The sequence below is a fragment of the Natator depressus genome, chromosome 27, assembly GCF_965152275.1.
Source record: "Natator depressus isolate rNatDep1 chromosome 27, rNatDep2.hap1, whole genome shotgun sequence".
NCBI lineage: Eukaryota > Metazoa > Chordata > Testudines > Cheloniidae > Natator > Natator depressus.
In genome coordinates, this window is record NC_134260.1 from 15,810,093 (window position 1) to 15,952,297 (window position 142,205).

The 142,205-nt window shown below is 46.1% G+C and overlaps 5 protein-coding genes across 8 annotated transcripts; 3 read left to right on the forward strand and 2 right to left on the reverse strand.

Annotated features, from left to right (window-relative positions):
- Nucleotides 1-1,759: 1,759 nt before the first annotated feature.
- On the reverse strand, nt 1,760-51,775 carry BRCA1 (BRCA1 DNA repair associated). Its single transcript, XM_074941024.1, has 23 exons — nt 51,648-51,775; nt 49,066-49,165; nt 44,321-44,374; nt 43,887-43,967; nt 43,284-43,372; nt 41,317-41,462; nt 40,204-40,309; nt 39,173-39,218; nt 35,799-35,947; nt 30,950-34,417; nt 29,673-29,758; nt 27,570-27,744; nt 22,494-22,626; nt 19,252-19,451; nt 18,159-18,484; nt 17,091-17,178; nt 15,417-15,494; nt 15,060-15,100; nt 11,019-11,102; nt 7,676-7,730; nt 4,717-4,790; nt 4,091-4,151; nt 1,760-2,974 (listed from the first exon to the last, which is right to left on the reverse strand). Exons 2-23 carry the CDS (start codon nt 49,143-49,145, stop codon nt 2,868-2,870), a joined length of 5,727 nt encoding a protein of 1,908 aa, XP_074797125.1. The 5' UTR covers nt 49,146-49,165; nt 51,648-51,775; the 3' UTR covers nt 1,760-2,867.
- Nucleotides 51,776-51,892: 117 nt separating this feature from the next.
- NBR1 (NBR1 autophagy cargo receptor) lies at nt 51,893-79,857 on the forward strand. Of its 4 annotated transcripts, none has more exons than XM_074940941.1 (22): nt 51,893-51,995; nt 54,024-54,134; nt 57,220-57,282; nt 58,688-58,706; nt 59,486-59,508; nt 60,321-60,539; nt 61,916-61,990; nt 63,135-63,352; nt 64,391-64,555; nt 65,172-65,378; nt 66,612-66,771; nt 67,292-67,583; nt 68,073-68,221; nt 68,758-68,833; nt 69,384-69,494; nt 70,415-70,576; nt 70,704-70,838; nt 72,760-73,123; nt 73,409-73,503; nt 74,272-74,353; nt 75,217-75,322; nt 77,290-79,857. In XM_074940941.1, exons 2-22 carry the CDS (start codon nt 54,033-54,035, stop codon nt 77,464-77,466), a joined length of 3,000 nt encoding a protein of 999 aa, XP_074797042.1. In that variant the 5' UTR covers nt 51,893-51,995; nt 54,024-54,032; the 3' UTR covers nt 77,467-79,857. The 4 variants fall into 4 exon arrangements, with proteins under 4 accessions (XP_074797042.1, XP_074797040.1, XP_074797041.1 ...); XM_074940939.1 differs by lacking the exon at nt 51,893-51,995 and adding an exon at nt 52,405-52,534; XM_074940940.1 differs by lacking the exon at nt 51,893-51,995 and adding an exon at nt 52,405-52,534 and having other exon boundaries at nt 77,293-79,857.
- A 2,212-nt stretch (nt 79,858-82,069) lies between these two features.
- On the forward strand, nt 82,070-97,987 carry TMEM106A (transmembrane protein 106A). Its single transcript, XM_074940943.1, has 8 exons — nt 82,070-82,163; nt 90,212-90,451; nt 90,914-90,977; nt 91,506-91,665; nt 92,268-92,408; nt 92,867-92,910; nt 94,050-94,103; nt 96,005-97,987. Exons 2-8 carry the CDS (start codon nt 90,232-90,234, stop codon nt 96,123-96,125), a joined length of 804 nt encoding a protein of 267 aa, XP_074797044.1. The 5' UTR covers nt 82,070-82,163; nt 90,212-90,231; the 3' UTR covers nt 96,126-97,987.
- Nucleotides 97,988-99,264: 1,277 nt separating this feature from the next.
- Nucleotides 99,265-102,827, reverse strand: CCDC200 (coiled-coil domain containing 200). The gene is made up of 4 exons (XM_074940512.1): nt 102,609-102,827; nt 102,387-102,474; nt 100,384-100,466; nt 99,265-99,735 (listed from the first exon to the last, which is right to left on the reverse strand). The coding sequence occupies exons 1-4, from the start codon at nt 102,684-102,686 to the stop codon at nt 99,709-99,711; spliced, it is 276 nt and encodes a 91-aa protein (XP_074796613.1). The 5' UTR covers nt 102,687-102,827; the 3' UTR covers nt 99,265-99,708.
- Nucleotides 102,828-105,997: 3,170 nt separating this feature from the next.
- Nucleotides 105,998-107,732, forward strand: ARL4D (ARF like GTPase 4D). Its single transcript, XM_074940384.1, has 2 exons — nt 105,998-106,153; nt 106,550-107,732. Exon 2 carries the CDS (start codon nt 106,571-106,573, stop codon nt 107,171-107,173), a length of 603 nt encoding a protein of 200 aa, XP_074796485.1. The 5' UTR covers nt 105,998-106,153; nt 106,550-106,570; the 3' UTR covers nt 107,174-107,732.
- The last annotated feature ends 34,473 nt before the right edge of the window (nt 107,733-142,205 follow it).

A 142,205-nucleotide genomic window follows, 5' to 3' on the forward strand; every position in this document is an offset into this window, starting at 1 on the left:
GCTTTCCCTAACAATAACACATTTATCAGTATAAATCATTGGCAAAGCGCAACCCCGGCAATCAAGGAGCATGGAGAGAGAAAAGCCTCTCTGGAGCTTCATGCTCATCCATAATTTTGTTCAGTGTCTAATCCTAAGGAGCTGTAGTGTTTTAGATATGTCTAGATCTTTTTCGAATTCACCTTCTGCACACAAGTCACCACAGGATATCACAAAGGGCGCACGATCCTGATTGCTAGGAGCTTAACCTCAGATTGTCCTGACGAAGCTGGCAGTTGAGCTTTTAGCTGCAGAGTCCTGTCAGACTAGAGCAGATACCCATAGTTTAGCTGCAGAATCTGCTATGTCCTGGGGGCTTGGTTTCAGTCGTTACACATCAGCGATGTGCCGGAATGCAGCCTTTTCACAGGGAACAGAGAAAAGTCTCAGGACAGAGATACTAGAAAGCTGCAAGAAACATGCCAATACAATATAAAATCTGAATCTATGCTAACAAAGAGTCCCTTATGATGGGGAATGAGGTGCCAACTGTAATTTATTGAAGCCATATAATTTAACCAGATTTTAAATTGGGTGAAGCTATTTAATTTCCCCCTGCAGGCTCTATAAGTCCTTCTCTGAGCTCTAGACCCTCACCCTGGGAGCTCCCTATGACATCCACAAACTTTGCCCATGAGGTGGAGGGTCACCACTATGTGATGTGACTCTTCCCTTTTTTCAGAGGCTGCCCTTGCAGGACTCCCGGCCCATCCTGACCTGGAGCATGAGAGTGAGGGAACTGGCACCTAGTCTCCAGTTTAAGGCACTGCCCTGGGGCTGACCTAAAGCTGGTGATTTTTTTTTAAATGGCAAACAGAATGAGGAGGAAAGAGAAAGTGATCCGGTGAACATAAAGTTCTAAAGCATCCAAAACCAGAAAATACACCTCAGGGCAGAGGGGCAAACTGCGGCTTCAATGAAGTAAAGTAATCCTCAACTGGATTCTCAAAATAATTGAACTTTTCACTCAAAGCTTAACTCAGATGCAGATTACTATGCAAAATTTGCACATGGTACTGCTTAGAAACAGCTTCCAGAGACCTTGTCACCTGTAACACAGCTTTTCACAGAGGGAGGAGGACAGCGTCACACGTATTGTGCCTATTGACAATAATCTAGCAGGAACTATTACGTTACCTCCGAGAAAGAACAACTCTTGTGTCCAGATCAGAGGAATAATTTCACAGTGGCAGCTGCGAGAGGGGCTCGGCTTTTCCCTCTCCTCTAACAGGCAACATTTACCCCGATAGCTTTAATCTTTCGAAAGGCAGATAAAAAAGCCAATGTGGACTCTAGAGATAAGAGGAATGTCAGCCTGAAGGTGAGGCTGTGCTGAGCAGCCGTGGCAGTTATGAAATATGGTCACACAAGCTTGAAAAAGGAACCAAAAAAAGGAAAAATAGCAATATAAGTAGACTGAGGCAAATGCTCCCAGCACCCATCCTACTCGTAGTAAGCCCCAGCTAGACTACATCTGCCTGTGTTTGACACTTGATAACACATCTGCTCCTCATTCTGATGGAACCTACATACAATTGTGTCTCCGGCTCTGAAATTCCAATGTACGATTATAAAATCTCTTCCAGCTGGCCTCCTCCTCCACCTCCCACCATTGCCAGGAGATTAGACTTTAGAAATATTTCCATATGAGTCTCAGTACCAAGGCTGAATGGCTGATTCACACCCAGAGAGCTGCACAACTAAGGAAAATACTTGCCAGTCACATTTATTTGCTTTGAATATTCTAACATTTACAAATATACTTTATACAAATATTCTAGACCAGCCTACTGCAGGTCATTGTATCAAACAATTATTTGAACTGTACTATAAACAATTTTTAAAAAATATAACTTTATGAAAACAGTTTCTCTTTCTGCTCTGAAAGTACAATATTATTTATGAAGGTTGATTCCTTGGCAACAGGCAAAAGCAATATGTTCTTTCTCCTTGTGACCTCTCATTTTGCAGGCATGAAGTATTAGGATCAAAGAGTTTTTTAGGGCTTATTATAGGTAGCAGGAATATGACAATGCATCTTGTTTACTACTACATCAGGATGCTACAAATACTCTCATACAGAACTAAAATTATCACAGAGCAATCACTAACGGGGATTAAGGACTGATTTACTTTAACTTCTTAGTGACTGCTGGTTAAGTTGGCTTCTTTTTTAGGCTCTTTCTTGTAGATAAGTCTTTAGGATAGAGAAATTATGTGTTAAGTACCAACAAACAACAAAAGAACTGTTTGTACTATTTTCAAAAGAGCTTTTTCAATGGTCCAGAATAAAATGAGTTGATGTACCACTGATCCCAAAACGATTATATTTCAATGTGTTGGTATAAGCACTATTATGCAAACAAAAATCAGGGAGATAAATGGCACTTGCACTGCTGAGTTAATTCAAGCCCCAAGCTCCATATAACTCTTGTAAATAGTTATGTTTCCAAAACATCCTGGAGCAAATAATCAGGATCTGGCTGGGGTGGTAAATAATGCATCATTGTTTCTCTTTGGAGGTCCGGCTTTAAATTCCTGATAGGTGACAAATTTGTTTGACTCACTTTACATAAATTTTATAGGACTACTTCGAGCAAGAAGTTTTACAGTCTTTAAACAGTAGCCGTTAAGCAACTTTTACGGTGCAAAGGCAGAATTAAATATTTTTTGTGCTGATTTAAGTAAACCTTTGGATAATTTGTCTTGAAACAACATTGCTTATTAAAAGACACATGGTGTACAAGATATTCTAAAAATACCTGGTCCTTAAGTGCCTGCACTGATAAGGATTTCTGAGCAATGGGAACAGAAGAGCAGCAGCACCATCATGACTGGGACACAAGGTAGGTATCAAACTCCTGGCACTCATAGCATGCAACGCTGTCTAAAACCCACTCTCGGGTCACCACGGCAGTACACTTCTGTTGGATTGCTGTAAAACAAAATATGAATGATAAAATAATATCTGCAGGTCAGTGTGAGATTCAGATTGTGAGCTGTTCTATTTCAGCATTATTTTCATTAACGGTGTTCAAAATATCATTTCAAATCAGTTAAATGGTGGCTACTACACTACATGTCCTGACATTGCATAAAATGCAGCTGTTTCATGGCCACTTGACAAACTGCCAGTATCTACACAGGAACTCTTTAAACTACCATACAAGAGAGACTAATAAAGATAAGAGAGCTGAGCAGTCTTTGATAAGCATTGCTAAAGGATTTCCAAATCACAGACTCTCAGTTTCTCCATGCACACACACATTCAGAGTGTGGGTCATGTTTCTAGACATGTGAGGACACACTCCTAGGGGAGGATGGCACAAAAGGGTGTTTGTGGCATTAAAATGCTCCCGGATTATATCCATTTTTCAGTTTAGGTCAGGTGTGGAGAGAGAGGAACTCAGGGATCCTCTTGTCGCAACCACTGCCCAGAAAACTAAATGCCAAGGGGGCTGTGTCTTTTGTAAATAAGTGGGGTGGATGACCAGAGACAAGTGAGGTTTTTATATTTTATTTTGGGGTTGGGGTACTGGCACTTGAATGGTTGGGAAAGGAAGATTGTTGGCTGCTTGTTCCTGGGTGTTCTTTGTCTCAGCTGAGGTTTTCTGCTAGATCTCACTGGTCTCTACAACGCAAAGCCTCTCCTAAACTTTGTAAATTTTAGAAAGTTGCCCTGCTGCCAAGGATAATTTCAGTTAAACCTGACTCTGGAGACATGCAGGGTACATGGGCTGGCAGTTTATTTTACTGCATATTTACATTCACATTTCATCACAACCTTCCTACTCTACATCAGGCGAGGAGACTGCCTGGCAAACCACCTCTCAGGACTTTGTTTACTCTCAAGATAAGTAAGGGAAAAGTTTGAAATGACCAACTGTGTCTGTTTTGAAATGAAGGAATGTGCTCCCAATTCCAAACATAAAAGGACTTTATTCTGCTTCCTTTATAGAACCTTACTACTATTCTATTACCCAGACCAGTGGAACCATAAGGCACTCACCATGTGCAGCACAAAGCAACCCATAGCTCCATATAATCTTACCTCTGTACCCTGTGTTTTCGAGCCAAGCATCAGGCTGTACAACTATTACAGTAGTAGAGTTCTAGGATTTCAAGATAAGAAACAAGATAAAAATAGCTACCATTATTTGTATCACATAAAATCAATCCTTCCCGTCTGTCTGCAGATAGCAATAACTTGGTATTTCTTTGCTTCACTGCATAGCTCCAGTGAAGGAGTCAAGAGGAGGAAAAATAAAAAGTGTATTAAGTTTGTAAGAATATTCTACAAGAGTTTCTGTTCAGGGAGACTTGGTGAAGATAAATTAATGCACCAGAGCCTTTTTGCTCCCGAAAGCTGAAGCCAGAGGTGAGCCCCAACGAGATGAGTTAGGCGGCTTGTACACAGTGCTCTGTGAACCTCAACACAGCAAGACCAGCATGTGTCGTGACACTACTGCACTGTGCTCAGGAGAGGCCAAGCTTGGAACAGAAGGACTGCTACAGATCAACCTCTGGTTCACCCACAGAAGTGTGAACGGCGCTTACCTCTATCTATATCTGCATAAATCAGTCTTTTACAAGCACCAAAAATCACTATTTATGGGGCGGGGGGGGGGAAAATCAATAGGACAGTTTACCTTACACCCATCACCACTGAATACTTACAGCTTTGTGTGTGAACAGATGAGGCTGCTTCACCACTGAGGCGCCACAAAGCTCCACCATCCACTCTAGATCACCTGATTAAGTCAGACAAAAGTAGCATGTTACAATTATGACTGCACTGCCCTGGGGACCAGCATGTCAGAGATCCAGCCCTGGTTCTCCACACCTTGCTAGAGTGGTTGTTACAAGTGAAATAATTTTATCCTCTTTATTTGTGGCATAAGCAGAGAACAAGGAGCCCTGCTCTTACTAGCCTGTGTAGGCCAATTATTACTATAGTCCTATCCTAGGTTCTTCAGCAGGGAGAACCATCATGGGAACCTCAGGGTCCCAGGCAGATAACAAACAGCCCCCAGAAAAAATGCTGCCAGTCAGTTCATCTTAACTTAAAAGAGCCAAAGCGTGACATTACAATTGGAATAAGAAGTTAGAGATCTGGGATAATTTCTCATTAACACAAACTAGCCAAAGTGTTTAATTCCCATTAATTTGCTGAACTCTTGATGGAAAAACATAACAAAATCTCCTAAGCAGAAGCAGCCTGTAATTGCTCATCACGGCACTAGGAGTGAGCTCTGCACATGCTGTGGGAATTACTGTAAATGTCAAGAGATGTGGGGATAATTCATCCAGTCAGAAATAAATGTGATACTGGACAAATCAGAGCTTGTTGCAGGGAAGAGAATGAAGAGCAAAGATGGGAAGATATGTGCTTCTACTACTGAAAAGTTAAGCTACAAGTTTTGCTTAATTGTCTCCATAAAGAGACTCCACATACCTGCAGCTTTAAACTAATGAGAAAGCTTCAATCCTTTTCATCTACTTATCCTATGTACATAATTGCAGGCTTTAAATATGTGTTTTGCTTTTCACAACTGCTCTTTTGTAAGATCAGGAAGAGATAAAGTTACACTGTGGTTGTCTCAGTTGTTAAGAAGATAATGGGTAGGAGCTGTGTGTGAGGGCAGAAAACTACTCAAATAACTTCAAATGTTCAACAGGGAGTACATAAGCTTTTTTCCAGAGATAGTGGTGCTTACACATCTGCGTGCCTTTTTTTTTTTTAATGTGAACAGAAAATTTCAAACATTGAATGGAAGGATTACTTCTAAAAACATTTTATGTGGCCAAGGCAGACACCGATGGGAATGGGAGACATTTAGGGTTGCCAACTTTCTAACTGCAGAAAACTGAACACCGTTGCTCCGCCCCTTCCCTGAGGCCCCACCCCGCTCACTCCATCACACTTCCTTCCGTTGCTCACTCGCTCATTTTCACTGGGCTGGGGTAGGGGATTGGGGTGCAGGAGGGGGATCCAAGCTGAGGCTCAGGGGTGTGGAGTGCAGGAGGGGGATCCGGGCTAGGGCAGGGGTGCGGGAGGAGGTGAGGGGTGCAGCTCACTCACCTCAGGTGGCTTCCAGGAAGCAGCCAGCATGTCCCTCTGGCTCCTAGGCACAGGGGGGACCTGGGGGCTCCATGGGCTACCCCCGCCCACAGGCACTGGCACTACCCCCGCCCACTGTCCCCATAGCTCCCACTGGCTGCAGTTCCTGGCCAACGGGAATTACAGAGCTGGCGCTCGGGGTGGGGGTAGCACACGGAGCCCCCGTGACCGTCCCTATGCCTAGGAGCTGGAGGAACATGCCAGTTGCTTCCCGGGAGCCATGTGGAGCCGGGTAGGGAGCCTGCCAGCCCCGTACCAACTGGACTTTTAACGGCCCAGTCAGCAGTGCTGACTGGAGTTGCCAGGGTCCTTTTTCAACCAGGTGTTTCGGTTGAAAACCGGACACCTGGCAACCCTACAGACACTGTCCAAAGATTTTTCCATAACCAGGGAGCATAATCATGAAATTAGACATTTCTGGCTAAGTAGATTCTTCTAAGAATTGCCTACTAAGTAATAATAAGAATTGAACAGTCTTCTACAGACACTTGGGCAGATGGGACTAGGAGGCACAAGATTCTCTCTCTCTCTGATTGGGCTGTTTACATAGGCCTGAATTTTCCATCCTCACCTCAGGTTGAGTAGTACCTGACCCCACAAGTAATATTTATTTCAGTGGTGCTACACGCAGTGTAAAGTACAGCTCAGTTGGAGGGTGACAGAATCTAGTCCTTTGATATTACTGACAGTTTAGAGGACTGACACCTGCCACATTCAGTACAAAATCTAAATGCCAGATTTGTCAAGACTCTTAAAAAAATTTTTAAATAAAGCACTTCCGCTCTAACCCCATGACTGCACAGCATTCTCGTTATTACTGGTCTCTAGTGCTTTAATTTATTGCTTGTGGTAAGAGTATTAATTGGAATAGGTGGCCATTAGAGAACTTGGAGATCTTACTTTCCATCATCCTAAGCTGTGCAATATTTTCCTCAAGGCTCTAGTTCTTTTCTTTTTATTCAATTTACTTATAGGCATTTCCATAGGGCTCATCACCTTACATTAAAAACACCATCACATTAGCAACATCATGGTATGCATTTCTGTGCTGTAAGGAGTGCTTGGGGCCATCACTGTATTTGTTAGGGCCTCTAGTCACACTGCAAGTGCTTTGGGGACACACTTCCAAGATGAAAAGTGTTCTATAAAGCCAAATCTTATTCTATTTTGTGCCATCCCTATGCCACCAACACAGAGATGGAATTCTCCTGAGATCAACAGGGGACAGACTGTGTATCATAGTATGATGAGTTTTCCCCCGAAACAAAGAATTGCATCCAAACTTTTTTTTTTTTTTTTTTTAAGTCAAGCAGCCTCTTATGAGTTAAGGAGATAAAACTGGGAAAAAATACCTAGTGTATGTTTCATTTTGCTATACTGTAAATTGCAGATTAAATAGCCCTAAAAGGTGGGTCTCCATGAAAGGGTCAGCAAAGGCAACAATTCTGGAGAATTTGCAATGACCACTGCAGATATTTTCTGTGGATTCTAGAAATGATAGTACATTCCCCTCACCTGTGCGCATATCGGTGAATGGTCCATAACAACAGATCTCAAAGTCTTTGAAGAGCTGAAAAACAAGGCACATGTGAACAGAGGGTATGTGGTTCCAGGGCAGAATGGACATTCAATGAAATGTTTGTTTTTTTAGAGTGATGTATGAGGTCCCTCTATGGTTGGGATTCTGAAGCTATGCTCTGTGAAGCAGCTGTGATGCAGTAAACTCTTCCTGGTAGTCCACAAATTAAATGTTTTGACAATCAAGCAGGGGACGGTTGTGGGACTGGAAAAGGAATCTTTCTCTCATGAAGTTGTCTGAAGAATGAAAGCACTGGAGACCCCTGCACCACAGTATACAGGTATATTCTGGGACATGTTAGTTCTTGTGACTTTGGTATATGACTTATGCTAATGTATATAAGATCACAGTGTATATTTTGGAAAATACACCCCTCACTTCTCTTATTTGTTATGCGTGCAGCTTGAACATGAATGGATTTCCTCACTGCTAGCTGGTTAATTTAAAACTGACATTCTATGTTGCACTGCTCATGGATAGTAGACATTTATAATGCCTACAATAAGTTTTTTGGGATCTGCTAGAATTATTTCAACAATTGTTTCAGAAACAGAAATCCCCATTCATGAAGCATTGGTTCAACCACCCTCACATCAGTGGCCCATAGGCAAGGTATAAAGTTTCCTCTTTCCTATGAAAAGGGTTTATTATGTCAAGGAGAGAGCTATTTTGCAGTTAATGCTTGTTCCATGACCCACTTGCTTAATCATTCAATTAAAATCTGCAACACTTATGATAACTTTTGAAGTTCCAATGACCATTATAAATCGGGAGAGAGAAGAGTTGCCAGACCACATCCAGCCCTTGCAGTGCTGTTATCCTCAGAAAGTCAGAGCAAATACATCCAAAATCAGGTTTCAGAGCAGCAGCCGTGTTAGTCTGTATTCGCAAAAAGAAAAGGAGTACTTGTGGCACCTTAGAGACTAACCAATTTATTTGAGCATAGGCTTTCGTGAGCTACAGCTCACTTCATTGATTTAGAAGTAGTTTAGTGTGAACATCACACTGATCCTGACATTTTACGGGCTCCACACAGAGAAAACACATCACAGAATACGGATCATAAATCAACAAGCACAGCTGCAGCCAGACCTTCTTGTGTTGTGAGCCCAGCAGATATCACAAGGCAGGCAGGAATGCACCAAATCATTACACTTCCAACTACCAAACCTAGGTGCTACAGAAGTGGTGTTAACAACAGAATGTGGCACACTTATCTCCAAGTCAGCACTGAAATAAAACTCCAGCATGATGTTAGGGGCATTGTGCTTTCAGAGATGCCATCTTCTGAAGGAGGTATAAAACTCCTTCTGGTCATATTAAAATAGCACCCTTCATGAGAGTAGGACTATTCTGCCTAATTTGCAAAGTGAGTAATCACACTATCTAAATTTCCTATGCATTTTCAATGGATACAGTAACCTACAGCATTGCAGTTGTAGCTGAGGAGGTGCTAATCTGTAGCTACACTCACAGGGTGTTACAAGGCTTTATTCACTAATATTGGTAAAATATGGGACTTTGAAAACTTGGGATGAAAGCTACCATAGAATTGAAAATTATTTTAGCTCCTATAGGAGCAAAAAGAAAAATCAATTATATTGCTGGCAAAGACTGAAGAGCACACTCTTTCTACAGTACATGCAGATTACATCTTCCTTTCCATTTATTTTTATTTTTCTCCTTCTACTGCTGCTTCCCACAAGTGCCAGCCCAGAGAACTATACAAGACGCTGCTGCTCCACAAAGCAACCCGTATGCTATAAAAATGGATAAAGTTGGAGTTTCTTTAGGTTTAAAACTCGCGTTTGGCAATTTTGTTACAAAAAGGAGAGGAACACTGTATGAAGTCTTGTATCTTGTTAAAGGTTAAGGAACTGTAAATACAAGAATAATGAATATTACCAAAGAGCAGGGTGAGAAATGTCTCCAAATAAGCGCATTGCACATACATATATAACTAAGGAGAGGAAAGATCAGGGATGAATTGCCTCTCTCTCTCTCATGTGCACTAGGATTCAATTCAAGAGAGAACCTCTGGCTTCTTGTTCTCCAGCCTAGTGGAGACAACAGGCTGTGTTTCCAGCTGATGGCTCTGCCATCCTTCCAATGGCAGTCACACAGAGCATTATTTATGCCATTCTATGAGAACATGGCAGATTTCCCCAGCCAACTGGAGGGGTTGGTACCAGAATGGCAAATGTTAATGGGAAGGAGCTTGAGGAAAAACCCATGTGGTTCCAGGATAAGGGCAGGTCTTTCCCATCTGATGGCATAAACAATGTGGTATGAAACAGCAACTAACTATGCCTGCAACATTTTAAGGTCACAGACTATTTGCACAGGACCTCAAAGATAATGAGCACCCAGATTCGATAAATGAGAGATAAAATTTCAAATTTGCTGCATTTTTTGTAACAGCTGAAGTGCAATTTGAACACAGCCCTAAACTCAAGAACAAACAACATTTATCATTTTGAGATTTGGCTTTGTACAAACCCATTTCTTTCCTACTACAGTGGCAAGACAGCATGACATTTAGTATTTTACAGTTCCATCACTCTGCAAACTGTTTTCTGTAGCAGTTTAGTCAAAAGGTCCCTACACACAGAATATAAATAACTATCTTAAAAAAAAAAAAATCCTACGCTTAAAATCGTGGGAACAGAGTTTCATGTACAGAGAGAAAGTTTCAGAGGTTAAACAGCAGGTGATCAATGGAAACACTGCCTGTTTCTTCTAGATGAGAATTAGCGTAGATTGGTTTTACCTTTTCCTCCCCCAGGCCTCCATTTCCCAGAGCCTGGAGGATCACCTACCCATATTTTTAATTAAAATTTACCCTGCCTGCAAAAACATGTCTTGTATCTCACTCATTCTACTTTCTGTAGAAGGATTATAGGATCTCCTTTCAGAACCTATCAACACAGATTCTTAATCAGGCAGAGGGATTGCAAATAGTTTCCCAGGGAGCTGTCTCTATAGCAGAGCACTTCCTTTGAGCCAGCCCACACCTATATTATAAAAGGTGTAATTCACTCATGGTATGCAAAAACATTTGAATATTTCTGTTGCATGACTGGCAAGCACTAGGAGCAGCACTGCAGAGACAGAGCCAACTACACCCTTATGTACAATTCTGTACATTTGATTTCATGGGAGGATAAAAGACCATTTAAAAATATTTCAGCTATTCAGCTGGCATCATAAACAACCGTTTATGTAGAATGGGATTCTTCTGACAGCTATGAATGGTTTCTTATGCTGATGTGCCTGTACCTTTCCAGTCTGGGATCGTCTAGCTCTCTTAGGGCCTTGGTGGTTTCTCCCATTGATCACGTCTCCTCTCACTTCAAAGTCGTACTGGAAGATAATGCAAAGAATCAGAAATCAGAGACAGAAAAGGCCGGCATGGTGAGCCCCTTGGGCCAAGGCAAGAAACAGCTCTCAGATTTCAGAAACTAGAAACCTTACAACAAATGCATGCAGAAGACTGACTAAAAAGCATTGTCCTTTATCTGTTAGGACATTGAAGCATTCAAGATCATTTTCTTCCGAGTTATCAGTGACTTGGTAACCAGTAATGCTATTTTTGACATAGAATGCCATTCCCCCTCCCCCTTTCCCTCATTCGGTCCTTCTAAATAGGTTATAACCATTGATTTTAACATTCCAGTTGTGAGACTCGTCCCACCAAGGTTTCAGTAATACCAATTAGATTGAACTTATGCTAAAAAACCGAGCAATTCCAATTCCTCTTGTTTGCTACCCAGGCTCCTAGCACTGATAGAGAAGAAATTCTCGAATTGCCTATATATCAGAAGTTAGAAATTGTAGAAAAATTGATAAGGGAAGCAAAGGGACACAAGGAGAAATCTATGGCCAGCAGAGTTAAGGACAATAAGAAGGAATTTTTAAAATATATTAGGAACAAAAAGAATGCTGACAATGGTAATGGACCATTACTAGATGGAAATAGTAGAATTATCATTGATAATGCAGAAAAAGCAGAAATGTTCAGTAAATATTTCTGTTCCATATTTGGGGGAAAAAAACAGATGATATAGTCTCACCATATGGTGATAAACACTCTTTCCATTCCACTAACATCCTCCAAAGATACCAAACAGAAACTACTAACCATAAATATTTTTAAATCAGCAGGTCCAGATTACTTGCACCCAAGAATTTTAAAAGAGCTGACTGGGGAGCCTGCTGGACCATTAATGTTGATTTTCAGTAAGTCTTGGAACACTGGGTAAGTGCCAGAAAACTGGAAGACAGCTAATGTACCAATTTTTAAAAAGGGTAAACGAGATGACCTAGGTCATTATAGGCACGTCAGCCTGACATCAATCCCAGGCAAGATAAAAGAGCAGTTATATGGGACTCAATTAATAAAGAATGAAAACAGAGTAATGTAATTAATGCAAATCACCTTGAGTTTACGGAAACTAGAACCAGTCAAACTAACCGGATATATTTATTTTTTTATAAGATTATAAATCTGGTTGATAAAGGTAATAGTGTTGATGTAATATACTTAGATTTCTGTAATGTGTTTGACTTAGTACTGCACGACACTATGATTAAAAAGCTAGAATGAAATAAAATTAACATGGCACATATTAAATGGATTAAAAACTGGCTAACTGATAGATCTCAAAATTTAACTATAAATGGGAATCATCATTGAGCAGGTGCATTTCCAGTGGAATCCTGCAGGGATCTGTTCGTGGCCCTACGCTATTTAACATTTTTCTCGAAGATCTGGAAGAAAAAACAAAATCATCACTGATGAAGTTTGCAGGTGACACAAAAATTGGGAGTGTGGTAAATAACAAAAATGACAGATCACTGACTCAGAGTGATCTAGATCACTTGGTAAACTGCGCAAGCAAATAATGTGTGTTTTCGTATGGCTAAATATAAATGTATACATGTAGGAATAAAGAATGTAGGCCATACTTACAGGATGGGAGACTACCCTGGGAAACAGTGACTCTGAAAAACATGTGGGGGTTGTGGTGGATAATCAGTTGAACATGAGCTTTCAGTGTGATACTGTGGCCAAAAGTACTAATGTTTATGCATCCCATGATCACAGGGGAATCTTGTATAGAAGTAGAGGGGTTATTTTACCTCTATATTTGGAGCTGGTACGATCACTGCTAGAACATTGTGTCAAATTCTGATGCCAACAATTCAAGAAGGATGTTAATAAATTGGAGAGGGTTCAGAGAAGAGCCACGAGAATGATTAAAGGATTAGAAAACATGCCTTATAGCGATAGACTCAAAGAACTCAATCTATTTAGCTTAACAAAGAAAAGGTTAAGGGACGACTTGATTACAGTTTATAAGTATCTACATGGGAAACAAATATTTAATAATGGGCTCTTCACTCTAGCAGAGAAAGATATAACTTGATCCAATGGCTGGAAGCTGAAGTAAGGTGTACATTTATAACAGGTCAGTAATCAGCCACTGGAAAAATTTACCCTCATGGTAGATTATCCATCACTGGCCCCATTTTTAAATCAAGACTGGATAATTCTTCTAAAAGATGTGGTCTAGGAATCACTGTGGGAAAGTTATACGGCCTGTGTTACACAGGAGGTCAGGCTAAATGATCACAGTGGTCCCTTCTGGGCTTTGAATCTATGAATCCTTCAGCTTAATCACATAAGTGTTTCTTTAAAAGAAACTAATCAAATTCTATTCAACACACTGAACTGACTCAGAAGAGTGGCAATCAGTTTATAGAGGCAAATCTCATTCAGTAGAAATTAACTATCAGTACATAACCTCTAGAACTTAATTTATTTAATTTTCAACATCTATTTTATTTCAAAGCATTCACTTGCCATTTAGATTAACAGTAAATACAATGCTTTATTTGATAATGTTAGGCCTGCATCTGTCTCTCAATTGTCTATTATTCACTACTTTAAGAAAGCTCCTTCATAGATTTCTATGCTGAACTGGCAGGGAATTAAAAAATAAATAAATAAATAAAAATAAAAGACAACTAATTTTTTCACCCAACTTCAGACTTACGTAGTGGTTTCCATAATGAGGGAGACTGAATCTGTCCTGAAAACCCCTCTCACATTGCTTGAAACGGAAGATTAATTGAGACCGAAGGGCATTCAGTAGATGCCCCATATCGCTGGCTGGAGAGACCAGAGTTTCAGGAGCCTCCATAAAGGGTAAAGTAAGACCCAGCTGGAGAATGATGAAGTCTCCCAGAGAGTTTTTGGGATTAGTAGTTTTTTTCTTCTCCCTTGGCTTTGGATGCTAGCCTAGGGTTTTTTGACCAGAGAAGTTGAGGGTGGAGCAGAAGCAAGACATCCATTTCTACTCATCAGAATTATGAAATTTTGCACTGGACCAAAGTTTGTGAAGTACCTCTTCTCCCAACACGCAGTCAACCTATGGAAGTCATGACAATGGGATTTTGTGAAGGCCAAAAGGTATAACTGGGTTTAAAACAGAATTAGGTAAATTCCTGGAGGATAGGTCCATCAATGGCTATTAGCCAAGATGGTCAGCGATGCAGTCCAATGCTCTGGGTGTCACTAAACCTCCAACTGCCGGAAGAAGGGATGGATCACTTGAAATTGCCGTTCTGTTCATTCCCTCGGAAGCATCTGGCACTGGCCACTGTCAGAAGACAGGATACTGGGCTAGATGGACCTTTGGTCTGATCCAGTATAGCCGTTCTTATGTTCCTTATGCAAGGTTCTGCAAAAATCTGTGCCTGAGGCAGAAAATCTGAGCACTATACATAAAGAGAGGCAGATACCACCTAATCCATGCTCTAGTCTCAGGTAGCTATCTGCACTACAAAGTTAGAAGATGCTGCAGTGGGAAGTTTTCAATAGTTGGCTATAGATCAGTTAATTAAGTGCAAGAGCTTGGACATGGTTGTGTTCCAACATTATTCCTTCATACCCACAGCAGGTAATTACCTCCACCTTGCATTTGCCAACATCAAGAGACGTATTGTATCTTTGGAACCGTTGCTAGACAAAAGGTCAAGAAAATATCACAGGGGAGGCTCTTTGTTCAGCAGCATGGAATACGTGCATTCTGCAGAACTGTGGGTTTCAGTGACGTTTCTTGGTAGAGCCTAGAATCCCGACTCTGGTCCTATGCCAAATTCTCCTCTGTCCCAAACACCCTCAACTAATTTTCAGTTTCAAATATTTAATTCCTGTTTCTGTCTCAGACATGATTAATATGCTCATCGCCATAGTGTCTGGATGCTAGTGCAACGGACATATTTTGCATTTCACTCTTAAGACATCACACCCACCTCATCAAGTATCTTTCCTTCCTTAAAAGACTGAACAATCCCTAAACAAAAAGAGCAGAGAAGAACAGATCACATTAAATCAGGCAGGATGCTCTAATCAGCACCAACAGTCTAATTATAAAGAGAAAGTATTTCTTTGGGAGAGGTCACTTACAGTTATTTGAATGAAGCAATGGATACTTTAGAAAAAAAAAAAAGAAGCTAAACTGAGCATTATCGTTAAATGTCTAAATATTCAGATGGTACTCTGAAAAATACCAGATGCTAAAATATGTTAAATATGAAATATAAAGTATGTAGTGTTAGGAAACTGGGGAGGATGGGACACGTAGCTGCTCCAAAGAGTATTATACTTACATTCATAGCTAACTACCCATTTTCTTCCTGCAATGCCCAGAAAGTACTTCAGTGTCCGCTCACAAACTAGCTCCATATCTGCAGATTAAGTAGAAATATACTGGGATCATTCTCAATTTTGCCATCTAAATAACGTAAAGCAACTTTGACAGTTGACTTGTATTTAAAGTGATAAACCACCAGAAAAACACATATTGCCCAATGACACTGTTGACAAAGGCATTTTCAGGGGGATTCAAAGTACCAATGTCCTAATGCTGCCCCCTCCTGGGTCTGCTAAAAGAGAGGAATCTAGTATGGTAGTCAGTGGAGAGTCTCTGACTGTACACCCCCACCCTCCAGCCCAGGTTTCCTATTGACCTGAGCTCAGAGATGTTGGAAAGGCATAGAACACCAGTCAAAATACAAAACTCTGAATTTGTATGCAAGTGAAACATTCAAACCCTCCTGATTTTCCCCTTGTGACTGCCTCACCAGCTTTCATAAGGAGAGGACAAAAAGAGTATGTTGAGGATCTAATGGATTAAAAATTATAAAGACTTTTTTCCCTTCCTACATTGTTTTTTTAAACTGATAAGAAGAGTCACTTCGGATCTTAAAGAATTTTGAAATGTTCTTATGAAGCAAACTGAGGACAGAGTAGGTTATTTTAATATTATAAATAACTAAATCCTGTAACACAGCAGATCAACTAACAGCAATAGCTCATCAAATACTTTACAGTTTAATTTTTAAAGTTTTTTGTTTAACATCTGCTGATAAAACAGATTTAGCAAGGAGCTTAAAACTAACCTATGCCAAGTCATTTTAAATTTTGAGTAACCAATGTGAAGAGAGAGGTTTGATGCCTTCTTGAAAACCAATCAATGAATCTTATGCTAATCAGTTAAGAGTTTGATTTACATATGTAAAATCTGAAGCTGTTCTGTGTACTAAAGTTTATTCAAGTCTTTAAGAGAGTTGAGTGAGCTCTACTAAAGAACAAAAAGCAATTTAAGTTCCATAATAATAATTAAAAAAAAGTTACAGGTCTTTTACTTTCTGAAGCTAGTGTACTCTGAAAAGTGCACCTGATCTTGCAACACTGTTACTTTGTTCCAATGGAAGTATGGTCTCCATTCGTTTTTTCAGCTACCATTAGAAAGCCAAATAAAATTCAGTTTTGGTCTGTTTTTGATTACATCAGACTATTTGGATTTTTGAGAAAGAATTTAAGTGGGCTTTTTAAAAACAAAGACAAAGGATGCTGTAAGAAAAATGTCTGGCTCTCCCTTTGGTTGGTTGTGAATTATCTAAAATCAACATGCTGCTGACACCTTCTTAAATCCACAGATGTGACATGACATCAATCACTCATCATAATGATATGTCAATTTCAAATTCTACTTGTTACCATGTCAATGATATCATATAAACAAGCAACCAAAATAGAAACCTCTCATCTGGACTCCATGAAATGGAATAAAAGACAGATGGGTCAAGTTTTAGTTTAGACTCGGGATCACACAAACTCTGATACAGAATAAAAGAGCAGTGAACTGTAAATCCCACATCCTAATCAAACATCTTCAGACCATCATGCTGAATGACCGTCAATGTGCTCTTTATTTAGCCTGGAGTTAGTGTTTTATGTGGCATTAAATATCTGGTTTGTTCACAGAGCTTCCAACACACCTGTTTTCATTATGACATGGGTTGTTCCTTCAGTAATTTGATTAGATAAAGTGCTCTGGGTTTTCCTGGCAAACTTCTGCACCAATAACTGAAAACAAATAAATATTGAATTAGAAAGAATTGATTTAATCGGAACATTAGACATCTCTGGCTTTGAATAGGAGTTTCCACGTTACAAGATTAGCTTTCTAATATGGCTGAGAAATTAAACATATATCAATGGAAGTTGTAAGTACAACATACAGTGGAGAGGTACTTTGAAACAAATGGAGATATTCTATGCCAACAGGCACATAGACACAACCGTTACTTCAAAAATTTTGCCTTTAACAACAGAAATTATTTGATTGGCTTACATAAACTCAAGTAAAGCAATACTCTATTATACTGTAATTCAGATCAATCTGGAAACATGTGCTGCAGTTATCAGAGGCATTAAGCCAAAATTCAACTTCTGATGGCAACAAAACATTAAAAGTCCAGATGATGTGAAAGCTCAGTGATATAACCATCCGTTTCAATCTACTTACAAAGAAGGATTTTAACTAGCATGTTCATTGTTGTAGAAATCTAGAGTTTTCCAGTTATCTATTAACAAAATAAAATCAATAGCTATATAGTAAAAGAAATTACTCAACTCTGTTACTCCTCCAGCTGCACTGGTCTGCATCATACCTGGCTCTAGCCTACTGCTATGAGCCTCTAAAACTTGCAAGAAGTCAAATGTATAAAAAAAAATTGTGTTCTTTGAGGTGAGAGTCTCCCTTGCTTTGGAACAACGAGCCTTCTTTTTGCCTGCTTATGTGGATGGCTTTCCAATCCATTTAGAAGCTCTGAACCCTACCTAATTGCATCATTACATATAAACCCCCATATTTATCAGTACTAGCTAACAAGGCAGTATCTAATTTCAAATACTCTGGTATTATTAATGGGTAATTCATGTCAAATTAAGTTTTGTTGCATATAGATCTCTTTAGGGAGAGGATAAAATTTTATTTAGGATCACAGGGGTCATGGTATATGTATATTAACAGGGGATTGACAAAGGTAGTGAAATACACTTACAAGCTCACTCTGGTTCAGACCTGATGCCACAATTGACATTTGTCTCCTACAGGTCACAACTGGGCTTTTGGCATTTTCTTTTACAACTCCAGTGTGCAGAGCAGATGCAGAGGAAAATGCCCTTCTCTCCTGCTTACATCCCTGAGTGCTCTTCCCATTATTAGCATTCCACGATATGGCAGCACTATTTGTTGATTCTGCAGTTTGACAGTGGGTAAGTCTTTCAGAAAATTTCAAGGGAGAGCTGTTTGGAGTCCTGCTCTCATTCCCACACGGAACAGCTGCAGTGTTTAGCTTTGTTCCAAATTCCTGCTCAGCGGCATTTTCTGAAGGAAAGAGGAATCAGTAACTGAAACAGTCCCAGTCTTTAATTACAGTTTTTCATTGCAGTCATGCTGGAGGATGTTGCTCCATCTTTTAAATTTATAGGCTACAGTCATTTTCTCTGCTTAAACAACGGGGAGTCCTTGTGGCACCTTAAAGACGAACACATTCATTTGGGCATAAGCTTTCATGGGCTAAAACCCACTTAATCAGATGCATGGAGTGGAAAATACAGTAGAGAGGTATAAATACACAGCATGTGGGTTTTAGCCCACAAAAGCTTATGCCCAAATACATTTGTTAGGCTCTAAGGTGCCACAAGGACTCCTCGTTTTTTGCTGACACAGACTAACATGGCTACCACTCTGAAACCTTTCTCTGGTTAGTTATTCACTACTTCACCTTTACCTCATTCATTATTTAAAATCACCAAGAATCATAATTTTTCCTGATCTAGAGCTAAGGTGCTCAAACACCTGTGAAACCTATCAGGATACAATTAGCATTTCCTGAGAATACTATGAATTTGGGACTAAAACATTAAAATTCATTATTGTATCAGAGAACTTTCCCCTCCCAAACAGCACCAGGAATTATCCAGGTTTCAGAAGATTAAAAGTCTCTTGATTCACAAGACGACACTATATAGTTAATTTAAATGCATGTTCTTTACGATCTCTCTCATTATGGAGATATAAACCAGACCATGATTGGGGTACAAGTAGAAGCCAAAACGCATATGCTGGGTTTGATCAGTCCTATGAGTTACCTGATTCAATTCTATACTGATTACATTGTTTCATAGCCTCTTGTTCCAGCAGCACTGCCACACCAACCCGCTGACATGTTCCCTCCTGAGAGTGAGTTTTGGCTTTCCAAAGGCTCGGGCACCAGTGGCCTTGCTCCAGAGCTTCTTTTTTTAAAAGATGGGATTTAGGATGGGAAAGCTGTAAAGCAGGCGACCTCAAACTAGAAAAAAATTATGAACAATTTATCATCTCCTTAGCTATCAGAGACATTGGATAGCAACAGTGGAATTACATGTTGGGGAATGATTAGCAACAGAACTAGTATGAAGGCACAAAAGCAGTACCGTTGAATTCAAAATTGATTAAAATACTTTAAAAACTGCATGTCGACATATCGAACTGTCATGTAAATTTTCTCAAACTAACCCCAAAGGATAAATGCTAATAACTTGCTGCTTAACAACATACCAGCTGTATTCACCACACTATCCAGCCTTGTGAAACAAACTTAATTTTGGTCTTTTCTCCATGCATCTAGGTTCCAGAAACTTTGCTAGAACCTGGGTCTCCCTTAAAAAGAACAGAAATCTTTGCTGATTTCACAGGACCAATATATCAGGGCTGTTGATTAATTGCAGTTAATTCACATGATTAATTCAAAAAAATTAATTAAGATTAAAAAAATTAATCACGATTAATCGCACTGTTAAACAATAGAATACCAATTGAAATTTATTAAATATTTTTGGATGTTTTTCTACATTTTCAAATATATTGATTTCTATTACAACACAGAAGACAAAGTGTATAGTGCTCACTTTATATTGTTATTTTTTATTACAAATATTTGCACTGTAAAAATGATAAACAAAAGAAATAGTATTTTTCAATTCACCTCATCCAAGTACTGTAGTGCAATCTCTTTATCATGAAAGTGTCACTTACAAATGTAGATTTTTTTGTTACATGACTGCACTCAAAAACAAAACAGTGTAAAACTTTAGAGCCTACAAGTCTACTCAGTCCTACTTGTTGCGCAGCCAATCGCTAAGACAAACAAGTTTGTTTACATTTATGGGAGATACTGCTGCCTGCTTCTTGTTTACAGTGTCACCTGATGCATTAATTAAATTTGTGACTGAACTCCCCACATTCTGCCATATATTTCATGTTATAGCAGTCTTGGATGACGACCCAGCACATGTTTGCTTTAAGAACACTTTCACAGCAGATTTGACAAAATGCAAAGAAGGTACCAATGTGAGATTTCTAAAAATAGCTACAACCCTTGACCCAAGGTTTAAGAAGCTGAAGTGCCATCCAAAATCTGGGAGGGACAAGGTGTGGAGCATGCTTTCAGAAGTCTTAAAAGAGCAACACTCAGATGCAGAAACTACAGAACCCGAACCACCGAAAAAGAAAATCAACCTTCTGCTTGTGGCATCTGACTCAAATGATGTAAATGAACATGAGTCGGTCTGCTCTGCTTTGGATTGTTATTGAGCAGAACCTGTCATCAGCATGGACGCATGTTCTCTGGAATGGCGGCTGAAGCATGAAGTGACATTAATCTTTAGCGCATCTGGCACGTAAATATCTTGCAACGCCGGCTACAACAGTGCCATGCGAACGCCTGTTCTCATTTTCAGGTGACATTGTAAACAAGAAGCGGGCAGCATTACCTCCTGCAAATTGTAACCAAACTTGTTTGTCTGAGCGATTGGCTGAAGTAGGACTGAGTGAACTTATAGGCTCTAAAGTTTAACGTTGTTGTATTTTTTAATTCCCTTTTTTTTTTACATAATTCTACATTTCTAAGCTCAACTTTCATGATAAGGAGATTGCGCTATAGTATTTGTATTACGTGAACTGAAAAATATTATTTCTTTTGTTTTTTACCAGTGCAAATATTTGTAATAAAAATAAATATAAAAGTGAGCACTGTACACTTTGTATTCTGTGATGTAATTGAATATATTTGAAAATGTAGAAAACATCCAAAAATATTTAAATGATATTCTATTATTGTTTAACAGCACGATTAATCTTTTTAATTGCGTAATTAATCACAATTATTTTTTTTAATCGCTTGACAGCCCAATTTATCTTTTCTCCTCTACCTCCTCCAACCAATACCTCAAGTTCCTATTTCATCTCCCAGCTGTCTTTGACAGACATATGCAATGTTTGCTTACATTTAGGAAACACACAATCAACCACCAAACAGTAATTAAACAAGGGTGATTGAATAAATAAATATTTCAAACTATCTTCCTGCACTGAGTTACATAGAAGAGGTTTGTCTTCCCTATGCTTACATCTTATTACAGACAGAGTATCTGCCAGTAATTTTAGTTTTAACATTTTATTTCTGGGCACACATCATAGAAATTAGTGCTGGAAGAGACCTACTAAACATCTCCAAAGCCCAATGGCGACTTACTCCCTACAATTTGTTTTCTAGTATTTTGTACAGTACAATTTAAAGGATCTAGTTGATGGGGCTTTGTTATTCCAGTCTAGCAAATCTCCCTGCTGGGGCAAGTTTCCATGATATTTAGCCTGAAGTTTTCCCCTTTACTCAATTTGGTTCTGTTACTTGTAATTACATTTCCTCAGATCAACCTGAATTATTCTTCTTCTTCCCTGATGTTTACACCCTTCAATTATTTCTATGGTGTGCGCCTGTTTTCATTTAAAAATGCAAGCCAACCTCTTCCTTTTCTACTAACCAAAGGCACTGGCCATAAATAACTTCAGGGCGCAATACAATATGGATCGTTTGTAAACTAATCACACTTCTGTAGAATAGTCCATCTCTAGTTTAATCCTATCTCTACTGAAGTCAATTATTGACTTAAGTGGGGACAGGATTTTATCCCTATTACTTGAACTGATAGACTGGAAGGCCTTGAAAAGAAACTTCCAGGTCCCAGTGATCTCTACACAGTCAACACAAGAACAGCCCCTACTTCTCTATCCCGAATGACGGAAAAACAAGTCTGCTCTAAACTCCGGTTTCCTGTATGCATGCTGCAAAAGGGTTAATCCTGCATCACTGAAATAGTTTGCGTGTCTGTCATTAAACAGATGACAGAACAAGCTACATGATATCTAAATAAATAAATAAATAAATAAATAAATATTATTTTGGCTAGAAATGGAATTGCCAATCAAGGAAATACTAACAAAATGCAGCTCTTCTGCTTCAAGGTGCTAATTGTTCGTAGAAGACCATAAATGACAAACAAAAAGCATTTACCCTTCTTCTTCTAGCTCTTTATTTTTTGTGTTGGAATGATCACTTGGCATTACATGGAACCCATCAGCTGAAAGTCCCTTTGAACTGCTGATTTTGTGATTTTCAAGATTTACTTCTGAAATTAATGCTGTTCCTTCAAAAGAAAAACAATATTTACAAAAACCCAAGAGAAATAAAAACACTAGTATTTTCAACCTTGTTCTTAAGGTAAGAATTCAATTATTTCTTTAAAGCAGCAACCTTGAGACAAATCAGATTTGTTTTAAAACAGAAAGTATTCCAGATAAAAAAAATGGAAAACATCAAGTAAAGCAACAGGCATATGCAACTCTTATCACCAGGAGAATGACTGAAAAAGAAGAATTTTCTAGGCTAAGGACACACAGCTACATACGAACCATACATGGTTTGAGTGAACTATAGTGCCAGTGGCACATTTTACTGTCAATAATGGTGAAATGAGATTAGTTTTTATGTAATTTTTAGTATTCTGCAGAATTATAATGCAGCACTAATCATGAAAAAAATGAAACCATATTAATTTCTGACCCCTGCAAAAGAAAAAGTTACATCTTACAGACTATAAAATCCCAATGTCCCTGAATCAAAATGTGTATAAAATACTTCCCCATTTGAAACATAGCAAACTTCATATAGTCAATCATTTACAAAAACAAGGTGTCAACTGATGCGTTAGGTGAAACTAATGATGAAATAATAGGGAAAAGTAGAAACATTAAGGCAAAATTCTGCTATTTTATACACTTTTTATTTATAAAGCCTCAAAAACATATTAACATATCTCTGTTCACCAGTAAGTGTTTTAGAAAGGCAAATGCTTAATGGCTGGGAGATGCTTGTAATTTTTAACAAACCATCAATAATTGTAATCAGTTTTAAGCTTTTATGAGAAAGCCTGAAATCCATATTCTAGCATGACAACGTAAACAAGGTTTGTATTAATTAAATTGTTTTAAGTCACTTTCTAGCCTGAAGGAAACTAATCATTGATTTCCCAACTTAATGCTCAAACACTGTATTTATAGTTATCTTATGAGTTTGGCTTATTGGATTTAGAAATGTCACACAAACACTCATTCAAAAGTTAGCTCCATCAGGAATAATGTGTCTCTCATACCGAATTAGGCCCACCAGTGTCAACACACTTTTCAGTTACGAGACATAGAAGAAGTTTAATCACATGAATTATATTCCTAAAGTACAGGATATTTTTGAACTCAAAACATAAGAGAACTGCTCACACAGCAGCTGAATACACGGTTCAAATGGAAAAAGGAAAGGGTTATGAACAGTAATTAAAAAGCCATTATGTTCCAGGCACATTTGTGATTGGAATTTCCATTTTCCATCACTATCATTATCGTTTCAAACGGGACTATGTTAATGTGAACTAAGTACCTTTCAGTTCGCACCAGAAGCATCCATAGGAGGCAGTTCCAGCACAGCACTTTGGTGTGCACTGCAGTTCATACCCCTGTAGTCTGAACTGTGGGCCCATGTAAACAAGCCCTTTGACTTCTTGACATTTGTCAACCTCTAAACCCAAGTTTCTGAAAGGTGCCTTTAAATGATTCAGCCTGGTCATTTTTTAACTTGTATCTTTTTTCCTTTTTTAATTTTATGCAGGCTGCACTGCTCCCTGATATTTGTGTGACCTGCTCCCCTGCCTGTGCCCTGGAGCTCTGCCTGGCCCCACTGCCCCCAGCTCTTTTGGTCTCTCTTTGGCTTCATCTTGTACCTGCAGTCCCCACTCTGCTTTGTGGAAGAGTCCAGGGTGTTTCATTCACAATGAGTGAAGCTGAATGCAGGTTAAGTTGAATAAATGGAACTTTATTAAACCTGGTAGCCTGCTTTGGCCATGAGTTTGAGTTGCTTGCAGTCTACCTCTGGGACACACCCGCTCCCCTGCTGTCCCCTCAATAACAGTCCCTCCAGGGATCATGTGTCCTCTGACTTCAGTTCCACTGATTGTGATACACAGGGAAGAGCTCTATGCCCACCTTGTGGGAGGCAAGCACACTGCACAGTTACAAGTTCACAGAATGACTGCGAAAGAGCACACACACACAGGCTCCTGGAACTGTACATTAGTACAGTGACCTCACCCTTGAGTATGAAACTAGGAAATGAAATTGTCAATTGACTGACTCTGCCCAGAGTTCTGTCTGATGCACACTGTAAACAAACTGAACAAAAAATATTTTTTCTTTCAGTTTAGTATTTAAGGTGCAACTGGTTACAAAAGAAAGAAAAACAAGTATCAGAAATTTGGTTCTCAGGTGACAGCGTCCCTTGTACTATGAGAGAAGGACTCCAAAACACAAACAGAAACCTAACAATGCTAAATTCCAACAAAAGCCCTCCCTCTATTAGTGTAGGTGGGAAGGAGGAATAAAACGACACAAACTATGCAGTAGTGCACGCCTAGGAAGTCAAGGCATTAAAGTAACATCGTGGCTTCACCTAGGCCCACCTCTCCTTAACAATAAATCGACAGCGGGGATTCATCTTAGCTAAATGCCCAAAGCCTTTAAGGAGCGAGCCAGAGAGAAACCATCTATTTACAGACCTCAAGGCACAGATGATGCAGAGGCAGGATATTCTAGAGTTAGCTCTCTAAATCCCTGTGTACAAGGAGCTCAGTGTTAGAATGGAGTCAGCAATTAGTTGGAGTCAAAGCAAATACACCAAATAGGAGCACTGTGCTGCTTACTGCAAGAAGACTGTGGGCTTTATTATCTAGGAGATGAACTAACGCAAGACAGCCACAAAACAACATGTGGATGGAAAAACACTTTAAACCACTAACCATGGCAACCGACTCTTCTAGTGTTTCATCCATGAACTCCTGAGCAACAACAAAAATTAACTTAGTAACACATAAGCAGCAGAGCCATTGGTGTAGCCATAGCATACTGCACTGACAAGAGACTTCAGTTCTCAGAAAGACTATAGGTACAAGACCAAAGACATACGCAGCACACTGTATGCTAGCGACACCAACCGAAAGAACAGTCAGGAAACCATAGGCTGCTTGTGCCATTTGACTGGCCCCCTGTAGCAGTGATGAAAAACACTTCTGGACCCTACCTTAAAGAACCCTGCAGTGATATTCCCACAGCCAGTAAATTTTGACAGGATAATGAATTGAACACAAGGTATTATTACACATATTAGTATTCAGATTATTCCAGCTGCCCTCAAAGAGGAAGGGTAACTGACAGAAATAAGTCTCTCAGACTGGAAATAAGGCGTACATTTTTAAACAACGAGGGTAGTTATCCATTGCACAGCTTACCAAGCGATGTGGTAATACAACATCACTTGAAGTCTTCGAATCAGAATTGTATGTTTTTCTAAACGTGTGCGACTTCAACCACAAGCTACTGTGCCCAAAGTAGGAAATGCTGGTGGATGTTCTCTGGCCTGTGTTATGCAGGTCAGACTAGATGATCACAATACTTCCTTCCGGCCTTAAAAAAATCTATGAATTTCTTTGAAATGTCATATTCAAAAGCCTAACTAAAGCCCTTTCCTTAGTACACACACATGCAGGGGGCCTCACCCTATCCTCAGCGTATTATTCATACGGTAAGTTTCCCACGATAATTTAAATCAGGGGTGGGCCACATCTGGGACTAGCAATTGTAGGGCAGGCCATGAATGCTCACAGAATTGGGGCTGGGGGCTCTGGCTGGGGGTGCAGGCTCTGGGGTGGAGCCAGAAATGAGGAGTTCACGGTGCGGGAGGGGGCTCCGGTCTGGGGTGGTGGAGTGCGGGGGGCAGGGGTTGAGGACTTTGGCAGCAGGGGGATGGGCTCTGGGGTGGGGCTGGGGATGAGGAGTTTGGGGTGCAGGAGGGTGCTGCGGGCTGGGATCGAGGGTGGGAGGGCGATCAGGGCTGGGGTTGGGGTGCGGGCTCTGGCTGGGGGTGCGGGCTCTGGGGTGGGGCTAGGGATGAGGGGTTTGGGATGCAGGAAGGTGCTCCGGGCTGGGATCGAGGGGTTCGGAGGGTGGGAGGGGGATCAGGGCTGGGGCAGGGAGTTGGGGCATGGCTCAGGGATGTAGGCTCCAGGCAGTGCTTACCTCAAGCGACTCCTGGAAGCAGTGGCATGTCCCTTTTCCGGCTCCTATGCGGAGGCAGGGCCAGGCGGCTCTGTACGCTGCCACGTCCACAGGCACTGCCCCTGCAGCTCCCATTGGAGCACCAGAGGGGGCCATTGGAGCATGCAGAAGCCGGAGAGGGGCCATGCTGCTGCTTCCAGGAGCTGCATGGAGCAGCCCCCTGACCCTACTCCCCGGCTAGAGCACCGGAACGGGGCAAGTCCCAGCCCCCACTCCCCAGCAGGAGCTCGAGGGCCAGCCTAAAACAGCTGGTGGGTGGGATTCAGCCTGCAGGCTGTAGTTTGCCCACACCGGATTTAAATACTTCTCAGAGTCAGTGCTCTTCTTTGCAGTCCCCAAGGAGGGACTCTGTTCACATCCTGTCCAGAGAATTTACACTCCACTATAAAACATCTACTTCCTCCCTCTCTACCTGTCAGCAGTCTGGACCTGTCCTGCATCACCTCCTACAGCCAAGCGATACTGAAATCAACTCCATTCTGTTTTGCCAAAGGACAGTCCTACAGTGAAAGAAGGTGGAGACCTCTTGAGGATTTAGCAGCTCTCACAGCCCCCATCCATCCAAGGGACCAAAGACAGTCAGACTGGAACGAATGCCCACAAAACAAGCAGCATGGATCAGTATTGCTAAGCCATGAGGCCTACCTAATTTCTTTTTGAAAATATCTTAAGCAAGAATCATTTTATGAGAGTCAGGAACAGACAAGTGCGTGTTTTGTAGCCTATGAATTTTACCATGTAAATCATATAAGCACAAAAACGCCACTATTATATCCTGTGCATTTCACTGAATAATTGAGTTTAAGCAAAACTATATTAAGATTAAGCCAGCTCAACCCAACACCTCAGCTCCTGGGGGAAAAAATCATGAGATTCTCAGCAAGTTGTTTGGAACAAAGGTTAAAAATAATTTTCATTGATGTTCTGTTACCTCTAGCTGGTCTCGTTTGTCCCACTGCGAGTGTTCCTTCCACTCTGGAAGGAGGCAGTTCACTGTGTGGGGTTGGGAATTCAAAGCCCTGGCTTCCATTCTCTTCCAGCACGGCCTCAAGCACAGCCATTTCCTGTTGAAGTTCTTTTAAGTTGTTTTGCATGGCATCCTTCTGCTGCAATAGAAGAAACTACATTGTGCTACCAGGAGTCAGCTCAATTGCTAAACAGTAAAAAATAATTTCTATTCAAATAGTTGTGAATGGAACCACAGCAGAACAATTCTGATTCAACATACTGAATCGAATTCATTTACATACTGGGTGCTTGGGAAATTACTGAGAGTTTTTATTGTAAAAACAAACCATGTCATGGCAGAAGAAAAAAATAAATAAATACATTCACTTTGCAATTGCAAAACATTTTGAAACAGACTCCAAGTTATCACAGCCTCGCAGTGAGCAGCAAATACAGGCGTTGGCTTCTACAGAATGATTTACACAATTCCAATAATCGATTACTACTTTTTCCTTCCAGTCATCTTAACCTGTTGAATGCCCTAAGACAACACGTCTAACAAAATGGCCCTTGCATGCCCACTGAATTGGTCCTAAATTGCACATGCTATTTATTCAGCAGTGGCAAAGGTCCCGATTACATGAATTCCAGGCATACTGAGCCTAGTACATGAAGGGTTAATAGGCCACTTTATTTAGAAAGGTTTCAGAGTAGCAGCCGTGTTAGTCTGTATTCGCAAAAAGAAAAGGAGGACTTGTGGCACCTTAGAGACTAACCAATTTATTTAAGCTTTCGTGAGGTGCCACTAGTACTCCTTTTATTTAGAAAGTGGTAGTACAGAGCCTCTAATTAAAATTTATGTTTGCTCTCCACTATAACTCAGAATCCCAACAGCTGTTTTCAAATAGGAAAATATTGCATCCCTTCCCTTCTTAATGCTGTGTCTGATCCTTGAAAACTGCTGTGCCTTCTACTAAAAATATGCCATTTACCTTCTTACACCTCACAGAATACATGGCTTTAAAGGATGCTTTTATAAACAAACAGTTTTCCAAGCTGGACAGAGGTGGTTTCTATAACAACAGTGGCTATTACGTTGCCAGTTCCACCACTGCCACCATGTGGAACTTTCTGGTTATTGCATCACTGACCAAGATAGAAATGAGAAGAATAACTCTTTCTTCAGTAAGTCCAGCCCAAAGCTCTTAGGACTTGTGTACATTGGGCTTTTCAGGGCATGTCTACACTACAAAATTAAGTCGACATAACTTACTTCGGCATACAGCCGCCGCAGTAATTACATTGCTTGTGCGTGTCTACTCTTGGCTCCTTGTGTCAGTGGTGCACATCCTCACCGGCAGAACTTGTATTGATTGTACTGTCAGTGTGGGGCACTGTGGGACGGCTTCTGAAAGCCAGTAACAGTTGTTGAAAGAAAAACAGTGTCTACACCAACACTGCACTGACCTAATTACATCGACTCTATGCCTCCATAGAGATGGAGTTCTTAAGTCGGCGTAGCCAGGTAGTTACATCGCAGGAGCAAAATTTTAGTGCAGACACTTACGTAGTTAGGTTGATGAAAACTGCCTTGTGTCGATCTAACTCTATCGTGTAGACAAGGCCTCAGTCACCAATGAAGCTGCACCACTGCAAACCCACAGCACAGCTGTGCTACACCGGTACAAACTATGACTTGCAATAGCGCAGCACACACTGGTTTGAACATGGAAGGGCCACCCACACAACAGAAAGGTGAAGTTTATTCTTCCTTGGATTCTCTGCTGAGACAGCCAACAGGGTGTGACAAGAGGCCAAGGGGAAGTTCTGTGGGGAGACCTGTCCACTGGAAACTGGACTGAGGTCAACCAGCAAAATCTGACAAATATCAGCATTAAAGCAGCTCTGCAATTCTGGATAGCTTAGTAGCTGAAACTAACCGCACCTTTTCTGTAGATCTGTGGCTTCCAGTGATGGTAGCTCCATAATTTTCACATGACTGTCTAGTTCCTAGATTTTATACTATCCAACCATATCTGGAAAGTGCGTTAAGCAGTTAGAGAGCTCAGTGCATGAACTTGCATACCTGTGTGGTAAGGATCTCACCCTGGGAGGACAGCCCAGAAGAATCTCCTTGGTGACTGGCTTCACTGTCATATCCGGATGCTTCACCTTGAAAAACAAAAGCTATGATTCATATATAAAAAAGTACAGCTAATAACAACAACGACGTCTCTCACTCACCACGGGGCCCATCACTGTACGTTCACAATACAGAGATTAAGGGTGATGTTTTCAAAAGCACCTAAATGACTTAGGAGCAAAAGTCCCATATTCAGAAGTGACTTAAGCACACAGGCTCCTTAAGGGAGTGATCTTCTAAAGCAGTGTTTCCGAAACTTTGGACACCGCTTGTTCAGGGAAAGCCCCGGTGGGCCAGGCCAGTTTGTTTACCTGCCGCATCCGCAGGTTCGGCCGATTGCGGCTCCCTCGGCCTGCGCTGCTTTCAGCAGCCCCCATTGGCCTGCAGCGGCGAACCGCAGCCAGTGGGAGCTGCAATTGGCCGAACCTGTGGACACGGCAGGTAAACAAACCAGCCCAGCCCGCCAGGGGCTTTCCCTGAACAAGCGGCATCCCAAGTTTGGGAAACACTGCTCTAAAGCATCAAAGTAACAAGAGCACAAGTCCCTTCCAATGGGACTGGTGCTCTTAAGTCACCTGGGCACTTCTGAAAAATATTATTATTTATTTCTATTACTGTAGTACGTAGGAGTCCTAGTTATGCCCATCCTAAGTATCACTTAATATCAACGGAACTTAAGAGCTTTAGAAAATTTTACCTTAGGTCTGTGTCCTAAGAATAGCTTATGCAAGCATCTTTAGGGGAAAAAAAAAAAGTAATTATCCTGTGAATTTAAAACTTCTCAGAGTAGTAAGTAATGTAGAGCTGAACAGCAAAAGATATCGACTACCATTTCAATGGATATTTTTTCTGGAAAAACCACCTTAGAACAAACAGTGAAGTTTTGTCAGCAGATCCAGGAATCAAATTCTCATATGAAAATTCAGCCCTTTAGTCAACAGGGGTTGGGGCCAAATTAATTCCAGGCTCTATTTTAGTCATTTCCTCTCTGCTCTAAGAATTACTATGAGAATTTAACTTAAAGGAAACAAAAATGAACACAAATGCAGAAAAGTAAATTTATTTATACTTCTGATTTGATTGCACATTACTTAGATTGTAAGCTTTTGGGGCAGGGACCATCTTTTTGTTCTGTGTTTGTACAGCACCTGACACAATGGGACTCCTAAGTATCCAGTAATACAAATAATAAATTGGAGCAAGGATATCTTGCTTTGTACCTAAATTTGGTTGCACATTCTGGTCTCGTTGGTGTCCATCTTCCAAATCAGTTTTTCTTCCTGTCAGCTCTTCATTACCATTTGGACTAGCTTCTCTGCTTCCACTGAAACTGCTCATTTCTTTGGAACAAGGAGCTAGTGTTATGGGCTTCTTCAGCTCTTGTAGTCTATTGGTTGAATCTTCTGACATGTTGGACTGGGAAGAAAATAAGTTAACTGAGCATTCTGACTCTTGGCTTGGAGAAACACATGTATCTCTCAAGATGACTCCAGGCGATTTCTGTACAGCTTTATTATTGCCACTGCTACTGTTCAGCAATGCTAGAATCTCTTCCGGTGATGAAGACTCTACTGTAGACATGATCTGTTCTGTAGGCTGCAATGGTGTGCTTACTAATTTGCCAAATATTAATGCCTGAAAGCAAGGTAGTTCTTCATCTTCACTAGAATCCTCCTCGGAGGACTGCAATTTCCAGGCTGGTCTTCTGGGTTCCCGAACAAAGTTTTGAGACCTAGACTTAGAACTACTGCTGCCACTGTCCAGTTCTCTTAACGAGGCTCTCTCACCTGTTTTAACAAATACCGCAGAAATTTCTTTCCTATCAATTTCACAAATGCTTATGTTCTCTTTAATGTCACCAGCAGAGCACAATAAGCCATCAGGGGTCTCAGACAGCAATGGAAAACCACTAGTACCTTCAGTGGGCTGTTCCAGAGCCTCCTCTGAAATTAAGCACTCAGGCACACCTATGCTGGCAATTTGGGATACTTGTTCTTTATCACTCTTTACTTGTTTGCATTCCCCTTCATAACCGTTCTTTTCAATTACTTTGCAGCTAAATTCAGCAGGGCTTTGTTGACAAACTACAGGATATACCAGCACTGGCTTGGATTGAAAATTTAATACTGGCCCTTTGTTTTCAGCTTCTTCAGCTTTTACTCCTTGATTGCTTCCTGTTTCATTAATTGTGCTTAAATCAGTTCTTTGGGAAATTCGCTCTTCTATATTACTCTGGTCACCTAGGCTTCCGTTACTTTTGTTTAGGTTCTGACTTAATTGACTTTCTATCACCATTTCAGGTGAAATTCTTTTTTCCTTTGGTTGCCTTTGTTTTTGCAGTCTGCTCCTGCTCCTACTCTTAATCTTGGCAGTGGCTGCTCTTGGTGGTGAGAATAACTGCACTTGATCTGGAACTTGTGAAATATTCTTGCCATCGTCACTAACATGTCCACATTCGGTGTCCCTGGAAAAGTGAATTCCTGGACTACGCCCAGAAATACCTTTAGCAGATTCACATGTTTTAGGCTCATCTCTCTCACAAACCTCATCCAGGCCCACTGTTTTTTTAACATATGGAGGTTCATTTTTTAAGTCACTATTGTTATGCCTATATTCTACACTGCTAGCACCTGATTTCCTTAGAGTTTCAGAAGCAGTGCTTTCAGTCACAGATTCCTTCACTGGACTAGGATGAAGGGTAAATGACAGTCTTTTTGAATGTCTGAACATATTTCGGAAGTACTGTGTTTCTAGCTCACTGTCTTCAGTTTCTGTGTTCAACTCTGAAATGATTTTAGCTTCGTGTGACTTTGAGTTTCTGAAACTTTCCAAGTCATTTTCTGTGCAATGTCTATTAGTCTTGGGTGAACACGCACACAACTCTCTGTTCTTGGGCTCGACTGCAGCACACTGATTATTCTCAGACAAATTCTGCACTAGGCAGGCAGCTTGATCCACATTTGTGGAATGAGGCTGCAGAAGTGAATGGCTTCCTTGATTTTTGTTATCTTGAGAATCTGTATCAGGCACAACAGAACAAGCATTTAAATCCTCCACTGATATTTCGTCATACAAGAGGCCTTTTCCAGTTTGCATCCCATCAGAACAATTTTCAGGATTACGGGGTGTTTTATCTACTTCCAAGGCATTGCCCTTCAGATCAGTGTCTGACAGAGGTATGTTATGGTTCAGTACATCCTGCTGCTCATCAGGGTCTTTGCATTCAGGGACATGGACCAACGCATTCATCTGCAATCCAGAGGAGGAATCTTTGCTTTCACTGGCATGCTTTCTTGCTCTCTCGTTTGGCTCACTTTTTCTCCTGGTTTCTTTTGTCATTTTTTCAGTCAGTAACTGAAGCCTCCTGCTGCGTCTGACTCGTTTATTTTCTGAATCAACTTTTTTTGGCTCTTCACTGCTTGGGTAACTATCAATCTGCAACTCAGTCTGATCAGGGCAACTTGAGTTTCTATCCACTACCAGCTGCAGAGCACACACAGGCCTAGCTGAATGTCTGCTTCTTTTCGTTAATGAGCTTCTCATTTTTTTAGTATTCTTTCGATCACAGGTATCCTGTGCCGGCTTTCCATCAGTGCTGTTGCAAGTTACTTTCTCAGTATCATTTTTCAATATGGATTCCCCCTCTCGGAGGGAAAGTTCTGCTGATATATTGTCCCCATTTTTCACACCCATGGGACTCCCGTTAACAACAGTGGAACCTTCACCACCTTTTTTCCTTCGAGCATTTCTACCAACAATGCACTGATTAACACCCTCAGAGTGCTTCTTTAGATCCTTTTCATCTCTCTTCTTGATGAAGTCCGCAGGTTGGAGATCAGAGGCAGTCTTTCTTTTCCGTTTTAATTTACTTGTTCTGGAATTACTTGAGGGTTTCATATCAGTAGTAACATCTTCCACTTTTGGAGTCAGTGGCATCTCTCTCGTGTGGACAAGAGGGTGTGACTTCCTCTCTCTTTTATATGTTTTCCCAAATATTTTATCTTCAATGTTATGCACAGTTGATTTTGACAAACTCCTATCATTTTCACATCCCACCACAACTTCCATGCAGTTTACCATCAGGTCAGTCTTCTCTGAAATACAGGACTCTCTGTCTGATAAATATGAATCTCCATCTTCTGTGTCAGCTGCCCCAGCAGGAGCATCCTGGGAGGAACCAGAAGAGAGCATCTCATTGCTTTTAGAAAACCACTCGTTGACTTTTTGAATGCTTCTCTTCAGTCTTTTCCCAGAAACTTGACTCAAAGGATTGCCGTGAAGAGTCTTGGGCTGCAATAGACTCTCTGAAGCAGGTTCCCTTTCATGCAGGGAGTTACTCTCAGGTTGACATGTTTCTACAGCTTCTGTATGCTGGACACCATTACCTGACTTCTTGCTTTTATCTAATTGGTTTTCTGAGCTGTGGGCTAAGCCAGACTCTTTGTTTTCACTACTAAATGGAGTTTCCCCAGCATCCATTTCTTCTGCACTGTGGAATAAACTTGTGTCCTCATTCAGTAAAGAGCTGGCATTCGCTGTTCTGTCACGCTGTTCTGCCTGCGAGTTTGAAGCAGAAATGCCCTGGCTCTCTTTTAAATGGCCCTCAGCCACATTCACTTGAGCAGCCTCGAAGTCTTCGATGCCATTCCAAGTGCCTTTGCTGTCTTCCTCTGAGACACCACATTCACCTGAAAATACATAAGACTTACAAGCTGTTAAGCACCTCAGGGTTTGTGTACACAGGAATAATGAAGTGCTTAACAGCTAATATTTTGTTTGCAAATACACGGAATTTTAATTTTATTAATAAAAACTAGTTATAGCTTAAAAAACCTACCTACATGAACACTCAGGTACAACTACCAGACTCACTAGATAACTAAACAAAAGATATTCCAGACCTAGCTCTTCTCTCATTTTTCCAGGATACTTAATTTCAGAGTTTTTGTTACTCCCTCTACACTGTTCTATTCCCTGATCTTCAAAGGCTAATTAACACCAAGTCATTCATTTTTCTGCGTTTTTAGGTGGGCATGTTATCAAGTTTTAATGTCTATTCTATACAATGTTATTCCATTTAAACTACAATAAGTCTTTCAATTGCCAGTCTTTCAACACATTTTTAGAAATATAATTATGACAACCAGTATGAGTAAGTTACAAAAGCAGACTTTGTTTGAATACCTGGAATTAACAGAAAGTTCACCAGCAAAAGAAAGGCAGAACTGCTTGTGAGTAGCTTGATTATACAATCATGAAAGAGCCTCATTAACCCCTGCAGCTCCTGAAATTTCTCTGAATTGAATCAAGTTCAGTGTCTCTGTCCTTATTTTCAAGGTGCTCTATGGCCTGAGCACAGGACACCTAAAAGATGACTAAAGCTCCAGGATGAGAATTCTGGTCGACTACTCTGCTGCAAATGGAACTTTTCCCATAAGGATAACGCTCGTCTGTGCAGGAGGCAGAGACGTGAAATGAGATTGTGGAATGAGGTCCCACAGGAACTAAGGACCATCACAAACCTCACCACTTTCCACTTGAAGTGCAAGACGTACTTTTTCAACTTGTCTTCTTTAATTTAAAAACAAAAACAAAATCCTACCAATATAGTTCACTGCACACACTATTCTCCATATGGGGAGAGGATGGGAGAAACACTGAACCACGTGACATGTGTTCACCATGATGCTTAATGCACTAACGGAAGGCACTCAGATACTACCGTGATGAGGGTGATATAGGAACCCATGCAGAGAAGAATTTGTTTTGCCCTTTAAACAAGTTCATTTTTCTGTTTCCATGCACACAGACAGTTAAATATCTGAGTCTGATACAGACAACCAAATGTCTAACATTTTTGTGTGTCTAATCTGTAAACAGTTAGCCTCAAAACTACACACACTCTAGCCAAAGTCAACAAGAAAAATGAATTCAGTACAGTACTGAGTGTGCATATTACCTAAACATGAAAATGAAAGTTTTAATTTATAGGAAGCCAAAATTAATACTCTAATTTCAAACTTCCTTCCTGTCCATAAGCACTGTCTGTCACAAAAATATCACACATACCTAAGATATCCGATGAGAGTATTTCTCCTGCATCTGATGTGCTAGGCCACATGTTGTATGGACTTTCACTTTCCTTCTCAGCATACTTTAGTTCTTCCTCATGCTCTCTTTTTTGAGGTGGAGTCTGAAATAATTCTGTGTGTCCCATTCTGTTGGGAAGGATTATGAAAAAGAAAATCCATGTAGTCACAAGTGCAATAATGCTCGGACATAATCAGAAAATAGTATTTTATACCCCATAGCAAACAAAGATTATTTACCAGGTAATTATTATTATTATTTCTGCTCCTCTGAAGACATCATCTTTCAGGATTCATTCTCATCCAACCCAGATCCCCTCGGAGAGTGGGTAACCCTTTCTGAAGTCTTTTTCCCCCTTGTACCTGATTTTACAACTATCTCATACGGGGGGGGGGGGGGGGGGCCGAGAAAACGAACTGTTGTGGTTATGATGGTGCTGTACCAAATCCTTTGAAAAATACAGTACCTGATGTTTGCACCAAGGAAAAGAATGACCTGACCCTTCATAAATGAATCATCAGAATAGAAACCTAGAACATGAGGACTGTGTAGGAAGGGAAGCTTGCCATTGTGACCAAAGAATTGGAAAGATGCAAAATAGAAATATGTGAAATCTCAGAGCTGTGATGGAATGGCAGGGGCCATTTCATGATGATGGATGGGTATGCCATGTACTATGCAGGCTCTGTGAAAGTGAGAGAAAAAGTGGTTACATTTATCTTATCCAAGGAAACATCCAAGTATGTACTTGGACATAATCTAGTCAGCAACAGAATCATCACAATTTGCCTGAGAGAGAAGCCAGTTAATGTTGATCATATAGGTTTATGTCCCTACAACAGCAGCTGATGACAATGCAACTGATGAGTTCTATGAACGGTTTGAAAAGACACTCATTGAAACACCAAGTAAAGATATCACCCTTGTAACTGGAGACCTGAAATAGAAAGTTGGAGCTGTAAGCTCTCAAAGTAGTAAGGGGAAACAATGATCTGGGTTTACAAAATGAGAGAGGAAGGTGTTTAGTTGAATTCTGCTGTTTAATCATCTAGTCATTACAATCATAATCTTCACCCAACATCCTAGACGTTTATAGACATGGAGGTCATCTGACAGTGTGACAAAGATCCAAATCACCGATGTAATGATGCATGGACATTGGAGAACAAGCATTCAATGGACAAAGATTTTCCTGAGTGCAGATTGTAAGTCAGGCCATCAACTGTTTGCCTCAAACATAAAATTAAAACTTAGGATAACATGTTTGGCAGGTCCACTGCATCTGGACCTGTCCAAAATCAACAAAAACTACATGACTTCTGTAAAGAATGCACCTGAGTCGTCGTCACAGGTGAAAGAGGAGAACAACCTGAATAAACTCTGGAATAAAATGAAAACTATCATGCTCAAAGCCCCCAAACCACACATTCCAAAAAGCCAGGGTCAGATGGCACTACAGCTAATGGAAAAGGTGTTCAAGCTGGCAAAAACACAATGCAGAGTGAAAGAGAGGCGTGAAGACTGAAGAATGCAGGAGAAAATACAAGGAATTGAGCAGATGGATTCAAAGGCAGACTAGACGAGACGGCCAGACGCTGCGACTGGAGGACAGGAGTTATAGAACTTGATAATTGACTTGTTCTGTTGTTCTTGAAATATCCGGCATTGGTCACTGCTGGAAGACAGGACACTGGGCTAGATGAACCATTGGTCTGACCCACTATGGTCATTCTTATGTTCTTATGGCAAGAGTAAACACAATAGGGCAAAATGCAAGGAACTTGAGAATTATAAAGGCAGTAATATTGCAAAAGCTATTCTCCCAGTGGTCAGTCTCCTTACTAAAAAGTTTTCCCCACGACCAACCATAATAAAACATTACGATGATAGAGTTCTTACTGAAGATTACGATATCAAATGCAAGTGGAGCGATTACTGTGCCAATCTGTATCCTTCATCAGAACCATGTACTACACATGACAGCAGAGAAGAGAATACAGAGCTGAAGCCATAAATCCTGAGAGAGGAAGCGGGGTGTGCTATTATGAAAATTAAGCCTAGGAAAGCACCATGGGTGAATAACATATCAGCAGAATTGCTAAAAGCGATTGGTGTCCACAGTTTTGATCTCATGTGGAAAATCTGCAATGATGTATGGATGACTAAAAACTGGCTGGACAAATGGACAAAGGGAATCTTTCTGCCCTTACCAAAGAACAGGGATATAACAGAATGCAGTAACTATTGTACCATCTCCCCGATATCGCACATGAGCAAAGTGCTACTCTACATAATTCAGGATACCATGAAGTATGATAGGAGCAGAACTACCACCACAACTATGTGATTTCAGAGAGGAATGAGACAGATGATCAAATTTGCAAATATCCATATAACTGAAAACAAGGAGTATAAACACCCATTGATTACGTGATACCATTGGACATAACCATCAGTGGAGGATATAGGCAGACATGGAGACTCCAAAGCATCGAACTGAACTCATTGCAAGTCTCTTCTGTCAACAACAGACCATGGTGTGAACAGCAGCAATTGGTTTTCCATTGAGCTGGGTGCGAGACTAGGGTGAATTTTGCCCTCAAGTCTTTTCAACATGTTCACAAAATTTATTACAATTCAAGCTTTGGAAGGTTTTGAAAGTGGAAGGAGCTGAGGTTCTATTGGTGGACACTTCTTAACTGACCTCAGATATGCTGATGATGACATGACACTTTTTGCTGCAACCATGCACACAATGCAATGAATAATGGAGCCTGTAAAAACATGTAATCGGGACTATTCCTGAATGTGGCAAAAATGAAATGCTTGTATGTTGCCATGATCAATAATAACATGATACAAATGGACATTACGATTAATGGTCAAGCTGTAGAGGGAGTAGATGAATTAAATTATCTGGGATCATATACATCCAACCAAGAAGGCTACTCTGAAGAAACTGGAAGCCTAGGAATGGCTTTCCTTTTGAAAGTGTGAAAAAACGATGGTATCTGGAAATGTATGAAGGACTGAAAAGCGTAATATTTTCCATAATGACTTCTGGATGTGAATCCTGGGACACTACTATTAGCTGTCAAGGGAGTGCAGAATGTGGGTAGAAATGGGATTTAACTGTAAACATGTCTTCAGACATGTTTTGTGAATAATGTTTACTACAGCATTGCTGTCTATTTGGAAAAATCTGTCAAAGGTGCCTAGCGTCACTAAAAGCGGTAGGTCCCTCCTGACAGCACTGCAGCACATCTGATCCTCTGTAACCCAACAGGAAGGGGTTAAATGAGCTAAACTAGAAAATACCAGCAACATTCCAAGTATTGTTCTCTTTTACTTACCCACAACCACCTGCTTTTTTAAAAAGATCTTCAGAAGAATCAGATCCTGGGAAAAAAACCAAATCAGCGATTAGCACTCTGGTTGAAAAGATTCAAAAAGCAAACCAGGATTTGTCATTGTTTCAATGTGCTGCATTCACACAAGCACTTATACCCTGGTCTTTTTCACGGTTAAGTTCTTTCAGCTTGTACTGTGTGAACTCCACCTTGATCATGCCAGCAACTTATGCTGAGTCTAATTTCTCTGTGCAGATACATTGTTGCTCCCAGCACAAAACAATGTACTAAAACTTTTTATACAGAGCCAGCTAGTGAAAGAAAAGTTCTGATTGGAGTTTCTAATTTTTTATCCAATACAGAAGGCATTGGCTAGTGTCTAAAGCATGAGACTAAGTCGGGAGCTCTGGCTATATTCTAATCCCAGCCCAGGCTTCTGTGGCTCAGTTTATTTCCTTTTTATAAGTGGAGAATTCTGCACTCCCAAGGATGGTGCAAGTCTAAATTAATTAGGAACACAGGAACTGTCATATGGAATCAGACCTGAACTCCACCTAGTCCAGTATCTTGTTTCTGACAGTGGACAGTGCCAGCTGCTTTAGCGGAAGGTGTCAAAACCCCACAGTAGGCAGATGTGGGATAATCTGCCCCCAACATTAGGTCTCATCCTGATCTCAAGCACTTAGAGATTGGCCTAAACCTTGAAGCACAAGGTTTAATTACCATAATCATTTTTAACAAGTCTGGATATTCTTGATATACATATAACTACCCAATCCCTTTTTGAATCTTGTTAAGTTCTTGGCCTCACAAACTGCCTATGGCAGTGAGTTTCATATTTTAGTTACACATTGTTTGAAAAAGTATTTAATCACCTTTGAATTTCCCACCCAATACAATTAAAATGTCCCCTTGTTCTTGTGTTATGAAACAGAGAGAACTGCTTGTAAAACACTTTGCAATGCACAGGCAGAAGGTGCTATACAAGCATTATTATGCTTTAGATTAGTACATTTACACTCAGGGGTTCTTACCAAATTCAATGTACACTGCTTTACCAGATTCACATTTCTGCCTTTTGTTTCTGAGGGAACTCCTCCTGACCATGTTGTCTGCAACCTGGGCACCAGCATTAGCTTCCTGCCAATAAAAGAGTACAGAGGAAGTGGTTACTGCAAAAAACAAAAGTAAGCCCGTCAGGCTGAATTATATAATCTGTAGGACGGTCAGATGTGTTATGGAGCATAAGGGAGAATGTTTGTATCTGGAGACTCTGTACAGAACTTTAACGTGCAGTTCATGAGAGTGGCTTTACCCGATTTATTTGAGAGGCAATTAACAAACATTCTTCCGGTATAGAAGCAGAAATGTAATTTTTACTCATTTAACATTTCAAAGCATTTCTGTTACAGTTCTGCCACATTTAGCATAGGATTTTATTCAATATTTGGCAGATCAGACAAGCGTCCTAATGGGTCCTGGGAACGAGCTTAGGCTCAAAAAAATTACCACCCATTTGGGAAATATCTTTGATTATAAATAGCCAAGAATATTTTCTTCAAATTCACTACTTTACTACCAAAAAATTAAACAGTGGCTAGGTAGACTGTAAACTAAACAAGTTTTTTTAAAGCTCTGCTGCAAAAATCAGTTCTTCCCCCAACATCACCAGTTGCACAGGAGTAGAAAAAATATCCAACAGAAGCTCATGCTACTGTCAGCTCTCATAGGACATACACTGAAGTGGAAAGGCAACATTTGAAAAGTTTTTATTTTTCAAGATTATTACGGGCTATTACAATGTCAAGTAATTTTCTTTTATAGTTTTTTTTAAGTCTGCAATGTCCTTTTAATAGTTATTCATTTAGGATTCACCATTATACATTAGTCGAAAAAACCTCATAGCAGTAATTTCAGCAACAATTAATATATATTACAACCTTGCATATTAAAAAGTAATGAAGCCCTTTTATTCAAGCAACATCTTTAAGGAGAGTTATTTCAGTCAAATAGTCATTTAAAAACCAACACAATATAAGGATTTTGGCTCATTTAAATTAACTCAGAGTTGCATTCCTAAATCACTAGCCATCAGAAGATATTCCAGATGCAGGAGAGATTAAGAATAAAAAGAAGAGAAAAATTACCAAGGTAGGACTTTCTTGCTCTTGTTCTTTAATTCTTTTTTGTCTGTTTCTGTAGCCCTTACTTTGGATGATGGAACCTTCCTTCCACAGGAGCTCAGTAGAATTGGTTTCTACAGGTTTTTTAGAAAAATCCTGACTGTTTAAAACTGAGAAATGATAGAAGAAAAATATTAGGAAACATACATGTAAAGTAATGCACATTGGAAAAAATAACCCCAACTATTCATACAATATGATGGGGGCTAATTTAGCTACAACTAATCAGGAGAAAGATCTTGGAGTCATTGTGGATAGTTCTCTAAAGATGTCCCCTTAGTGTGCAGGGGCAGTCAAAAAAGCAAACGGGATGTTAGGAATCATTAAAAAAGGGAGAGAGAATAAGACGGAGATTATCTTATTATATAAGATTATATTATATTATAAGATTATATTATATCCCTTATATAAATCCATGGTACACCCACATCTTGAATACTGCGTACAGATGTGGTCCCCTCATCTCAAAAAAGATATACTGGTATTGGAAAAGGTTCACAAAAGGGCAACTAAAATGATTAGGGGTTTGGAACAGGTCCCATATGAGGAGAGATTAAAAGAGGCTAGGACTTTTCAGCTTGGAAAAGAGGAGACGAGGGGAGGATACGATAGAGGTATATAAAATCATGAGTAGCGTGGAGAAAGTGAATAAGGAAAAGTTATTTACTTGTTCCCATAATAATAGAACTAGGGGGCATCAAATGAAATTAATGAGTAGCAGGTTTAAAACAAATAAAAGGAAGTTCTTCTTCACTCAGCACACAGTCAACCTGTGGAACTCCTTGCCTGAGGAGGTTGTGAAGAGTAGGACTATAACAGGGTTTAAAAGAGAACTGGATAAATTCATGGAGGTTAAGTCCATTAATGGCTATTAGCCAGGATGGGTAAGGAAGGGTGTCCCTAGCCTCTGTTTGTCAGAGGATGGAGATGGATGGCAGGAGAGAGATCCCAGTATGGCCATACTTATGTAAACTTTCTTCCACCATAACCATTAAATATCCATGAACTGGACACTAATACATCATGTGCAACAGTAACAGAAGTCCTGTATGTACAATTGTATCTTGTACATAATGCTCCAAGCCCCAGAAAAGAAAGTTATTGATTTTAAGACTAGCAGTGAACAAATTATTAGTATTAATTTTAAACTACAAAACTACCCCTAAACCTAGATTCATGAGAAATTCCTTACAAACTAATTTACTGAAGCCCCAATCTTAAAAACCAATAGCCCAGGCAAATCGGTATGACCACATGGATCTGCTTGCAGGACCAGGGCCTAACACTAGTAATTTTAAAGCGACACAAAACAATTAAAAAACCTGAGAGGAACTGTCCAACTCCATATATCAAAACACCTTCCCATAAGAAAGTCCTATTCCAAAATATGAACAAAAATATGTATCTAAAAGTCTACCAGTTCCCATGTGCTAGAAAGGATCGTTTCATATCAGAACAACATGACTGAGAGTGTACATTTAAGTGTAATTATTGTAGTCATTCACAATTCAGTCTCATTAGGCTAAAAATTTATTATATCACAGTTTAGTTAAAAAAATGAATAGAAGAAAGCAAAGACACAGTAAGAGGAGTTGGGGGCATCAAAATGAGAGGAAGCAGGATAAGACTTTAGACATGGTTACAGAATTAGCTAACACAAGTTCAAACATATCTCAGATGAACACTGAAAATACGGTCAGATACTGCAGTCATTCCACACACAGAATAGTCCTCAAAGTCCTGGGGTGAGATTTTCAGAAGTGCCCGAGTGACTTTCTTTACAACTTACGGCCCTAAATAACTAAACACTTCTGAAAAACCCACCCCATGGAGTTCTCCATAGTGACTTTGGCATTGGACATATAATTTTGACACAAATGCCCAAAAGTTTACCATATCAGTGCAGGCCCTTTGAGACAAGCAATACCTACACTTGATTCCAGTGTCAAGTTCAAAAGCATGGATAGTTTCCAGTAGCCCTTCAATTAGCTGCTTAAATCTTGGACTTTCCTGAAGACTTCTGAAACAAAAACAACAGATGTGTGTCAAAGATGAAGGCATGGGTAAGTTACCATTAGTTCCCTGGGAATCTGAGCTAAGTAGGAGGGGGATGCAACTGGGTATGTGGAAAATGAGGCAGTGCTATGCACGGTTTCCAAGGAGCAGAGGCTCGATTCCCCAAACCATTACTACTATAATTAAAGTATTATTCACTTCATAATAAACCAAGAGGTGGTACACGTTATCCTTATAATTTTATACTTAATTATTCTAACATAGCTTTAGCACAGAAACTGCCTGTGATGGTTAAACAATTGTGAAATCTGAGATATTTTACAGCACAAACATTTCCTAAGAGTAGATTCTGAACCATACAGCTGTTTTGGAGATGGTCACAGAAAAAGCTAAGGGTCAATTCTTCCTATTTTTTACTCTTTCAATCTTTTGTTCCTTATTGGTGAAGACATTTGCATAAAACAGGATCTGCTCACTCTCTCTCTCTCTCCAACGCCATGGTCCCCAGAGTACATTACCTTTTGGTAACCTCAGTCTTACACAGTGGACACTGTGCTGGGCCTTTTTTCTTTTTGCTGAGAAGTTTAAACATACAGAATCTATTAAAAGAAAGAGGAAAAATCTTGCTGGTAATACATTTTAACGGAAGAAATAGTTTTTTCTAAAAAGCTGCACCCATTTTGATAGGTTTCACTTTGCTGGGATAATCTCATATCTGTACAAATCTGTCATTGTCAAGCTGAGTACCTACATTATTACTACACAGTTTAAACCAAATTGAGCAAATTGTTTCTGAAATGGTCTACGAAGCTGCAACTAGTTCTCAGTTGGAAAGGATTTTCTTCTCTTGAAATAGCTAATCATTAATTTATGAAGTAGCCTACTCCATTAGCATTGATAGGAGAGAGTATGCTCAGAGAGCATTATGTGCTGAAGAAGTTTGGAGGCCCACCTGCAGAATATGTGGTCACATTTTGTTGAGACTGGCTCTTTTATCAACTCCAAACTGGAAGAGGAAAAAAAAAATATTTACAGTTATACATTTGAAAAGCCAATACAACAAAAATAAAGATAGAAAGGCAAAAACTTCATTGAACTAGAAAAAAATACATAATTTTTGCCAACAAAAGCAGAATATTCAACATAATTTTTGTTTGGGCACCAGGCAAGGTGGCCGAGTTTTCCAGTTGTGCAGCCTATTGCACAATATTAGTTTTTCTAAGCAATTCTTTCTTTCTTCCTCTCTACCTAAAAGGTATGCTTTCTGGAGATACCAGTTCAGCATGGCAAGGGACAAGCTGTTTTGCAGCTACAAAAGATGTCCTCTTCCACTCTGACCCCTTGTGGAAACACTGGGAATACAAGCCTTCCCTATACCAATTCTATTCTACTCAGGTTATGTGGCCCCCATCACTGCAATATGAGCATTTTCCAGAAGTGCAAGTGATATGACTAGCATCTGTCAGGTGTGATTATCTTTTTCTCCCAAGGGGAAACTGTGTGTGTGGAGTGGTTTATTCTATTTTTAAAAATTATTTATTTATATCAATTGAATGTAAGTACATTGTGCTGTGTATTGACATTAGCAAAAGCAAGGTCAAAGATGTGAACACTGCATTTATAGCAGAAGGTGGAGATGGCTGTGGTTGTTCTTAGTTCCTGTGGGAGTCTGTTCCAGTCTTGGATAGAGCCCCCTGTGAAAGTTCTGTCTCCTGTACAAATGACCTTTATCTTTGCTATGGATAGTTCCATTGAACCAGAGAAGCAGCGCTTTCATCTGCAGTCCTCGTCCTAGAGTTTTAGGGATCTTTTAAATATCCTGGACTCAAACTATTTAGGACTGAGTCCTTGAATTGAGATGGTAGTATATGGTGAGCCTCTGAAAAGAGCAGAAAACAAGTTTGATGTTTTTGCAGTAGCTCATGTTGCTGGGGAGATGGGTTGCCACATTCCATACTGGTTGTAGTTTCCAGAGGGCCAACAGCTTCATTCCCAATTAGACAGCATTCCTCTAGGCTGCTGAGATGAGACCCAATCTCCTAGAACATGTGACTTGCAGATGCTACTTAGAGTTTGTGAGGAACATAGAAGCACTCCTAAACTGTGCACTGAATAGTCCAGTTGCACAACTTTAATTAATAGAGACTGCACCATGCTGGAAACTCCTCAAAAAGTGCACTATGATTATGATAGGTTTCAGAGTAGCAGCCATGTTAGTCTGTATCCGCAAAAAGAAAAGGAGTACTTGTGGCACCTTAGAGACTAACAAATTTATTTGAGCATAAGCTTTCGTGAGCTATAGCTCACTTCGTCGGATGCATTCAGTGGAAAATACAGTGGGGCGATTTTATATACACAGAGAACATGAAACAATGGCTGTTACCATCACTCTCGTTACAGTGTGTATGGTAACAGCCATTGTTTCATGTTCTCTGGGTATATAAAATCGCCCCACTGTATTTTCCACTGAATGCATCCGACGAAGTGAGCTGTAGCTCACGAAAGCTTATGCTCAAATAAATTTGTTAGTCTCTAAGGTGCCACAAGTCCTCCTTTTCTTTTTATGATTATGATGGTTCTCATGTCTTGACTAGATTAACTCAAAGCTCTAGAGCAGACAGACAATCCCTGCTTGGATACAACCCTACTGCTTTTTGAGATACAGCACATAGAGCAGAAATCAATGTTATTGGGAAGCAATTTCTAGCTAGGGTACCACATGCTCATCTAATACCACAGATCTGGAATAATTACATTCCAGCACAGTAATTATAACCCAAAACAGGCGGACATCCTGCAAACAAACTCAGAACACAGGAAAATTCCAACACAAAATAATAATTTAAAAAAAAAAAAAAAAAACAAACAAAACAGGATTGAAACCATTCTTGTAGTTTGTCTTGCAAACACTGACTAACAGGCTAAGAGAGACATTTCCTCCTCTGCCACATCTTTTACTAAAATGGCTCATTGCACTGTGTTCAGCATCTTATTTTTCAGGATGACATGTTTCATAAAGAACATTCACACACCCACCTTTGGATTGGTGCAGGCTCATAAAGACAGGACCTGCCCAATCAGCGAGTGATATTACTAAGCCCCCCATTTTCCATCCAAAAATCCAATACACACTATGTTTTAATAGGAAGTAAGGACTTCAAAGATGTCCTACCACCAACCCACCTTTTCCCTCCCCCACTCCCACACACAAGCAACCATCACTAGAGGGAAGATATGAAATAAGTTTCTAAGCAGGACAGAGGGAAAGGAGTAAGAACAAAAGAAAATCAGAAAGGGATTAGAAAAACGATTCCACTGGGGACAGTCCTTTGCCACACTGTGATCTTTAGCATAACAGTTAAATTCCATTTCCGCTACCTTTCAAAACTAAGTTATGGCACACTGGCTGGAATCATACATTTCTTGTGAGCATGGGCAGACAAGGTCAAAATAGTCAAATCTGCTCTAGCCTCAATACAAAAATAAAAGAAATACATGGAGTAGGGAATTACAGTAGCAAAATCCACCTGGTGCAGAAAGAAACATTCAGTAAATAACTTGGCTTTAATCATTTTAACTCTTTCAGCTGTTCTTAAGACAGGACTGGCTTCAAAACTTTAACTCACTTTTGATCCTGAATCCTTTGTTGTTGTGGCTTTGAGACACGCTCCTAATGGATTTACTTGAACAGTTTCCATGCTTTAGCCATCTTAAAGTCAGCAAGTACTACCTATCTTCAACATGTGGAAAAATTTCCCTTTATTTAGATAAAATGTCCTACATCTGGGCAAGCATGGTGTTAGCAGGCCGAGTCATGTTGCGAAAGCCTTAAGGGCTTCACAGTTCTTGTATCCACATCAGGAGGACAGATCATTCAGAATCCCAGAATCTCAGAAATTAGCAGCATGTAAGAACAGGCTAAGCATTTTCTGTTCACTGCTACCATTCTTCTTTCAACAGCTGCCACAGAAATGGATTTCAGCTCAATGAACTCAGTGAATAATGTAGAGAAGAATAACATACTATATAAACTTTGCCAAGTACCACAATGACTCCAATTAAAAGGCCACATCAAAATGACTTTTACTTGGTCAAAGCAAATAAAGCAGTTTCTGCTGCAAAAGAGTCTAAATAATAATTGCTAATAGCAAAATCTACAGCAATAGTAGCCAAAAAAGCAGCATCAGCATTAACTCACATTCCTGCATCCTTAATTTTTATGAGTCTCCTAACTTCTAAAATTGATTATTTGCTAGAGTAATAAAGAAAGAACATTACACTTTTATGACGTAGATTCTCATGAAAATGCAAAATAAATGGACCCAACTTCCACAGTATCCATAGCTTTTTGCTCACTTTATAATTACTACCATGAGAGCTTAGTAAGTTTTGTAAAATCCCAGAAGTATTTTTTAGTATTGCCATCCACTGTTTCTCTGGCTTAGTGGTTCTTAAGTTAGACTGTGCATTTTTCCATGGCTTATTATTTAGCAAATATGCTGCTCGCTTTAAGAATCAAATCCATGTTGCCTCTCAGAGTTCTCCCATCAATGAGTAGGTGATTGCACTGGGCAAAACTCTCCCCTCAGACAAGATATTCTACTGTCATTTGTACTGTTGCATCTGAAGAAGTGGTTTTTTACCCACGAAAGCTTATGCCCAAATAAATCTGTTAGTCTTTAAGGTGCCACCAGACTCCTTTTTGTTACCGTCATTTAAGGAGCTCCATACACATATGGAGAACAGAACAGGGTAGAAAATGAGCACCAGGCAAACCTGAAAGCAAAACCTTGACAACTGTGTTGGATTATATTTTCTCTCTGAGCAATTATGACCTTTTAATTTTTGCCGCTCTCAAATGGTTCGCTATTTATTGTCATAACAAATCATGCAGTGATTCAGAAACTTACCAAAGAAGCACCAGCATTATTACATCCTAAATGCTCCAGAAGAGGTAGTACAGTGACATTTGAATAGTCAAAGAATATAGAGTCTTCTACACTGTGGTTTTACAATGGAAGAGATTATACTATAACATGTCCACTGCAGTTAGGCCACCTCATTTTCTAGTCACTGGGGCAAAAGCGAGATGTTAAGATTGTTTAAAACTCAACTCAGACCTTTCATCCCTGAACTGTTTGCTATTAAATGCAAAATCTACCACATATGTGGTTCTTAGAAATTAAGAGTCTGTCCTAAATTCATCAAGAATTCTGAATTTCCTGGCTTTAACTCTGACCCTTAACATTTTAACATCCTGCTTGTTTTAAAGGACTATGTACCTTGTGTAGAGACAAACAGGCTGGATCCAGGCTCTCTCACAAGCAGCACTTGGATCCAGCCAGTGCCAGTTTTTTCCCCCCACTACTGAATAGTTAAGGGAGGTTCATGCTTCCTCGTTAATAAAGGCAGGATTTGTTAGAACACGTTTGTTGCATGTATCCAGGTGCTGTTTTTAACTCTTTATGCTTAGATCCGAGCAGATGCAAATATTTTCTCAATAAGCTCTCTGAGATACGGAATGCTTGGACCTCACAAAACCCAAATATTCATTTTCCAAATGGCCCCAACTATTCTGTGTGTTTTTCTGGCTGTGCGTAGAGTAAGTAGTGTTTGAATACAAGAAAAAAAAAGTTAATAAACAATGTGTCATAATTCACTGCGTAGTATGAAGTCCAGATTATTCCCCTGACATACCATATTGGGCACTCCAAGTTCTTCTGCATAGCCAAAAGCACACTTTGCACATCTCCAATGGTAGCCACAGGCGAGTCCATTCCTCAATTCCAAACACAATCTACAAAAAAGAAATGTCATTGCAATTTATTCTGGCGCATAATCTCTCATTCACATTTGCCTGCAATGTGACCATTACTACATTAATATGTACTATGTAGCATGTATTAGGCTTCTCAGAGAATTTGATGGATCCTTGCTCTAAAGAGTTTATAACTGACAATTTTGACTTGACATTACATGTGAAGCTGACCACAGAGGAATAGAGTAGCGTGGGGTAAAGTAACAGAAATAAGATCATATGGAGACTCAGCGAACTCATGTACACTTCTTGATGAACAACTTTTTTTTCAAGCTTTCATTTAAAATATGACTTAGTTTATTTCTTTGAGGCTTCGGGGCAGATGTGAGTCTTTAGGAGGTACCTGGATTCAGCGAGGGTAATGCCTTAGTGAATAGGTTTCAGCTGAGTTTTTTAGACACAGAAGGCAGCATAGAAAACAGCAGAGATTTATGTGAGAAGTCAAAAGCTGGCATCACTGGTGGACAGAACAGATTAGGACATGAAAGTAGACTATATTAAAGATATAGGGAGGAACTGAATCTCAGTCTTGAAGGTCAGAATTTGACCTTAATATGCAGAGGGATAGTGAACAAGTACAGGGCTTTCAGAGTTGTGGGAAACATGCTGTTACAGCAGCTAACAAGGAAATTATTTTGTCAACTGAATTTCGGACAGAAGAGAAATGGGTGAGGTGCACGTCAAGAAGAGGAGACTGTAATAGTCAAAGCAGGAAATGGTTAGGGTATGCACAAGTATCTTAGGCTATGCCTGCACTGCACACCTTACAGCAGCACAGCTGTGACACTACAGCCATGCCGCTGTAAGGTACGCAGTTTAGCTACTCTTTGTCGGCTGGAGAGAGCTCTCCTGCCGACAAAATAAAAACACCCACAACGAGGGTAGCTTTGTGGGCAGGAGAGCGTCTCCCACTGACAAAGCGCTGTCCACACTGGTGCTTTTCATCAGTAAAACTTGTGTTGATCAGGGGTGTGATTTTTTTCCACACCCTTGACTGGCAAAAGTTTTACCAATGAAAGTGCAATGTAGACATAGCCTTAGTTGTGAGGAGGCCCAATCCTGAGCTCCACTGACTCATGCTTCCAGGATCAAGGCCTTGCACATGAACAGTTTCCAGAACTAATGAAAAGCTAAATATCCATAGATTTACATAAAACATTTAATATTTCTTACATTAACTTGCAGAAAGCATGATAAATTATCTGATAATGGTAGTTGACATAGTAAAGTTGGAATCTGGAAAACCTATTAGATCACACAAGGAATAAAATCAGCTTTTGGAGTTATGAGTATCAGGGCAAGAGTATACAAATCAAAATTTAATGAAATCAGTTTAGATCTTACAAGTATGGGCTATTCAAATGATGTGCAGTTAGAGACCAGAAACAAAACATGATATAGTCACAGTGAGCACTCAGCAGCAAAAGCAGGTGACGCTTGCAGAAGCTCAGATTAGCGTTAGCCTGAACAATCAGATCTAGATTTTGAAACAAAAGGACACTCTGTGCCACCTTATTCAAGGATGGCAGTTTCCAGGTCTGAGACTTTTCACTTGAAAGGGATTATTGCATAGACTCAGTTCTGAAGCTCAGACAGATGGGGGCAGCAATGTCTTAAATTTACACTGAAGCAAGGACAAAAGTAAACACAGAAAAACCCAAGGGAGAATCAGCCACACTGAAAACGAGAGAGAGCGCAAGAGCCAGACAGCCTAGTCCTGTCCTCAGAAACAGAACAGTTGAAAGGAGGGATAAAGCCAAGGGATAAACCCAAGAGCCCAAGGGCAATCACAACAGCCCCTCATTTAAAGAGAATGAGTGTGTCGACACCCCAGAACCACAACAGTGGGGGTCCTCCCTCAGACAAACAATAGCCCCAGGCAGCCAAACCAAGAGAGTGTAATGGTTCCCCAGACAGAGCTTTCTCCTGCTCCTACTCACTACACCCCGGGCCCTGCCACGCCATGCCCCTTGCCCCCAAACCTTGTCAGCTAGGGGCTTATCCCTCCAGATCCTGCCGCACACATCCCCCACCCTTGCCAGAATCAAGCCTACCCCTTGCACCAGCTTGTCCCCTAGCCCCCAGAGGTCCTGCCTTGCACATCCCCCCCAGCTCCTAAGCCTTGCCAGTTTAGGGCCCTACCCCCTGCCCCACACATGCACCCCCATCCCCAAACCCTGCCATTTTAGGGCCTGCACCCCAAGGCCCTGCCCCACACATGCACCCCCATCCCCAGACCCTGCCTGCGCCCTGTGCCACCCACAAGCCATGAGTCCTACCAGTTTGAGGCCTACCCCACACATGCACTCCCACGCCCGAGCCCTGCCAGCTTGGGGCCTACCCGTCCCGCCCCATACATTGCCTCTTTCCTTTCCCCCATCCCAGGCATTCCCCCCCACCCTGCCCACCACCCCACACACCCCCTCCGGCCCTGACACCCCTGTTCCTCTCGCACACTCACTTTCCAAACTTCTCACTCCCCAGTCGGTCTGAAGGTATTTCGCGCCCTTTCCATCACCTAGGAAACCACCGCACCGAAGCAGCCAATCACACGTTTGAGTTCGCGTCACGTGGGGAGAAAAGTTTCTCCTTATTGGCTCCACTACAGCCACAGGACTGTTCGCGCACCCGGAAGTGAGGGTCACGTAGGCTAGACGAACAGCAACTGATTGGCTGTGCTGCCCCATGTGACCTTTGGGCTTGTTTATTCCGTCACGGGCGTAAAGCGAGCTGCGAGGCCTGGCGTTCGAGCAGGCCTGGATTCCCTCACCGAGCGGGGCCATGTTTGGAGCTAGGCCCAGCCTAGCAGGTACGTGCCGCCCCAACAAGGACTGCGACTCCCGGCATGCACTGCGCAGGCCAGACCCTCTGGGGAGTGGTGTATGCTGGGAACTGTAGTAGCCAGAGTGAGGCATCCTGGGAGTCGCGGTTCCGGGGGAGGTGGCGAACGTCGGGCGCTGGCCTTTGGGGAGACGACGCTGTGCATGCCGGGAGTTGCCGTCCTCAGGCGGCTGCACGCCGGCAGCAGCACTTCACCCCGGAAGTGGAGGGTGTTGGAAACCGCTCCGCCCCGGACCCAGCCTCCCGCTCCCGCCTTGTTTATTGTTGTGGTCCCCAAAAACGTGACTCCACCCCTCATGGTGGAGACCAATCAGAAGGAGGAAGGTTGTGAGTGGCAGGCGCGCGGACCAATCGGGCGGCAGTAAACGGTGCGGGGCTAGGTGAGGTGAATCCGCCATGTTAGGATCCTCTCTCGCGACAGGGAGGCGCGAGCGGCGCCGGGAGCCTCCCCCTGCCCAGGGTCTCGCGGAGCGGTCCCCCGTCCCCGCCGGGACCGGCCGCAGGCGGGTAAGGACCCCCAGCGGCGGGGTGGCCCGGCCCCGGGGCAGACCCTTGAACGCCGAGCCGGCTCCCCGACCCGCCGCCCGGGCCGGGTCACGGGCCCCTCTCCCTGCAGGCCCCCGGGCTGTCCGCGCCCCTTGGCTGGCAGCGTCACCCCCAGCAACGTACGTGGCTGTCCCGGCCGGCCCGCGGGCCTCGACTGGCCCCTCGGCCCGGCCAGCTCTGCCCCGTGCCCTGGGCCCGGCCTGACCCTCTGCCCCCAGCCGCCTCTGTACCCTCTGCCTAGCCCGTCACCGCCTTCGGCCCGCGGGCACGGGCAGGGCACTGCGCTCTCGCGTCCTGGCCGCCCGCGGGCCCGCGTTATGGGCGCGGGCAGCGAGTCCCTCCCCCGGAGTCAGGCCCCCTCTCTGCCTTGTGTGGGTGCCGAGCTCTGGTCGCTGCTGTCCCAGAGACCGCTCAGCTCCTGAAAGCTGGGTTCTGGGCGTCCGGGTTTGAAAGGAGTGGCCTTGGCTTTAAATCCTGTCGAGGAGCTGGGCAGCCCTCCCACCGCTGGCATCCGGTGTAGGGCAGCTTCCCCTGGAAATATGGCCTGGGAGCGGACTCCCGGACCGCAGGCCGCCTTGCCTGATGCTCTAAGCAGGCTCTAGCAGCAATGGGATTAATAAAAAGAACAGGAGGACTTGTGGCACCTTAGAGACTAACCAATTTATTAGAGCATAAGCTTTCGTGAGCTACGGCTCACTTCATCGGATGCGTTCAGTGGATGAAGTGAGCTGTAGCTCACGAAAGCTTATGCTCAAATAAATTTGTTAGTCTCTAAAGTGCCCCAAGTACTCCTTTTCTTTTTGCGAATACAGACTAACACGGCTGCTACTCTGAAATGGGATTAATGCAGGTTCTGCAAAACCTAAATATTGTTTTCTGCTTCTCACAAATGTATTGACTAAAAAACAGAGTGTCAGAAAAACTTGGTTACCTTAAGCACAGAGAAGAGCTGTGTGGACATTGCCTGAAAGGGCAGTGATGCACGCACTCAGCTGTGTGATCAATCAATCATGAATACATCCTAGCCCACTGAGGACTGAGAGAAGGAATTGCTGCTAGTCACCTGACTCTAGGTTGCAATGTAAATAGTTGTTGGAAGAGGTGTAGCAAATTTCCAGGATTGACATGGAGCCAAGACTCTGGTTGAACTCTCTGTTGGGTGGCCGATTTGTGAAGAGAAATGGCTGAAAATTCGTGTGTCCTTTGTGTGAGCAAACCTGTCATTTCTAAAGGCAAAGTATTGTTAATTTCTGGACTAACAAAAGTGCTGCAAGCATTTCAGTTAAGATCACCTTTGTTGTTTTAACCATCTTTGTTCAAACCTTAAATATTAAGGACTAAATTCACAATTCCAGTGAAGTCAGTGGAGTTGCATTCAGTTTCCGCAGAAGAGGATTTGGCCTGAAATGTCTTAACATATTTTAGGGTAACAGTCTTTCTTTTTCCATAGCCCAACAGCATGGAGCCCCAGGTAAACCTCAGTGTGACTTTTAGAGGTGAGACTCAGAGTTTCCTGGTTTCAGATTCATCAAACACTACCTGGGCTGATGTGGAAGCTATGGTGAGTTTTGTAATTGTGTTGATGGATCCTGTATACTAAACTTTCATAGAAATCTAGGAATTAAAGAACTTTTATTTTTAATATAGGCAATTGTATTTCTTTTGAGAAAAGCAAATTAAAGGGAATGTTAAAATAGATCAGTGGTTCCCAAATTTGTTCCACCGCTTCTGCAAGGAAAGCCCCTGCCGGCCCGGTTTGTTTACTTGCCAAGTCCGCAGGTTCGGCCGATCGCAGCTCCCAGTGGCCGCGGTTCGCTGCTCCAGGGCAAAGGGAGCAGTGGGAAGCGGCGCAGGCTGAGGGACATACTGGCCGCCGCTTCCAGCAGCTCCCTTTGGCCTGGAGCAGCGAACCGCGGACAATCAGCCGAACCTGCTGACGCGACAGGTAAACAAACCGGCCTGGCAGGGGCTTTCCCCGCACAAGCGGCGGAACAAGTTTGGGAACCACTGAAATAGATTATTGCCACTGTGAAGAAGTTCTTAAAGTTCGTTTTATTGATGCAGTTAAACACAGGGTCCTCTAGATTTCATTAAGCTATTAGCTGTGTCTGCTACATATTTCTGCCGGCGTAGCTGTGTTGGTCAGGGGTGTGAAGAGAAGTGTCTCTGGCCAACGTAGCTGTGCCCATAGAAGCCCCTAGCGTAGATGCAGTTACACTGGCAAAACTGCACATTTACTGGTGTATTTTGTTTTCTTTAGTGGTGGCAGTATGGTAAAAGTGCAGCTTTGCTGCTATAAACTGCATCCACACTAGGAGCACATGGCTGATACAGTGTAGACATGGCCTTAGTAAACTTAATCTAAAACTCAGGTTGCCTTGAATACTAATCCAATTTGGTTATGTTATTTCAAAATCATAGTGAAGTTCTTATGTTTAATCGGTGAAAACTTTAAAAATGAAGCTTCTCTCCCTTTCCTTTGCAGCTTTAGGAGTCATAATCATGCTATCATCTGTTTTTTGTCTCTTCATCTCTCTAAATCTCACCCCCTTTTATCACTGATTGTGTTTTCTAAAATTGGTTGCAACTAGCTAGTTTTGGGGTGAAATTATATTTTATTGTGAAAGTTTGAATCTTTCATTTGACTTGTCTGAAAGTAAGAGGTAATGTCTCCATATCCTGTTCTTTTCCACAGCACTAACAATTAGTAAGGATTCAAATTTAGGCTTTTTCCACTATCAAATGCACTGACTTGTCCTCAACCTCTTAATTCTCTTCCCTACCAAAATAGACATAGGGAAATAATGTACCTTAATGGTTCTCTGCCTTGGCTCTGACTGGTTCTCCTGAAACTTGATCTTTGTTTTGAGGTGCAGTGGAAATGCTAACATGAGTTATCCGCTTCTTGTTATGTTAGTGCTCTTTTATGGACTGGTTTATCTTGCATATAAGCTGTGCGTGTAGACTCTCACAATCACTTGTACCAATCTGTATATCATATGTTAGGTGACTGGTCACTGAAAAGTGTTAGCTTGGATTTGCATTTCCAACATTTTCTAGTTAAATGCTTTCACTGGGATAGCTGTCTGGGAGAGTTCACAGTTCCATTAGCCATAGCAGAAATAATGCACCGGATTCTTTTCCACCTGCAATAACTCCCCATCTTTTTCCTATTTGATTTGTTTTGTTCTTCTTGACATAATGGGCAGTTATCTGCTTATATCTCTACTTTCAATCACTATTTAAGACTTGGCAATGGTCTTTGAATGGTGCATCTTGGGAGAGGGCCCTGCTTCACTGCTCTCACTCATCCTTGTGTTCAGGAACTAAACAGCTCTAACGCCCTTGAGAGCTGCACTGTAATATTCTGGGAGGAGTTGTAGTTCTGATTCAAAATACTTTATTGGCATGACAAGCTATTTAGATGTTTCTAAAGGGAAGGAAAGGACAGGACCATCAGGTCTGTACTCCCATCTCCTACTCACACCGGGAGTGAGGGACATGAGTCAATTTGCAGTGCTTCCTATAGCTCCACTGAGATACTTGAGTGCTGGGGCAGATGCTCCAAAACATTCAGTATTGCAGTTTCTCAACTGGGAGCTTTGCAGATAATTTATTGATAAAATGGCAATGATAAACCTGCAGAGAGGGATTCTATTAGGAGTGCTGAGACCACTTTTCAAAGGTGCTGATTCTGGGGTATATTCTTGAGGACAACTGCATTTATTGTCCTGATCCGCTACACTGATTGTAGTTATTTCACTGGAGAGTTGCTCAAGTTCTCAGGAAACTACAGTATAAGAAACTCAGCTTTCACGTGTCTTCCATCCCCACTAGTTGTCTCTACTAGGTTCAGAATTGCAGAAAACTGGCCCATATGTAATTATTCCTTGTGTCAAGTAGAGAGATTTGAATCTGCTACGGGAAAGAAAAGGATTGTTTACTTATTTAAATTTCATAATTTTGGAAACATACATGGACTCCAAAGACTTATCGCAATAAGAAACATCTGCCTGTGTTTATAGCTCATTTGGAGCCATTCAGGGTCTTCTGCTAATGCAAAATACAGAATGGCTGCATGGAACCATTTTCTTGAATCTGAAACACTTGAAATTAAAGATTCTGTGTGGTCCTTCAGAGCAGAGTATCAGGTAGTGGGTAATGCAAGAGTAAGGTACTTTACTCTGAGTGCTTGTGTGGCTTCAGTATCTGGAAACCCAAGGGGACAAGTGAAGCAGGTATGTCAAATAAAGGCTCTTCACGAGTAAACTGTCTCCTGATTGCTTGTTTGTGTAAAAGTGCAGGTGCTTAAAAATAGTTTGCCTCAGCCTTTCTTTACTGCAGGGTGTTTACACAGAATAGGACCATTAACCTTGTGTAAATCCTGTTTCAGTGGAAAGGTTGCTGAATGAAGCTTGGGTTAGGTGCATATTAACTAAGGAAGAAGGGATCAAAGGGGAGTATTGCCCTTGGTCATGATAGGTATTTAAATTGTGTAAGGCCTAGAGAGGGATGTGACTTGACTGCAGAAAAATGGATTTCATAAAACTTAATTGATCTCCAGTGAGAGACAATGGGAGGGGAGAGAGTTTAACTAACTGAGAACTACCATGTTCCTGTCTCACTCTTTGTAATTTTACTTGCAGGTGAAAGTTTCATTTGATCTAAGCAACATTCAGATCAAATACATGGATGACGATAACGATGAGGTACTTATGTTAGTGATTCCTGTTGTGTCCCCCCCGCCCAATTTCCCCCCCCCCCCCCCGGAAACATTAGTGTGAGGCCAGTGAGTTGATTTGTCATTTGGTTTGTAGCTGCTAGACAGGTCAGAGTTAATTCTTTTTGGAACTCTGCAGCTCCACATGGAGGATTCACTTTGCTGGTTTCCCCTCTTGTAAAATGAGATGTTCCTGTTTAAAAATAAATAAATAAATAAAAATGGAAGACTGCTGTCCTGCTGCCATCTCCCATGGCCTAGTGAAAACCTGTAGTACCATGCTGTTATGTGGGAGGGATGTTCCTGTTCCTGGAGACTCACAGGGTTGTAGCTACTTGTGTTGTCAGCCACTGCAAAGCCGTAGCTCCTTAGTCCATGCCCTTTCTCATGGAAAATTTAGGCTTATTTCTATGACGTGAAGCATTCAAATTCTTTGCATGTCTTATTCAAACTCCATGATCTCTATGAAGTGATGCTTCCCTTCTGAGTGAGTAAATTGCCTATTTGTAATTATTGTTTTTGGGTAACTAGCTGCATAGCATAACCTGACCCACTCACTGCCTCTCAATATATGGTTAGAGATCACAGTAAAACTCTCAGAAAGCTCCTGAACGCTGCCCCTGTTGGATAGCTCACAGCTGCTCTTGTATGCTGGGAGAAAAGCAAACACTTCTGGAAGCTTTGAGGAAAGCCTTTTTTGGTACTTTACTTTAGCAAACAGATCAGTATTGTGTTGTCTCCAGAAAAAGATTACAGGAATGGAGTCTCCCTTTATCATTTAAGGCACACCTATGAAGACTAGGTGCTCTCTTGTTAAACTTCATTCCAAAATGCTAACTGATGACTCATTACCCAGGATCTTCAGAATCAACAGTCTGTAGTGATGAAATAGGATCTATTTTATGCAATGGATTAGTAACTTTTCTGTGCCCACTTACTAATCAGGCAAACTGTAGGAGATGGGGCTGGCTTGTGTCTAATTCAGTTGAGCATTACACCTTGAAAGGTAATAGGTCAGACTGTGCTCATGTGATTTGTTTCTGTCAATGGCCCAAAGACACGGATGGAATCTTCTCCAACTTGCTTCTAGTAGACAGGGTTGTGTTTGTTCTAGTAGTGCCTCGAGGCCTCAGCTGGGGATTGGTGTACGGATCTAGTAGAAAGACCCAAAGAGCATACGTCTGTGTTAATAACAGGATGCAGCTGGATGAAATAACACCTGGGTGGAGACTGAGAATGAGGTAACAGAAGTAAGACCGTGTTTCTGAAATTCTGAATAAGAGAATTTTATTTGAAAATAAATTTTCAAATGTAGTTGTTGGAACATATGGGGAGTAATAATAGGAAATATTAATGACATGATGGCTTTTGCTCACTATTATTTCTCTTCACAGGTCTCTATCAATAGCGAAGGTAAGGTATTATTTTGCTTTTCATACTTGGTTTATTATTTTCAGTAAAGTAATAGCTCTGCTTAGGTTTCTGGGGAAATGTGGTACTGCTAGGCAGTGCCAATTCAGGGCACCTCAATGGTGAAGGGGGAGGGTCTGGGCTTCTGAAAATCTATAGCACTGCTATTCTTAAGACTCCCCTTTTAACCATCCTTCTGGTGTCTCCCTGACTTATTAGCTTTGCTGGAAGCTATGTAGAGAGATGGTTTTTAAATTGTTAAAAAGCCTGTGGAGTGTTGGCTAGTTCTGTTGCTCTCATGGAATTGTCCTGCTTTTGTTCTGTGTGAGTGGCATCTGATCATTCCTCCCCCTAAAGTTCCCTGGATGGGGAAATCCATGCTTGGGTGCTGGTTGCTGGCTTTATCATGTTCCTTGCTCAAGCTCTTCACAAATGAAGGGCTGTTTGGTCCATCAAGGCTGCTGAATTTCTACCCGGGTAGGTCCTGACGTTCAGGTCTTCTGCGGAGTTCTAAGGGTTTTTTGGTAATCCATTGGCTGGTTGTATGGCAATTATGAGAAATGGGTAGAAATGAAGGGAGAAATTTTACATTGCCAGACTGCAGATGCATATACCGTCTTTTGTGCTACTTTTGTAAATTGCAGAAGGCCCTTTAAATGCTATCGTGTCCCTGAGGAAGGGCACTCGCTTCCTGACACAGGAACCCAAATAGCATATGCTAAATGCCCCATGTTATGTCTAGGACATGGAAGTATTCACGCATTTCTTCTTTTTTCTTTTAGAGGAATATGAAGAAGCTCTGAAGGTAACTAATCCCTGTAACGTTTTCTAATATCTTCAAAAATCTCTATAATGGAAATCCACATAGTGCTGGATTTTTCTCAGGCTATCTGGCATGTGGGGAATTGGAACAACCTGGTTGTAAAGTTGTCTAGTTTTAGATGCTAGTTTGAAGACTTTATTAGAATAATTCTTCCAGGCCAAAATATTGTTACACTGACTTCCCAAATGTTTCCCGTCTTAAAAAACAAAACAATATTCAGAGAATGCAAAAGAGACTCCAAAGCATGGTCTTCCAGGCTCTTAAAGGCCTTACCACATACAAGCTCCAGTCCTGCATTCCTGAGTAATGTAAACTACAGTGGTGGTGAGCTCAGCTGCTGAATCTAAGGTTAATTTGTCAGAGCAGCTGTAAACAGTAAACCACTTGCTGTGTAACTAGCACAAGAAAAATCCTTTCATCACTTGGTTCAATTTTGAATTTCTGTTCTGGAAATAATGTTTAAATATTCAAGAACAAAAGAACTGTGAAGTAATCTCCTGACTGCTCCAGGGCTAAAGTTCTTCTTAGTCATCCTGTTTATCAGGTCAGATAAACTGCTCTGTTGTAGATTTAGCAAAACCTACAGAAGCTCTGTCTGCTTTCCGTTCCATTTATATTATGACTTTCTAATGATTTTATTTGGTAATAGAGACCAGCTGACTGTAGTCTGGCATGTCACTTGCTTTTTTGGCTTTTCTGTCATACCATTGTAGTATGTCTCTGTAGGAAAACTTGCTTGTTGCTTGTGAAATGGCAAGAATGGAAAGTGTATGTATCACGCACTGTTCACTTAGATTGCAGTTACACAAGGAAATCAGCTCCAAATGAAAGTGTATCAAGTAAACTCCCTTCCAAGTGAAACTTCGCATTCCTGTTCCACGCAAGTCTGTGAAAAAGCTGGGTTAGAAAAACTGTCGATTCCCAAAGATGGAAAGAGACCTCTCTCACACTATTCCATGCTTGCTCAGGCCTTAGGGCAGGACTTAAAGGCTGAAAGGGAAACCACAGCACAGGTAGGATACAGAGCTGTATTGTTCAAAACAAATGATTTTGAAATGTTTCACTTGATAGCCTATTATTGCAGGCTGGTAGTCATCTACCTGTACATGAGATGGAGGCTTGAGTCAAAATTTTGCCCCTCAGTCACACCTGTTCGAACCCACTGAAATCAGTGAAGTTGATTGGATATAACTGAGGGGGAATTTTTTTTTTTTGGTCCAATATTGGGATGAAGGAATCCTTAATGTCGAGGACGGTGTCTTAAACATTAGAAGAGGTGCGATTGTTAGATTCCTAAAGCCTTGATTCCCTCTGTAATTCTCAGCTACAAACTAGCGGCTCTCAAGTAATTTTTTCTCTAGCTTTCAGTGTGTAATTTTGCAGCTAATGCTAATAATGGAGGAAGCTTTCAGTAAACTTTTATCAGAGGGGTAGCCATGTTAGTCTGGATCTGTAAAAGCACCGAAGAGTCCTGTGGCACCTTATAGACTAACTGACGTATTGGAGCATGGGTATTCACCCACGAAAGCTTATGCTCCAATACGTCTGTGAGTCTATAAGGTGCCACAGGACTCTTTGCCAGTAAACTTTTAGTGTATGCAGACAGTGGCTTGCTTACAAGGCTTCCAGTGGTCTTCTAGGAGACTGAGCCCTGGTCTACACTAGGACTTTAGGTCGAATTTGACATGACGATGACGGCTGCCAGTACTACTGTACCGTCTGCTGCCATAAGGCAATGGGTTGCTGCTGCTGTGTAGCAATGCAGTACCACGTCTGCCAGCACCCAGGAGACATACGGTGACAGTGAGCTGAGCGGGCTCCATGCTTGCCATGGTATGGCTTCTGCACGGGTAACCCAGGAAAAAAGGCGCAAAACGATTGTCTGCCTTTTCTTTCACGGAGGGAGGGAGGGAAGGGGGGCCTGACGACATGTACCCAGAACCACCCGGACAATGTTCTAGCCCCATCAGGCATTGGGATCTCAATTCAGAATTCCAATGGGCAGTGGAGACTGCGGGAACTATGGGATAGCTACCCACAGTGCAACACTCCGGAAGTCGACGCTTGCCTCGGTACTGTGGAAGCACTCTGCCGAGTTAATGCACTTAGAGCATTTTCTGTGGGGACACACACTCGAATATATAAAACCAATTTCTAAAAAAACGACTTCTATAAATTCGACCTAATTTCGTAGTGTAGACATACCCTGAAACTCTGTTTATGGTGAAAGGTGTTGGAGGGGAATATGTTCTGAACTCTCCTGGCTGTTCATGGGGCTGGGGGGTATGTATTTGGAGTTGGGGTTTTTGCTGCTTAATCCCAAATTGATAGGAGATACATACAAGGAAATTATGTATTTAAGGTTTGCAATTTATTTTTGGCTCTACAGCAAAAGGTAAATCACAACGAAGCTGAAGGGACCAATGAAAAGCCTCCAGAGTGGTTTACTAGCTACTTGGAATCAGTAAGTGTTTCCTTGGATCTTTGTCCTCTCAAATGTTTATGTGAGACACTGTGGGGGACGCAGGGAGGATTTTGTTTCTTACAAGTATAGGTCTGGTTAATCTGGTTTCCTTAAAGCAGATGGCACTTGGCTTCTAAATATCAAGAAGCCACTACAATTCTATAGTGTAGCTGTTGTCTAAGATGTGGTCCACGCTGAAAGTTACAACTGCTCTATCCCTTGTCAAAGCTGGATTGTTCCTTGTTGAACATTTACAAATGTTTTCCAATCTGATTTTAAATAATCTTAGTTTTGACAAGGGTTGGAGTAGTTTAGGGATTCTCACTTTCCATTGGAAGACTACCACAATAGAATCCATGTTGCATTCCACACAGCCCTTAGGATCTCATGCTAATCATTGTCCTGAAGAACTTACATAAAACATGGTGTCACTCTTAGAATGTCCTGTTGTATCCCTCAGGGCTTCTTAAGACTTTGAACCACAACATAAACAGAGCAATTAAGAGAGGCTAGGCCACTAAAGGTAACGCTTCCTAGGAGACCAGTGAGTAGAACATATAGACTGTTAACATGGATATTAATGTTATCGATTAGCTCCTTAATACGCAAGCTCACAGGAGAGATAACTAGCCAGGAATAATCAGCTACTACCTTCCTGAACTAATCCAAGTCATAATGATCCCTGTAATAATAGCACCACAAACTAAGCAGCCCCTTATTTATGAGGAGCTAGCTAGTGATATTCAAGGTAGGATCTGATAAGTAAAGATTCAGACTTTTAGGGATCTTCTAAAAATGAAGGCTGAAGACCTGCTTGCTGTCTGGGAAGATTCTAGACTTACCTAACTCCCAGAGTTACCTGACCTGCCTAGGAAGCTGTGCCATAGAGTCAATATTTAGAATCTTCTGTTTGCTTTTCTGCTATAAACTTGGTTCGTTAAAATAAGTGGTTTGGTATTTTGTAAAATGCCAACTGGCTCTCTGAGGATGGTACTCCACTGATTTCAGCCTGGAAGATGCCAAGAGAGGAAAAGGAATTAACAAAGAACTTTCTGTCTTAAAAATTGGGGATATTGGGACTATGTGGACCAAAACCTAAAGTTGTCCAGGCAGGTGCCATTGGTGACCACCTTCTTTTCCTCAGTTTAGGGAACAAGTAGTTAAAGAAACTGTTGAGAAACTTGAGCAAAAACTAAGTGAGACGCTCATCCTTCATCATCGGCCCCCAGACTCATCCAGCAGCTCCACCGTAACAGCACATCCCGCTCCAGAGACCCAGTCGACACAAGGCAGCCAGTGTGACTGGCTAATCTCCTGCAGCAACTGCCACACCCGGATTGTGGGGATCCGCTACCAGTGCAGGTACAGTCCGATGGCATCTGGTTGTTTAGAAGAGTGACACATCCGTGTTGCATGCCTGTGCTTTATAGGATGAGAAATTGTTGGAACTTGGAAAAACCTCAAGTTTGAATCCACAAGGTGTGATCTGGTCTCAGATGCCCCGTGTCCATTGCTGCATGTCTTGCATAATCAGCAACTGTTCCAGTACATGTGCTTTTGGTGATCTGGCAACTTTCCCAGTGGCATACGGGCCTAGATCAGCAATCACGAGGTCTTTCGTACATCGTTCTCTTGCGGGCCGTGATTGGTTACTAGGCTGGTGCACGTTTTTTTTCTCCTCTTCTTTTCCATCGCCACATGAGAATTCCAAGCCCTGAACCCTGCATTACAAATACGTTTATAAGGATCATACTGATGGGTATCTGTGCTGTGCGATAACACACATCCCATAAAAAGGGGCAGCTGCCCTTTGAGTTCCTGTACAAATAAATACTTGGTTCTTTTATGGCCTAAATAGCAACTGTAGCAATTGACATAGTTCAATCTGATGTATATTTCCTCTGTCACTCAGAGCATACAGATTGAGATACTTCCACTGATTTCATTTCATCAATACATCTGCTTTACAGCCCTGGGAGGCTGCTAAGAGCTCTGGTGTCCTGTCCCCTACACTGTATCATCCACTGTACTGCAATATATTTTACAGAGAATTTTGCTTAGTCTTTCTTACCCTCTGTCACAAAACAATCTGCAGTCGTCACTCATAAGTTGAGTAAGGCATGTTTTAAGATGTGACACTAAAGAGGAAATGACTCAATGTCTTGGATGGGGTTGGCTTGGAAAGAATGTTCCCAATAGAGGTGACTGCACAAATGATGGATCCGACCCCTGCTCCACCCAAGTAGTCTTGCCTAATATGCAGAGGTTCCGATACAGTGATTTGCTTCTTTAGGGAGATGGGGGTGTCGCCCATATGAGGATTTACACACACACACACCCCGCCCCCCCTGCTCCTTTATTTACCTTTAAGTAACCTGCTTGCCTTTACTTCCTTTGCAGTGTGTGCCCAGCCTACAGTATCTGTGAATCGTGTGAGGCAGGGACGTATGCACATGATCCTAATCATGTCTTGTTGAAGTTGCGGAGACCTGTTCTATGTGTCTCTGAGACCTACAGCATTGGGCAGTTCTCCCCTCGTCTCCCTGCTACTCTGGAGCAAGTTAGGTAAATGCGTAGCTGCCTCAGTTACATGGCAATGTTCTTCTGGTCTGCAGGAGGCAGTTTGAAAATGCCTATATTTGCAGTTTTGTTTAGGTATTTATGACTCCAGATATAGAAGAAAGCAAGAAGTGGAAACTGGCATATGCATCATTTCCAGAATATGGAGTAGATGACTAAGCAAAGTAGCATATGTCTGTGTCACATTAAATCCAAGACTGTCCTAGACTCTTCAGCAAGAAGGTGGAAGAGAGAGTTAATTATGCAGAGGTTTTTTTTCTCCTTTCTTGTCTCATAGCTGGGTTCTACAGCACCTAATGAGTTCAGTACGTCCCTGTGATACCACATATGTTAATGTGACTTCCATGAGTTAGCTCTTCCATCAGGGCCACATTGAATATCTTCACGAGCTATTCTTCAGGATTTGTTGCAGATTTCCATTCTTTGGGAAATGTGCCCTTCAGAAGATGTCACTGGGATATTGCTTGTAGAAGCCTGAGGTTTTTCATTGTGTTCCATGAAACATTCCTGGCAGAACTAGAATTTGTATTGTTGATGGAAGCTGAACTCCAGTTCGGTTGCTAAGTGTATGTTGTACAGAGCTGGATGTCTTTATTCGCAGGCTCCAGAAACAGATGGACAAAAGATTTTTGAAGGCAGAAAAGCAAAGATTACGAGCGGAGAAGAAACAGCGCAAGGCTGAAGTCCGAGAGCTCAAAAAGCAGCTCAAGCTGCACAGGAAGATTCACCTATGGAACTCTGTCCATGCGCTGGAGATCACCGGCTCACCCGCTATCAAACCAGAGAGCCTGCAGCCCAGTGCCATCGTGTAAGGAATGCTAGGAGCCAGAGCAGCGCTTCGTGCATAGCTGTGTTATTTCTTGATCCTGTGATGCGACGAGGTTAAAATGTCGTGTAGAATTTTATGAAATAATGAGAGGCTAAATCCTGGAGACTTTCACTGATGGCAGAGAGATTCCGTGAGAGCTTTGCCCTAGTGAGGACTGCAAAGTTTGATGCTGTTTGTTAAAATCCTATCCCTTGCCAAAAATCTGAAAACAGGTGTATATGGAGCACAAGATGGGCATCTTGTGTGCGTTGGGAGAGCGTGAGGGGTGTAAATTTGAGGTGGTGTGACCAGGAGGGAGGGCAACATAAATTGAGGTTGACTTGGTGCCTCATTTGAACAGACTGCATTTTTTTATGGTCTTTCTTTTGGAATCTAGTCTGTACTCCATGTGCACAGTTTTTGCACAAGACCATGCTGAGGTAAGAGTGGAGGCTATAGCACCCTATTGTCTCATTAGATGGGGGTCTTCCATGTGGAGAAGTCTGCTTGAGTTTTTCCATCATTCTATTTTATGCATGTACAGATTTAAAACATGTAATATCTCTGGTTTCTCATTCCTTTAAAATCATTGGGGTGTATTTTTTTCCCTTTACACATGTCTGAATCCAATTAACATTAGTTGGAGCTACTTTATACTCATGGAAAGTTTAACAGATCCAGTTGTTACCTATTTGCTAAATAGGAAATATTTCCACTTCTTTTAAAGGACACTAATTTGAAATGTAGTGCAGGACCTGTGTTTAAATTGACATTCCCTAAGCCTTCTGTCAAGTTTTTTGTGGGTTGGTCGGGGGGAACATTTAAACCCATCTATTGCAGAGAATCCTTACAGGGGAAATGATGAGGCTGACCAGATACTAGTGTTCTGATTCAACAGAGCATTTCAGTATGCATTTTAAATGCTTTGCTGATTCTAGGCCAAAGAACTGTCAAATAAAAGTAAACCAGCTCAGAACAAATTATTTCATTTATATTAATCTTTATACTAGGGGGAATTTTCAGAAAAATGTTTTATTTTGACCCCTATAAGCAAAGGAAGACGAACTGCTTAAATGGTGGGATTTTAGAACTTAAGTGGAAGATATTTATTTAAAATGCTAGGGCTTTGGATCTGCCTTCCACAGGCTGAGGAGAAGGATGACAGCTGAAATAGGTCAGTCTGGTTGATTCAATCAATTTCAGAGTGGCTTCTGTGCTTGGCTCTGTACTCAGGAGTCCTATCCTGCCCTGCTCAACAGTTGTCCCTACACTGAGCGCAGCGTTCGTGGATGAGAATTTGCCTGACGGGACTCATATGCAACCAGGGACAAAGTTTATCAAGCACTGGCGAATGAAGAACACTGGCAACGTGGAGTGGAATTCAGACACCAAGGTGCCCCCCTCTTTTGCTATTGCTGTGTTTACACTTGTAAATCACTTGAGTAAGTTGCAAGAGGTAATGTTTGTATGTGTTGGCTATGGACGGGGATTTTGGTTTTGACTGCGGCCAAAGCAACACCTGCCTCAGGTTCTGGCTAGTCTGCTCATAGAGTACACTTCTTGCGCTCCTCGGAATAGATGGCAGAGGACTGAAGAAAAGGGGTTAAGGACCGCCATAACTTTGGGAAACTATATTGAATTAGTGAGTTGTCAAGGGGGGGGGGGGTCCCACAGCATGGTGGTTCTGTCATACAAACATCTGACCACAGCACCACAGCCTTTTCCTTTCATTAGTCTAGACCAAAATTAAAACTGAAACATCAATATTTTATCAGCCTTTGCCGGACTGTGACTTACTTAGAAAGTCTGAAGGGTTCATTAGAAGGGTCCTCCGCTGAAAGAGCAGAGCTGGTGAGTGTAGGGGAGGTTAGGCTGCCAATAAACTAGTTGATTTTGTTTTTTTTATCCTTCAGCTGAAATTCATGTGGGGAAATCTGACCCTGGGGTCTTCTGAAAAAAAGGACGTGTTGGTGCCATCCCTACCAGCAGGGCAAGTGGGGATTGTCTCTGTCGAGTTTATTGCTCCTCCTCTAGAAGGGACCTACGCTTCTCATTGGCGGCTGTCACACAAGGGAGAGCAGTTTGGGCCCAGAGTTTGGTGCAGCATTGTTGTGGATCCCTCCCCAGTCACTGCCTGTCTGGAGAGAAATCAGAAGACCTCTAGTTCCAGTCTAAAGGATAACGCTTCATGTAGAAATGAGGCAAGTATCCCAAAGTGGTATGATGGGATCTACCTATGGAAGAGAGAATAGTGTCTGTCTCTGTTTGGTGTAATGGTGGAGTTGCTTCCGTCCTCCCACAGTGTTGATCTAGTGTTGGGGGTTGTTTCAGGTGTTTCCCGTTGTTTAAAAAAGGTGGCCTACCTTTATTGCTGTAGTAGTTGCTAACATATTACCTGTTGCTTTGCCGAACCTGGAATTACTTGTTGCGGTGTATTGCAGCTGCTTTTTGGGGGGGGCTTTTGTTGTAACTGAAACCTTGCAAGACCCCACTTTTATGAGATTTGCACCTGTCCGTAAGGCTCCAAAGTAGGTGGAATGAGGCTTTTTTCATATTCATACTGTCATTCTACATAATATTCTGGCTTCATATTTTATATAACTATATTTTTGAGCCTCCTGCAACATCAGAGGGTGTTAATCTAAGGTGCCTCTGGGATGTCTCTCCTCCCCACCCTTGGTTTTCTGCAGGCAGTTTCTTCAAAATCAGAAGTAGAAGGCCAGCAGGCTGGTGAGGGGATGGAGCAGACGGACTTGCCAGTGCCAGCCATCCCTCTGAAGATTAAAAATATCCCCAGTGAGAGGGAGTTTTACATCCCATCAGTTGATCTCCTTACTGCGCAGGTAAAATACTAAATTAAAAGCAGAAGAAAAGATTTTTGTGCCCTGGTTTTAGTAAAGTGCATAGAGATTCACAGGGGTTAGTTGCCTCTGTCTTGAACTGTCAGCTGTTTTGAGTTCAAGAAAATATAGGCCAAAGCTTTGCTGATTCAGTAAAACTACTATTTCCCTGGAGCAACCAGTAGTGGGAACTTGTTGCCACTACAATAGGAATGCCACCTATCTTGTTATCCCAGTAGAACCTATTCCACACTGAGTTATATGGGCACCTCCTTTGCCTCTAATAAAGGGCATTTGTATGTGCTTTGCTCCCACTGTATAGCCTCCCTCTTTCTGGTAATTCACTGATTTTAAAAACACAACTATTCTTCTGCATTGGACATAGGAGTCCTACTAGAGAGCTGCAGTCTGCCTGAAATTCTGAGGCCACTGGAGAAGTGGAATAGATTTATTTATAATAAATGTGGTGCTGGTAGGTTCTGTGTGGGGGTGCAGTGCAGGGCACACTTATGGAAATGATCTGGGGTTTTCTCCTGTAGGATTTGCTGTCCTTCGAGCTGCTGGACATTAACATTGTGCAGGAACTGGAGCGAGTGCCACACAACACTCCTGTTGGTAAGGAACTTCTTAAATTCTGGTGCACAGCATCTCCCATTCCAGGAGACATAGAATAGAGGAGTAGGACTGTGGTCACGCATACAGCCAATTCTTCCTTTGGGTCTCCATGGACTGAGATGCTGGAGAAGCGATTTGGCACTCTGCATGTGAGACTTTGCCACTTGAGGCAGAGGTAGAGTAATGAGCTCTTCTCTGCACTTCGCTCACAATTCCCCTTGCTCTGGCCCAGCGGAATCTTGAGAGTCCCTTGTGCTTTCATTCTTGACTCCCTTTCTCACTCACATCACCATGAACAAGGTGATGGACCTCAAGGGAGGCTGCTCTTCTGTCCACCCAACCAGCCAGGGTCAGTGGAGCATCATAGATCAGCCTGTTTGAGGTGCTTGTTCAGATGCCCACAGTCTCCATCAACCTTGGAGCAAGTAACCTGAGGGGGGTGCTAAACCTAAAAATGACTAATTGCTTGAAAGGTTGCCTTTTGTTTAGCAGTAATGCATATTACAGTTACCTGTAATGCAAATAAACCTTTTTTGCCTTTATTTTCCAGACATGACTCCATGCATGTCTCCTCTGCCACATGATAGCCCTCTGATAGAGAAGCCTGGCTTGGGTCAGATAGAGGAGGAAAATGAGGGGAGTGGATTTAAACCAGTACCTGGTAAGTGGTCACCCTTGGAGTCCCCAGGAACGTTTCCTGTTTTCTCTAGATTGCTAGCAGTTTAAGGTCTGTAAGTGGGAACCATGTACCTGCTGCCACCACCAAATTTATTGCAACCTTTTTGTTGCCTTAAATGGCCGCTGTGGCCTGAAATGCAGCGAAAATGGTGCATTCTTACGCTGCATTTCTGCTCATTGAGTCTAAGGGCTTGTCTACACGACCCACCTGATTTATCGTGTCCATCAACCGCTGAGCACTCTCCGTCAACTCCGGTACTCCACCAGAATGAGGAGCGCAAGCGGATTTGACGGGAGAGCATCAGCTGTCGACTTACCGCAGTGAAGACACCACAGTAAGTAGATCTAAGTACGTCAACTTCAGCTACACTATTCACATAGCTGAAGTTGAGGTATCTTAAATTGACCCTGCGTGGTAGTGTAGACAAGCCCTCAGTCCAAACTACTTTAGTGTCTTAAATGTTTGCTCCTTTTAACCCTTTCTATGGAGGAGCAAATGAGAATGCCTGGCTCATTATCTACCATTGGCTGATCCACTCTGATTGCAAGATTCACGTGGATTTTAGATCCAGTGAGAAACAGCAGTTGGAAAATCTCCAGAACTCAGAACCTCTCCCCCTTGCAGTTGTGCTTTGAGTTATGCTCAGAAAACTGCAGTCTCTGTGGTCCATGCGTTTCTAAAGATTCTGCTCACTTATATTTAACTTTAAAGGAAGTGAACTCTGAAATGCATCGGTTTCAAAGAAGTAATAACATTTGAAAACCTAGAGGTTTACTTGTGCTAGCCTCTGCCCTGGTCAGGCTGCCTTTCACATAGTCCATGTGATACATTCCTCTAACTGTACTAAAATAAGCTGGGGTACTTCACTTGCAAAGTGCTAATTGAAGCCTGCTGTCCTGTAGATGCTCACATGGTGAAAATGAAGGCTGAACATCCAGTGAACTTGGAAGAAGGGGAAGAAGACATGAGTGGGACTCAGTTTGTATGTGAAACAGTCATACGCTCACTCACCCTGGATGCTGCACCTGACCACAAACCCCCTCAAAGGAAGAAATCACTGCAGAGTGAGTGCTCCCCTCAGCTGAGTTCTGTGGCTTTATTTAATTTTGTGCAGCTGAACCTTGGTAATAAATTGCCTCATCCTGAAGGTGGGTACAGCATTTTAACTGTTCTTCCTGTTTCTTCTGTTAGGCTCTCTGCAAACACTACAAGACACCTTCAGTTACAGTGTAAAAAGTGAAGAAGCTATTAGAACAAAAAGTAATTCCACTTCCAAACCCAAGGAAATGGGGTCAAAGAGCCAACAGACAGAGGAAAATAGGTTTGGTAAGTGAAATGGATTCTGAGGCCGGAATGGACCGCTGTAATCATCTAATCTGACTTCCTTGTTAACACAGGATAGGACTTCTTCTCTTAAAATTCCCGTTTTGATTTAGAACTGCCTTTTTAAAAAAAAAAAAAAAAAACCCCAACCAGTGAGGTCAAATGTGTGTTTGAATGCCTGACTCTAAGGCTGTAATATATCCCATGTTAAGAATTGTGATAAACTCTGAAGTACAATAAGAAGTCTGTGGAAGGGAATCATTGTTGCGTTAGAAGATCGGTGTCTGTACTCTAACCGAGCAGCAGTTGAAACAGTTTTCTCCTGCAAAATGGAATTTAAACTACAGGGGGCTAATGAAAACTTGAAAGGGGAATTCTAGCTGGGTAGGTGTCTGTTATAACACTAGGTGAAGGGCCTGGTTTTCAGCCTGTGTCCATGTTAGGCCATATCTACACTAGCATTTATGTTGGAAAAACTTTTCACTCCCGGGGTGTGAAAAAAACATCCCCCTGAGCAACATAAGTTACACTGACAGAAGCACTTGTGTGTACAGCACTATGTCAGCAGGAGATGCTCTCCCACCAACATACCTATCACTGCTCATTGAGCTGGTTTTATTATGTCGACAGGAGAGAGCTCTGCTGTCAACAAAACACAGCAATTTCCTCAACAGCCTTTGCCCCTTGAGCTAAGATTTCCAAGCACTTCATTCAAACTTACTGGTTTAGATAAAGCAAAAACAAATGTATTAACTACAAAAGATAGATTATAAGTGATAGCAAACAGATCAAAGCAGATTACCTAATAAATAAACAAAAACACAAACTAAGCTTAACATACTAGATAGATTGGATATGTTTTAGTAGTTTCTCAGCCTGAGTGATGGTATAAGCAGGCTTGCAGATTCTTAAAGCACAAGCTGCACTTGCTTTACAGCTTGGAATCCCCAAGTTTTTCATACACAGGCTAGAAATCCCTTTAGCCTGGGTCCAGTACTTCCCCCCCAGTTCAATCTTTGTTCCTCAGGTGTTTCCAGGCGTCCTCTTGTGTGGGAAGTAAAGAACAAGAGATGATGTCACTCTGCTTTATATTGCTTTAGCATATGGTAGGAACCCTTTGTTTTAAACTTGGTTCCTAGACCAGTTTGTGGAAAAATACAAACATCCCAGCATGGAAGTCCAGAGTCATGTGGCCTGGTCACATGGCCTTGCTTACCTTGCTGAGTCATAGGAGCCATTACTTATAGACTGTCTGGAACGTTTACAGGAAGGTTAAGTTCTTTCAGGGTCCATTGTCTTTGCTGATGGGCGATCAGCACTGTCTGGCTTCTTCATTGTTATACCTGAGTCTAGTTGTGGGCGTCATCCAGAGTAAGCACATTTGAAATACAGATACATAGTCAATATTCATAACTTTAGGTACAAAAATGAAACATGCATACAAATAGGATAATCCATATTAAGCAAGACCCCTCACATGGCCCATCTTGTACAAAATGCACCATAATTATGCCATAATCCTATTATAATAATATCACTATGAAGAATATGGGATGCAGTGTCATAGTGCCTTTCTAACTTAAGGTACCCAGGCATAGTGCAGTTCCTCACCCCTCTGCCCTTGTGTGAGCACTGGATAAACAACCTGATATACAGTTGGAATGCCAGGCAGTAGCAAAGACAAAGTGCAACCCCACTAATCTCATGCCAAAGGCCATTTAGACAAGGTCTGCTTCCTAGCCAATCAAAAGCCCACACCATCACCACATGCGCACAGGGGGAAAAAACCTGGCCAGCCTTGGCACCAAAGGTCCTGCAGTTGTTTCTGAGCTTGTTGTCTTGTGTTTGTAGGCAAGTGGTGCCTTTGTTGCCAAGCTGGTCTTAATGGCAAAATTCTAGTACACCATTCTTTTTCTTCTGTTAGAGAAATTTGCAGGGTCTGACGGAGCAAATCTCAGTGGGGAGCCTAGCGACGCAGCGTATGAAGAGGAGGAGGATGTTAAAGATGAAGTTCAAAGCCAAGTGTCCTCTGCTTCTTCAGAGGATTATATCATTATCCTCCCTGAGTGCTTCGATACCAGCCGTCCACTGGGAGAGTCTATGTATAGCTCTGCCCTCTCTCAGCCCAGTTTGGAAAGAGCAACAGATGCTGAAATGGAGATGGTGATTCCAGAAGGAGAGAGCCAGCCTCAGGTCCATAATATCAACGATATCTTAACAACTTCACAGACGTTGGATGCAGTACCATTGACCCCAGAGATCGTCGGCACTCTACCCCAACTGCAAAGGTATGGAGGGTGTGGGTGCTTCTGTGACAAGAACAAAAATGCTAAAGATGGAATTTCTGTGTCTGTGGGGCACTGAGCCTGAGCCCTGTGTGCAAACTAAAAAGTTACATTTGTGCTGTTTGAAAAGTATATGCAAGTATGAATGTCTCAGATCCTGCTGTACCGTTTAAGGAAGAATCTTCTGTGCAGCCTGTACTGACTCCAGAACTGAGGGTTTGTGGTTTTTGCTTCTGTATCTTTGTATGTGTTTTTATATATAACTTTTTTTTTTTTTTTTTTTTGCAGGAACCCCTCTTCTCTTCAGAGTCATAGTCTCCAAAAACCAAATTTGCCATTTACAGAGGAAATACCTTCAGCTGTTTCTGATCAAATAAGAGAAGGTACCTGCAGCATATATTATAAATTCCATGGGTGGCTGCTTAGTACCATACACTGTTAGTAGTCCAGGTAGTTAATTGTCACATGTTTATTGGGTTCTGCAGCATATTATTTCTATTAAAGTAGTGTCTAAAATCTGCTAGTTGCCATAGAGGCAAAGGAAGATGCAGTTTCTCCCAACACTCTTTGTATGTTTGTGTTTTATACTATAAATTCTTTGGGGGTAAAGTATTCCAGTATACAGTCAGAATGATTCTTTTATACACAAATGATCCCTTTCTGCTTTTCAATTTATCCCACCAGTAATGGTTAACTTCTCGTTTGGGTAGAAATGTGCCTGAAGAGAGATTTGGAGATGTGCTAGCTAATCCTGACCACATTTCCTGGCAAAGACAGATCTTCAGAGGCAGATGTGGCAGAGGTGGGACTCCTAGGCTTGCCACAAAAGGCCCTGTGGAAATCAATCTGTCTCAGTGGTGTTTTCTGAATCCAGAGGGTGCAGGGGAAAAAGGGCAGTGAGGGTGAAAGATAAGTACCCCTGTACTTTCCCTCTCTTCTTATCCCATAATCCCCAAACACTGGATAGCTGCAGCAGCACCCAGCTTAGAGTATGGTGAACTGTTGGCCTACAAGCTTGTGATATCTGTGTTAACCTTAGTTTCTTGTGGACTGTAGGAACCTCACTACTCACTTCAGTTCACATGCACAAACCTCAGCTGTCTAATATGCTTGTTTACTGCACTTGCTCACTTGTTTTGATATACTTCTAGAGCCCAGATATGAAGACTTTCCTGGACCAGGACCTTCAGGAATTGTAAATAATAATAAATTGAAGTGCCCAGAATATACAAGGTAATCGAAACCAATCATTTATCACTTCAGAATTGGTGCATCTTGGCGTCGCATCTCTTTAAACTGAGAAAGCAGTTAAGGGCATAGGTTCTCTTTGTAGGCTGTGGAGATGGTGGGGAGCCTGTCTTAGCAACATTCAATTCAAGATTTCAGAAATTAATGCCGAATTCAATGGGGCCAAATCTTTAAAAGAGCTCTGCTCTGATTTATGCCCCTAAATGAAGGGGCCAAAGTTGACGACCACTTTGAAAGTCTTGCCCTTGACTTGCTTGCTTCTGTTGGAGCTTAGTCCTTCTGAAAATCTGGTTTGTTGCCTCCAGGTCTTTCAGATTCTTGGGTCTTGGGAAAAATTTAAACTAAAGACACAGTGAGAATGCAACCAACTTATAAAGATGTTGGGAGTTGGATGTACAACATAGTAATCTAAAAAGAAAATGGTCAAGAGACCAGGCAGAATATCTGGTTAAGTAGATGGGACCAATAGAGACCAGAAATGGTAATGGTAAATCTGGATGTTAGGATTGTTCTGAGAGAGGTATTTGGCAGGCAACATAGTATGCTGCTACATACCCACATACAACCCTGTAGATCTCTGTGGGCAAGCAAATCCACTGTTCCACTGTAGAAAGCTGTTAAGTGTGTCTTGAATGCACTCCTTTCTATACTTACATAAAACCTGTTGATAAGGTGTCTTAAAAGAAATGGATTGACCTCCACAAATAGCCTCTGAATGATTCCTTTTGATTATACCCCATTTTCTCCAATGAGACTTACATTGCAGTAGGTTCTCTAACAAGGAGGTACTGTAAGTGAAATACACTCTTGCCTTTACTGACTTCAGATAACATCACACTTCTCCACAGACACCCCCAAGGAAGCAGCATTGCAGGAGGGCTGGTTAAAGGAGCTTTGTCTGTTGCTGCCTCTGCCTACAAAGCACTGTTTGCTGGACAGTCCATTGCAGAACAGGTATGTATATCTCTCGTTTTCTGATGCACTATGTGGATTTTTTTTAAGAACTTTAACCTTACATTAAAAATATTAATTATGTGAGTTTGTTACCCTGTATAGGGGTAAAACTCCTGTCCTTTTACTCTTGGAACAGTAAAATATTAAACAGGTTTGGCAGTAACTGTTTCAACTGCAGACACTAGCACAGCTTCCCTGACTAATTCAGGAAAGCCAAACAACAGATGGTTAACTGGGGGACATTAGTAATCCTAGCAGTTCATACGAAGCAATAACGGGCTTAATACCAAGTAAATCTGAAAAGGGGGCTGAACTGTCAGAGTTGAGCTCTGTATGGTTATCACATTGACTCCAGTGTCTTGAAGGTTATTTCTATTCTGCAGTTTGATTTTAAGATGCAAAAATGAGGGATATGCCATTTCCTTTGCTGGGAAAGATTTACAGTTATGTATTGTTGACTGAGTTGAGGTGAAGTTATTGGAGGGAGTGACTTGTATAAAATAGTGATGTGATTGGACAGCTGATGTAATAATATTCCAATGTAACTTTCGGCCAATTGGAAGAAGGAGAATTGTTTCAACCACTCAGCCCTGAAAAATGAGTTGCCCTTCAGTGAACCACCTGTGTCCCATTCAGCCATGATGTCTTTAGAGTGTCTGCAGACCCTTGTTTTATCTAGTGTAATAACAGTCCTCTGTTGCTTTGTTGTGTGTGCCTTTTGGGATTGGCTAATCATCTCACCATTATTTCCACCACTAATAAATCTCAGCAGCTGTTTAAGGCTTTGTATATTCCAATATGGCTAGCAACTATTGAGTTACCTCCCTATAATAAGTCTATTTGCACTGTTTTTCCTGACAGCATGGAACCATAAAAGTTGCAGATGGGAGACACCTCTTAGGCTATGCCTATACTGCAGTTAGACACCTGCAGGTGGCCTTTACCAGCTAACTCAGGCTCGCAGGCTCCTGGGACTGTTTAATTGCACTGTAAACATTTGGGCTTGGGCTGCAGCCTGAGCTATGGGATCCCCCCACCTCGCAGGGTCCTAGAACCCAGTCTCCAGCCCAAGCCTGAATGTCTACACCGCAATTAAACAGCCTGTTAGCCTGAGTCCCGCCATACCGAGTCAGCTGGCACGGGTTAGCCAAGGGTCTTTAACTGCAGTGTAGACATACCCATTGAGGTCTTTTTCCATCTCATCCATCTTCTGGCCAGTGCGCATATAACAGTTAGTTATTTTCATGAGTAACTAAAGAACCAAGTTACTCATTAAAATAATGATTTGCTCACGGTCCTAGGATTATTCTGTGTTTTCTCCAGCAAGTAACTTGCATTGATTTCTAAACACATCCTGATATTAAAATAAAATAAACCAGGTGTTTCCTGGAAGAGATCACTGATTTTTTCGAAATTGTTCTGTAAACTAGGACAGTTGGTGCTTATTGTGAAATCCGTAGCACTGCTTAGTACTAGCCATAGTGCTGGCAGACGCTTCAAGTTCCCCGGGGTGACTTCAGTTCTAACCCTTTCTGATTGCTCTTCATACACACTTTTTTTTATGTAGGGTGATGAAATGTACAACCACATATAAAGGGTGGCTGTACCTGGTCCCTGCCCCAAAGAGCGTAGTTTGAGAGGTGATCCTCCTGTTGACTTCAGTAGGGTAGGACATGGTAATCTTGATTCATTTGGAACATGAGTCGATACTTAAATCCATCTCTGAAGGGCTAATGCACTATCCAGCTGCACTAGACGGCCCATGCAGACTAATTCTCAGTTGCTAAATGAGACCCTAAAAAGTGAGGTCATTTCAAATATCAGAGACTGTAAACAATTTAGTGGCAAATAAAGCTAAGATTAGCTTTAAAATCTTTTTATAAAGTATTAAGTTTTCTGCTTTGAAATAGAGATGACTATTCAGTCAATTCAGTATTTTGAATTTAAAGGGTTCTCTTTTCTTTAAGCAGCCTACAACTACAGAAGAGCAAACTGCCACTCTCCTAGCCAATCTGTGTGAGATGGGATTCTGTGACAGGCAGTTAAACCTGAGACTGCTGAAGAAACACAACTATAACATAGTGCAAGTAGTTACCGAATTGCTTCAGATCAATAACAATGACTGGTACAGCAGCAGATATTGACTCCTCCTGGTAGCCGAAGCACCCATATTTGACCAGACTGTTATTAAACACCACAGCAGCAGACTACTCCCAGGCTTCCTTCTGTTTTGGGGTTGGGGGATAGAAGCACTTCATTTCCATTTTTCTTGAACTCTTGATTTGTTCCTTCACTGAAATCTCAAACACACCACCTGCGACTCAGAATTTTATGAATCAAAGACCAGAATTTTAACTTTGCTTTAGACACTGGATAGATAATTGAATAAGTTTTAAATCTGATTTGATACTAATCTCTTGTATCTGGGAGTTCAGTAGAATTATTTTAAACTTCTCCAACACAAGTGACAACTTCCTCTTTTACTGTATAAGTTGTTTTTGGGCAGTTGGGATATTTGTTCATGCTGAGGTCAGCAAAACAAAACATTGGGAAGAGGGGCCAGACACTGCTGTTAAATGTAGTCTTACCTAATCTTCAAGATCTGCACGCAGCTAGCAGGTTGCCACTTCTACTGAGAGGGGTTTTTTTTAAATAATTGACTTTTCTAATGCATGATAGAAGTACTAATAGATTAAAAATACAGACTAAGCACTCTTTTTTAAAAAGAAAGGGGGTGCTCACATGAAAGACACCTTTCCAAAAAACAAACCCATGACTTAAATTTTATTTTAAAATACTGAAAGTATAACCAATGTTAATTTAAATGTACTTAATGAAGGTCAGGAATTTCATTTTTTAATTTCATTGTAGATACAATGAAGCATGAGAAATTGATTCACCAGCAGTTCCTGAACAGTATCTGCAATGGTGAATAGTACAAAATTTTGTTTCTTTGCTGAAGAAATACAAAGTCACACAGCCTGCATAAGATATTTTCCTAAATTAGAATAGAACTATAGGGAAAAGTCCACCTATGAATCCTTAGGGACCTTTTGCAAAGGATGAAGGTTTGACTGTTACTTTTTCCAAATCACTCCAGTGCAAACCTTCTGTTTTTACTGATAAAGAACTGAAGAATATGATAGGTCAGGCCTATATGGGCATGTGAATTCTAGTTATGTTTGGGAATGTGAGTAGGAGTGAGAGGTAGGATTTGGTTGACTTCTGGTTTAAAAAAAGCATTAACTCCAGCAGCATTAACTACCCAGTCTCTTGATGAATCAGGTTATGCTATATACAGTTATATTGTATGATACAGTGCCATTGCCATTTTGGCTTATGTGCAGTTTTTGAGAGGTGAAAATCTGAGAAAATAATTCCCCTTGAAACCTGTCAGAGCTAGGGTTTGATTCTTGGAAGTGACCAGAAACCATCAGTATCCACTGCTGTGCAGTAGTGTGCCAGTACTTTGTAACGTAGAACCCAGTCACTTTGGATTTGACAGCAGTGTTGACTACACTCTTATTTTGAATCTGTCATGGTGTAAGTGAATTTTTTTTGTCCTTGCTACAGCAAAACTCAGACCGTTGACAGTATCGAAAACACATTAAATTCTGATCTCTGCTGCTTCTAATTAAGGTGTTAATATTTTGACAGGATGTGGATAAAGAGTCCAAAGCAGTATCAGTATTATGATTGACTATATAATAATCATTAGCCATACAAATATAAATTAGATTCTATTAAATAAAGTATTAGAAGAAAATATGTATCGGATACAATTTTGTTTAAAACCTATTTTTATAGAAGATGCAAGATAACAAATTGTTAAACATTTATTTTGAAATACAGTGAGACTATTTTGCAGTGTTTTTCCCCAGTACATTTCTATCTGCTGTGGACCAATTCTAGATAATTCTTCACTTGCTAAAACTACAGTTTAATACTTTTTCCATCACCTACAGTATGTGTGCAAACTCTGGTCTGTAGTATTGTAGCTCAAGCTTACAGAGAATGAAATGGTGAGGATGAAGTTCAGTTGCTGGTAAGCATCTTACTTTGACCTGGACTGTTCAACAAGAAATTTTTTTTTTAAATACATACCTTTATACTAGGGTGGGTGTTTTTTGTTTGTTTGTTTGTGTTTTAAACAAGTTTCCATTTGAGCTACTTTAAGTAGTTGTTAAACACTAAAAGATTTGCAAGTAACACTTCATTTGAGATTGAAACCCTTTCAAGTTTGCAAGACCTATTCTCTTTAGTTTCCCCCTCCAAAATACTTGGATTAGTTTTACTGTTGAAACTCTAAGCCATTCTCCTGTATCCTGATCGTTTTAGATAATGTATGCTTGGACTTAAGATATATTTCTGTTGGCTTTGTATATTTTGTTAATGATGCATGATATAATTTATAATATATTCCATAGTGCAGATAAGGTCTTTGTATATTATTTAGAATAAGCACTTTAAAATCTTCAAATGTGATGTAAAAAAAAATTAAAAATCTTTGCCTCGGTCCTTATAATAAAATCCTTAACTATTTGTTCATCAAACTCTTAAAGTGCACTTGGTAGCCTTGCAGTGACACAATGGGGGTGACAAGTACATTTCTGATATGAACTAGTAGGATACTTTGTTTTTTTTTTTTTTTCCTTTCACTTAACTAGTGATTGACTGTCCTACTATGCAGATTACTTATCAAGAAAGTTCATTTATGTTAGGTAGCAGGGTTGAGACCAAGAAGTATGGAACAAAGCATCTGAACAATTCCAGTTTTGGCACAGCTTTGGTGAGGGCTCTTATGCAATCTCTTTGACACATAAGGGGATAAATACAGCAAGGTTAAAGATGTTGAGGTGACTTAACTAATGTTTCTATGGAGCTGCTGAGCATTATGATTCTGCAGCTGTAGTCTGAACCAAACTTCTTACTCCTAGCTGTGATTTAAGTGGACATCTTGGTTCATTTCCTCATTCTGTTGCTACTGTTCTGGTTGAAAGTGCTGCTGTTCGACTTTTATCATAGTTCTGTTGAGCTGTAACCACTGTTCAAAGGCATGCTGAGGCCCTGAGCCAATCAAGTAAGAACAGCGACCCCGTAGACTGTGACACAGCCTAAAACTTCTCACTGTTGCACAATCCTCTATGCAATTCCACAGCTGGAGGCAGTTTTGTAGAATAATAGTGGTATAAACAGGACACCTTTAATCCTACTCCCAGTAGTTCTCTACAGTCATAGGGAGGGAGCTTCAGCTAGGGAAGTGCCAGAGCAGGGGATTAAAAGTCCTGTGTAGACAATGTTAAACACCAAAATAATGAAATGTGATTGTGGCCATAACAGAACCATAGCTGTGCCTGCTGGATTACATTTTCATACAATGGACCCAAAGGTGCTGATCTGCTCTGCCAGCCTTTTGTAATGTTGGCAGGTAAAATCCATTTGGTAGTTATTTGTATTATCCCTTTCTACTTAATTACTGTTTCAACTTTCCTGAAACATCCTCCTCTCTCAGCCAGCATCAATCTTCCTATGACACTACTGTTGGTGAAATTTTTGTGCAGTCTGCTCTAAATCTGTCAGTGGTGGTAATACCAACGTTAAACCACCCTTAGCTACTGTGCAGAATTCTGCATATAGGTATAAAGTTTCTTCTCTTTTCTGTTAAAGGGCACAGTTTGCTCACTGGCACTAGCCTAACAAGCCTACAGTTTTGCTGTACACTTGCACAAAAACACCCCCAGCCTTGCTGTGGGAGAACGGCATGCTTTCCTGCTCCCAACTTCAGAAATACATTTCCACCTCCAAAGGGCCCACTTGATGAGGAAGTGGATCACAGGTTTAAGGAAACTTCTGAAAGCCAGCAGTGGGCTGAGAGGGGCTGTAGAGCTGCCCTGTTCCTGCTGTGTAAAATCCAAGGGTGGGGCTGGGATTTCAAAGGGTGATTGGACGCAATGGCCATACGTGCTAGAATTGAGGGTGCTGCTGCACCCCTGGGCTTGAAGTGGCTTCCGTTCTATGCAGGGTTTACCGTTTGGCTCAATGAGTACTTGTGGCACCTGAGAGATGAACCAATTTATTTGAGCATAAGGTTTCGTGAGCTACAGCTCACTTCATTGGATGCATAGAAAGCTTATGCTCAAATAAATTGGTTCGTCTCTAAGGTGCCATAAGTACTCCTTTTTGTTTTGAGAATACAGACTAACATGGCTGCTACTCTGGAACCCGTTTGGTTCAATAGCTCTCAGCACACACACCCCGTTAACCTGTGGAACTCCTTGCCAGAGGATGTGAAAGCCAAGACTTAAGAGGGTTCAAAAAGAAACCAGATAAGTTTATGGAGGATCGGTCCATCAAGGGCCAGTAGCCAGGAGAGGCAAGAATGCTGGCCCTAGCCTCTGTCTGCCAGGGCTGGGCGCCAGGGGATAGATCGCTGGGCGAGTCCCGGTTCCGCTCGCTCCCTCCGGGGCTCCCGGCGCCGGCCGCTGGCGGGGCGCTGGGCCGGACGGACCGTGGGTCTGACCCGTTCCGGCGCCCCGGGCCGGGGCGGGGGGGACGAACCCCGCAGGCCCCCCGGGCGCAGCCCGTGTCTGCCCCGCTAACGCCCCGTCCGCGCGCAGGCCGGGCGGGGTGCGGCCCCGTGGCCCCGGGGCGCCGGTCCGGCGCGGGGGGCCCGGGCGGGGCAGGCCGGGGCCGAGCCGCACCTGCCGGCAGCGGCGGGGAGAGGCCGCCCCGCCCCGCCCCGCCCCCGGCCGGAGGCGCGTTTGGTTCCGCTTTGCCCCGCTCCCCCGCGGGGCTGGCTCGGCTGCTGCCGCCGCCGCGGGCCGGAGGAGCCGCCGCCGGGGTAAGAGACCGGGCCCCGGGCCCTCGCGGGGCGGGGGGACCCCCGAGCGGCCCGGCCGCCCCCCGCCTGTGTTTCGCCTCCTTCCCCGGTGTTCCCCTAGGCCTAGCCAGCCATGGGGGCCTGCCCCGTGGGGGGGCCCCAGCACTGCCCCCCATTACATGTACCCCCAGGCCTAGCTAGCCATGGGGGCCAGCCCCGTGAGGGGGCCCCAGCACTGCCCCCCATTACATGTACCCCCAGGCCCAGCCAGCCATGGGGCCCTGCCCCGTGAGGGGGCCCCAGCACTGCCCCCCATTACATGTACCCCCAGGCCTAGCCAGCCATGGGGGCCTGCCCCGTGAGGGGGCCCCAGCACTGCCCCCCATTACATGTACCCCCAGGCCCAGCCAGCCATGGGGCCCTGCCCCGTGAGGGGGCCGCAGCACTGCCCCCCATTACATGTACCCCCAGGCCTAGCCAGCCATGGGGGCCCTGCCCCGTGGGGGGGCCCCAGCACTGCCCCCCATTACATGTACCCTCAGGCTCAGCCAGCCATGGGGGCCCTGCCTTGTGGGGGGGCCCCAGCACTGCCCCCCATTACATGTACCCCCAGGCCTAGCTAGCCATGGGGGCCTGCCCCGTGAGGGGGCCCCAGCACTGCCCCCCATTACATGTACCCCCAGGCCCAGCCAGCCATGGGGGCCCTGCCCCGTGGGGGGGCCCCAGCACTGCCCCCCATTACATGTACCCCCAGGCCTAGCCAGCCATGGGGGCCCTGCCTTGTGGGGGGGCCCCAGCACTGCCCCCCATTACATGTACCCCCAGGCCCAGCCAGCCATGGGGCCCTGCCCCGTGAGGGGGCCCCAGCACTGCCCCCCATTACATGTACCCCCAGGCCTAGCCAGCCATGGGGGCCCTGCCCCGTGGGGGGGCCCCAGCACTGCCCCCCATTACATGTACCCTCAGGCTCAGCCAGCCATGGGGGCCCTGCCTTGTGGGGGGGCCCCAGCACTGCCCCCCATTACATGTACCCCCAGGCCTAGCTAGCCATGGGGGCCTGCCCCGTGAGGGGGCCCCAGCACTGCCCCCCATTACATGTACCCCCAGGCCCAGCCAGCCATGGGGGCCCTGCCCCGTGGGGGGGCCCCAGCACTGCCCCCCATTACATGTACCCCCAGGCCTAGCCAGCCATGGGGGCCCTGCCTTGTGGGGGGGCCCCAGCACTGCCCCCCATTACATGTACCCCCAGGCCTAGCTAGCCATGGGGGCCTGCCCCGTGAGGGGGCCCCAGCACTGCCCCCCATTACATGTACCCCCAGGCCCAGCCAGCCATGGGGCCCTGCCCCGTGAGGGGGCCCCAGCACTGCCCCCCATTACATGTACCCCCAGGCCTAGCCAGCCATGGGGGCCTTGCCCCGTGGGGGGGCCCCAGCACTGCCCCCCATTACATGTACCCTCAGGCTCAGCCAGCCATGGGGGCCCTGCCTTGTGGGGGGGCCCCAGCACTGCCCCCCATTACATGTACCCCCAGGCCTAGCTAGCCATGGGGCCCTGCCCCGTGAGGGGGCCCCAGCACTGCCCCCCATTACATGTACCCCCAGGCCTAGCCAGCCATGGGGGCCTTGCCCCGTGGGGGGGCCCCAGCACTGCCCCCCATTACATGTACCCTCAGGCTCAGCCAGCCATGGGGGCCCTGCCTTGTGGGGGGGCCCCAGCACTGCCCCCCATTACATGTACCCCCAGGCCCAGCCAGCCATGGGGCCCTGCCCCATGAGGGGGCCCCAGCACTGCCCCCCATTACATGTACCCCCAGGCCCAGCCAGCCATGGGGCCCTGCCCCGTGAGGGGGCCCCAGCACTGCCCCCCATTACATGTACCCCCAGGCCCAGCCAGCCATGGGGGCCCTGCCCCGTGTGGGGGGCCCCAGCACTGCCCCCCATTACATGTTCCCCCAGGCCCAGCCAGCCATGGGGGCCCTGCCCCGTGTGGGGGGCCCCAGCACTGCCCCCCATTACATGTTCCCCCAGGCCCAGCCAGCCATGGGGGCCCTGCCTTGTGGGGGGGCCCCAGCACTGCCCCCCATTACATGTACCCCCAGACCCAGCCAGCCATGGGGGCCTGCCCCGTGAGGGGGCCCCAGCACTGCCCCCCATTACATGTACCCCCAGGCCTAGCCAGCCATGGGGGCCCTGCCCCGTGGGGGGGCCCCAGCACTGCCCCCCATTACATGTACCCTCAGGCTCAGCCAGCCATGGGGGCCTGCCCCATGAGGGGGCCCCAGCACTGCCCCCCATTACATGTACCCCCAGGCCTAGCCAGCCATGGGGGCCCTGCCTTGTGGGGGGGCCCCAGCACTGCCCCCCATTACATGTACCCCCAGGCCTAGCTAGCCATGGGGGCCTGCCCCGTGAGGGGGCCCCAGCACTGCCCCCCATTACATGTACCCCCAGGCCCAGCCAGCCATGGGGGCCCTGCCCCGTGAGGGGGCCCCAGCACTGCCCCCCATTACATGTACCCCCAGGCCCAGCCAGCCATGGGGGCCCTGCCCCGTGTGGGGGGCCCCAGCACTGCCCCCCATTACATGTACCCCCGGCCCAGCCAGCCATGGGGGCCCTGCCCTGTGGGGGTGCCCAGCACTGCCCCCCATTACATGTACCCCCAGGCCCAGCCAGCCATGGGGGCCCTGCCCCGTGTGGGGGGCCCCAGCACTGCCCCCCATTACATGTAGCCCCAGGCCCAGCCAGCCAAGGGGGCCCTGCCCTGTGAGGGGGCCCCAGCACTGCCTCCCATTACATGTACCCCCAGCTCCCTGCCACAGACACCCCCAGGTACAGCCAGCCATGGAGGCCCTGCCCTGAGGGGGACCCCAGCACTGCCCCCAATACCTGTACCCCCAGCTCCCTTCCACAGTACTTGTAATGTGCTCCTCTCATAGAGGCACCTCCAGCCTCCAATACACTGGTGCCCTTTTCCCCATGCACGGAGCCAGTTGTGGGGGATCTCTGCCAGGTAAATCCAACCCCAAAATCTGTTACCTGTTCCCCCAACCCCATAGGGCCAGAAGGAAATGACATAGCCCTGTTCGAAAGCACTGAAACTGGCTCCTAAGCAAGCAGGAAACTGATGAGCCATGTCAGCAGGAAACATATCACAAATAAAAGGGCTTAGCTTGAAAGATCTCATGCAAACCCCCACTCCCTAGGCCCCTGTGAAAAGGGGTCCTGCTCCTTCCTAGCCACTTGTGGAAGCTCACAAACACCACAGTGGAACAGGGGAGCGAATGGCACAGGTGCTGGGGCGGCCTACCAGGACTGTACTTTTGCAAATGGAGGGGCAGATGTTCAATACTAACCAGGCAAGCGAATGGCAGTGTGTTTAGTAGGCACTGCAGAGGTGTGAATGGCACCCTTGGATGTGTAAAGCTGTGTCATCCCTGCCAAACCACCCTGGAGTTCAAACCCCTTTACTGCTCGTCCCGAGGAAACCCTGTGTGACTGAGAGAACTGAACGGAAGTCATGGCACAAGTTCCCAAACCCAGACACAATCTCCCTCTTGGGGAAGCAGGGTTACCTCCTATGGGGCTTCTGCTATACCTAGCCTCAGCTCTCCTGGAGGCCAGTAATCCATAGATTCCAAGGCCAGATGGGACCACAGTGACCATCTGGTCTGATCTCCTGCATAACACAGGCCAGAGAACTTCCCCACAATAATTCCTAGAGCAGATCTTCTAGAAAAACATCCAGTCTCTATTTAAAAATGGTCAGTGATGGAGAATCCACCACGACCCTTGGTAAATTGTTCCAGTTTCCACGATATGCTATGCATCCGATGAAGTGAGCTGTAGCTCACGAAAGCTCATGCTCAAATAAACTGGTTAGTCTCTAAGGTGCCACAAGTACTCCTTTTCTTTTTTCTTTTTACGAATACAGACTAACACGGCTGTTACTCTGAAACCTCACTGTTAATAACACATACCTTATTTCCAGTCTGAATTTGTCTAGCTTCAACTTCCAGCCATTGGATCACGTTAGACCTTTGTCTTCTACATTGAAGAGCCCATTATCAAATTTCTATTCCTGTGTAACTTCTTCTAAACTGTAATCAAGTCACCCCTTAACCTTCTCTTTGTTAAGCTGAATAATGAGCTGCTTGAGTCTGTCATTGTAAGGCAGCATTTCTAGTCCTTTAATTATTCTTGTGGCTCTTCTTTGAACCCTCTCCAATTTATCAATGTCCTTGAATTGTGGGCACCAGACCTGGACACAGTATTCCAGCAGCAGTCCAGCATGATGCCTCCCCAAATATTTTTCAGTTACTGCTTTCCAGCATATAGTTCCCCATCCTGTTAGTATGGCCTACGTTCTTTGTTTTCAGATGGATACGTTTCTATTTATCTGTATTAAAACACATTGTTTGCTTTCACCTAGTTGGCCAAGTGATCTAAATTGTTCTGAATCAGTGACTTGCCCACTTCATTATTTACCGCTCTCCCAATTTTTGGTAAATAACTTAATCAGTGATTATTTTATGTTTTCTTCCAGGTCATTGATAAAAATGTTAAATAGCTTAGGGCAAAAAATCAATCTCTGTAGGACCCCACAGGAAACTCACCTGCTTGATGACGATTCCCTGTTTACATTCCCATTTTGAAATCTATCAGTTAACCAGTTTTTAATCCATGTAATGTGTGCCGTGTTCATTTTATATTGTTAGTTTTTTTTAATCAAAATGTCGTGTGATACCAAGCCAAACACCTTGCAGAAGTCTTAAGTATATTGTGTCAACACCGTTACCTTTATCTACCAAACTTATTATCTTGTCAAAAAAAGATACCAAGTTAGTTTGACAGGATCTACTTTCTAGAAACCCATAGTGACTGGCATTAATTACATTACCCTCCTTTAAATCTTTATTAATTGAGTTCCATATCAGCAGCTCCATTATCTTGCCCAGTATCCATGTGAGATTGACATGCCTATAATTACTCAAGTCATCCCATTTACTGTTTTTAAAAATTGGCACAACATTAGCTTTCTTCCAGTCTTCTGGAACTTCCGTGGTGCTCCAAGATTTACGGAAAATACTCATTCAGAGTCCAGAGAGCTCCTCAGCAGCTCTTTTAAAATCTTGGATGTAAGTCATCTGGACCTGCTGGTTTAAAAATCTCTGATTTTAGTAGATTCTGTTTAACATCCTCCAGAGATATTTAGTGGAATGAAAAGTGTGTTATCATCACTCTAGGAAGAGACTGCACCATTTGTTTTTTTTCCTGCCAAATACAGAACGGAAATATTTATCCAAAACTTCTGCCTTTCTGCATTATTACTGATAGTTTTACTGTTTCCATCTATCAATGGACCAATACCATTGTCAGGATTCTTTTTGCTAATATATTTTAAAAAATTTCTTACCGTCCTTAACTCTGCTGGCCACAGATTTCTCCTTGTGTTTTCCTTATTGATTTTCTACGGTTCCTTAGTTCTGATTTATATACATTACCATCAGCTTCCCCTTTCTTCCATTTATTATATTTTATTTTTTTATTTTTTACAGCTGCCTTCACTAACTCCAACCCAGGTTGTTGCTTTTAACAAGCAAAGCTTTCTTGCCTCTTTGGCCTAGCATTTGCACGCAGCATCGCTAGCGATGCACTTGTCTGTTGTGATAGGCAGCGAGCTGTTAGTGCTTTGGACCTTTTGAAATGATACTCGTTTATCAGCTTCCAGCACTATCCTTCAAACTCGGTTTTGTTCTTTGATCAAGGAGTTGCTCTTTTCTTGTCTGTAAAGTGCCATGCACACACGTGGTGCTGTATAAATAATAGCAGTTACACAGTCAGTGTGGCTTCTTCCCAGCACCCAGATTATCTACATACGTTATTAGGCCACCTTTATGTATCTTGCAAACCGCATCCGCCCAAGCCCTCTCCCTCAGGGGTTAAGCATATAAGAGCAATTTTATACTGGGAATGAAGAGTCACAGCTAAAGAGTGCCGTTCTCCTAATATACTGCAAATTAGCAAAGGAAAGGGTTTACCTTATGCTTGGCTTTCCCTTGACATCAGCAGGAGTCTCCCAGCCCCTATAGTCTTTTGTCCCAGTTGATGAAAAACCACCGCTTTAATTCCTCCTCCTCCTCATTTTTTACTCCTGGAACAGGAAAACAAAGCGCAAGTATTAACGGGGAAAATTGCAAGGGTAAGAGGCTGAGACCAAACTGGCTAGAGGAATCTTTGAAGCCTCTAGCTGAGCAGGTCTCAAACTGTGGGTTGCGACCCCATTTTAATGGGGTCACCAGGGCCAGCGTTACGCTCGCTGGGCCCCGCCGCTTGGGACTGAAGCTGAAGCCAGAGGGCTGGAGCCTGGGGTGGCAGGGCTCTGCCCCCCCAACTCTGCCCAGGGTCGGGGGGCTCAGGCTCTGGCCCCCTCCTGTCTGGAGTCATGTAGTAATTTTTGTTGTCAGAAGGGGGTCATGGTGCAATGAAGTTTGAGAACCCCTGTCTAGCTCTCCAAAGGAAGCTGCAGAGCTAGGGGATGGGTCCGTAGCAGAAAAGCCTGGGATCAAAAATCGCAGAGTCACTGGAATTTTTTGGCATCAGAGCCCATGGTCTCCCCCTCAGCCTTCCAAGCTGCAGGGTTGCAAAAGGGTTGGATGCTCAGTGGATGCAGTAACTCAGCAAATGGGGTGTCAGGGAGCTGTTGTGGGGAGATCCCCTTGTGACCCTAAAAGAAAAGGAGGACTTGTGGCACCTTAGAGACTAACAAATTTATTAGAGTATAAGCTTTTGTGAGCTACAGCTCACTTCATCGGATGTAGCTCATGAAAGCTTATGCTCTAATAAATTTGTTAGTCTCTAAGGTGCCACAAGTCTTCCTGTTCTTTTTACGGATACAGACTAACACGGCTGCTACTCTGAAACCTTGTGACCCTGTGATCAAATCAGCAGTGCTGCAGTGATTATCTTACCTCCTTACTTTAATGAAGTCCAGAGGCTTCCTTTGTCACCCAGGAATATCACTACTTGCCTCCATGTGATAAAGATAAGTGGCTTCTGGAGTTTGCTAGACTCTGATGCTGAGCTCAGCAGCACTGGTCTGGGGACTAAAGGAAAGATCTAGATGTGTCTGTGGGTGTTGTGCCCCATCCCCAAGTTCTTTTCTCCAGCACATGTTTCAAGCAAGAATCAGGAGTGGTTCTTTACGTCCAGCCTCTTAACTTTCTAGGTGAGTGCAGTTAGTCTTCCTTTAGGCCCTTTCTGTTGAGAAGCAGCCTGTGTCTCAGTCATTAAAGCTAGACTGCCTCGACTAGGCAGCAATCCTCTCTCCTTTCTGTCAGCAGATGACATCATGGAGGAAGCTGCAATCAGATGGTCTGGTGGTAGAATATTGTTCTTTCACTTCTGCTATTTTTCTTCTTTAGTTGCAAACGCTCTTTAATAATAAGCCTGGCTCATTGCAAGAGCTGATTCACGAGTTTCTGATTGCAAGGGGCTGCAGTGAGCTAGGAAGAAGATCTGAGAAGTCATTCTGGTTTAAACAAAAGGGAGAGACAAACACTGATCTGATTTTAATTAGGCATGTGTTTAGTAAGGTTAAGTTTGGTGAGGGGTTGATGCATTCAAAAGTGAGCGCATGCGTGTGTGCACAGTATTCTCGCTGCCAATAGGGTGAGTGATCTGACATATGGAAAGAACCTGGGAATTGTTACTTGTAGATTTTTGAAGTGTTGCCACCCGCAAGAATTCAAAAATTCATGAGTCAGACCCCCAAAATTAATGAGATTAGAAAAACCAAAACACATTGGGTTCTTTTTATTTACCTTCTGTTTTTGTAGCCATTAGCTCACGCTCGAGTTAAGTTTTCCCCTGTAACCATTTGGACTAGAAAAAACTTACTTTTCATTTTTTTAAATTGAAGGCTGAGATTCTGACACATTCCCATGACTCCAGGACGTGGGGCTTTAGGAAGTACTCCAACTATTGCAATATTTGCTATTAAAAACACAAGAGTTAGCAGGACTGATCAGTAAAGAGACGTTTTTTCTGGAATGTTTTTGTTTTTGGATCTAGTGAAAAACTCTCTTTCAACTATGGGTGAAACGTTTTCCCAGTTCTGGAAGGTCTCTGTCCAGAAGGAGAGGGGAGAGAAATCGATTCTGTGCAGGAAATCGGCTGGTGAGGATGAAGTCACCAATTATGGCACTATCAATGGAGGAGACTCTGCCGCATCCTGCATGCCCTGTGTAGGCACTGTGAGTCGGGGCTGCATCAACTGCCCAACGTGCCAGGGAACGGGAAGAATCCCCCGGGGTAGGTGGCTCTTGTGTGTGCTTGGTCAGTGGTTTTCAGCCTTTCCAGGCACTTCACCAATCTGACCTCTGCTTGTTGCTTCTCACTCAGCTCTGCGCCCTATGGAACACCAGTCAGGATGGAGCACTGCATGCTGTGACCTGCAATCTCCATCTCTGTACTAAAGAGAGAGCCTGCAATTGGCTCCATCTTGTGTTAATCAGTGCAAGACTGGGGCTGTTGGAAAGATCCATGCAGCCCTATGTGAGCAAAGCTCAGTCTGTCTCTATGTTAGGTTGAAGCCAACAAGGGTTATTTGAGTTAGATCCCTGCATCCCTCTGAACGGAGCAGCATTTGTAACGAGAATGCTGATAGGCCCTAAACTGCAGTGTGGTGCTCTGCAGCCTGATGTGCCCTGTTCACTACTGCACGCAGTGCAATGCACCTCTTCTGACCTGCACCTCTTATCTTCTGTCTTTCAGAGCAAGAGAAGCAGTTGGTGGCTCTGATTCCATATGGTGACCAGAGGCTGAAGCCCAGACGAACGTAAAGTCCTGTTTCTCCACTATTCTTTTAATGCTCTGACTGCGTTTAAATGTATGCAGCTAGGGTGCACAGCATTACATGAGGAATCTGTTTGCAGAAGTTCATTTAAAAGCTTTGTTTCTCATTGGGCCCCGCGCTGCAGTGGGTTTGGTGCCTGCAGGGCATCTGTTCTGTGTTGGCTGTGGGCTGTACTAGCAGTTCTTCATGCAGGAGGGACTGTGGGCTGGGATTCTGGGCTAGTTCTGTTTGAAAAGTGCCACGTGGGACTGCTAACTTCCAGCAGTGACAAGCAGCATGTTTCTGGGTCTGAAACCCACCCCCTTCTGGCCCCAAGGTGAACTTGCTACCACTGGCTACTACACAATCCCTTCGCAGGCCCTCATGTCTTGGTGCTCCCTGCGTCTGAGCTGGCGCTCACTCCCTCCTGTGCTTGTCCAACCCCGTAGAGACAGGGCTCTAGCCTAGGCCAGTGCTGCAGGCAGTGCTAGGCCACTGTTGCAGTTATGGTCCTTTGATGCTGTCTTGCAGGAAGCTCTATGTGTCCCTTGCTGTGACGATTTGCCTGCTGATGTCATCTCTCATCATATTCTTCCTGTTCCCTCGCTCCATCGCTGTGCAGCCCGCAGGGCTGAATGCCTCCTCCATTGCCTTTAATTCCACCATTTCCAGTATCGATCTCAACATGACAGTGAGTTCTCAGCTCAGCGCGTACGGTGACATTGAGCTCATATCCCATTATCAATCCATAGCTTGGCTCACTTCTAAGTCTCGGAGATAGCGCGGCAGGTCAGTAGTGAGCTAGTTGGCAGAGCTGTGTGCGCATAGTGGGACAGCAGGCAAGACTGGAGTGGCCAGTCAGAAATGAGGCATGTTGGTGGAGCAGTGTGTGATGGGGCAGGAGGTGCTGCCGGGTGGAAGTGAGCTGACTATGTAACAAATGTTGGGAATTGTTTGTCGCTGTGTGTTGTATCTTTCCTCCGCTTTCAGCCCAGCCATGAATGTGTGGGACAGGGAGCAGAGCAGGGAGCAAGTGATTCCCAGAGCAGCTCTGGGGCAGGTGAGGGGTTTTGCTTCTGTAACTTAAAGAGCCAGTGACTCTCACCCAAACGTGATCTTGGGTGTTTCCTTGGGCCAATCCTCAGCAGAGGGGAATTGCCACGGCCAAGCTATGAGTGTCTGAGGACTGGCGTTTGCAGGGCTGTGGTGCTGCAAGGTCACTGCACGGAAATCGAGCACATGCGTTACCCTCGCTGTGTGAGAGCTTCAGGCTGAGTTTGTCTCTCTCCTTAGAATGTGTTGAATGTAACCAACAACAACTTCTACCCAGTCACTGTCACCCAACTGGACATTGAGGTCTTACACCTGTCCCTGGTGATAGGGAAAACCACCAAGAAGAACCTCCTGAATATCGGCCCTTTGCGCAGCGGCCAGGTGGGTACTGCTGCCTCTTGCTGCCCAGTCAAAAGGTCTGGCCCCCTTTGGGTGGGGAGAGATAGTGGTCCCCTTCTCTGTTGCCTTGTATTTCTATTGCCCCAGGGGCAGAGAGTCCCTTCACCCCCCACCCCCATTCCTGTCTTTCCAGGTGCCCATTCACCTGCTGGCCCCGGCCAGTACTTAGCAGACAGGGGAGGCAAAAGACCGAATCCTGAAGCCTCATATGGGTGTTTCCTGCACAGGTTCATGTTGTATATTGTAACTATGTCGAGATCTGCCATGTTGTAACTTGGTCGCAACACAGTGTGGATTGGATTTTAAATACTGGCTCTGAGCTGTGTGGAATTGATGGGATAATCTTTAACTCTTTGTGTGCTCAGATCACTGGGCTGCACCTGTACATGGTTACTGTAATCACTGTAAATCTCCAACTAACTCTTCTGTTTTACTTGCAGATATATTATACGGTCTCCAGTCTTATACAGGACTATAATACCTAGTAAGTATTTCTCAGAGACTTACTTTCCTGGCTGGTAAGTAGCATTAATGTTTCTGGGCTTTTCTCAAGGGCAGTCTGGCATAAATGTATAACTTGGGCCATAGCCTCTTTCTGTCTGACCCTGCAGTGCAGCTGAGAATGTGTCCTTTTGAGTTTCATATGTGTAATCATGTGGGGACAGAAACCCAACATGTCCAGTTTAAATTCATAGAATCATAGAATATCAGGGTTGGAAGGGGACCTCAGGAGGTCATCTAGTCCAACCCCCTGCTCAAAACAGGACCAATCCCCAATTTTTGCCCTAGATCCCTAAATGGCCCCCTCAAGGATTGAACTCACAACCCTGGGTTTAGCAGGCCAATGCTTAAACCACGGAGCTATCCTTGTCCCCCTTCCTATTCCTTTCTAGTTCTTCTGCATTAAATGTTTTCCCAGCCTGCAACTGACAAGACTGTATAACTTTCAACTCTAATACCCCCCACAGATTAATCAATCTGGTTTGGAAATGCCTGATACAGATTAGTCCATCTGTGTGCAGTTAAGTGTATCTACCACCCCCAATCTCTATGAATGAGCAGTTTGGTGATTCTCCACAGGCATCTCATGCGATCTGTTTCCTGCTCTGCCCATGGTGGGGGAAGATACTAGGTGTTGCCGGAATGTGAATTCTCCCATCTTGTTTTGCTTGATGCATTTGCAGGGAGGGTATCATGTCTACACTACAAACTTCTACTGCATAGCTGTGTCTGTCGGGGGTCTGATCTCTGACCAAATCAGCTGCATCGGTAAAAGCTCCTAATGTAGATGCAGTTATAATGGCAAAATGGCACTTTCACTAGTATAGCTTATCTTGCTCAAGGAGGAGAGGGGGGCGTGCCTGGAATAAGCTTTGTCAGTTAAAGGTTTAAAGGAATATGCTTTGCCAGTATAAGCAGCGTCCATACAAGGAGTGCTTTGCCAAGTAAGCCGATCAGTCCAACCACACAGGCAAAGCTTTCCAAGTGTAGACCTGATCAGAGAAGTACTTAGGAGAAGCTTGCGCTTTCTCCCCAGGCCTGGGTTGCTCTGTGGTGCAGACGGGTTTTGTGTGATGAAAACATTGTACTGCAAAATTAATTCTCTATTTTCTGTCTTCTAAGCAACATCTGCACCTGGATCAAAATTAAAGTCCACAACGTTCTACTGCACTTACAGTAAGTGGCATCTGGTTAAAAGCAAATCACTCGCTGTTGATCTGCGCTGTCCCAAACATTCCTCACTGAGGCAATCTGAATTTCCCTTCATATTAGTGTTTTCAGAGACCAAGACTGTTTGAAGTTTTAATTAGTCTTTCCTCAGGTAGGTTTGCAACTATTGGCGTGGGTGTGTAACAGTTATTTCAGAGTAGCAGCCGTGTTAGTCTGTATTCGCAAAAAGAAAAGGAGTCCTTGTGGCACCTTAGAGACTAACCAATTTATTTGAGCATAAGCTTTCGTGAGCTACAGCTCACTTCATTGGATGCAACAGTTATTTGAATTTTAAGGGGAAAGTCACCCAAGCTATTGGTGCAGAGGAACACGCCCTGACTTCAGCTCCCAGAGAGCTCCAGCAGTGCAAACCCAGAGGGTTGGTGAGGTGACTTGTGCAGTGGTACTGTTTCAGCCTGCATTGGGAACAGCTATACCTGTGTCTGGGGTGAATGGTACAGGCTGTGTGGGGGAGAATGAGCTTGGCCTGTTCCCCAGAGGATAGATCCTGTACATCCACCATGTGGGGGCAGAGTGACTCAGACTGGTGCTTGAGGTCTTTAGCATTTGAACAAAGACCCCAGATGCGCAGATGGCTGTGAGACCAGGGTGTGAAGGAACAAAGCACATTCTCTCTTCTGCAGACATCCTGGCTGCAGGGGAGGTCCTGGCCAGGAAGATGGCCTGAAGGCATTGCACTCAGCTTGACTGCACATGAATTGTGCTGTATTTTGAATAGGCCAGTGCGAATGGCCCACACCAGGCAAACCAAGAAAGCTTTGCCTCCTCCTCCTATGGAGGTGGGAGTGAGTGTGGGCCCACACAATCCTTCCCAGGGGTTGGTCAGTAACATGACCCAGAAACTGACCTGCCATTGACAGCAGTTTCCTGTCTGGCTGCCAGTGGAGCAGTGATGACAAACCCATTTCCAACACTGTTCTTGAACCATGGCTTAGAGTGTGGTTCTCCGCTGTGGCCCATGTGGCATCCTCGGGGCCATACATGTCGTATTGGATGCGGCCCACATAATGCATTGTGGACTGCACGTGCAGCCCACAATGTTAAATAGGTTGAGAACCACTGACTTAGACACAGTGCGGCCAAGTCCCTGTGGTGCATTCTGAGATGAGAATGGTTTGGCCCGTCTGCTCTAGCAGTTAAACAATCTGTATCCCCTCTGTACTGAGACCTGTGTTGACGGGGCTGAGTATCGATTAGGATGGTGTGAACACCTGCGGTGGCGCTGGTGCTCGGCCCCAGCTCCTGCAGCCACGCCATCTATCTGCTGGACTCGCAGGCGGCGGAAGGTGACTCAGTGGTGACCTTTGCTGCCTCTCTTCTGTGTTGTGCCACTTCCCAGGGGTGTTAGCCCTGCGCTGCCTGGCATGGTGGGGTACAAACCGTTCTTTGCTGTAACACCTGAGAACAGAACGGGAAGGTATGTGCTGCTGTCGCAGTGCGTTGTCGCTTCGACTGCGCAAGTGCTCGGTTTGTTTGGCATGACGTTTAAGGAGCAGGCAGAGCAGCACAGAGGTGCAGAGGCCGTAGCAGTGAATGGGTCCAGCTTTAAAGGTTGTGTTAGAAGAATATTGCAGATTGCTGATGGGGGATCGCTTAAATGCTGCCTTAAAAATAAATGCAGTCTGAGGGACCCCCCTATAAATGTGTGAAACGGGGCAGCTCGGCCTGGACTTGTGGTGCGAGTGGTTTGGAGCCGCAGAGTAAGAAAGACGAGAATTGTCCGAGTGGTTGGGAAAGGCCACAATGGAACTTTTCCTTAAAGTGAATCCCAGCAGAAGCAGCTTGGTGCTTTCAAATCTCTCTATAGTTCAAGTAAAATGGATTCTTGTTGTGACTGTGCGTTGCAGGGGCACCCTGACCTGCTCATACCTGTGCCACTCGGAGCAGCTGGCTTTTGAGAGCTACCAGTATGTGGACTGTAGAGGGAATGCAACGCTGCCTCACCCGCTGTACCACCGCCCACCATGACAGAGTCACTGGACGATGACATTCTCCTGTCGCAAAGGCAAGTTGTACCAGGGACATAGCAACTCCAGGGGCTTCTCCTCCAAGCCACTGTGATTTTAAACAGGACATTTGGCTCTCCCTTGGGAGGAGACTTTCAATCTGCTGCTGTCTCCTGGTCACAGACTGACAAAATTTCATGAACTTGGAACATGCTGCTCTGAGTTTGCAATTCCCATTTGTAACTTGTATGGTGGTTGGTGTCAGCAGATTATACACTGTATAGGGAAATTGTTGTATTAGCTGATTCAGAGAACTCTGCTAGGTTGTTAGCTACCTTATCCTGTGCAGTATTTCACTAGGGGAGGCATTACTTGTTGGTCAAATCAGCTCTTCCTGCCAAATAACATTTTTGTGCCTGTGCCCTGTGGTGTGGACGCTCTTGGCTGAAGAGTGCCTCTCCTAGTGATTCTTGGATTGCAATTACACCCCCAGCTCTGCAAAGCAGGGAGAAACCCAGTTTCAACTGACATCTAAGAACCTCTGGCTCTTAAATAACAAGCTCTGAATAATGTGCTGAAACTATGCCTGGTTTGCACAGAGAGAGGTAAGGGTGGTGTAGTGGATGTTGGGCCAAGTTCCTCTGCCAGGGAGGCTGGGTAAGTATGTTCATTCCCTGGCTTTTCCTAATCCTACCAGAGGGATTGTCTCGCATGAAGGGTTGTGCAGTCCAGATCGATGCAGCAGCCACAGTCTGTCTTGTACCCAAAGTGATCAAACTGTGCCAGAGCAAGTGTATCCTTGCAGCGTGGAGGGCGGGAGGGGAGGGAGGGATTGCTACTTCCCAGAGGGCAGAGGGAGGTGAGGAGCCCATCATGCATTCTCCACACAGCACATTCCATTTGCTGGGCTCCTGTATTAAGGAGTTGAACTTTAACAAGCGGCAGGAATCTTACTTGGATAAGAAAAGCTCAGTTCATGCAAATGCCAGGAAACAACAGCTGCCGTTTATACCTATTTGTAGCATTTTCTATGAGGGGAGGATCCCTGGCTGCTCTTCCACCCTCTCTCCAGAGACTGGTAGGGTGCAGACTCATTCGCTGTAGGAACAGCTCAGGCAGAGGACGCACACTCACGTTACTGCCTGCTAGACCCCTGGGCGTGAGCACCCTCCTTAGATCCCAGCGTTGCTAATGGCTGGCACGTTCTGCCTGGATGGATGGATGTATAGAAATTGCTGGGCATATGATCTGACCCGGAGCGGCCCAGCATTGCCCTAAACACCTCTCCAGCCAGGTGAGACATGGTAGGAAAAGCAACACGCATCAGAGTACTTGGGAGAGGAAACCTTTGTGCCTCAGCAAAGAACTAATCACTGTCCACCAGACCCTTGCCCCTGGGGTGGCACTCTCAGCTGAGACGCCAAGGGGCCTGACCTTCCTGGAGGTCCCAGCAGGGCAGTGTGCTGTAGCTTGCCTTTCATCTACCTGCTCTGTGGATCCAAAGGTCCAGTCTCCAGGGCTCCCAAACTAGCACATTTCAGCAGACACACGTTAATCATTAAATGTCTTTTCCTGGTTGTTTATGTGTTCCATTAAGGTTGCAATAGATTAAATCCCTGCCTGAGGAAGCACCTTGCGTTCTGAAAGCGTCACTTGTCTGTTGGCTCTTGTCCTTCTCCATCGTCTCTCAATGTATGTTTGTATTTGCTGTGTTGTTGCACCTGCTCTTCTATTCTCTTCTTGCTGTCTCTGCCCCGGCACAGTCGTGGAGAGCTGGCTGTGCTCTGGCACGGCTGTGCCTGTTACATGCCTGCATCAATCCGTTCGCAAATAAAAAGGGCGTTGTAAAATCAGAGTGGTGCTTTCTCCTCATGATCTGTGGTGGGACGACTCCTGAGAGAGCTGGGGGGGAGGGGGGGGGGACCTGATTCCCTGGGGAAATCAGTCTCCTCGTGGCGTTACATGACCCCTGCTGGCCAGTGGGAGTCACTGCATCCGATGAAGTGAGCTGTAGCTCACAAAAGCTTATGCTCAAATAAATTGGTTAGTCTCTAAGGTGTCACGAGTACTCCTTTTCTTTTTGCAAATACAGACTAACACGGCTGTTACTCTGAAACTGCATATTAGGGCTTAAAAAGGGAGGAGGAAGGTTTTAAATGGGAAAACCAAGGCCCCATGAGAGTGCATCCTGAGCATCCCCCCTAGGAGAGCAATGTCCGGGGCACCCATCAGGGGTTTTGCAGCTACTTTCTGCAGGAGGCCTGAGGCAGGAGTTGCTCTCATCGGCGGGTTGTGCATCGTAGCCTCCTACAGGGCAGTTGTTTCTCTAGCTGTAAATATAGCACACGGAGATCAAATTATATTTGCAGGCCTTTCTTCAGTGTCCGATCACCTCACGTACATCAGTGCATTTTCATCATAACCCACCCCATGAGGAAGGGATGGGTGACTATTTCAGCTTTACAGATAAGGAATTGAAAGGAAAGGGACCTGTCTGAAGTCATGCAATGAGTTAATGGCAAGGCTGGGACCAGAACCTAGATCTCCTGACTCCCATTCACATGCCTAAGGCACAAAACTATCCTTCTCCCCTGCCTGTTGCTTCTGTGGGTTCGAATCTGGCCTCTTAACTAGAACGTTTTCGGTATCTACAGTGGACTCCTTTGTCTTCCCCTGTGTGGGTTATTAAAGTTAGTGCTATTAGGTAACGAAGGAAGGACACCCCACAGTCACTCTATTAGCAGCTGTTGGAAGGATGAATGTGCCAGAGTAGGAAAGGAGCAGATTTCCTGCTCTGCCAGAGTAAAGGGCTGCACCCCTGGATCATTCTGTCAAAAAGACTGTTCCCTTCGCAGATCAGGCACAAATTTGTCACTGCTATACACTTTCTTCCTCACCCTCACGGTCCCAATGAAACCCTTGCAGGATTTCATCTAGCGTGTAAAAAATCCTGAGCTGTGCCGATGCTGGCACTGGTGAAATGTTTCTTTCCAATAATAACAACTTCCAAGAAATGCCAGGCTTCCTTGCAAAAAAAAAGAAAAAAAAAAAAAGCGGGGGGAAGGATTGAACAAAACCAACTCGGACTGGGAAGGATAATCTGATTCCTGATCATAAGCAGTGGAGTAAAATGGGCTAAAATTGTCACTGTATTTATTGTCTCTTCCCTCAGAATTTTGTCTATCAAATCGATTTTCAGTGTGTGGACAGGTGACACTAATTTAAAAGTTCTACGTCAATTCTTAAGGATGCTGCTTTCTTGGTCTGAACGTAGCTTAGTTTTAATGTACGGTACCTGGCCTTGGTTGGGTGTAACTGTCTTAGCAGGGAGGTTGCTGCAAAGTGAATGGATGATGTGCAAATGCAAGGTGCACTTGGTTGCTTAAGAGAGACCATACCCTCATAACGTTCTGTGGGTTGGGAGAATTTATTACACATTAAGGGTTACAGCCCCTATTGGGAAGTGGCCGGCAGGTCCTATGTGTTCTTCATGCTGATGGCTTCTTTATGGTGTTGGATTTAGCTGCACTCATCTGGAGCTCCTTGGTGCTTAAAGGCATGTTACTAGGTGAGGAGTCATTCCAGTGCTGCTGGTTACTCGGTCCTTACCATTGTTGTGTGTATTGTACAGCCTGGAAGGGTAAAGAAAAATCATTTGTCTCCATGTTTCTTGTGTCTGATGGAAGCATGCATGGTGGCTGTTTTAGGCCACATCATTTTATAATTTGGGGGGGGGGGGGTTGTAAAAGATTTTAAAAACAAAAGGAACCATGTTCTTAACATTCACAACTGAATTTCAAACAGAGGTGAGGAGTGGACAGCAGTGGGGTTTAAATAATGATCCAGTATTGGCAAGAAAACAGTTTTATGCAGAGATGAGAGGAATTTACCTCCAGCAACAGTTCAGGTGACTCTCTTGCTGATAACTCCTCATTATACTCAGTATAAAGGTGCTGAACTGGAATAAGTTCGGCTGCTGTACAGTCTTTTATGCCAGTGTAACTGCATTCATGCCGGGAACATTTTGCTGCTTTAGCTATACCGGTATAGTTAAAGTGGCAAAACACCTAAGATGAGAGAGACCCTAATTCTTGATGTGGATGAGATTCATTAAGATGGCTGTGATGGCAACAAAAGATGAAAGCTCTGAAATCTCTTAGGGAATTTCCTTGCAGAGAAACCCAGGATGCTCATGCACAGGGATCACACCCTTACATCAAGGAAGCAAACAGCTAATTCTTGCTCCCAGCTCTTTTCTCACCTCTTCCCCATCAACTTACTGAGAATCTACGTGGCAGTTTTGCGCTGCTTATCGTCACGTAATGACACTTGCATGGGCAGCACTGGCAGGAGCAGGTGACTTCTGAAACAAATCACAAGTTACTAACCAAATGCAGTTGCCTTTGCAGAAACTCTCTCTCCAAATGTGAATTTATTTTACTAAATGCCTTTGCCCTGAATAACTGCAAAGCCATGACGAGCCGTAGAACCACCCACACTGCATCTCTGGGACAAAGGCAGATTCGCAAGAATTACTTGACATGCCTTTGTGTTGCTATCATACTGCCATAAAACTGCAACAAGTGGTAAGAAGATAAAATGAAAAACTGGCCTAGTGAAAGGGATTTGCAGTGGTGTATTCGAGTTTAGGATTGGCCTCGGATGTATAGCATCGTTGGTTTATGAAGCTAAAATTTAAGGATTGACTTTATTTTTAGAACACCTGATACAATGCTGCATGAGAAAGAACTTCCACCCTGCTTTTCACTCCCATCTTAATAGGGCTGAGGAAACCTAGACTATTGCAATTTCCCCGGTAGTCTGATAGGGTCAGATCTATTAAGGGCTTGTCTAGACACAAACTGGAACTGCGCTAACTCTGTTTTAATCCATGCTTTTAATTATTTTGGTGCATCTCTGTGTGTGGACACATTTCTATCTATCTTAGGGTCTTATTCTACTGTCCATCGCTGAAGTATCTGAGGGCCTTCAACATAAAACTGATAGCAATGGTGACTACCTAGTGGAGTGTTGAACACTAAAACTGTGTGGAAGCAGAGTTCTAGTTTTTTTTAAACTTAATTAATTGTATTGGTGTTTTTAGGTTGATTTGTTTCAGAGTTGTAGTTGTTGTTTTTGGGGGGGAGGTTGGGTGGAGAGGGTGTCAGTGTTGTCAGGCCAAAGGTGGAAAGGCCTTTCTGAAGAGGACGGTTTGCCTGCATTCCCTAATGGATTAACTCCTTTTGGACAAAGTGTGTCCTGTTCTGATTATGTGAAATCAAACAGGGGACACATGATCTGAAATAAGTCTTACCCCAAAATAACTAAAACTGAACTAAACTGCTGTTACTTTGATTCCCTTTTTCTGTCTACACAAACTTTGTTTACAGCTAGGGCCCGATTTTCAGCTGGGCCTCTCTTTTTGCACGTGAAGTTTTTCTCTCTCGGTAGTTGTGGCTGTGATGTTTCAGTGCAGTTATTTGGGGGGCACTAAAGCAAGGGCCGCTTCTGGAATTCTAGGCCATGGTTTGAATTTCAAGGTGCTTTACAAACACTAATGAATTAAACTTCATAACTCCTTCAGGCTTACTGGCAAACAGAATCCAGGAGCCCTGACCTACAGTCCCCTGTACTAGCCCCTGGAAACACTGCGTTAGTCCTAGCAGTCTCCTCCTACACTTCAGTCATTGACTCAATTCTCCTGTAAATCCTGCACTCTGCTTCAGTTACTAGTTCACTCATCTGTTAATGTATTATTCACCAGCCACCTAAGTTAAAAGCTGCAGGTGTGGAATGATGTGTGAGTGGACCAATTCATTTCCCTACAGGAATTTTCCCCAGTGCTGTGAAGGTGAGGATGGGATCCTTAGCGCCTTCTTCTCAAGTTCTGGTTCCATTCAGTTATTCATGCAGCGAAGGCTTTGCCTCCAGAAGTCGGTGGGAGAAAAGGGCCTGATTTTTTCAGAGGTGCTGAGCATCCTCAGTTGGAGCTGAAGCACGGTGCTCGTCAGCACCCCGACGGCTAAGATACGACTGTCGGGGGCAGGCGCCGGGGTAGACCTTCAGGTCGATTCAGGTTCTGACTCTATGCCCATCACTGCAGCCTAGGAAACGATTCTGATATCTTCCAATGTTACAACTCCCCCCAAAAAGGGGGTTTCACAAATGTCTATTGCCCTGCCCCCGTGCAGGCCAAGCGGCCACCAAGGACAGTGCCCCCTTGCCACAGCCTAGACCCTTATTCTCCTGAGCCCTGGCAAGAGCCCGCCCAGCTCCCCCTCACCTGGCGCGGGGGGCCTCTGGGGCTGCAGCTGGGGGGTGTTGATTTCAGGCCTCTGCTCAGGCACCTTCTTGGAGGCTTCTTGCGCCTTCTGCACAGGAATGAACGTCCCTTCAGTGAGCAGCCGCCCGGCAGGGTCCTCGCCCCCTTCCCCACCCCCCCTCCAGCCCCCACCCCCGGCTGCTACCCCCCCCGGCCCTTGGACACCCCCCCCCCCGCGCACACCTGCTGGAGGAGCTGGTTCCGCCTCCTGCGCTCCAGCATCAGCTGCCTGCGCCGGGCCTCCCAGTGGTAGGCGGACATGGGGCGGGGCGGGGGGGCCGGGGCAGGGGCTGGCTCTGCCCAGGGGAGCCCCAGCTGCCGCCGCTGGGACCCGGCCTCACAATGCGGCGGCGGCTGCCCGGCAACCGGGTCCGGGGAGCCGCTGGGCCTGCCGGGGGCCCCTCCCTCGGGACCCACCCCCGGCGGGGGCCCCTCCCTCGGGACCCACCCCCGGCGGGGGCCCCTCCTGCGGCCCGGCCCCTGCAGCCCCGGCTCCCCGCCAGGGGGCGCTGCCCGCCCGGCGTTCCGGGGGTGCCGCGGAAGCCCCCGGGATCCCCGCCCGCGAGCGCGGCGCTGCCTGCGGGCGCCGGGACCAGCCGGGGGCCGCGCGGAGCCCCGGGAGCCAGGCGCGCCTCTGGGGGCGCCGGGGGTCCGGCAGGTGCGGGGCCACCCCCGGTCCCGCCCGCTCCCTAGCCCCGCTGGGCTGCGCGGCCTTCAAGCCCCGGTCTGCGCTCGGGCCCCCCACAGCGGGTGCTGCGCCCTCGGCAATAGCGCCCGTGGGCGCTCGGCCCCGCTGAACATCTGCGCAGGGCTGGTGGGGGCAGCTGGCGCCCATCTCCCACCCCCTGCTCGGGAACTCGGACCTGGCTGTTCAGGTTCCAAACCGCCGGGGCTTGGGGTGTCTCCTGCCAGCACAGCCCCCTGCCCATCGCAGGCTGCGGACAGTTATTCAGCCTGGTGGAATCCAGTTCTCTGGCTTCGCTTGGCAGCTTCATTAGGCCCTGTAAGCACTGAACTCTGCCTCCCTCTCTTCAGGAGTGGCTTACACTTCACAAGGGTGCTGCAAATTCTGCCTCCGTATCCGTGTCTAGCTTCCTTCAGAGCCAAGAGTGGGTGTTACCAACACCTCCTGTATTCCTAGGTGCCCCAGAGCTATCAGATGCCAGCAATAAACATCCCATTGAAAACTGAGGGGGGGGTGGTTATTGAACATTTCTGTTGGGGTAGCGCCCAGTTCCCTGGTGCAGGGTGGGACCCACTGGGCCAGGCACCCTACAGACATAAGAAATGACTCCCTGCCCCAAAGAGTTTACAAGCAAGAAGTGAGACAAACAAGTGGGCAGGGGAACAGAGAATAGGGGTAACAAATATAATAGGGTGTTTAGGACTGATGCTCTCTCCTTCTGGGTGTATGCACCAGGGAAGTGGGCCTGCCACAGCGGGAGCTGACCTTTGTTTCCTCACTGCTACTTTTAGCCTTGAAGGCTCATTGCTGCCAGAAGCTATTGAGTCCCTGCTTACGGAGGGTCTCAGGTATTATCCCTGAATAGAGGCTTCCAGCTTTGTCTACATTAATGAGTTAAGTGTAGTGGATTACTGGGTTTACCGAAACTCATTTCACTTGAGATAGCAGGCAGGACTCACAGCAGGGGCATGGAGGTGAAAGGTCCACTTCTTCGTTCCCTGAACCATCCACCACTGACTTCCAACAGGATTAGATGCTACCCATTAAATTACTCCTGTCAATGACAATCTCTTTGGCTTGGCTTGAGAAGTATAGCAGTGCAGTGTATTGACAGCCTTTCAATTAGGTCACCACCCACTTGTGAGGTGGACTGGCAGATCATAGGCCTGAACAGTGGGGTTGTATTAGTGCTAAATCTAGAGTGACTCCTATAAGTAGTAGGTTTCAGAGCAGCAGCCGTGTTAGTCTGTATCCGCAAAAAGAAAAGGAGGACTTGTGGCACCTTAGAGACTAACACATTTATTTGAGCATGAGCTTTCCTGAGCTACAGCTCACTGCATCGGCTGCATAAGTAGTAGTAACCGTCTGAAGAAGGGGCTGTATTATACATGGGGAGGGAATTGTGCCCAGTGGTGAGAGCAGAAGGGATTGGGAGTCAGGACTCCTGAGTTCTGTTCCTGGCTCTGTTATTGCTGTGCTGTGTAGACTTTGGGCAAGTCACTTCACCTCTCTGTGCCTCTCAAACATGGGGCTATTTAATCAAAACTGGGTTATTTGGAAACCCTATAGACTATGCAAGTGCTTCATTCAGAATGAAACAGCATCTTAATCTGCTGGGTGGGAACTCCACATAGCCCTGCCAAAACCATCTAGGTGGCATCCAAACACCTCACAACCATTAATGCATTTACCCTTACAGTGCAGTAGGGAAATAGGGCCATCCCCGTTTCAGAGATAGGGAGATGAGGTGCAGAGAGATTCAGTGACTTGCCTGACATCTCACAGGGACCCTGTGGCAGAACCAGGACCTGAATCCAGATCTCCTGAGTCCCAGGTCGCTGCCTTAGTGTCAAGACCATCCTTCTGCTTTAGATCCTCCCTAATTGTTTACACAGCCGAGGGATGAGCAGGCGTCTGCCTGCAAGGTACTTTGCTTATGCTCCCGGTCACCTATTTATTCGATTCCACTATCTCCCAAAGATAGCAGGAGTTTAGTCCTTTAACCCTTTTAAGTTTGTGTAATTGGCTTCTTTGTCAGCAAATGAGCTCTCACTGCCTAGTGAGTATCACTACCTTGAAGGCTAGCAGGAGCTGAAGCATGGAAAAAAGACTACCGAATAACACCAGCTATGATTGACAGCTGTCATGCAGAGCATACATCCTCCTAGAACAGGAGCCGCCTTCCTAGGAAGCGTATTTAATTTCATGATTGACTGTTAACGGTCACCATCTTCATTTGGGGAGCAGCATCTACCAGTGACAAAGGGATCTTTCATTCTCGGCTTGCAGGCACACCCGCACCTCAGCCAGTCCGTCTAGACAGCCCCCAACATAAGGAAACAAGCGGGGTGCTACTAACACTGTCTATGAGCTTTCTTTGTGAAAACAAGGCTTTGCCCTGGGGCCTGTGCGCCTTGAGGATCCCATTGGATTTTCCCTCCAGTCTTAGATGATGGATATTTTAGGGTTTTCTGTAATGTCCAGTACCCCAGTATCTCAGCTAAATTAGATTTGCAGGTGAAGGCCGGTGTCTCATTCCCCTGGGGGAGAAGGCTCTGCCTGGGATAATGGGAGACTTATTTTTTATTTGTTTTGTCAGGTCCCTTTCCTTTCTCCCCACGCCTTCCCATACACGTTGGCTGTCCTGGGAAAGCAGTGACACCTCCCCAGCATGACGGGGCTAGGGGAACTGCGGGCGGGGTGGAGCAGGGGGGGAAACTGTGGACGAATGTAAAGACGAGCTCTCCCCCGCCCCGCTCACGCAGTGAGTTGGGGGCTGCGCCTCCTTGCCCGGGGCTGGCTCTACGCTCCGGGCTCCTGTCCAGGGGCAAACAGCTGGAGCCAGCTGTGCGCAGCGGCTGGCGTTGATTGGCTCAGGCGCTGTGACATCACGGGGCTGGCTCGGAGGCTTTTAGCTCCCTCGCCGCCGCCCCTGCCGGAGTTTCCAGCCGCTGCTCCGGTGGCCGCAGAGAGGCGGTCTCGGTGGCGGGTCCCTGCCGGACGAGTAGGCTCCGATCCCGGGCTGCCCCGGCCCCTATGGCAGGTAAACGGGCTGGGGGCTGCAGGGGGAAGGCGCGGCCGGAGAGCGACCCGGGAAGGGCTGGGGACGTGCCGGGAAGGGGCGTCTCCCCGGGGATCCCCACGAACCTGGCTGCGGGGGCGCTGGGACCCCGCCGGCGAACTGGCCCGTGGGGATGGGAGAGACCCAGGGGGACGGGGCGCGGCGGGTGCCCGGCCCGGCCCGCTCCCTTCCCCGTGGGAAGGACCCTGGTCCCTCGCCGGCCCCTGGAGCGTCTGCAGCGGGGCGGGCTCCCGGCGAGTAGGGCTGGCTGGCCCGGGGGTCCCCCGCCTCGCCTCTCCCGGCGCTGGGGGCGCGTCTCGGGCTGGGGCCGGCCCTCCCGCAGCCCCCGGCTCACCCTGTCCTTCTGCCCCGCCGCAGCCCGGAGCGCCCTGTAGCGCCATGGGGAACCAGCTGGCGGAGATCGCGCCCGCGCCGGCCTTCCTGCCGCACTTCCAGGCGCTGCACGTGGTGGTGATCGGGCTGGACGCGGCCGGCAAGACCTCGCTGCTCTACCGGCTCAAGTTCAAGGAGTTCGTCAAGAGCGCGCCCACCAAGGGCTTCAACATGGAGAAGATCCGGGTGCCGCTGGGGGGCTCCCGCGCCATCGCCTTCCAGGTGTGGGACGTGGGCGGCCAGGAGAAGCTGCGGCCCCTCTGGAAGTCCTACACGCGCCGCACGGACGGGCTGGTCTTCGTGGTGGACTCGGCGGAGGGGGAGCGCATGGAGGAGGCCCGGGTGGAGCTCCACAGGATCACCCGGACGTCGGAGAACCAGGGCGTCCCCGTGCTGCTCCTGGCCAACAAGCAGGACCTGCCGGGCGCGCTGTCGGCCTCCGAGGTGGAGAAGCTGCTGGCCCTGCACGAACTGAGCGCCTCCACCCTCAGCTACGCCCAGGGCTGCAGCGCGGTGGACGGGCTGGGCCTGCAGCAGGGGCTGGAGAAGCTCTACGAAATGATCCTCAAGAGGAAGAAAATGCTGCGACACAGCAAGAAGAAGCGATGAGCAGCCCCCTGGGCCTGCCCCGGCCCCACCCAGCTGCCAGGGCATTGCTGGTTGGGTGCGGGGTGAGCCGCTCCAGTGCCAGGCCTGGCTCACCCCAGCGTGGCTAAATCGCCCATGTAGACGAGGACTTTGTTAGGGGACAGCACCCTCTGGGGGATGTGTGTGCCTGCCGGGTGAATCTGACTCCAGGATTTGGGATGGCTCCAATGGGAGTGTGCTATAGGGACTGGTCTGGACCTGTGCCCGCCGGCCGACAGGACACACGGAGTGCCACAGCCAGACTGAGAGCAATGGCCCCTGATGTGTCCAAATCAAATTTAAAGGAGAGGTAGGGTGGGGTTAGGAGACTGCAACTTGATGGCAACCTGCATTAGGTGAAAACACTGCAAGTGGGTTTTCTAGGCGTGTGGGTGTTCATTTCCATCATTGCTACAGGACAGGTGGGGGAGGGGAATCTTTGTATTACTGGGTTTTTGTTTTTTATAAACCACGTGTGTTTGGTTTTTTTGTAGGAACTAAACATAAGTTATTAAACAGAGAGATTGGATAGCTGGGAGTGGCTTTGACTCTTCACTTTCATGCTGTCCGAGTTCATACTTTGTCAAGATTCCAGCTTTCACTTGGCTGGATCAGGACAAACGGTACATTGGGATCAAAGGCAGGACTGCCTTTTATTGAAACCTATGACCTCCGCTAAACAGTTGGCTGTCTTTAAGGAAAGAAGGCTTTTAAACATAAAGTAACAGAAATCTAATCTATCCTTGTCTCCATGCTAAGGGAGTGAGCTCTTGTGAGGGTCGAAAGAAACCAACCAAATCTCTGACTGACTGCTGCACTAATGAATAGTAACAAAATCACAATCCAGTCGTTTTTTTTCCGGGGTGGTAAGCCCTTGCAGCTCCCATACTGCATAAAACTGCAAATGCCAGCATGTATCTGGAGTTTTATAACTAGTGATGATACAGATTCAGCAAAGGAGGGATATTAAACCTCAGGCTGTAGGTTTAAACCAGTCTTGAACTACTGGAGACCAGGATGAGCCCTGATGTGGGGGCTGGGAGGAAGCAAATTATTTCACTCTGCTACTGTGGGTGTCCTACCTTCCTCTCCAGCATTTGGTGTTGGTCACTGGACCAGATCGAGTGTGGCAATTCCTACTGCTCTGTCAATGGTAAATCTCAAAAGTTGCTCCCCTGAAACTCTAGACCAAAGTCACCTTTTGAAGTGCCCTGTATGGAGTTGAGTAGGTGTCATGGGTGAAAATGAGCTAGGAGCCTTTAAGTAACTGTGAAAAGCCCAAGGCTTCTTCCTTCCCTCACACCCAACTGGCTGGGATCAGATGTGCTACCCTGGGTCCCTTCCTTGTAGCAGCTGGGCTGTTCACAGGCTATAAACACCACTGGTGCTCCAGAGGGGGGAGATCCTATCTTATTGGACCAACTTCTGTTGGGGAAAGAGAGACACTTTTGAGAGCTCTGTGTAGCTTGTCTCTCACCAACAGAAGTTGGTCCAATAAAATATATTCCCTCCCCCACCTTAACAACACTGCAGCCCCTAACACCTAGCAATTCTAATTGTACAAAGGTGACAACAAACTTGGTTGCTGTCACAGGAACTGGAGGGCTGGGGGAGGAATACGCAGGACAGCTCCATTCCTGTGAACACAAGATGTTCCTACCCCCACTCCTTTAACAATAGGGTGGTAAATGCAGCCATTGCGGAGGGCGTTAGCCCCAAAGGTGACCCGGAGTAAAAATGTGTCTTGGGTGCCACACGAGTTTGGATAAATATTGACCAATTTGGATAAATATTGACCACCGCAGGGTTTATTCAGCTTAAGCTGGTCGTGTGTGTGTGGCTGGAGCCCGTTTCGCTAAACAAGATTATACCTTTGTATTCACTTCTGCGCCCTCGGGTGTGCTGAGCAGTTTGTGGGGCAGCAGTGGGGTCGGAGCCCCCTGACCTGTGGGAGCGGCTGCCGTGTCTCATGTTCCGGGAGCGGAAGCCGTTTCCATCATGAACTGTGCGTGAAGAGCTCTCGTTCCCCTTTTCCAGACAAAGAGAAGGCGCAGTCTTATGGCAACTGAGGGGCTCCATGGGGAAGAGCAGCAGAGTCTGAGGAGCCAAGAAGTGGTTTTAAGCACAGAGAACTGGGAGCTGGACCATTCACAACTTCTCACACAGCAGGGAAGGAAGGGGAGGGGGGGGACTGACTTCCTCCCAGAGAATCCCTTCTCCCTTGGTATTAGCCTGATGTGGGCCCTGGGTTTGGGTTAGTTGCCAGAGATGACAGGGATATGCAGCAAGGGTTTGCACATAATTTGCCTAAAAAGCTGTTTAAATAATTGGACGAGCTTTGTGAGCATGGTCACGCTGGCTGGCCTTGCTCTGCTTCGCCCCCCAGCCCTGACACAGAAGGACCATCACAGCCGCAGTGTGTCAGTCACAAGGACCCAGATCCTTAGAGGTATTTATGTGCTAGCTCCCATCAGCTCCCCAGGGGAGGCAGGTGCTAAGTACCTTTGAGAACCTGGGCCAAGGTCAGGAGCATAAGGGGAAGTGGGCCTGTGCCTGAGGAGGGATGGGAAGAAGGGGGCCTGAAGGAGGGAAGGGGTTGCAAGTGTCTGAGGAGTGGGTAGGAGAAGGGAGTGTTTCTTTTTGTTCTGCAGGCAGATTAAACATACTAAAGATTCCTGGTGGTGTAGCTGGGTTGGTCCCGGGATATCAGAGCTAAGGTGGGTGAGGTCAGATCTTTCTACCTTGACTCTCTAAGGATTCTTGGTGCCTGTGCCAAGAACCCTCTTGATCTGTGTCCTAGCTGATTTCCCATACCCCTCATTCCACCCCAGGAGATCAGTGGCAATGACCAGGGGGAACCCCCCGCCACACACACACACACTTCAGAGTTTAATGGTTTTGGAAGGGAGCTATAAATCCTCATGCTTCAGGAGAGCAGGCCCAGATCCACAAAGGAGTGTAGGCACCGGAACCCCTGAGTGCCTCAGGCCAGAGCAAGCATGAGAATGACCCTATAGCCTGGAGGGAAACTCAGGGGCCAGGGCCCCTGCTCTAATGACACTTCAGTTATTTATTCAACGGGGAATAGCTTGAACAGGAGAGATTGAGGTAGCACCATATCAGAGTATCCCACAGCTCTGTGGTTAGAGTGTGTTTGTAAGAAGTGGGAGCCCCCCCAAATCCTTTTTCCTCCCTCAGTCTGAGGGGGGAATTGAACCTAGATCTCGCCCCTCCTGGATGGGGGCAGGGAGAAATTGAACCACTGCCACCTGCATTTCTTGCAAGAGCAGTTTAGCTGCCAAAGCCACCAGGCTCTGGGAGAGGGAGTCCTAGCTGGGGATCAGGTTTCAGAGTAACAGCCGTGTTAGTCTGTATTCGTAAAAAGAAAAAAGAAAAGGAGTACTTGTGGCACCTTAGAGACTAACCAGTTTATTTGAGCATGAGCTTTCGTGAGCTACAGCTCACTTCATCGGATGCATAGCTAGGGATCATTAGCAGAGGTAGGTGCCTCCCTGCAGCCCGGGTCTATGGCGTTTTGCTCTGTGAGAGTGGTGGGATGTAGGACACACCCCTCTCATCAGCATCTCCCATTGGCTAGTTTAGGTGGTTCCCAGGTATCTAGCTGCCCCAGTGCATTATTCAGGGACTTGCCTAGGTGCCTAACTCAGGTCGAACACCCGGTCGAAAAGGGACCCCACCCTCCCAGTGAAAATGAGCGAGTGAGGGTGGGGGAGAGTGAGTGACGGGGGGGGGGGGTGGAGTGAGCGGGGGCAGGGCCTCGGAGAAGGGGCAGGGCAGGGGTGTTCAGTTTTGTGCGATTAGAAAGTTGGCAACCCTAGGCTTTGTGGATCCCATTGTTGTGCCAGTGATTTTCTGGGCACCTCAAACTTAGTCCTTCAGTTGATACTGGTAGTTTTCCTTATTAGCGAGACCCTGAATGGCTCCAGCTGAACCTCATGAGAAATGCTCCACAAGGATGCCAATTTACTCTCACAGCCAATCCTGCTCTTCTCTGATGGCAGCTTGGGTCACACCCGTCCTGTATAAGATCTTCCCCAGGTGCACTACCCCTCTCTGCAGGCAGGCTCCAGCTTGGAGAGTATCTGCTAGCTTAGCAGCACTGAACTAGGAGGGGCCGGAGGGCAGTGGGGGCTCTTCACATTGTACTAGCATCATCACAGACTAGGAAACCTGTCTGGGGCTTAGAGGAGGAGCTCAGCGTTGGGGCTGCCGGAGTTGGGAGTCAGAGCACTAGAGTGACTCCCTGTGTGGATAAGCCCTTAGGTCTCTCTCTCGCCATGCCTAAGCTGTAGCTGAGAGGGAGCCTGGGTAGACAGGCTTGTAGCCGTGGGCCTCGAGTTATTGTGCTAGAATGCAGTGTGGATATTGTACCTCAGGCTCTTGAGCCAGGGCTGCCACAGGACCCGTAGGTGGCTTAATACGAGTGCAATGCTCAGATTCTTGCAGGAACGGGGCTAGCAGTGGGTCCAGGCTATTGCAGCAGCCATACCCACTTCTCCCCAGATAGCAGCAGGGGAAGGGAGAGCAAAGCCCATCCCCACGTGCCAGGGGATTTGGGCTGAGCAGGGTTCCTGGCCCAGTTAGCATGGGTGTTGGGGGAGGGGACGCTGTCTGAGCATTTTAAACTAGATGAGCTTTGCCAAGCGGTGGAATGCAGAGTCCCATTCTGAGCCACAGAAAGCAAGGTGCCCTGCTGACAGAATGAGCCTCAGCCCCGATCTCTTTATGTAACCAAGCTCACTGCACTCAGTTTAAATCCCCTAGGGGTTGTTATATAAAGAACATACAGCTCTGTGTGTCTGGCATCCTCTCTGGCTCCAACACCCCACCCTAGGATGTTCTGCTGACTTGTTTAAATCAGTAGTGCCTGCAATCCCCCTCCAGCTTTAGGTGGGGAATGTAAGAACTTGATTAATGGCAGGACCAGGAGGCCATATGCTTTCACTAAGAGTTTCCCATGGCATCACCTGGGAGGTCAAGGACCTGGCACTGAGCAGTCACATGGGAGGCTGTGTGATGGGGGTGGGTCAATGCACAGAATCTTTTCAGCATGCTTTGAAGCTTCCCAGCTGGCAGGATATGTCACTGGGACTCTTCAGAGAGGAGAGTTGGCTGGGGGTGAGATGCTGAGTTTCCAAAATCATAATGAGCTTAATTCAAGCTTTGTTGTTACCTGTTAATTTTTTAATTAACTTATACAACTGGCTGCTCGCAGTGATTAAGTAGCAGAGCAGGTGAGCCCCAAATAACCCCATGAAAACCTAACCTGAGAGCTCAGCCCCCATGGTGGAAAGTGGGTCTGCCTTGTAAGAGAAGGCAAGTTCCCCTAGAGCAGAACTAACAAAGTCCTGTGTTTACATGCTGTCGGTAGCCTCAGGCTTCACCTGCTCTGCTGAGCCACACAAAGCCAGAGAATTGCAGCGGAGAGAGCATGAGTTACTCTGTTCTCACTGCAGCCTCCTTTCTGCTGCATCTCACACACACCTGGAGAATACACTCAAGGGAATGGCCTTGTTGTGACCAGAGACTGGAATTGGCAGAATCTTCCTGGTGTGAGGGTAACCTATTGGAACAGGTTCTCTGTCTCCCCCTCCTGCTCCTCCCCCTGCATGCTTAATTCATCGACGCTTGGGGTCTGTTCAATAGAGACTGGTGGCATCTCTAAAGCACGGGCCTCAGTTCGACCGCGAGTGAGTGGGCTCAGCAGTGTTCCCTGGTGGAGCGGGGAAGAATGATTCCCTCCACTGCCAGAACCGAGGGGTGAGGTTCTCTAGTGTGTGCCATGCAGGAGGGCAGGCTAGATAGTCAAAACAGTCCCCTCTGACCTTAAAATCTATGAACTATCCGATGGAGGTTTCCTACAGCTATTAGTTATTGTTAGTATATCTTGGTTATTGATATAGTGCCTGGGGTGGGCAGCTTCCAGGATTTCCTTGTGCCATACAGCACACACAAAGTAATCCAGTGCCTTCAGGAAGCAAACAATCATAGAACTTCCTGTCCAAAACAGGCTGCATTAGGAGCACACAGAGCGAAACCAAAGAGGAGAAGGTCTTCGAGGGCAGATTTATTCCAAGGGCTAATACTAGAGACCTGGACAAAGCCTTGCAGCCTCTACCTAAAGCAGATGTTTGGGTAGAGCAATGCACGGCGCCCGCTCCTACCCAGCTCTTCCCGTGGGCTGCTGGCCAGTGGTTCAGAGAGGAATCCCGTTCCTCCCAGAGGCAGTGGGCTGCAAACCCCTCTCCCGAAATGCTGGGCTCTAATGGAGCTCAGGTGGGCTGGAGAGAGGGCTCTGTATAAGTGCATAGAGAGAGTGCTGCCGACTTAATTTCTTTCTGATCCCTGGGAAAGATGCACTAAAGAGATTCAACTTTCCTGCCCCTCTTGGGGGAGGCAATGATAATAACACAGCACTGACATGGCTTCCATTGGAAAATTCAGTCTTTTATAAGTCCTGTTTAACTGAGCCTCACAACTACTCTGCGAGGAAGGGACACTGGCATTTTACAGAGGCTAAGTGATTTGCCCAAGGTCACCCAACAGCTCAGTAGCAGAGCCCAGAAAATGTGGCTCCTGGTTCCTTGCTTGAAACACCTGGGTCAAGATTTCCTCTCCGGAATAAAACACAAAAGCCTTTTGCCCTGGACCAGTCTGCGAACTGGTGCACACACATGGCTGATTATAAACTAGCTCATGTCTCTGGAGGGCGATTGGGGTAGTTCAAAAGCTGAAGCTGGTGCTCAGTGACTCTATTGCCAGGGGCCACTTCAGATAGAGCCTGGCCCAGATTACCCCCAGAATTCAGCGTGGCACAGCAGTGAGAGATGGAAAAGGCCCATTGGCTCATGGTGTCCGGTGCAGGACTGGCCAGCTACTTGCCATTATCCAGCTGCCAAATGTTGCTTTCCTGTAAGAACTGCAATAGCTTGTATCTCCAGGAACTGGGCTGAGCCGTCCCGGCATTTCAGCTTGGGAGGAGGTGATGTCAATGAAGGGATAAGTGCCTGCTACAAACCGTGTGGGTGATACTGTATCAAACCTACCTGGGAAGGCTATAAAAGGCAAACACCCAACTGGAGATCGGCATGGGTGGATCATGTGCGCAAGGAGAAGTTATTCATTCTCAGTACAATCATCTCCTGACTATGCAGGGCTCAAGAGATTTAAAAGGTGAAAGTGAGCCAGAGCCAGTGAGCCAAATAAATGGGAGGAGACAACTGCAGAGCAGGGAGAAAGAGGGTGAAAGAGGCTAGGGGTGGAAATGCTGACCTGGGCATTCTCCTTTCTTAGAGTCTGAGGTGACTGTCTCAGCAGAATTTGCTGGCAACGCTTGCCCATCTACTGTCCTGACACCTGCAGTTAGACAAGATACCAAAGCAAAACCTCTGGGATGGTTTGGTGGGAAACCAAGATTCTTGGCTGGAAAGTGAAATTTGGGTATAAAATGTGAGTTGTGAGGTTGTGTGGCTCACTGCTCCTCCATACACTCAGCAGCTTGGGCTTTGCATCAGGATGACAGCATAGAGAGTAAAGCCAGTCCCCAGAGGGCCACGGCTCATGGCTCAGCAATGGATCAGCAAGGCAGAAACGTGCTCTCAGCTTCTTGGTGCTGTGTTTTACGTCGTATGATTGCACCAAAGACCCCAATGCCCATCGCACTGCAGAGAGACTCTCATAACTAAATCTGTACATGAAATTCACAACTCTGCTGATTCTCTTTTATGTGACATTTCATTATCTGAGCTGTGAGTTGCTGGAGATGCTAGACCCTCTCTCTGGTCAGCGCTTTAATTAAAGGGGAAACTTCAGTGCAACAAAGTGGGTCAGGGCATGCAGTCCTGTGGAGTGATGCTCTTGGCTCTCACCTTGTGGGGGAGGGTGGGCAGTGAATGCATTAGCTCAGATGCAGCTCAGTGGTTGGCTGAACCTGGAGTAGGTTGGAGGGCTCCTTCAGGGAATCTCCAGGCATATTTATGCTGAAAACATCTGAGCAGGGGCTGCACTTGCATCAAGTCTCCTGGTTTTGCAAACAAACCAGGCATGGGCTCCTCTCTTTTTTTTAACTGAAGCAAGCTCACTGAAAGGGAACAAGGGGAAAGTCTGGGGGCTACAGCAGAGTGTCATTGCTCCAGCCACTCCCGGGCACTAGATTTGCTGGCAGGCCACACTGGGCGCAACTGACCAGTTAAACCGAGGGATTATGGCGAGCCTTGCCGGCATGTGCGTGCCAGGAGGGCTAAGCAGTTTGAAGGCTGTAAGGATGAACTGGTACCATGTAGGGCTAGCTCTAGGGAGCCGTCTTAGAGGCTCAGAAGTGCTGAAGTCACTGCAGCCAAACTCGGGATGTCCATGTAAATTCTCTTCTTTTCAGAGACAAGCAGCGTGGGCTGAGGACCTTGCTGTGACTAGCCCCACATGGGTCCCTCTCTCAAAGGCTTTCCCAGCCCTTTCTCTCCCTTTGACCTGCAACGGCCTCTGGTCTGACAGGTCTCTCCTAACACATCTTGCCTGACAGCAAGGCTCTGTGGGAACCCAGCTCTGCAGAGATGGATGCCTGGGGCATGCTCCACAAACAGGGGCAAACCATGAACCTTGGACTCTGCCCATGTCATCAGATTCTCAACCACCCTCCCTACTCTTGATCTCCTGTTACGTGGCCCAACTTCCACCATGTATTCACAACCTGATGGGCAAGCTCCTTGATTGCCATCACCAGCTCCCTTGGAGAGGGCACCCTGGAGAGCTGGAATGATGCAGCCCCAGCCCGGGACTGGATGCCAGGATTCTTGAGTCAGAGTCCTGGCCTGCCTTGACTCCCTTTGCCCTCAGCAGAGGTGGGAGGTGGCGATTCCTTTGTGATAATGGGAGCTGTGGGGGTTGGGCATGTTTGAAAACATCTTCCCTTGGCTTGGTTTCTAAGGGGAGCTGAGCCCGTCTGAAAACTCTGGCCTCAGTCTCTGTTTCAAATGGGGAAAGTGCCCACCTCATGGTGAGGATCCAGCTGGCGATGATGTTTGCCCAGTGCCCTCCACAGGCAGCTGGGCCCTGATTCTACGGTGGCACAGCCACCTAACCACATGGGGAAGGGACAAGGGCACTGTCTGCGACCCCAGAGCAGGCCTGGAGACACAGCCCTGACAAGGCCCAGGAATCGGTCCCTTGCTAAAGAATCCAGCTCAGCCCTGTGCAAGCGTGGCACTTAGCAGCTAACTCAGACCAAAGGTCAGGCTGACAAATGGAGGCTGAAACCTGACTGGTCTGGGCTTCTGGTGCTGGTATACCAAGGGCTGGGGGGACGTATAAACACTCCAGAGAGACTGATCCTGCCACTTCTTCTGCCATGACCTAAACTAGACAGGCCCCCCTTTCCTCCTCAAGAGGCAGGAATAGCCCACTAGCTCGTAGTGGGGGTCTGGGACGGGAGATTCCTAACAGAACAGAGCCAAGGTTGCCCAGGCAGTTGATCTCTGAGTGGGAATTAAGTGGGTGCTTCAGATTAAGTGGCAGACTTTGCTACCATGGCAACAGATACTATAGAAAACTAAGGCTTAGGCAGAACCCAGGATTCTCACTTCATAGCCCCACACTTCATCCCCTGGTTCATCCCACTTCTCAGAAGTGGTTCCCCACCCTTCTCTGAGATTCGTACACATCCGGCTCCCAGGACTGTGTATGCTTCTTGTTTTCCATTGGTAAATAACTCAAGGCAAAGACAGACTGAGATGCTGCAATGGGAAGGGAAGGGGGCTAGGAACTGAAAATCGCCTGGCGGATTTAGGTCCCACATTTTCTGGTGCTAAAAGAAGCTTCTGGGGTGTCTGCTGTAAGAGGAAGATTTTTATCCGTGGCGAGTTCTGATGTGTGTGATATTAGAGGCTGCCAGCTGGTGTGTGTGTAGAGAAGGAATATGCAAAGGCCGAGGTCTCCTTCTGAAATGCATTCTGCTCTCTCAGCTGAAGTTGTCAACACTATTTGATTATGTTTATTCTTGACAATTCAACCATGAGAGTTTGATCAGCTCCAAAGAAGAAGAAATTCCTGGCTGCAGTCTCTTTCTTTCCCATCTGTTCTCCCAAAGATAAACAGCCTTTTCTGTTCCCCTGAAGAACATTGTAAAATGAAGTATGAAATACTGGAATAATTATTAGACTAAAGCACAGGCCAAAGATCAATAGAAAGGAAAGATGAAATATTGTTCAATGTGCTGTATAAATTACTGGCTCAGAATTCTGCAGACTGTAATTTCTTCATGAAAATTCAGGCAAGCATGGGGCAGTAGGATACTGTAGGCTTATTGGTCTGGAATTCAATGTCTCTTTGGGCCTGGACTCTCCGTAATTTGCATCTACGTGCATAACTCTAAGGGTCATTTCATGCATCAGTTGGTTTCTTACGCCTCTCTGGTCTGTGCAGAATTGATCTCAATAGAGGTGGGAAAACCTCTTGGCTGCAGCTCCACAATGGAGGGCAGGGGGTGGTATGTCTGCGATAGCTGGCTAGGAGTCCTGCTGTGTTCTGCAGTTTTTGAAACCCATCTGCAGCTCTCCAGGGAGCTGAAGGAACCCACCTGTGAAAGGCACAAGGGGAGGAAGATTAATGGTGTAGTACAGCAGATGCCAGCTCTGCAGCTTCACTTGCCTCCTCTGGAGTGAGTGGAACACAAGAAACAGAAGGAAGCAGCTAACAAACCAAACCTTTAGAAAAAAAATAAACCCAGAGGGAGGCTTCTGTGTCCCAGATCCTGGGGCTGAGGGACAGTTCACTGCTGTTTTGCTTGCGAGGCAACCCAGGTGCATACAGAACTCTGTTCCATGATCCATCTCCCCTGCACGCTCCCTGCTGTCAGTGTCCTCTCTCTCCTGTTGTACCCTGCATGCTGCCAGCTCTCTGGGCCCTTTGGGCTGGGGACATCTTCAGCCCCCGAAGCCATCCGGACCCCCAGCAGCCTAGTTACTACTGCACACCCCAGTATGTACCAACAGGCCCATGCAGGAATGTTGTCATGTGGGTACATACCGCCATGTGCAGGAGCAGATGTGGGCTCACACAGACCTGCAGCCGTACGATCCAAGTCAGGGTGCACACAGGTGTGTCCATGGTACAAGAGCACACGTGGGGTATGTCTTTACAGCACTGAGGCGCCCACAGCTGGTCTGTGTCAGCCGACTTGGGCTCGTGGGGCTCAGGCTGCGGGGCTATTTCATTGCTGTGTAGACGTCTGGGCTCGGGCTGGGTGGGAGGGTCCCAGAGCTCAGGCTTCAGCTCCACCCAGCAATGAAACAGGCCCAGAGCCCAAGCCGGCTGGCACGGACCAGCTGCGGGTTTTTCTTTGCTGTGGAAGCGTACCCAAACAAGGGCACGCATGCTCTCCTGCAGACGTGCTGGTAAGCAGGCGGGGAATGGGGCTCAGTCTCTGAGTTCCCATCTGCCTGGTTTCTTCTGACCATCCCTATCTGTAGAAGCCCAGATGCTCCTCACATCCCTGCCTGAGGAATCCTCCGTGCGCTGCTGACTCACTGCCATCCGTGAAGCAGCAATGCCTGCCATGTCCTGGGCAGACGGGAGCCCAGCAGACTCTAAGCGCCTCCCTCAATCATCCAGAGCAACTTGTTTGATCTCATCCAAATGATCAAAGCAGGAATTAGCACCAGGCCCAGAGCAGGAAGAGGGCATCTGACAGGGCTATCAGAGCAGGCATCTCTGCTGATCCTCTGGGCCTGTGTAATTGATCCGTGTGGAGCCAAAGGCAGCTACCTCTGGTCCCCCTTTCCCAACATGCTACAGCCAGGCGTGAAGAACAAGGGGGAGAGAATGGCTGGTTCCAGGTTAAATGTCTTTGGTTTTTGGTTAATCCTAGTTTTCTCCCTCATCCCCAGCACTTGGGGTTCTGCAGCGGTTAGTTCAAGGAGGGGACTGAAAGGAAACGTGCTAACGAGGACAAAGTCCTGCTCAGTGAAGAGAGAAGTGACCCAGTTACCATTACACGGACAGTACCTTCAGCGCCCTCTGCTCTGAGCATCAGGAGGGGCTTGTGTCCTAGCATCCAGACAGCATTTCCCCACATCCTCTCCTCCAGCTCCAGTCTCCATTTACCTAGATCCCTTCTCACTGAAGTGTAGCACAGAAGTCCCTGGAAAGAACACGCACAGCAAAGGAACTCTCTCTCCTTCCTCCCTGCCACAGGGCACGGGGATAAGTGCGGGCTTGATTCAATTTGGTGATGTGCTAGCGAGGGGAAGCAAAGATGGAGAAGACATCTCTTGTGGCAGTGAGTTCCACAGGCTAGACCTGGCTGTTGGCCAACAGTCCTGTTGTGCTGGTGAAGCACAGAAGTCATGGGAGACCGTAGTAACAGTGGGAGGCATCTCCGCTGGCCAGGGCCAGTCCCATGGAGAGATTTCAGAATCAGGACAGAGACTGTGGGCTGGCCTCTGTTCATGGGGGAGCCTGTGCAGAGCATGGGGGGATGTGTTTGCAGGGGCCTGTGCTGCTGGGCTGCCATAGTTTTTATGCGACTTGATCCCCAGCTATGGTGAATCAATGTGGCTGAGGCAGGAGTCCACCAATGACTGGGGCCAGCTCTCTGCCTGCCTCTCCACCTGCTCATGGTCTGGCTGGCTGCTGCGGCACCTCCGGGAGGGCTCTCAGATTGCCAATGCATTACAGGCCAAGCTGGGTTGGCGCGTGAGGCATGACTGACTGTCCTAGGGGACACACGCACCTCTCCTACCCCTGACAGTCAGATACTCTGAGCCAGTGCTGGCCCATGGCCCATCCAGCCTCCCTGGCAACTCTCGCCAGCTGTGTGGCTGCTCAGAGGGGAGGCATTATGTGAATATTTATCTAGTGCTTTTCACGGCATTGTTTGCTGGCTCCCCCGTTGGCCCTCGTTACCAGCTTACCTCCTCTGCAGTCAGAGTGCCTGCCTCAGGGACCAGCCAGCCTGCTCTTTGCATAACAACTGGCATGAATTATTGAGCTGGTCTCCTGCCCCCCATGCTTGGGGTGGGGGGGTCGGGTCCTTGTTAAACAGTGAGCCCCTCGCTCAGACTCGCCGATGCTTGGCACAGTGCCAGCATCCTCATGAACAGCTGGAGTGGGAGAGGAAGGGAGGCCAGGGACCTCCTCCAGCAAGTCAGAGGGGATGGGGATAGCCTGCTGTACTCGCCCCCTGAGAAGCAGTGAGGTCTAGTGGCTAGGACCCTGGACAAGCCCTCCTGCTCTGCCACTGACAATCTTGGGCAATCTTGGGCAAATCACACACCCCCCTTCCCAAGCCTCTGCTTTCGTGCCCAGCCTTTGTCTGTCCAGGTTGGAAGCTCCCTGGGGCAGGGACCGTCTCCTGATGTTCCTGTGCAGTGCCTGGCACAGTGGAGCCCCTAAGCAGTATTGCAACGCAAATGATGCTAACAGTGACCAAGAGGGCCGAGGCATGGGGGTCACATCATGCCCGTAGGTCACCAGGCCTCCTGTCTCCCCACACTGAAAGCCGTGGGCATTTCTGTGGCACTCCTCTGGAGGAAGATGGCAGCCTCTCCGTACCCTTTGACGTTAGGAAAGGCTGCCATGTCCCTTGAAGACAGAGTTCTGTTTCCTCGGAGAGCATCAGCAGGTAACAGACAAACAACCAGCCAGCTCTGCTTAACCACAAGTGTCACATTTTGGTTTTCGCAGATCTCACAGAAACCAGAAATGGCGCATAGGGAAGAAGTTAACATAAATAAAAATTACCTGGTCACCATAGCAACCAAGCAGGGCCCCCTCTCAAACTTAGCTCTTCTCTGGTCAGGTTGCCCAAGTGCAGCCAGCAAGAATGTCCTCCCCTCCGATGTGACCATGTCAGGATTTACAAACCACTCATTTCCCTAAGCAGGGAGGTGTCTAACTGCACATGGGCTGTGGAGGAAGGCATCCCTCCCCTCTTCCTGGTGTGCAACACACTGACATAGGATTCTGCCACATGCTCTGCAATCATGCCCAGCCCACAACATTACAAAGGGGGGCATTCCTTATCCCTGGGCAAGCAAACCTCCTCGCCTTTTTGTAATCAACACCTTTCAGGCAGAGAGAGGTTCATTACTATGCAAACTGGATGTGCTGCATTTCCTCAAAAAGAAAAGAACGACTTGTGGCACCTTAGAGACTAACAAATTTATTTGAGCATAAGCTTTCGTGAGCTACAGCTCACTTCATCGGATGCATGCAGTGGAAACTACAGTGGGGAGATTTTATATACACAGAGAACATGAAACAATGGGTGTTACCATACACACTGTAACGAGAGTGATCAGGTAAGGTGAGCTATTACCAGCAGGAGAGAAAAAAAAAACTTTTGTAGTGATAATCAAGGTGGGCCATTTCCAGCAGTTGACAAGAATGTGTGAGGAACAGTAGTGGGGAAAAATAAACATGGGGAAAGGGCTGCTACTCTGAAACCTGCATTTCCTCAGAACCTCATTGCTATTCAGGTAGAGGCAGGTTATTTGCACACAGCTCAGCTCAGCAGTAAGAATCCTAAACACAGATACTTAAATGATTACAGGTCGGTCCCATCTGTCCTGCAGGCCAAGAGGAGAGAGTTTCAGCTAAGCATCCGGGTGTTTCATTGGTTCCCAAGTATTATCCAAATAAAGCACAGCGTCGTTTCCCTCTGAAAGAGTGGCACAGAGCCCAGGAAAAACCCAGACACCTGTGTCACTGACTTGTTGGGCTTACTCTGTGGGTGTATTGTTCAGGAGCAAGGGATTCTCTCTCATGGTTTATATTGTCAGCAGATTAAATCCCCAGCAAGCCGGGGTCACTCTATGGGGTGAAGATTGTTCTCTCTTTATGGGGATGCACCTCTGTCTGTTCTTCCACCCCTCCGCAATGTTCCTGGGCTGGGCAGCTCAGAGTTCACACCATCATCTTCTCCCCATGCTGCATGCAGGCCTTGTGAGCAGTTGGCTTTGTTTTGCCCCCTGACCTATTACCCATCTCTGTCAAGTTGTGGGGAAGGGGCAGATCCCGCTGAGCTAAACTTCACTGGTGCAGAAGATTTTAGCACAATATCCACAAACAATGCTGGAGCCACTGTAAATAATGCATAACAGCTTCCTGGGGCTGAGTGCTGTGCTGCCAAACAGGCCATGGCTGCAGACAGGCAGCCTCGCTCTGAAAAGACCCATATGTTACAGACACTGCTGCTGCTGGGATCTCACTGTGTTTATGCCCTCTGTGACCTCCTTCACAGCAGTGTCAGGTGAGGCCCAGGGCCAGCCAAGCACCTCTTGCTCCAGAAATGCACCATCTCGGAAGCCTCAGCATTTAGCTCCCAGATGTTGCACTGAGCTTCATTGGTCTTATTTTTAGTGTGGACCTGCCTTGGGAAGCAGGAAAACAGTCCATTCTGAGCACAAGCCCCTGGCTTTGCTCTTGCTTTTACCCACTGAGGAGATGGGCAAAGCCAGCTCTATGGATATTCTGCTGTTTATGAGTTTTTTTGCCTAGAGGCGCCAGTCAGGGATTGGGATCCCTTTGTGCAGCGCGGCACAAGCAAAAAGGCCCACCCCAGAGAGCTGGCAGACGTGCACCATGCCAAGATGCAGGAGGTGGTTGAAAACAAAGGCCTCAGTTTGCTTGGACGCGGCGGAGAGGTGGCTGCAGAGAGCCTGTTGAAAGGCCCTTGCGCTGGTGGAGGTCATGTGTAGGGCAGCTCAGCTCCAGGTTGTCCCCGATATGCCCCCTTATGTCAGAGGTGCGGCCTGGGTGGCTCACCTCCCTCCAGGGCGCGACACCTGCGGGGATCCCCCCATGCAGAGAGAATTCTCCACTGAGAAGCTCTGGCTGGTGTAAGGCCACTTTGCCCTGGGCTTACTGCACCAAAGCCTCTGGCCTACATCCCCCTGGATGGGAGAGCAGAGGTGCTGAGTGGCCGCTGTCAGGGGACGAGCACTGAGAACACTGGCATGGAGAGCAGGGAGCTTAGAGCCCGCGGGAGAGACCTGACATTTATCACTGCTCCCCCAGGTTCTATCTGCAGCCCACATAATGATTGTGGCAGCTAAAATAAGGAAACCATATGAGCCAAGTCACATTCCTAGCCTGGATCACAGTCGGATGAATCTAGAGCCTCTCGCCCGCCTTGCTGCTGACCATTGTGTTTATGGATTATTTCAGAGCCCCCGTCCCTCCCAGAGTTGCAGAACAGCTGGGAGGCAGGAGCCTTCCAGTTTGGGGTCTACAGGCACAGTTCTGCCCACATCAATCACCTTCCAGCCATTGTTACTAGAGCTTGGACCTGTTTCCTGGGTAGCTTCCAAGCTGGAAGTTTGTTCAGGTTAATGTCACAAGGTCCCCATTTGTCAGTGTGGCCAGAGCGAGACTCTGCTGCACAGGGAGAAGGCAGGTTAAATACCAGGGGAATTTGGCACATCTAGGAACAGCTTTGGGGATGGGAGGAGCTGCCGAGGGAGGGAGCAGACGCGCCAGCGCCATCCATCAGGGATGCGTTATAGATATTGAAATCGCTCCCTCTGTGACCCAGGGGATCAGCTGGGTTTTGACCCAGCCAAAACAGCTTTGAATCTCTCTTTAAAAAACCTTTCTCTTGCACTATTTAATAGCTTGGCAAGGACTCACCGGACATGAAACGCCAGCATTTGATATCGGTGCATGACATGGGGACGTAGCAAGGCTCTGGGTACCTCTGAATCGGGTCTCCTCCCATGTGTAAGGATGCAGCGGCCTGAGAGCCTCTGACGTGCAGGACTGTCTCCTTTGAATGAAGGACTGCGGGGCTGGCCAGAGCACAGCCAGATATGAGCAAGCCTGTGGTGTATCAATCATAGCACTAACTGCACTGCCTGGCGTGTCTGCACTGCCTAATTCAGAGTTTCTTTTAAGGAAGCACACTGCAGCATGCAGGGTTATAACAGTCAGGGCAGAGAGACAGACAGATGCTGTGGAGAAGAGGAACCGTGTAGGAGAACTGGATCAGAGTGCAGTGTTAACTGATCATTTAAAAGCCAGGGCCTCTTCCCCTCCATTGTGCAGAGACACATGCCAGCAGCCCAGGTGGATGGGGTCCTTTGTAGCTGGTTCCCCTGGATCTGTGTTAGCACAACCTTGTCCAAAGTAGAAGAAAATGTAGGGCAAATGGAAGCCAGAGGAAACCCCAGAACCGAGAGGGAGCGGCAGGGAAAGGGAGTGTCCCAGGTTGTGATAAGAAGCTCTGCTCTGCAGCCATATATTTCCTCTTTTTCATATTTTCTCTGTTCCTCCCTAGCAAAATGCAAGTCCTGGGGGCCTCTGTGAAGACTGCAGCTGGCCTGGGAGTTGGTGCTCGCCTGCACTTGGGAGCATGAGCCACCGTAGGGTAGGCTCTTACACCTAGTACTTTGCAGCAGACTCCTGGAGGGGGGAGCTTGTCCTGAGATGCTCTGTTACAGTGCCTGGATGCCGTGGAACCTCCAGTGCGAGGCACAGCTCCTTGCTGGGTCTGTGTTGCAGCAGTGTGTGCATAGTGCCCAGGGCCATGGTGCCCCCCTCTTGACAGGAGCCTTTGGGCCCTACTGCAGCACAACAGGGCACTGTGCCCCATGGCGCTACACGCTCCCCCAGCTAACATCTCGCGCTGGGGCCAGCCACCTGCAAGAAGCTGCTCCCTGTCCTGGGAAGAGCAGAACCTGCTCCTGGATAATTAGAGGAGCCATCACATACAGAAGAATTAATTCCTAATTAATAAACAAGACCAGCTTTCACCTGGGAGAGTTTGAGGCACATTCCAAAGCTGTGTGGCCTGCAGTGCTCCAGGGGAGGGCTGCAGCTGTGCTGTGACCTTGGCGAGGAATTGCAGAGTGTTGTCTAATTTCCATCCCCTCCCTGAGTTGGGGAACACGGTGCACTCTCTGCTCATGGCTGGGCTAAGCACTCCCAAGGATCGTGGCTGCTGGAGCCCTGGGGGTTCCCCACATAGGGTTGCCAATTTTGGTTGGACGTATTCCTGGCAATTTCATTACATGACATCATCTTTAATTAAAGATTAATCTTTAATTCCTGGAGACTCCAGGCCAGTCCTGGAGGGTTGGCAACCATCGCTCATTAGCTTTGAATGCTGCCTGTCGGTCTTCTGAACAGAATCCCTCTCTTATACAGACAGAGCTGTGCAGAGCCACTCCCTGCAGGAGGGCTCGGTAAGGCGTGCACCCCAAACCAGGAGAGACTCCAAGGGAAGGCCAGTTCTGATCATTCCTGGGCTGTTGCTGCCCCTCCCAGGAGCAGCCTCGTGCATGTCATGTGGGGCTGGCTGTAAGTGGCACAGGATGGAGTCTCTGCAGCTTTCGCCCAGATGACTCACCCTGGCAGGCTGGTAGGACAACACTGGAAGAACCGGCACTGCTGGGGTGGGGGCAGCACAGGTGCTGGGCACTGCGGGCTCAGCCAGGTGACCTACTAAATCCATAGGGTGGCCCTGGGCTGATCCTTTGTATAGATTTCAGGGGGTGGGGAAAGATTATGAAGGAGCAGCTGGTCAGGATACAAAGCCAGATTCATGCCCACGCTGGTGCAGGAATAGAGGGAAGGCAGCTTGCGCCTCTGGTTGTAGGGGCTTGTGTGGTCCCCAGTGCAGGCCAGGGAAGCGCTCGGTTGTGCCCCTGCTTCACTGGCCTCTTTGGGGCATTGCAGGGGTGGAGAACCAGCAGGGTGCTGGTCCACCTGAACTTCGCCCTGATGCACCCTTCCTTCCTGTGCCCTGCCCCTGTCTCCTTCCAGCCCCAAATGCCCCTTGCACCGCAGTTTGCTGCAGAGATTCTCCTGTGCCAGGGGATTTACACCTGGTCTGCAGTCCCTTTGCACCAGTCCACCTGGCATAAATGGCCCATATTCCAATGGGAGGGACTAGGGGGACCCTGGGAACCTTCATGCAGGGACCACACACCTACAACAACCTTGGCAAGACTGCATCCATCCATTCCATTTGGAGGAGGCTGGTACCCAAAGATGGTGGATTTTCTAGCACTGAGAGAACTGTGCTCGCAGCACCCCTGTCCCTGAGGGCTTAACCAGCCCACAGGATGTATCACGCGGGGAGCAGTCTCTGCAGCTGGCAGGTGGATGGGGACCTCCGAGGGTCTCCTGCAGGAAGGCAGCAGCGTTCCCTTGGCTGAGCTCAGTATCTGGGAGGCAGCGCCTGCCCGGGGAAGGGGACCAAGTGCAGTGACAGGAACTAGCAGGAATCCCCCTGTGGGGAAAATGCACAAGCACTGGATTACCAGAAAAACCTCTGTAGCTTCAAGAGAGAAAATGTCCATGATTTGCTTCTCTCCCACGCCCAGTCTCAGCCTCATGCAGGCAGGAAGGTCCCGGAATAAATGAGGTGTTGCCAGCATCGTGTCCTATCTCACCCCAAACCTCTCAAACGTGGGCTGAGCGTGGAACAGAGTCCTGAAGGATGAGTGAGCGCGTGTCTGCAACCAGGGCTGGCTCTGGGTGGGTGTTCCCAGCTGTGTAGGAAGCTGAGTAAGTGACAGCCCTGTGTGCAGATCTTGGGACACAGCTCTGCACACCTGGGCGTTTCCCACTCACACCTGGATCCTGCGCACAGACTGTGCTCCTGGTGTGGACCCTTTCACGCACCAAGGTTCAGGGGCTGGCCCCTCGCTGTGACGCAGGCCCTGGGTTCCTGGGTGCCAGCCCTGGTGCTGCTGGATTGGCCCTGAAGGGAAAAACATAGAAATAGGGATTTTAACCCACATAAAGTTAATTCTCTTTTGAGGACCTGAACTGAGGGGGACAAGCCTGGACTAGTTTAAGTCAGAGCACAGAGCAGGTGTCAGGACTCCTGGGTTCCAGCCTCAAGTCTACAGAGAAGAGCTGTGTGACCAAATGACTTCGCTTCTCTTTACCTTGGCTCCCCCGCCCATGAGAAGAGGGCAATAACACTGCACTATCTTCAACACAGCTGGAGACTTAGTTCCTGCGTGTTCTGAAGCACTTCAAGATCCTTGAAGGGTGGATTTTATAGAGGTGCCAAGTCTTAAGTGACTGATGAGGATAATTTATTATTAGAAGGCTGCACTGAAGTTTGTTTTATGTAGGAATAAAGGTGAGATCTGCTAATGCCTTCCCTGGAGTGATTTCGCTTCTGCCTCATAACCGTACATTGCTGTATTTCTCTTCCCCACATACTGGCATTTCCAGAGGCATTTGTATGATCTTTTTTCCTTGATGGGTCCATCAGCATCTGTCCCCAGCTGGCTTCTGAATCTGTGATGTCAGAATAATCTCTATAGCAACCAATGGTGACATCACAAACAAGGGACTGTGATGTCAGGCAGGGAGGAAGTAGCTGGAGCAGGTAGAACTTATAGGAAATAAAGATCCTGTTTTCAAGCAAATTTCCCGAGTAGTAAGAAACCGAGGGAAAACCCCTCCTCTGCCCCCCAACAGAGAGATGATCTGAAAGCAGCAGGGCATCAAATGGGAATGTCGATCAAGAGGCCCTTTATGTGTCAGAAGATACTTAATATTTTCATTTCCAAATCAGCTTCAGGAACAGTTTGGATTTGATCTGAGTGTCACTGCTCAGCTAAAGCTGAATGTTATCAAGGGGTGCAGTGCTCATTAGCTGCTAATTGCTGCAAGGGCACTGCAGAGAGCTGTGCTGTAATTTAGGTATTCAGTAATGCCGTCCACCTGTGCAAAGTGGAACTCATACCTTGCTTCTTGCAACAGAGATAAAGGGTCAGATGCCAGAATCCCAGATTCTTGCCTGCGCTTGTCAGAAGTTACAGTTATAGATCACCTCAGGCTGAATCTGTTGGTTAAGTAATAAGAATAAATAAAAAGAAAGCTGCATCGGTGTCAAAGTCTGTGAGCCACTGTAGGATACACCATAATAATCATACGCTGCACATCCATGGTGCTTCTCAAGCAGCAGCTCACAACCCCTCTGAGCTGCAGCCGTGTATTATTATGGCCATCAAACAGGCAGCGAGCTTTAGGCACAGAAGGCCAGTGATGAACCCAAGGTCCCAGAGGGCATCGGAGTCAGAGCTGGGGTTTCAGAGTAACAGCCGTGTTAGTCTGTATTCGCAAAAAGAAAAGGAGTACTTGTGGCACCTTAGAGACTAACCAATTTATCTGAGCATGAGCTTTCGTGAGCTACAGCTCACTTCATCGGATGCATACTGTGGAAACTGCAGAAGACATTATATACACAGAGACCATGAAACAATACCTCCTCCCACCCCACTCTCCTGCTGGTAAACAGCTGGGGTTAGAACTCGGGACTCAGTCCTGTCTCCCAGCCCGTGCTCAGACTGCATACAGCTCTGCAGTGGGAACGCCCTGCCCCAGCCTATGGGGTGCATCAGGAGTAGCTGCCCCCCCAGGTGAGGGCAACTGCTCCAGTGTTGTGCAGATGTGACTCCAGGGAATGAGGCAGAGAGCTTGGGTGATCATCGCTGAGGGACAACTCGAGCCTCCTCAGACATTCAGTGCCTCTGTCCGATCTGCGTCTGCTCCCAGCCCCAGCCCCTACGATCGCGTGATGCGCTGCCAAGTGAGAGTTATGAGGTGTTATGAGTGCAAACCCTGTGCTCTCCCTCTGCCCACCTGCAGCCTCAGTCAGTTCAATGGGGGCTCATGTGTATCGGGTCTGACAGACATGGCCCTGTGCCTGGCTCTGGATCAACTCATGCCAGCTCAGAAGCCCCAGCTGCTGCAATCCCTCCTGCTCCCATGTGCTCCCCTGGCTTCGCAGGCATGTTGCTCAGGCATTTCATGCCACTCCCTAATTGTGGTTTCTCTCTTTTGGCTGCCTGCAGCCAAGGGCCTCTGCACTTCCCAGCTCCCTGCAGGGAGCGGGTGCCAAGGCCCGGATACAGCGGGGAGAGAGCAGAGAAAGGGGGCTGAGATGATGCTTCCTGGGCATGTCTAGACCAAGAGTGGACTGGAGCTACATGAGCTTGGTACAGGATGAAGGCTGGAGCTCTGCAGGGAGTGGGGCTGAGCTGGCATGGCCCAAACACACAGGAAGACACAGTTCTGCTCAGAAGCGCTTACAGCCTAAAGAAATGACTCTCCCAAAATCCTACTGAAAGTCAGTGGAAGAGCTGGGTAAGGACCCAGGAGTTCAGGCTCCCAGGCACTAGAGCTCCCACTCCATGTTCAGGAGGTTGCTTCACTCTGGGAAGCGTTTCCTATGGAGTATGACTGCACCCCCTCCACACCCCCAGCATTGTCCCCCTGGCACAGGAAGGGTTAATCTGAGCATGGCTGTGGCACTGGGATAACTATTAACCTGACCTTTTGGAGCACAGCCAGGGTGGCAGGATTTTTCCTCCCCAATCCGATGCAGAATTAACAGTGAATGGGACAGTGCAGGCCCCTGCCCCCAAGCAGCCTGGGAATTAAATGTTCCGTCCTGGGCCATTAACCTGAGGCCCCAGCTCACACCACGCTGGAGGCAGTGGAAATTGCTTGAGACTTTGGTGACGCACAGTAAGTGGAAGGAGGCTGTTCGCAGTGACACTGAGAGGTAAACTCTCGGCTTCCCCAACCTCCTGCAGCCTCCAATTTCAGGGCTTTAAGATGCCAGCTCCCATTCATAGCTGGGATGTTTCCTGTTGACTCAAGCAGGAAACAATAGAAAAGGCTCTCCTGCAGAGGTGGGCAAACTATGGCCGGCCGCAGGACCATCCGACCTGGCCCCTGAGCTCCCGGCCAGGGAGGCTAGCCCCCGGCCCCTCCCCCGCTGTCCCCGCTCCCCCGTAGCTATGCCGTTGTGCGGGCAGTGCAATAAGCCTGTCCTGCCGCTCTGAGCAGCCGGGTAAGGGGGTGGGAGGAGTGGGGGGTTGGGTAAGGGGTAGGAGGTCCTGGGGGCAGTCAGGGGACAGGGGGCGGTTGGATGGGAAGGAGGTTGGGGGGGGCAGTCAGGAGACAGGCAGCAGGGGGGTTGGATAGGGGGCGGGGTCCCGGGAAGGGGGGGAACAGGGAGCAGGGGGGGTTGGATGGGGAGGATTTGGGGGGGGCAGTTAGGGATGGGGGTCCCGGGAGGGGGAGGTCAGGGGACAACGAGGGGGGGGGGTTGGATGGGTTGGAGGTCCCGGGGGCCTGTCAGGGGTGTGGCTAGGGGTCGGGGCAGTCAGGGGACAGGGAGCGGGGGGGGGGTTGGATAGGGGGTGGGGTCCTGGGGTGGCGGTTAGGGCTGGCGGTCCCAGGAGGGGGCAGTCAGGGGACAAGGAGCAGGGGGGTTGAATGGGTTGGTGGTTCTGAGGAGGGCAATCAGGGGGCGGGAAGTGGGAGGGGGTGGATAGGGGCAGGGGCTAGGCTGTCTGGGGAGGCACAGCCTTCCCTACCTGGCTCTCCATACTGTTTCGCAACCCCGATGTGGCCCTCGGGCCAAAAAGTTTGCCCACCCCTGTTCTACTGCATCTGTGCGACTGTACCTGGGTTTGTCTCTGTGCTTTGGAGGGGAGTGAGGCACCTGCCACATGTGGGACGCTGCTGACATAAATTACACACAGACTGACAGTGACAGCTCTTGGGTCCCAGTCTGAAGGAGAGCAAGGATGGTCCAGTGCTAGCCTGACACTTGGAACTCCCAGGTTCAAATCTATATTCTGCCACATACTTCCTGTATGGCCGTGGACAAGTCACTTAGCTTCTCTGTGCTTCAATTCCCAGCTGTGCCCTGCCTCACAGGGCTGTTGGGAGGGGAAACACATCACAGACGGTGTGGTGCTCAGATACCACTGTACTGCAGGCCAGAGAAGGCTCTTAGACAGACAGACAGGTTAAAGAATGAAACGGTCCACTGGGCTCAGTGCATCCATGCAGCCGACACAGACCTGCTGGCCGCGGGAAGGGTTTTGTTTTGCACAAGCTCCAGCTGTGAATCTGACTGTAACGAAGCCAGGCTGATGTCATCGGTGATCACGCTGCCTGCGGAGCAGCTCTGCACCGGAAGCTGCTGTGATGGAAGATGGATTCTCCTCTGGTTTTGCGTAGTTATACACGACACTGCAGCCACAGCTGACGGGGCAGACAAGGGGGATACTTTACCTCATGTCCCAAGTGGTGGGAGATGATCTTTCCTCACCGCACTTTGCATCCTGGTCATTCAGGGAACCCATCCCCTGACCTGTCCCTCTCGCACTCAGCAAGGTGCCCGGGGAACTAGGCAGAGTTTGTCGCCTGTGTTTGTAAAGCTAAATGAGCTCCCTGGAGGAAGGGCACCAAGGGTGCCGGGTGTTGTTATGAACGACAGGGTGGGTCATAGGACAGGTCACTGAGCTGAGTTCTGCTCCAAAGGTGCCTTGGGAAGGCCGGGGGCTGCCAGGCAAGTTATTTTATTTTGGAGATTTCAGTTGCTTGTCGCTCCTTGGATTCCCTGCCTAGAAGAAAGAACACTGGCCAATCAGAACAATCCTTGGGCTCTTGGAGGCAGGATGCAGGGGTAGAGATGAAGTTTGAGTAGGGCTCATGAGTGGCATTATTAACAGTCTGGTTCCCCAGGCTTTGTTCTAGCTAGACCAGGGTTCTCAGCCTTTTCCAGACTGGGGCCCCATGTTACAACAGAAGATATTTCAGGAGCCCTCACCCACGTGGCCATGCAGAAAGGAAAGGTGGTCTGACTTCTGGGTTGTTCTAGACCACTGGCAGTGGCGGTGAACAATCAGTGGCCCTGTTCCGATGGCGGGGGTGGGCTTCGTTCCAAACAGCCTCTGAACAATTCTGGTTTATGCCACACTGGAAAGGCACACGGTGCTGAACAGCTCAGCAAGTCCCGGCCTCAAGCGTCTTCCGGGGGCAGGCGAGTGAGTAGCTACACAGCAGGTTCCATGGAAGAGAGTCTGGCCAACAGTAAGGGGCAGGCTGTTCCAAGCCGCCGGGCAGAGGGGAGGAGGATGCTGCAGTCAGAGTGGACAAAGGGAGCAGTCAGGAGAGGCTGGTGCAGCCCCTGAGTGGACAGGCCTGTAATAGGAAGTGGAGGCAGAGATGCAGGCAGGGGCCGAGCAGGAAAAGAGGCGAAGTCTGAACCTGATGTGGAAGCTGACAAGCCAGTGAGAGGAGGACTGCCGCCGGGATGGAGGGAGAAGATTCAGGGGAAGTACCAAACTGAAGCCTTTGCACTGAGCAATGTCTCTTCCTTGCCAGTATTTAAAATTAAAAGGAGAAAATAAGGGGCCAAGTGGGTGCTGGACATTCTGAAACACATTAGAGTCAGCGCTGGCCTTGGAAAACGCTGCTCCAAGACCTCCCCTGACCCCAACCCACATGCTGCTGCTGCTGGTCCATTCGTTAATCACACGCCAGGTCTGTTCATCCCTGGGGAGCTCTCCTGAAGTCCCCTGGGGCTGAGCTGGACCCCCTGTATTCATTCCGCTTTGTCTGGGCTCTCCTCCCCGACTTCAGACAGGGCACATTTTCCCAACCCTGAGGTGTGTGCAGAGTTTGCTGGCTCCTCTAAGATCATGTTTCTTTTACAGAAAGATTCTATTAAAAATGAGGTCACTGCAAACCAGGGTCAGTTTAGAGCTTCCGAACAGGTGAAGTTTTCCGGTTGCCTCCGTCCCCACGTAATACAGAGGACACCAAAACCAGTGCGTGACAGCGCTGCAACGGGTGTGTGTGAAGCGGTCAGCATTGTGGTGCAGCGGCAGAGCTGTGTGTGTGATCAGGGCTGGCGTAGTAGGGGCTGCTGTGGGGCTGGACTGAGGTGCATTGGCAGGGTGAAGAGGTGAGCACGTGAGCTGCGATAGTGGGGGTGTGTGGAATAGGACAGAGGTGCGCTGGCAGGTTGCAGTGGGAAACTTGTGCTCCCAGTTCAGTCTTGTGCTCTGGACCCCAAGTCACACCTTGGCAGAGGCGTGTGCAGGAATTTAAATTTGACCCCCTTTGGAAGGGCACAGAAGCTCGCTGCCCCCCCCCTTCCCCTCTGGCCCCAGGGATGAGCTCGATCTTCCCTCCCTCCACCCTGCCCCAGCCCGGCCCAAGCAGGAGCTCGATCTTCCCTGCCTCCGCAGCCCCAGGGCCAGAGAAGTTCTGTGCCCCTGACAATTATTGGGGGGCCCTGTGCCACTGCTTGCTTCCCCCTTGCACACGCCCCTGCTCCTTGATTGAAAGCAACATGCAACGTGCCAGGATGTAACTGGTGCATGAGATTCAATGTTAACCTAAAGAGCTGCCCACGTATTTTCTTCTATTGAATGTCACATATGTAGCAAGCTGCTCTTGAAATAAAGCTTGGCAGAAAACAGTGGGAGGAACAGGAAAACCACCAGCAAGTTAGAAAAGCCCACAGATTGGTCAGCCACTCTCACCTTGGTACCAAGGCACCCCTTGGCTCTGGAGTGCAGTCAGCAGTGCAGAGACAATGCATGTCATTGGGACACAGCTGCAATGATCACCCGCAGACACAAAAGCTTATGCTCAAATAAACTGGTTAGTCTCTAAGGTGCCACAAGTCCTCCTTTTCTTTTTGCAGACACAGAAGTATGGTTTAAAGGAGTTGTCTGAAACTACAAGACTCCAGCAGGAATAGTGTGCATTTATCGCTCGTAGCTCCTGCTGGCAGCCTGGAGTGCTCACAATTCCTAGCAACTTACACAAGCCGCAGTGCCAGAACATGGATGTCTTACGCTGGAATGCAAGCTGTGCAAATGGACCATATCATGGTGATGAGCAACGAATAAAAATGTAGAGAGATGAGCAATAACTGTCTTCAGTGCTGAGGCATATGCCACCTTGGCACTTGGCTGAGAGAGAGAGAGAGCCACTAAGATCTGCACCAGCTGAAATCCACTCATCTGTTTCTCTGAAAGGAACTGGGGGAAATGATTTTACCGCAGTGGATCACAAAGGGGTGTGTGTGTGTACGTGTGTGTGAGTGAGAGCTTCTAGAGATCACAGAAATCACAGCTGGGGAATGCTGACAGAGTACCATAGGAACATAGCAATTGCCAGACTGGATCGGCCTCGAGGTCCATCTAGTCCAGTCTCCTGTCTCTGACAGTGGCCAGCACCAGCTCTGTAGAGAAAGGTGGAAGAAACCCCCAGTCAGCCTGGTCTCTCAGCCAGAAAGCAGCATAAGCTCTCCTGACAAGGGTTATTATCTCTCCCAGATCTTTGTAAGAATGAACGATAACACTGTATATTCCTGATACCCAAATAAAGGGCCAATCCCTTTTAGAAGCCATCTAGTTCATGTCCCCACATCCTGTGTCTAGTGCCCAGCCCTCCCTTCTCGTGCAAAGAGACAAAATGTTCTCATGCCACCAAAGAGCAGCCTTAGTCAATATGTTTAGTGAGCTACAAAAGATGAACTAGGGACCACTGCCTCTAAATGCAAATTGAGCGTGAGTTTGAGTCAAGAGACTAGCAGGAGGTGGGGTTCAAACTCGGCAGGCAATACACATCAGGAGCGATTTTTTTTTAAAGAGCAAAGCATTGGCCTAACTCGGCACGCCTTGAAGTCCATGTGTATTTCACCACTGGTTTGCACTGGGAGCAGGGTGTGGTCAACGGTGCATGCTTCTGAGGAGCCCACCCCATCTGCTGTTCACTTGGGCTGTGGATGATGAGCCAGGATCCCAAACTATCCAAACAAGCCCTGAAAGAAGATACAGCTTTGGAGTGGTCAAGAAAAAAAATTGCAAATAGATTTGCATATCATCTGCATATAAATGAAGGCAGCAATTAGATTTACATACCATCTGTGTAGCAAAGGGAGCCAGGGTTAGTCTTGGAGCGGAGTGGGAAGAATAGCACATAAAATACCATCTGAGCAAAATAATCCAGGCTTTAAATTAATAGGAACCTGAGAAAGACCAAGGGAAGAGGCTGGCAGTCCCAAAGGGTCACAAGCTGGAAATGGTTACAAAGGAAAGACTGAGCCCCGTGATGCTAAGAAGAGGTCTCATGCCACAGCCCTACTAGCAGGTCAAACACTGCCAGGGCAGAAATCCAGGCAAACGGGCTACTGCTGGGTCTCTCTGGAACAGAACCTGTGCAGCTCTGATTGTCGTAGGCCAAGAGAGGCTGTGGCTGCAGCTGGGGAGGAAGCAGCCAGTAGCCAGACAAGCAAGAATTTCTGAGAGCTGGAAATGGGGGTAAAATTCTATCCACGCTATGTTCATAGAGCAAAATTTTCAAATCTGAATACCTAAAAATGAGTCACCTAAATCCATATAAAGGAGGTAGATAAAAATTAGCTGATTTTCAGAGGTGCTGAGCACCTGCAGCTGCTGCTGACATCCACATTGGGTGCTCAGTCCTGAAAATCTAGACCCTTACTTAAGTACCTAAATGTGGATCTGTTGACCTATCTGTAGGCACCTGGATCTACTGAAAATTTTGGCCAGAGTTTTGAACATCAGCGTGGCTGCTATTTGGAGGCAGATACCTTTGATAGGAAATGTGATTGCTGATGCTAACTCAGATACTAAGGCCAATCCAATACATAGGCCTGCGGACATGTAAGTGGCTAAGATCTCAGGCTGTTTATAGAAAAGAGGAATCTAAATATATCTCTCTATATCCTGGCTGATGCCATGCAACCAGTGACTCAACGAGAAGTTCCAATCCACAGTTCTCCACAGCAGTTTGTTTGTTCCCTTTTCTTTCAGAAACATCTGTTCTGGACTGAGAAGCATGATATGATTTTGCAGCACCCTGGCAACAGACAAATTAGCAGAGGTGCCCTGACAGAGCCAGGGTGCTGTGTGCAACAAGTGGGGGGGGGGGATTAATGATGCTGTATAAGGATACACCTTGAGAACCCAAGAAATGGGAGTCCAGACATGCTGCTTTTGATACATGAGGCCCCAGCACAGCCAGGGCATTCTTAGTGCAGCTGCTCTGGGGCAGAGAAAGTCCACGTGTTCCTTGGGAGCAGCCCTGGATGCTGTGGGCGGGGATCAGGATGAGCCCAGCATGGTTCTCAGAGCAGTGGCAGAAGCTGCACAGAGCTTGATTTCATATAAGCAGAGAGGTCCTGTGTGGGGACTCTGTCGAGCATGTGCAGCGAAGGAAGAATCTTTACAAATAGGTTTATGGGGCTCTCCGTCTCCTTGGCACATTGGGGTTTTTCTGCAGCTCTTCTGGATTTGGGAAAATGTATAAATGCTTTTACCTGACCCTCAAACCCACCCAGGTTTGCAAGGGAGAAACAGCTGTTGGTTTGCATCTGTCTTCTGGGCCAAAACACTTTAAAAGACTGAGATAGCAGAGGTGTCCCACAGCAACCGCAGACAGAACAGGCCCAGGGCTGACTCTGCTCCTACACAGCTCTGCATCCAGACCCAGCAGCCCTGTTTATAGAAGAGACTGAACAATTCAGCCTGTTTGCAGTTGGGGGTGTCACTAAATCTCGATTTAAAAAACCCAAAATCTTGTTGTGGAAGATTTCAAACTTTGAGGGTTTCCCCCGCTGCAGAAATCCTCTCCAAGCACTCCTTGCTCCCACCTGCCTCAATGGAAAATGCCTCCAGCAGGGCAGGTGTGCTGGGTTCATGTTGGGAAAGAAACCCACACCCTAACTCAGAGCTGCTCCACCCTCTGCAGCACACACTCACCCACCTGAGACACAGGAAACATGAACCCAAGAACCTTGGAACTTTCCTTGGTACTGGCACTTTGGAGTGTGTGAAGGGCTCTGAGTTCCTCAGAGGAGAGAGGTCCTATGCACAAGGTGCAAATTACTGGAGACTCCAGCACTGCCTGCTGTCCTGCTAGCCACTTCCCAGCCACCCTAAGCCCAGTGCAGAGGCAATGCACAGAAGCTATGCCCTGGGTTGCTGTTACAGGACGTGGTGCAGGCGGATTCTGTGCCATACTGATGGCATTGCCTAGCCAGCTACCACTGGAGCCTGGAGATTCAGTCCAGTTCAGGTCACAGAAGTGAAAACAAGTTTGGCACTCAGCCTAGTGGCCATCTGTCCACATTAGAAGTTGGTGAGATTGTCAGGCCCTGGCCTGGACAGAGGAGCTGCTGGCCAGGAGTCACCGGCTGGAAGTCTGCACCAGGACTGGGTTTTCCCAGACTCCCTATGGTGTTATGGTCTTCTCCTTTATTATTTGTATTGTGGTAGCCACCAGAGGCCCCATTCAGCATCAGGGACACTTTGTACTGGGTGCTGGACAAATATGTAATGACAGACAGCCTCTCTCCCAAAGTGCTTACCATCTACTGTAAGACAGGACACAGCAGTGGGGGGAACCAGATAACTGGGGCCTAAGGGTAGCAGGAGCACATGGCTGCATGAATTCCCCTGTGCATGCCTAGCAGTATCTAGTAAATATCAGTCATTTGTACTGGCCACCTCCCTAGTCATCCTCATCTGGCAGGTTCCCTTCTGCTCCGACAGGTAAGTGGGGCTTGAGGAGAAGTTTGGAGGAGGACTGGGCAGTGGCTTTAGGGGCAGGTTTGAGAGGCGTGTTCCCCCAGGGTGGTGGCAAAGAAGACAGTGGGACGGGGTGGGTGCGGGGAGCTGACAGCCCTTCATTCTCACAAACGTGATAATGGCTGAACTCTCGCAGGAATTAGTCCCATGTTTCCCTAGATCTGTGAGTAATCCACCTCCCAAGACAGGCCCCCGTCCCTCTGCCAGAGACAATGCACACTCCTGAGATCCATCTCTTAAGCAAGCAGCTCCGGCAGGCCTCCTGGTGCATTTCAGTGCTGGGGTTGGGCAGCTCTCCAGCCCTGGAGAGATTTTACCAGAGAGCTACCGCACCTGCGGCGATTGGGGCGAGTGCACTGTGCTCTCCCCAGCATTGGCAGCCTGCACCACTCTGAATCATAACGGGAAGGATGGAAAGGCCTTGCGTCAGCAGCGAGGTGAGTCTTAAGCAATTACCATGGACGGGAAAACACTCAGCATTTACAGCGCTTTGCAGCTCCAAGCCATGCACAGACACCAACGATGAATCCTCACAACACCCTTTCCTCCCCAGGGGTAGAGGGGCCTGCCTGCTCCTGCCCAGCTGGAAATGGAGGAGAGCCTGTCTCAACACGTTACCCCAAAATACTCTTCCCAGTGCCTTACAGGGAGCACTGAGTATGATCCAATTGCTGCAGCTTGGTGTGGACAGTTCAAGGACCCATCCGACGAAGAACTGCACCTTCAGATGTCCCCAGCCCTTTGCCAGGTTCCCAGCCAGGCTGGTAATATTGTGATCCCAGGAGAGGGGGTTTTCTTTAACCCCCAGAACCCAGAGCTGTGATTGTGGAGGGAGGTGCATGGATGTATGTGTGTGTGGCGGGAGCTTCTTTTCTAGTCAAGCCCCTGAAGATATAAATCATGGTCAGGAAAGGGGGAAATTCTGTTATTGCTCCCAGGGAAATAAACCCCTGGACAAGGCCTTTGTGGGTGATGCTCAGACAACCTGAAACTGCCAAAATCTGGGATGTCCAATTAATGGTGTTTTGTAAATACCCTGTCATCTGATTCATGTTCCCCTCCCTGCGTGCTCTGCAGAGGTGCCCTCTGCTCTTTCTCCGTCTCCCCACCCCTCCCCTTCTCCTCTGTCTCCTGTTCCCTCTCTTACTTGGTTTAGGAAGTGGAGATTTAAAAAAAAAAAGGAAAATAAACCTGCCCCCATTGCTTAATTGCTGGGGGCTTTGGGGGAACACGAGGGTGTCGTTACACAGTTACAAGGTGTCAGGTTTTGCAATCTTGTCCTTTTTTTTTTTTTACTTTTTAAAAATTTATTTTCATGCAGGGCGACCGGAGCAATGTTGGTCCTAGGACAAGCTCTGCAGCGTCCAGCGTTTGTTTCATTTGGAGATTTAACTGAAAGCGTCATGTTGATCAGATTCAAGAGCAGTTCTAGGGCTGGAACTGACCACATCCCCCCTCACCCACATCCCTTCCCACTGGTCCATCCGTCTGTCTGCAGGCGGGAGATTCCTTACATAATAGCTAATCTGTAGAGGCGGGAGTGGCAGGGGGATCTGGGCTCCATCTGTGCATTGCACGAATCTTAACTTGCCTGGGTGATTGCAAAGAGCCTGGACAGCAGCAGCTGCTTGCAGCTAATCTCTCGTGAGATGGTTTGTGATGAGGCTCTTGTGCTTGGAACAACCCCAGTCTGTCTGATTACAGCGAGGCTCCCAAAATCACATTTTCATTTGCTGTCATTCTGCCTCATAATCCTCCCATCAGACCCAGGAAGGTGCAAGCTGGTTTGCATGAGGAATCTGTGACGAAAGGGAAAGTTTTTAACTGGGAAGCAAATGAGTTTTTGCACTGCCACAGTGGGGATCTTCCACCTCCCAAAATTGGGGGGTTACTTGGCATTTAACACTGATATGGGAGCCTCCAGCTGCGCTTAGCCTAGGGCAGCTGGTGGCCCCCTGCTCTGACAGGCTGCATGTTGAGCAAGGGCCCATGTGGATCCCGAGTGGGAAAAGCAGAGACAAGTTCTGGGGCATGATCAGCTTTGTGCTGCACAAAGCATCAGTTTGGAAGGGACCTGCTGTGTGTTGTTCCCATTTTATATTCACGCTGCTGACTGTAAAACTGTGTAAAATCCCCACCATTTTCTCAATTTATACACACATACACACACTAAATCAGTTCTTTGTATTACACAGTTTACAAACAAACACAATTTGTTTATAAAAATCAACATAAAACATAAGAACATAAGAACGGCCATACTGGGTCAGACCAAAGGTCCATCCAGCCCAGTATCCTGTCTGCCGACAGTGGCCAATGCCAGGTGCCCCAGAGAGAGTGAACTTAACAGGTAATGATCCAGTGATCTCTCTCCTGCCATCCATCTCCACCCTCTGACAAACAGAAGCTAGGGACACCATTCTTTACCCGTCCTGGCTAATAGCCATTAATAAACTTAACCTCCATGAATTTATCCAGTTCTCTTTTAAACCCTTTTATAGTCCTAGCCTTCACAACCTCCTCAGGCAAGGAGTTCCACAGGTTGACCGTGTGCTGAGTGAAGAAGAATGTCCTTTTATTTGTTTTAAACTTGCTACCCATTAATTTCATTTGGTGGCCCCTAGTTCTTATATTATGGGAACAAGTAAATAACTTTTCCTTATTCACTTTCTCCACACCACTCATGATTTTATATACCTCTATCATATCCCCCCTTCGTCTCCTCTTTTCCAAGATGAAAAGTCCTGGCCTCTTTAATCTCTCCTCATATGGGACCCGTTCCAAACCCCTAATCATTTTAGTTGCCCTTTTCTGAACCTTTTCTAACCTTAACTAAATCCAATTAGTTTTACATCTTATTCTGCCTTATCCTTATTTTATGTATGGAGAAATTAAAGAAAAAATATTAACATAGGATAAAGAACAGAAGCAAATTTCAGAGGAGGGAGAAAGAGTAGAGGGTGAAGCAAGCCCCCTTTCCCCCCCCCCCCCAATTATTTAACAGGAGCATTCAGGTATATCCGGGAAAGCACCCTATATCTCTGAGAAGTTTTCTGGGTATCTCTGTGACAGTATACAGTTCTTTCTATGGTGGCCAAGCTTATGCTGGCTATGTTCCTCTCTTGAATTGTTGGGTGCTTGTTGGATTTCCATGTTTGTAGCACTAGGCCTTTCACCAATTTTTAGTGCTTTGCTGAGCCAACGTTTCCGGTATTTATTTATCTTCCAATTAACATAGTTTAGGTTTAAAATGACATGTTTAGCTTGTAACACACTATTAGTAAAATCACCCCCATTAGCTCCCTCCCGCCCCCATCCCCATGAAATACCAAAAAATAAACCACTAACACTTCCCACTGCCAAGCAACCGTCCAGCCCCTGCGCTGCTATGAGCATGATCCTGCCTATTAGCATGCTCCCAAGGAAGGAGCCTCGCCTGGTATTTTCACTGCCCCCCACTCCAGCCTGGAACAACCCTTGTTTATTGACCTTCAGTGCAGGCTGAAGAACTCTCTCTTTGGGGCGGGCTGAGGTGTGGGATATGGTGCTGTCAATCTGCATTTGCTGATGGGGTGGCATCTATGCCTATGGACTGCTTTGTTAATTGATGGCAGGCGTCTAGAGCTTGGGAGAGGTGTTGTTGCTGTTTTAAATAAAAATAAGTATTGACAATCAGTATTTTATTATTTCTCCTCCTCACCCCCTGGGTCACAGGAGCCTTTGCAATAAACTTGTGCTTTAGGCCTTTAGCACCTGCTTGGTCAGGGATGTGAAGCAGGAGAGTTTAGCAAGGCATTTGCTCCCTCTCTGGTGGATGGAGAGTAAGATCTGTGTGTGGCGTGGAGGAATGCAGCACATCATGGGTGTAGCTAGGTTGGAACTAGTTATTTAGCAACTTTATTGCTTTCCTGCATTTCCACTGCTGCAGGTGCTCGGTTGGCACTCTGGGAAACACATTTTAGCTCTTCTCTTCCCTTAGCAGGGAGCTCCATTAAGTGGGCTGTGAGGTATCACAGGAGCCGTGGGGACAGGCAGACACAAGAGACCTGGTTTTGCCTGCAGCTGTTCAGAGAGTCACATTTTCCCTGTTGCTGTAGCTTTCCTGCCCTACTTTCAAAAGTCTCCCCAGTCAATTATTTGCTAGATGCTTTTGACTCAGACAGCTCCTCATACACGTGTCAGGAATCATTAGCATCAGCTCAGAGCTGAATGAGCAAACAGTTCTGCAGAGTATGCTGCATCTCAAAGGTCAGCTGCATCCCTGGCTCTGCTCCCTAGCCACCTCCTCCTGGGTGAATCCGAAGGGGAGGCTGCAGGCGCTGCTAGATAGAACTAGCGGGATGCAAGCATGTGGGACTGGGGAGTTGGACAGGGCGGTGGGGAACCTCTCCAGCAATACAAGGAGAGGAGCAGCTCTGACCCATTACTGGTATTTTTATTTGCATTGCAGCAGTGCCCAGAGGCCTCGTTTGGTATTGGGTCCTCCCAGTGCGCAAACACTGGGGACAAAGGGCTGGCTTTAAAAACCATTGACACCCCAGTACACTAAACAGCGCAAGTTACAACTGAACATGATTAGTTGATAGCATTGCAACCTAGGC

Bases quoted from the DNA above. Each gene is read 5' to 3' on its own strand.
- BRCA1 (XM_074941024.1), bottom strand. From the start codon at position 49,145: ATGGACTCGCCTGTGGCTACCATTGGAGATGTGCAAAGTGTGCTTTTG. The intron at 39,219-40,203 runs GTAAGAACCCCT...TTTTTTTCCCAG, and splicing joins AGCAGTGTACATTGAATTTG to GATCTGATTCTTCTGAAGAT. The intron at 4,152-4,716 runs GTAAGTATTCAG...TTGAAATCCTAG, and splicing joins ATCTGTTCACACACAAAGCT to AACTCTACTACTGTAATAGT.
- NBR1 (XM_074940939.1), top strand. From the start codon at position 52,424: ATGTTAGGATCCTCTCTCGCGACAGGGAGGCGCGAGCGGCGCCGGGAG. The intron at 69,495-70,414 runs GTAAGTGGTCAC...GCTGTCCTGTAG, and splicing joins TGGATTTAAACCAGTACCTG to ATGCTCACATGGTGAAAATG. The intron at 74,354-75,216 runs GTAATCGAAACC...ACTTCTCCACAG, and splicing joins AAGTGCCCAGAATATACAAG to ACACCCCCAAGGAAGCAGCA.
- TMEM106A (XM_074940943.1), top strand. From the start codon at position 90,232: ATGGGTGAAACGTTTTCCCAGTTCTGGAAGGTCTCTGTCCAGAAGGAG. The intron at 90,452-90,913 runs GTAGGTGGCTCT...TCTGTCTTTCAG, and splicing joins AACGGGAAGAATCCCCCGGG to AGCAAGAGAAGCAGTTGGTG. The intron at 92,409-92,866 runs GTGGGTACTGCT...TTTTACTTGCAG, and splicing joins GCCCTTTGCGCAGCGGCCAG to ATATATTATACGGTCTCCAG.
- CCDC200 (XM_074940512.1), bottom strand. From the start codon at position 102,686: ATGTCCGCCTACCACTGGGAGGCCCGGCGCAGGCAGCTGATGCTGGAG. The intron at 100,467-102,386 runs GTGAGGGGGAGC...GATTTGTTTCAG, and splicing joins CCAGAGGCCCCCCGCGCCAG to AAGTCACCTGCTCCTGCCAG. The intron at 99,736-100,383 runs GTAAGTTGATGG...TTACCCTTCCAG, and splicing joins AACTGCCACGTAGATTCTCA to GCTGTACAATACACACAACA.
- ARL4D (XM_074940384.1), top strand. From the start codon at position 106,571: ATGGGGAACCAGCTGGCGGAGATCGCGCCCGCGCCGGCCTTCCTGCCG.